This window comes from Taudactylus pleione, unplaced genomic scaffold (genome assembly GCF_031769625.1).
Source record: "Taudactylus pleione unplaced genomic scaffold, aTauple2 ptg000109l, whole genome shotgun sequence".
NCBI classification, from domain to species: Eukaryota; Metazoa; Chordata; class Amphibia; order Anura; family Myobatrachidae; genus Taudactylus; species Taudactylus pleione.
Window position 1 is genome coordinate 1,451,121 of NW_028284511.1, and position 121,896 is coordinate 1,573,016.

The 121,896-nt window shown below is 42.7% G+C and overlaps 1 protein-coding gene across 1 annotated transcript; it reads left to right on the forward strand.

Moving 5' to 3' along the window:
• Positions 1-32,665: 32,665 nt before the first annotated feature.
• Positions 32,666-121,500, forward strand: LOC148525213 (uncharacterized). The gene is made up of 12 exons (XM_088471024.1): positions 32,666-32,829; positions 48,505-48,659; positions 61,849-61,931; positions 62,205-62,384; positions 63,786-64,025; positions 67,026-67,182; positions 69,326-69,457; positions 71,476-71,620; positions 71,702-71,745; positions 115,187-116,872; positions 118,821-118,906; positions 121,339-121,500. The coding sequence occupies exons 1-12, from the start codon at positions 32,666-32,668 to the stop codon at positions 121,498-121,500; spliced, it is 3,234 nt and encodes a 1,077-aa protein (XP_088327150.1).
• Positions 121,501-121,896: the final 396 nt, after the last annotated feature.

Here is a 121,896-nt window from a genome sequence, read left to right on the forward strand (position 1 = left end):
TATTCCCCTCCTGACATCACAGGTCCAAGTACTGCGTCCAAAGACGCAGCATCGGATCACCATCCTGAACATCGATTACAGCCATTGCCCATCGGAGTACGCCTAAGCTTACTCAGAATGACCGCCAGAACTGCTCAGCCGGGGCCAAGAAATCTTAGTGGGAAGACGCAGTCCCTAAGCTTACTCCATTATATGGTGTTTAAACAGTCAGGCATGCCTGCATTTTTTTAAGCCACCCCCTTGTTCCCTTCCCTTCCCCAAATGCTGACTACTGGTCACTCACTGTGCGAGTGAATTCTCTGTGCGAACGTAATCACAAACCAATCGCTGCACAGGACAGCTTTCACACATGTGCAATGGCCAAAAGTCATTCAATCTGCATAAATATCGGCACTGTGTAAATCTCTGAATCAGAACCTTTGTACAATGTACAGTATCGAGCTGTGATTTACTAGCTGCGAGAAAAAATGAGTTAACTAAAACTTAATTCTGTTTGAGCTTTCTGGCCTCACACTTTATGAACATGTCATTAATGAAGTGTTTATTCACATCAGTGTATAATTTTATCACTGCCTGCCACCAGAAAAGAAATATACATTTGGCCTCATTTACGGCTTTATTCATCATCACTTAACTTCTACAAAAGCAGGTGAATATTAAAATTTTCACCTGCAATTGTAGAAATGTTCAGGCCATTCATCAGAAGGATAAAGCAGGGATATCACAGATATCTCCTGCTTACTGGAATACTGGTATGGGGACAGAATTAATCAAGCTCAGAAAATACAATATTTTTATAGCTTGATTACGGAGCAATCGCCATCTTCAGATGGCGAGTGCTCCTGCCCCGGGTTGCGAAAAGGGGCTGTCGTGAGCATGCACACTAGTCACGCATGAGCACTAATTTCACTCCTCCGAAAGGAGAGGAAATAATAACTAGTGGAGACAGATGATTTTCGGATCAGCTGTCTCCGCGTCGGAACAATGATGAATTGCTCCGGCGCTCGCAATGAGAAATTACGTTAATTATCGGGGTAATTAACATGTTGAATAGAGTCCTTAGACTTGGATTTACGACAATTTCAAAATAAAAATAAAAAACTACACATTTATGCTATTAGCCTTCAAGGTCATAACTTTTATTGATTAGCATAACATGGGTTGTAGAGAAAGTATTGAAATTAGTACCAGCGATCTACAACACAAATCAATGGATGTGAGTTTGTCTCCCCATGGCGCAACTTGAGCTGTGTAGAACCGCTTCCCCTTACCTGGTATAGATTTAGGCCCTCCAGCACATAAGATATCCAGGTCCCCCACACAGACAGGATGATCTAGCTATTACCTCAAAAGGGAAGTGCTTCACGACTACCTATTGTGCCTGCTACATGTGGCACTGAGAGCAAATCTTTCCTGACGGAATCGGTATGAAATACTGACAGAGGAGATGCCGCTTGTCAGTACCTTGACAGCGGCATCCCAATGGTTCAAATCCCGACAGGGGAACGGTGAGTACTGTTCCCCTGTCCTATTCACCCCCTAACCCTCATGTTTTGCACCCTCATACTAACCCTCCCTACCCCACACCCTTATCCTAACCCCCCCGGTAAGTGCCTAACCCTAACCCTTACCTCTAAGTGCCTAACCCTATCCTTCCCTAGTGGTACCTGCACCTAACCCCCCTGTCTGGAGCCTAAACCTAACCTCCCCCTCCCGCAGCCAAACCCTAAGTCCCCCTGGGGTGGTTAAACCTACCCCCCCGTGGCTGATACTTATCTTGCCCCAGGCTCCTTATGATCAGAATTCCGGGATTCCAACGTCAGCATCCCAAGTCATGTTGGGATTCCGGCGACGGTGTTCTCTTAGTGATTGGGATTCTGGCGCCGGGATTTCGGCAGTTGGCATCCCGATCGTAGGGATGTTAGCCACATCCCTCCCTGCCAATGCTGCATCTCCTTGTTACAAAAAAAGGTAATTAAGCATACCAGTCCAACGTCAATAAAAAAGCAAAGTAAAAGAGGATGGTTGGGAATCTAACACGGAAAGAGCGAGATATTCTTGAACGGTTGCATATATTTTATATATATACTGTGTGTATGTATATATATATATTTATATATATATATAATTATATATGTTTAAAAAATATGTTTAAAACATTATGTAAGATGTCCAAGGGTGGGATATATCAAAGAGAATTTGTGGCAAAACCACCAAAAAATTGCATCCCCATATGTAGAGAGGGGGCCTGATTCTGATGTGGTACTGCACAGCCACATGGAACAACTGTGCACTACTGTACAACTAATATGTAAATACAGCAGGAGGCATCTATAGGAACTAGACATCTTCATGGATCTACAATCTGAGTGCTGTGTCCGAAGATGCAGCATTGGATCACCATTGTGATCATTGCGATGGCCGCAGCCCTCGGCCATTCTGCATAAGCCAAAGTTTACTCAGACTGGCTGTCGCAAATGATCAGCTGGGTCCAGGAAGTCTGTACCTGACGACGCAGAACCAAGGCTCATCATGTCTACAAAAGGGGGGGCAAAACATCCACGTTTTGTACAATGTCCCTGGTCACTGCCCCCGCTCTGCCCTCCAAATTTCGCGGCATGTCAGTCATGCTTCGGCTAAGTGGGAATTTCAAGCAATCACGCAGGACCCATTCTGCAAATGCGCAGACTGGGTCCTGCACATGTGCAGATCTCAAAACAACGGATTTGTATGTAAACCATCAGGTTTGCGTACAAATTCCAATTGGGCCCAGGGATCGCAGCAGATATCGGAGACACATTGAGATAGATTATTACCTTTGCAAGTATCGTCTCAGTTTGCTCAGAATTGGTAGTGGCACTGGCATAAAGACACAGCCACGTCTGCGTGAAAATCTGAATCAGGCCAGTATTGTTCTATTATTCTCCCCATCAATATTTTATCATAAACTAATAGGGTGCTGAGTCTGTTACATGCACCTTATTATAAGTGGTATCTCTGCCTCAGCAATGTATTCTCCAGCCCCAAATATTTTTTAAATTGCACATATACATTTGAATAAAATTAAACAATGACTTGTTTGTGATACAAAATCATTTTGCCACACAGAACCGTATGCAGCGTCATTGTGTTCCAAGTTGAACTTAAGAAATAAGGAGTTTGCGGCTTGTCATTCTGTAGTTAATCCATCACCCTACTATGAGGTATATTTGTTTTTACTTATACTTTACACTGTACATGTAAAGTGTTCACTAAAGTCTACCCTTCATATGTGATGCTTTTAGATCCCATTTTACTATATTGCTCCACACTCTTAGTTTATTTAAGTATCCGGTATTTGTTCCTAATATCAAATGTATTAAATATCTTTGTTAATTGTAGATGTATTCCTTTTCACATCCTTTTGATAAAATGACAATTACATTTTGAAAAATGTTACATCTATCATTATTTTCAGTTAATTTAATCAATATAATTTTCTATAAGTTATTACAATGGATATATCACCATGCTTAAACAATCTAAAATTGTATAGTCTAATTTACATATTTTACATATTGTCCTTTCCGTGTGCTAAATGGACTCATTGGGATAATACCTTTTTAAATTCCTTGTTATTAATTGATTGTATGTCAAATAATTAATATTCCTAATACTAACAGTGGCTTTTGGGCCTGTTATGTTTGGGTGATTTTCAGTCTGAGAGTATATTTCAGTAATAATATCCCAGGAAGGAATTGTATCTACGAAGAACTACATCACTGGTTTCCGCATATTGAAAATCCTGATGGTAGTTTTAAGGTTTACTTCAAGAAAGGACGTGTAGAATTCATCTTGTCATTGGTCCAGGACTGATATACTGATATTCTTTTTTTGAAAGACAGTTTCATATAGCATACATCACTTGTAAATGATTAAAAGTTACTGTATTTTATGGTAATCCTCCCTTTTATGGTTTCTATATTGTCTTGAGGCTCTTATAACAGGGGGTTTAAAGAGAGGTGCAGCTTACTTATGTTTTAATCTTATTTCTTAGTTTATCTCAGTTTAATTGTAGCGCAAGTTAAAGGCATTTGTTTTGTTTATATTATTATAGAATTGTGAATGACTTCACATTGTGCAAATGTATAGTATTCAAAAACATATTTTTTGGTTCTCTGTTGAAAATGAACCCATAGTAAATGCATCAGCAACAAATATAGATAATAATAATAATAATAATAATAATAATAATAATAATAATAATAATAATAATAATAATAATTATTATTATTATTATTATTATTATTATTATTATTATTAAATTAAGCTTATCAGTAAGAAAAAAAGGTTAGTAAGAAGGTGACATTATTTTGACAAACTAAAATCACAACATTGTCTTTGAGAGTTGTATACATTTTATTGCACTTTTCATCCCTAATCCGAATTAAATGTAAAATAAGTCCTACTAATAATTTCACCATATGTTTATCATGCTATAATAAATTAATTGATCTATAAAAAATTATTTGTATCTAAGTACAAGGTTTGACAATTTTGCTAATCTGTGTAAAAAATCTATTCTTATTTCCTCATTTTAGAAATGCTTGTATGATACATGTTTGTGCATGAAATCAGAGGATTGTTTATGTGCAGTATTTTCAAGCTATATCCGAGCTTGTGCTGAGCGTGGAATCAACATTAAGAATTGGAGACAAAATATGTGTGGTGAGTGCCAGGAGTTGCATTTTATGTATGTGTGGTTCGCAAGCCCATCCCCTAATACATCACTTACTACTGGGACATGTCCACCAAGCCTTGTACTGTATCAAGAAAAATGATACAAGGGGTGTGGAAGCATGATAGCACTCTATTAAAAGGCTTTGGAGGGGGCTTCAATTAGCTATGAGTTTCCATTGGAAGCTGGCACTCAAAATTTATGCGGGTTGTCTGGGTAAGAAATAGAGGTGTGAGCAAAATATGAGTAAGTCTTTGCTCTTGTGCTATGTGCAATGGAACCTTGCAATTAATTGAATCCACCCCTTAATATAACATTTGTAGAAGACTAAAATAATCTTCTGAAATAGTAGTTATAGTGAACAAATAAATATGGCACATTACCTTTAAAGTAAACTGCATCTAAGTATAAAATGTAATCCAGATTAAATTGATACAAATAATATCAGAGTGACAGAATGATGATACTTATGTAGCAAGCATTAAAAGGGGTACCAGGTACACCACGCTACATTTTATGTAATCTGCCATGGCGCCATAAGTAACACTGGGTGCATATTGTGTTTCTCAATGTCTCAATTATTGATTTTTTTTTTTTAATGCAGTATCTTTTTTATTAACACCATGGGGTCTATTCATCGTCACTTAATTTGTACAAAAGCAGGTGAAAATTTAAAATTTCACCTACTTTTGCAGAAATTAATCAGGGTCACTCATAATAAAAGTACAGTAATGCAGGAGATATGGGAGATATCTCTGCTTTACCTTTCAGTCCCGATATGTCCCGCACTCTCAATACAATAGAACGGAGACCTAAATTCTTCATGCTCCAAAAATACAACATTTTCTGAACTTGACCATAGGAACCTTCTCCATCTTTAGATGGAATTCTGGAGTCCTGGGTTTGCAAAGGTGGATGCTTTCGGATCCCTCTGCCCATTTGGCTCCTTCCACCAGAAGTGTACATGCATGAACCCTAGTTCACGCAGGCGCATTCGCTACTGTAACTTAACATAATATGAAACCTCCATACAGTATGTTATATTGAGATGGAAACTTTAGTTAAATGAATGGGGAAAAATCGAACATCCTAAAATCATATCTAGCTCAAAATTACACAGCCTGGGCTGTCTTTGACTAAAATAAAAAAAACAACAAACATTAACTCCCCCTGCTAAACTGGAAACTAGCCCCAGGGCTGATTGGCTGTGTGGTCTAGCCTACTAAAGGCACATGCAAGTATAAACATCCATATTGGCCCTAATTCTTCTTTTTTCAGCATTATGGGCCAAATATAATAAGTTGAGAGTTTAAAAATTGTGAGAGTTTTCTCACAATTTTAAACAGCCAATGTAGGCGCCAGAGAACATGCAAACTCTCATGTTTTCAGTCTAAAAAAACTCACTCTCATCCAGATGTTTTCCCATTTTGAAAATACAACTTATTGCTAAACTCACATTTTCTAAACTCTCACCCCATTACATTTGGCCCATTATGTCCATTGTGCAGTCACGTGTCTACTCACAATATAAAATATGGTTGTCAGATTCCACTAGCATTTTTAAAAATATATTTCCTTCATTGTCTTAGCTTTTTATCATTATAGTATTTATTGATTTTTGAAAATTGAAAAGAGGGATACAGAAAAGAAAGGAATAACTAAACTTGGGGGTTCACAGAGAGGAACAAATCTAAATATCATATTACACAACAGAAGCATAAGAATTCTAAAATTACTTGATTCACTCAGCAAAAAACCTCATCGGTTAGGCAACATTAAAACTGTAAAGTCAATGGCTTTACTATATGAAGAGGATTGACCTTGCTCATCTCAAAACTCATTCTATTTGAACCATATCATAAAGGGAGAAGAAGCAGAAGAAGAATATTTACAGTCAGCAGTTTCAAATTCACAATGCTTTTGAATCTTATTTTTAATAGCTGATATGTTAGACACAGAAGCGGTCCTCCACAATTGTGCGATGGAAGCCTTAGTGGCAATTAATATGTGTCTCATAGGTATCTATCTCCCTTTGATAGATCACCCGGATAAAAATGTAAAAGGGCTGTGAGCAGGTCTATAGGTATATGGACTCCTGTAACTTTATTAATCATGTCAAACACTTTCTCCCAGAGAGAATGGAGAAGTGGCCAACCCTGAAAAACATGGAGGATAGCACCTACATATCCATAGTTTCTCCACCAAAATTTGGAGGCTGAGGGCCACATTTTATGCTGTCTATGAGGGGTAAAATATGCCCTATAAATCAGTTTAAGAACATTTGAGCAATTTATGCACCGTGAAACCTTAAAACACATACAAAATATAACCACCCAATCTTCATCAGTTAAAGTTTTAAATCCCTCTCCCATTTGACAAGCCACTGTCCCTCTCCTAGCCTCTGATACCAGTAGACGATACCACCAAGATAAGCCACCTTTATGGTTGAAGGACTGAAATTGGGACAAAATATACATCGGAAAAGGTGGTTTCTTCAAAGAGGCAGGCAAGCTACATTGAAGCCAGTGCCTCAATTGCAGGTACTTTGTAAAAATCTTTCTTGGAGATGTTATGATGTCGTTGGAGGTAAGAGAAGGAGACTAGCCTATCATTGGAAAGGACATCGACCACTGAGGAGAGACCACCTCTAGTCCATGTTTCAAGACATAGATCTGGAAGATAGATTAGATATCTCTACTAATGATATAAATGGGGAAGTTAAAAACAACTCATCTATTAGGGCTACCGATTCATTACAGGCCACAACAGTAGTGTGAATAGATTTGGAGAGACTAGGCCCTAAAGGTTTCATAGTACCAGGAAGCCACAATAAATTGGGGGATGATGAAGAGTGCATGGCTGATCTCTCAATAACAGCCCAAGGTTTGGGAGATGTGTCCTCGAACCAGTCCCTCACCTGATCTACAAAGCAAGCATATTGGTATTTTTCTGACGACCCAGAGGAAACAAATATGGTTGCTAAGGAACAGACAAACACCATTAATACATATTCTCTCTCCTCACACACAAGTAAGTGAGAGAACCGCTAATTGTGACAATGATCTCCACCAGATATGTGAATGATCATCACAGGCACCAGGCTCAGCCACCTGGTTGTCACCTATTTAGTGCTTTTGCACTGAGGTGTAACACAGGCCTTACATGAGTGTGTAAGCATCACCAGACCTGTATAGTGAAGAAAAGAGGGCACAGACACACACTGAGTGACTACTCACTTGCATGATTCTTTTGACCTTGCTTGGGCTTCAAGCAGCATCTGCAAATAGATATAATGCATCCTATCTACACTATTAACGAACAATTTGTAACTCAATAGGGCTCCTCAATTAACACACTTCCCTAAACCACAACTGATCTTGTGAACAGAGCTAATAGTTTAAGGAAACACAATGAAAACCTTCAATAGCACTAATCTCTTTTTTCAAAGAAGACTGGTATGTGCGAGAGCCAGTCAGCTCTTTACACACTCACCCCTGCACAGTGAAAAAAGTGTCACAGGCATAGTGCCTAAATATTATATAGATTATATAAGTTTCTGGCCTGACTAGTTAAATAACCTCATGGGCTAATGCTGAAATAACTCCATGGCACGGCCTTTTGCCCAATGATCTTGTAACACTGGCCTATTGCCTCGGCTTCAATTACAAAACGGTCATGATGGCCCAAGGACTCCTGCCTGCATTCGAATCACCTGCAGCAGGGAGCTTCGTACAAGTCTTTACTTCCCACCAGCAGCGACTCCTGCCCTCTTAGGTGAGGATGGCTATTGCTTCTCTGACCTGCACTTAGGGCAGAGACACTGAATGCAGTCCCTGAAAGCCAGGTCCTGGCGCAATGGGACCACACATGCACATAATGACAGCTTGTAGGGACTGCATCAGCTTCAGCCGCCAGAAGCCGTACAGAGATGCACGTTAGGAAGAGGAGTGGCTTGCCGCTGGAAGCACGCTCTCTGTTAATCGCAGCCCAGACTGGCAGCCCCAGGAGGAGAAAACACCTCTCCCTTAGACTGCCTGTACTATGTGTAACTAGCAGGTAGCACTTCCAATGGGAAGCCATTGTAATTCATTGTGACTCACTGAGGTGGCAGATTTTTCTGGAGAGGCTGCAGCTCCTAGGTAAAATCTGCCACTGCTTCCCTCTGATGCCAAACTGCTCCTTAGGACTGTCTGCATTCTCGACTTATTTAGCAGTGATTTGGGGTCTCTGCTCCCCAGGCCATGGCAACTTTTTTCTTGCTAGCGGCAAAATCCCAAACCCCTGGAACTATTCCTCTCCAGTACTTGTCTCTCTGCTGGGGCAAAATCATGGAACCACCGACATGGGCAGTTCTGATTTGCTCACTGTCCACCCTTGTCACGGGGCCAGACAAAGTACCAGCAGGGATCACAGTGGAGATTCCAGTGAAGGTCATTGCAGTGGAGTCATAGCAGGGGTAATTTCCATGGAAGTAGCAGCGGAAGTCGCCACAACCACCTCAATGTTAGTGCCGAGTCCAGCGGGGGTCACATCAGCAACATCAGCCAGGGGTGCATGGAGGGGAGGGAGCCGGTAATCTTTACCTGTTGTAGGGCCGGGGTCCCTCAGCCCCATTGTCCTCATAACAGGATGCGTCATTTTGAGTAGGGAGCGAGAAGAAACTGCCCCTGAAGCAGCCTCTCTCCCTAGCCCGGTACACGCTGCTCATGCTGCGTCCACTCCCCACTGGATCTGCCACTGATGATCCCCTGTACGGGGTGCACTGCCATGAAGCACATAGTATGTTTATATTTTTTTGTAAGGAGGGGTTGTTGCACCTCCTACTTGAGTTGGCCAAACACCCTCCCATTACCGGGACACAGCAAACTGAGCAGATCTGTTGGTGGCCCTGAACTCAGCACAATAACGTGCTCCTAAAACCATTTCAGTGGATGATGGTGCGATAACATTTCTCCTAGCCTCCAACATGACCCCTTCCATCAGGTACAAAATGCTCTGTTCCTGGACTTCCCACCTAATTTATGATTTCCACACCTGTGTTGAACTAGTTACTTGATGAAAAAGGGGTTCAATACAGCTGGCTGCATTCATAAATTAAGAAGGAATTCCAAGAGCATAGCATTTTGATCTAATGGAACGAGTCATATTGGAGTTTCATTCTACTTTCTTTGTACTCAGTGTTCCTTGTAGCCCCCATTCTTCTGTAACATTTCTGCGTTTTCCTCACAAAAAGGTACTATACATGCCAAAGAAGTACAATTTTCATGTATTAATATATTGAAATATAATATGAAACAAAACTATAAGGAAATCCTGACAAAATGCTCATGGCTAGCAAGAACATTTAAGCACATACAATGTTTTTTATCTTTTTTTGTAGACAAATATACCCATGACTGTCCAGATTTGATGATTTACCAAGAACAAATCAGTGTGTGCCAGCCCACTTGCAAGTCTATAAGTAAAGGATATTGTGACAAAAGCTTTACTCCCATCGATGGCTGTGTCTGTAGACCGGGGTTGTACATGACAGAGCATGGTAAATGTATCTTTAAAAGCCAATGTCCGTGTTACTACTTGGGGCACCCCCTTAACCCGGGAGAAAAACTTCACATAAACGGCATAGATTGGTATGTATTTCATTGCTTGATTTGTTGTTTAGAAGCATGACAAGTGTACTGTTCATCAATATATGATAATCAAAGGATCCCTCTCTGAAAAATACTACATTATAGTAGCCCATTACAGACCACATTGATAGTACAGCAGCCCTCATAGAAACCTTTGGGAGCTGTTTGTGATAGGAAATAGAGAGACTGTGGCAGATATCGGAGATACTGTATCTGTTGTGGTCCATCCATGTTAAATCTTTATGATGCATAATATTTGTGGGTACTCCTCACAAATGGGTGTTGTCAGAATATCCCGCAATTTTGTTTAATAAATATGCCAGCAAGTGATATTGACTGTACCTACTACATTACGATGATTATTTTTTAAATGGACCTGTAGCTTATTGGAGCTGAAAACTATATCATAAACCAAGATTTGTTGGTTGTGTGCATAAATATTTCCCCTATTGATATTGGGGGGTAGGTGTCCTTTTTGGCATTGGCTGGATGCATGATGAACTTTTATGAGGGATCCACAGAAGAGAGTTTTCATTTTGCAGGGCGCAATACCTAAATAAGCTGCTAGAGGTGGCTGTTTCATAGTGGAAAACATATCTGGCTTGACAGGACACCTGTGCATGACTTGATTTAACAGAATAAGTAAAAAAGAAGCTAAAAGCCTCAGGGGCTCAGGTATTACTGGATATTCTACCACCATAACCTCCCCACTGCCTACAACAGCACCCAACTTTTGGGTTCTGCCGCCCTGCTGTATATTTGAGTTTTATGGCTGCTGATGCAGCAATAATTATAAACAATGTAACTGTTCTGTATAGTATGTCACTTTGGTTCCTGTTTTTTGTTCATACTGTTTCTGTTTTTGTACGTTGTAAGGCACTGCGGACCCCTTGTGGCACCAAATAAATAAAGGATAATAATAATGTTAGAAGAGAGTGCCCTGCCCTCTCTCTGCTGACGACCAACATTGTGCACTACTGCGTATGCGCAACCTTCAGCTTTTTCCTCCATACTAGAAGGACATGTTTCTGAGAGTGTTCAGTGTTACTCATATGAGATAGCCCTCTTCGTTCCACTTCACCACCGCCACTATAACGCTACAGTATATGTATAGAGCCAGTGTGTATACTTCACTGCCACCACTGTATGTACAAACACAGGAGAGTGCTCCCAACTGCTACACACTATCTGCACTCCCCTGTATGTTCCTGGCTGGATAAATAATATGAGCACTGTGTACCTGTTATTAGAGATGTGTGGTTCAGATTATCCAGAAATCCGAATCCACCCAAATTTTGTGAATCCTGACAGATCCAAGCCGCGGTTCTGATCTTCCCATGGTTCATAATTCCGAATTTAAATCCGAATTTAGAGGTTTGGATTGCAAAAATTACATGATTTTAGCTCTTTTAAAAAACTTTTTATCAATTTAAAAAAACAAAACAGATCCATAACTAAAACACTTGAGAGTGGTTTTGCAAAACCAAAACATGAAGATGAATCCAGATCTAAAACCAAAACACAGGGGTCAGCGTACATCTCTACCTGTTATACATACTGGCTATATTAAACCTGTGTCATACTGTGAACCTGTTCTGCCTGGTTAATAAACCTAAGAGCTGGTTAAGTTATCTACCATGCGAACTAACTTCCTTTTTACACCGCTGCCACCTATATTAACTATTGGATCTGCCAATACTGTATTTCATAAGACACGCATAAAACAAATGTACTCATACAGCTATATGTAGACTTTGGCGTATCTTACAGCTCCTTACGTCTATTGATGTGGAGCAGGTGTGGGAAAGGGCGGGCAAGCACTGGTTAAGTACAGAAAGGATGTGCTTACATAATTTCAATTCAAGTAGAACTAGATGTAGACACAGATCTGGTACTAGTGTACCATATTTGTGTCTACATCTAGTTCTACTTAAACTGAAATTATGTATTGAATTGATAAGCATCCCAATGATTTCACTAGACTATCATGCATTTGAAATATATTCACTTGTTAATTTTGACAAATATATGGGTGGGGGGCTTGGATTGCATACCATAATTCTAAACACAATGGGAGATGCTACCTTGCTGAGGCCTTTAGTTCCACACAGAGAAAAGAGAAAATGCAGGTGCACACTCCACATATTAAACACTGCCAATCAGAATAATTATAATAAACTGCAATATAACATAGAGTAAATTTGAGGTGCTTATTATTAATTCAGCCAAAAATATGGGCCCTGGGCCCACCCACCCCATCCAGGTGACCTCATCATCAGCTGGGTCCCTAGCACTAAGGATGCCTTGGGGAAGTAGGCTTTTGCTGCCCTGGACTTGAACCTTAGTGTTAGAGACCCAACTATAGATGAGGTCACCTAGACGCGGTGGGTGGGCCCATATATTTGGCCAAAATTATTCATTGGTGGAAATTAAGACATGCTGCTGTGAGTAAATGGTAGAGTTAGTAAGTGACTTCATATATGATATATGAGAGCTACAGTAGGAACACAAATACGCATCAGGACAGTAGCTACTTCCTGAATGAGATATATGAAAGGGTAACACTATTGTACAATATTTTCATTTGATAATTTTTCCTATTTTACTCAATAGACTTGTTAAAAACCGGTATCCTTTTTTTTGGGCTGAATACAGTAGCTTTACCATGACATTTTGCAAAGTTTACTTTATCTTGAACTATGTATAGCCAACTAGTGATGCTTATATTTTTTTAAAAGTGTTTCTCAAACCATTTTATTGAATTGGGTTTACAATGCAAAAATTTGCTAAAAAGTCAGACCAAGAAATAAAACAATTGAGCAAAGATGAGCAGAGTTCAACCTTTATTGGTATATTTGAACAGTTTTCTATTAAGAAACTTAAATACGAATGGTGAATTTCAAATTCTTAACCTTGAATGAGAACTATGGCGTGAATGATGAACCACAAAAAGTAATTATCATGTGATACTATGAATATATTTCAGACTGCCAAATCCCAAAAAAATCTATTGCATTTTGAACAGTTAACGTTTTTTTGATCATCTCTGCAAAAAGATTATTAAGAACTTAAATATTACAGTGTTAAAATTAATTTATTTTTAGTCTTTTTTGCATCTAAACCTTTATTTTGAGACACAAACAATCATCTTTCATCAAAAAATGGATGTAAAACATATATGGTAAATGAATGTATGTATTCAGGTCCTGAATCAGCTTTGGGAATAGAGTAAGATAGAGCAAGTAACTGTGCACCCTGGTAAAACCATGCTGCACTGCAGGTGGGGCACATGTAAAATGTGTAGAGAAAATTAGATTTGGTACGGGTGTGTCCAAATTGAAATCTAAATTGCAGTGTAAAAAAAAGATGTCCATCATTTGTGGGCTCCATGCAAAACAGTCAGTATTTACTAGAGATGAGAGATGAGTGGGTCTGGTTCTCAGAGAACTGGGCCCACCTGAACTTGCAAATGCGAGACGAGACCCGAGTCCGGCTCGGGTTTTCCCGCCCGACTCAGATCTCAAAGCAAGGAAAAACATCATCATCCCGCTGTGTCGGATTCTCGCTGGTTTTTTATTGTATAAAAGTCCCCCCCCCACTGTGATCGGTGCAATTTGCTTGCTGAGTCCCGGGGCTGTCAGGGCTGTGCTTCATCCAAGAGGGGCTGCTGTGTCCATCAAGGGCAGAAGCTTCTATGTCTATCCAGGGTTTAGTGTGTCCATCTCTGCTGTGTCCATCCAGGGGTTGCTGTTCCTGTGTCCATCCAAAGGCAGTGGCTGCTGTGTCCATCCAGGGGTTGCTGTGTCCATCCAGGGGTTGCTGTTCCTGTGTCCATCCAAGGGCAGTGGCTGCTGTGTCCATCCAGGGGTTGCTGTGTCCATCCAGGGGCAGTGGCTGCTGTGTACATCCAGGGGCTGCTGTGTTCATCCAAGGGTTGTTGTGGCCATCTAGGGCAGGGGCTGCTGTGTCCATCCAGGGGTTTCTGACAGTGTCCATCCAGGGGCAGGGGCTGCAGGGGTGTATTCATAAAAAATATTGACACTGTTAGTGGAAAGTAAACGCAGTGTATTTGTAACAAAAATTGTCACACTAAGTGGAAAACGCAGTGTATTTGTAAAAAATATTGTCACACTGTAAGTGCAAAACGCAGTGTAGTCGTAAAAAATATTGACACTTAGTGGAAATGCAGTGTATTCGTAAAAAATAATGTCACACTAAGTACAAAAATGCAGTGTATTCGTAAAAAATATTGTCACACTGCAAGTGGAAAACAGTGTATTTGTAAAAAATATCTACACACTGTAGGTCATTGATACCGCAGTGTAATATTTAAAATTGGTTCAAATTGACGTCTGTACTATACCCCACTTCATTTGTGTTTGATATGTAGAACGATCAGTTGAGACTGCAGAAATCACATACTAGTGGTGAAGCTGCTGCCAGTGCCACCAGTCATGACGATACTAGTCCATCTACATCAACTACTAAAGCCAATGCCCAAGAGGATACAGGGAATTATTCAAGGCATCTAAAATCAAGCAAGCAATGTTTTACAGTGTTAAAGAAAAAATGTAAAAGCTAAGTTAGCTGCAGAGAAAGAAAAAAATGGTTATATGCCATTTACTACATGAAGTGAAGGATAAGGCCTTGGCCTTTATTTATGACTGGTGGTTCTGCATCTTATGATGATGTAAGCCCTTCTCACCGTAGAAGTGTAAAAAAAAAATCGCTAAGGCAAATTAACCAACTGTGTGCTCAGAAAAGTCACAGATCCCTGAGGAGAGGCCAAGTATATCCATGGTTTCCATGTGAGCCTGACCTTTCTAATACCGTACTTGAAGAGGATCCTCCTTCCACCATTTGTGTGCCCTCTGCAAATGTGGGGATGAGCAGCACAGGTCAACATACTGATGTAGAAATTGAGGATGCTTCTGTGGAATTGCACCAGGAGGATGAGGAGGATATTTCTGTAGTTGACGCTAACAAGGATGACGAGGATGTTGATGCTGAGGATGTTTGTGTAAAACCTGTAAATCAGGCAACAGTTGTTGCCCATGGTGGGAAAAAGCCCATTGTTGTCATGCCTGGGCAAAGGACCAAAAAATCCACTTCTCATGTGTGGAATTATTTCCACCCAAATCCGGACAACAGTTGTCAAGCCATCTGTAACCTTTGCCAAGTAACAGTGAGTAGAGGTAATGACCTTATTCATCTAGGAACCTCCTCCCTGTTACGTCACTTGCAGCACATTCATCAAATTGAAAAGGGATTTTCATATTCAGAAACTTTGGCTTCTCTCTGGATCCAAATGCCTGCAATCTCCACCACCAATACCTGAATCGTCATCAACAACCTAAATCATGATCGGAAGTAATCCTGCATCCTATTTCCTAAGAATTACTGACTTTTCTCCTATCCGTGGTTCCCCAGAAGGAGCCTTAAGTGCTACGCCTGTTACTGCTGTGAGTGGATCTTCATCTCAGAAGAGGACCATGAAGAAGCCTACTTTTAGTTTAACCAAACAATTGACTGTCAAACAATCCTTTGCAATGGGGAACAAGTATGACAGCAGACACCTAGTTGCACAGCGGATTACTGACACTAGTAACAGTTATGCTTGTATTAGATGTGCATCCAGTATCCGCAATTAATGCAGTGGGTTTTAGACAGTTAATTGAGGTCCTGTGTCCCCGCTACCATGTCCCTTCTAGATTCCACTTCTCCAGAATAGCAATTCCAAATCTGTAAAATGATATTAAAAAAACATTATTAATGTCTTTCGAAATGCCACTGTCCACTTAACCACAGATATGTGGACAACTGGGACAGGGCAAACTAAAGATTACATGACTGTGACAGCCCACTGGGTAGGTGTATTACCTCCAACAGGTCAAACAGCAGCAACAGCATCTAACAAATGCCAGCTCATTCAGAGGCAGGCTACTCTGTGTATCACCGGTTTCACTAAGAGGCATACTGCTGAGAACCTCTTAGAAAAACTCAGGGAAATCATTGTAAAATGGCTTACCCCACTTGGACTCTCCTCGGGATTTGTGATTTCTGACAATGCCACTAATATTGTGCGAGAATTACATGTGGGCAAATTCTAACACATCCCATGTTTTGCTCACACAATTAATTTGGTGGTGCAACATTTTTTTAGGAATCAATAGAAAAAAGATGTTGCTGCGCTCCACATCTATGTAATGTGTAAGTGGTATTAATATTTAAGACCCATCTGTTAATGCGGAGTTGTCCAAATCAGAGAATTAATGAATGTGCATATCCACACCTGGTATGGATCATACACACACAGTGCACCCTATGTATCAAATGGTAGAACCAGAGGTAGTAATGGTTTGTATATAAAGGTGGATAGTCTATCATATGTATGTTGTATATAGACATAGATGTGTCAGAAGCGTAATTTGTAAAAATCAGGATATTTTATTAATGCATGTGCTAAACCAGAGCTAGCTAGAAAAGCTGCACTCTGCTTTGTGATATTTTTTAAGAATGACAGGGGTGTGCAGGAGATGATCTCGGTGGCCCGAAAGATTTCGGGACATTTTCGACATTCAGCAACTGCGTGTCAAAGATTGCAGCACCAGCAAATACTGTTGAATTTGCCATGCCATCAGCTGAAGCAAGGGGTAGTAACTAAGTGGAATTCTACCCTCTATATCCTTCAGCGGATGGATCACCAGCAAAAGGCCATCCAAGGTTACACTATGGCCTATGACATAGGGAAAGGAGCAGGAATGCACCTTAGTCAAGCGCAGTGGAGAATCATTTACATGTTGTGCAAGGTTCTCAAACCCTTTGAACTTGCCACATGTGAAGCTAGTTCAGACACTGCCAGCTTGAGTCAGGTCATTCCTCTAATCAGACTTTTGCAATAGCAGCTGGAGAAACTGAAGGACGGAGCTGAAATGGAGTGATTCATCTTAGTGTGTCGGACTTGTAGAACAAGCCCTTCATTTGCTTCGCCAGGATCCAAGGGTCGTCAATCTCTTGAAATCAGATCACTATATTTTAGTGACCATACTTGATTTTAGGTTTAAGTCATACCTTGTGTCTTTCTTTCTGATAGACATAAATCTGAAAAGGTGCAAAGAGCTGGTGGTGAAAAAATTGTCAGCCTAAGTGGCACGTGACATGGTAGCATCTCCTCCTTCAGTTTCTGCGGCTGCCAGGAAAAACAAAATTTTCCTAAGAGACTCACTGCTGGTGATGATGCAGATCAGTCAGCAAAACCTAATGACATCTGGTTGGGTCTGAAATAACTGCCTACAATGAGTGACATATCTACCGTGACTTTGTCTGATATGGTCACCATTCAGAGAATGGTGGATGATTATTTTAGGTATAGCATCCAAATAGGAATGTCACACAGTGCGTTTCACTACTGGCAGGAAAAAGAGGCAATTTGGAGTCCCTTACACAACAAACTGGCTTTGCTTTACTTAAGTTGTCCACACTCCAGTGTGTACTCTGAAAGAGTTTTCAGCACAGCTGGGAACTTTGTCAGTGATCGGCATAAGAGGTTACTTCCCCAAAATGTGGAAAAGATGACGTTCATCAAAATTAATTACAAATTCCACAAGGAAGACCTTTACCAGCAACTAAGTAAAAAAAATACAGAAGCGCCTGTAATGGTGGATTCCAGTGGGGACAATTAATATTGTGTACACACTGATGGGGATGACGATGACAACATCTTATCTTACCTATGTTGTAAAGCCAGTTTGTGTATGGGATCATTGCCACCAATGTCCACTGTGCATTGGCAGCTTGTTTTGTGGGGGGTCCAAACAAACCAATCATTTCAGCCACAAGTGGCAGTCCATGTCGCTGTAGTGATTGGTTTGTTAAACTGTGAATGTCCTGTTTCATACATACAACATAAGGGTGGGTGGAAGGGCCCAAGGACAATTCCATTTTGCACCTCTTTTCTTTGTATTATGTGCTGTTTGGGGCATTGCTGCCTGACATTTTTAATTTTATGGTTTATGAATGTCCAAAAATTGTAATGGCCACAGGCAGCATCTCCTGCATGCCCCTTTCATTTTTTAAAGAAAATTTTAAACCACCAAATTGATGGGGTGGGCAAATATGAGCAGCAGCAGTGCAGAGAATCTTACTGCCAGGATGTATGCAATAAAGTGCAAATATATTTAATACAAAAATTTGTTGTGTACAGTATATTCGTCATGTATTAATATATATACATGGTACATACAGTGCGTAAAGCAGGCTGAGGTTATCTGAAGCACGCCACCTGTTGTTGACAAATAACTTGCAGTAGGCCCAGCAAATATCACAGATACTGGGAGTTCTAATTCAGCCGGAGAACTACAGGCTGCTTTCCACTGATGTAAACAGCAAGTCTTGATCCCATTATCCCTAACAAACTCCCTGAGTACAAACTAATAAACGTCTATTTACAGTATGTTCTAGCAGCACCTCCACAAGCAAGGCCACCTCATTTTTTTTATTAGATCATGAGGTATTAAAAATTAAAAAACCTCCTCCAGATCAAAGATGTCTTTTAGGAACTGAAGAAATTTGATCCTAGATTGATCTTCCCTCATGATTTTTTTTAAGAATCAAAATATTAAATTAAATATATTAAAAACGAATCAATCCTTCCGTCCTTTCCCTGTCTTCAGTCCATAACATTTCAACTCCATCGGGCCTCTGTTAAGGAAAACATTATTGGTTTTTAAAATTGCCATCAAGACTACCACTGCAATGCCACTCTTTGCCATGTTCGAAGCTGAACTGCCACATGTTCGTGCCACCCACTGCTGTTGCTTAGCTTAGTCAGCCAGATAGCTGGATGCAACCTTTTGGCCCTTAACTAGATGAAAAAAACTATATTTTGAGCTGTGAGGTGGGCAAAATTGACTAGAAACGAGTGGAAATAAATGTTATTGAGGTTAATAATACTGTAGGAACAAAAACAGGCCCAAATTATGTGATTTTAGCAGGTTTTATGAATTTTTTATAAAAAAATCCAGGTCCAAAACCAAAAAACAAAATACGCAAGGGTGGTTTTGGCAAAACCAATCCAGATCCAAAACAAGAGGAGATACAGGTCCAAAACTAAAACACGGGGGTCGGCGCACATCTCTAGTATTTACCCTGCATGTAAAAAAAAATTATGTATTTGCAACACTTGTATTGCAATATGGTTTGTCCAGGTACACAGTACTTGCTCTATCTTACTCTATTCCCAAAGCTGAATTAGGGCCTCAGTCTTAAAAAATTCTGAATCTGCCACAACCTGAAATATCAGTTTGATAGTATCTCAGAGTAGTTGGGTGATATGGTATTTCTGTTACAGTACCTTTCATCCTCCTCTTTAATAGAATGATTGATTCTATTCACTATATTACATCTTAAAAAGGTAACTCACAATTGTTGTTTTTTTTTTTTTGCTTTTCTCTAGTGTCTGCAGAAACGGGGAGATAGAATGCGAAAGAGGCTTACAAAAAACAAGTAAGACAGTATTTTTTATACTAAAAAGTTTTTATATGGAATTCAGAACATATACCTAATATGAGACTATGGGCTCTATTTACTACAATCCGCATTTGCAATGCAGATTGTAGTGTGATATTACCGACTGAATTCGCATTGCGAATTCAGGCAATATCACAGGGATTTACTGCAAATCCCTTGCAGGGACAGAGCTTGCGATAAAGCTCTGTCCCTGTGAATCCCCTCTGCAGCCTTATCACGGTACTTTCGCAAAAAATACCGTGACAAGTGCCAACGCATGCGCCGACCATCGCTAAGCCCTGCCCACCTCAATAAGCCTCACCCCTCATGACCGTGGACTCCCTGCGACTCCACCCCACGACCCCCCTTCCCTTAATTACACTTACCTGCAGTCATCGGTGCTCCGGTGCTGCCCTCCGTGGCTCCGGTCAGCTGACATCCCATACTGCACTGGGACTCAGTCAGGTGACGACCGGGCAACAGTGCAGGCTGAGAGGCCAGCTGACCAGAGGGAGGATATCACAGGAGACCTGATCACCAATCCCTGAACTCAGGTAAGTTAAGTTGTTTAGACCACTCAGCTGATCACTGGGGCCGGCTCCGGGCTCTGATCTACCTTTTAGAGCAGAGCAGGAGTCCGGTAACCGGGGGGAGACCCTGGATAACGCCACCTCCAGGTGGCGTTATTATCATAGGGTTTTTCCCCGGTATTTTTTCACAATTTATTTTTAGTAACTTTGGCCAGATCACATTACCCATTACAATTATGGGAAATGCGATCTGCTTACTAAAAATAAGTGATAGTTATTGCTTGGAGTAGAATTTTACAAATTCTACTCCAATTGCCCTGTAGTAAATTTAGGTGATACTAAAATAATGTGAAAAGGGTGTGAAAACAACCTTTTTCACTTTATTTTAGTAAAAATAATGTTAATAAATAGAGCCCTATGGGACCTATTTAATAACATTTTTACTAAAAGAAAGTGAAAAAGGGTGTTTTCACACCCTTTTCACATTATTTTAGTATTACATAAATTTAATAAACGGCTATTGGAGTAGAATTCATAAAATTCTACTCCAAAACCTAATTATCACATATTTTTAGTAAGCAGATTGCATTTCCCATAATTGTAATGGGAAATGCGATCTGCCCCAGATTTACTGAAAATAAAATGGGAAAAAATACCGGTGGAAGCCATGTGATAATAACGCCACCTGGAGGTGGAGTCATCCAGGGTTTCACCCGGTTCCCCGACTCCTGCTCTGCTCTAACAGGCAGAGCAGAGCCGGGAGCAGGCCCAGTGATCAGCTGTGTGGTCTAAGTAGACCACAAATTGATCACTGCTAAAAAAACAACTTAAACCCCCCCCCCAAAAAAACACTTACCTGATTCGAGGGACCAGTGATTGGTGCTCCGGTGATGGCCTCTGGTCAGCTGCTGCATAGAGAACATCACCGGAGCACCAATCTCCGGAGGTAAGTAAAAGCTAAGCAGGACGGGAGTCCGTGGGGGGTGAGGGGATCGCGAGGGGGAAGGGGGTTGCGGTAGCGCATGTACAGACACATTCTCCCTGTATTTTTCGGAAAAATACAGGGAGAAATGTGTGGACGGGTTTCGCAGTGACAGAGCTTTATCGAAAGCTCTGTCCCTGCAAGGAATTCTTGATAAATTCCTGTGATATTTCCTAAATTGGAAGAATCACACTACAACCGCATTTTAAATGCGGATTGCAGTAAATAGAACCCTATATTACAATAGAATCCTAGCTGATACAAAAAAATATTGACAATTGGTGCACAATAAAATTTGAGGTGCTGCAAGAGGTGATAATACAATGGAGAAAACACCCACTACTCAAATGGCATGCAAATAAGATTGATGTAGAATAACCTTCTAGCGCTCCCCCAATAACACGTACACACAGGTGAGAGATGAACATTTTTGTTTGGATCCCCTGGTTTGTCTCTGTATAATTTTTTCAATCCCTTCACAAACAACTTTATTGAAGCACTCTAAGTAGCTACCTTTAGATTATACTGGATCAAATGTGGAGGACGGTTTAAAGTTTGATTTGGTCTCTATTTTCTGTACTGGGCCAGATTCAGACCCGGTCGCAAGCACTGTGCCCTCGCAACCGGGTCGATGGTGGGCCAGTGCGCATGCGCACGAGGGAGCCAGCTCCGTCTTGCGCATGCGTGAGACCCGGATAGCGACGGGCACTCCGTCGCTCCGAGTCTCGCAACAAAAGGGGCGTGCTGTCGGTGTTGAGTGACAGCACGCCCCCTTTGGTGGGCGGGCCGGGGGAGTGGCTGCCTAACGGAGGCGTTCCCATGTGAACGCCTCCGTTTGGGGGTAGCCCCACTGACATCACAAGTGATGTCAGTGGGAGAGATTTCGGCTCTGTTAGAGCCGAAATCTCTCTGGGGCTTGCGGCAACGAGATCCTACCACAAGGGTCTCGTCGCAAGTCAGATGGTCGCGATGGTCTTGACCATCGTGACCATTTTCCTGGCCGCTCGCTATAGCTGTGGGTGACCACAGAGCGGCCAGGAGGCCGTTCTAAAAAAAAAAAAAAAGACCGGCCTTGATTCAGAGCGAGCGCTCTGTCAGAGCGACCGGCTCTGAATCAGGGCCTATATCTCCTTCCTTTTCTTTATTTAAAAAGAAACGTTTGATTGTAAGCTTACGGGTAAATTTCTGTACATCTAAAAATAAATCAAATGAATTAGGTGGATTCGAGGGAGCAAACTTAAGACCCTTATTAAGGACTCGCTCCTCATATTGTGTCAAAATTCTATCAGACAAATTAAATATCTTACTACATTAAAAATCGAGGAAGCTTTAAATGGCTTAAGCGTGGGCTCTAAGGACTATGGGCCTCATTCAGACCCGGTCGCAAGCGCTGGAGCTCACTACAAAAGGGACTGCTGTCGATGTTGATCGACAGCTCGGCCCGTTTTGTAGGCGGGGTGGGAGGGTGGCTACACAAACAGAGGCGTTCCTGACGGAATGCTTGCCGTTTTGTGGGCGGCCGCACTGACATCAGCAGTGATGTCAGTGGGGAGCTTCCTGCTCGATCAGAGCAGGAAGCTCCCTGGGGCTTTCGGTTGCCGAGACCCAACCTTAGGGTTTTGTCGCAAGCCCCGATGGTCGCAATGGTCTTGACCATCGCGACCATCACCCTGATCGGTCGTTAAGCTGTGGGTGGTAACCCACAGCTTAGCTAGCGACCAGGAGGCCGCACTAAAAAAAAACGGCCATCCTCATTCAGAGAGAGCGATCGCTTCTTGCGACCGCCTCTGAATGAGGGCCTATATTTGTTGACAGAGTGGTGGAGCACCTGCTGAACCTGCTTTGCCCTGTGGCTTATCACAGCATCCGGAGCTGGGGGTTTGCCTTCCTTATACCATCTAGGAGTACAAGGAGAAAGCTAGTACAAGTGCTGCTGCTGTGCCACTCTGGATTTATTTTAAATGCTTGATTCTTGTCTACACTTTGTAAGTGCAACTTATCATTAAACAAAAGTTTGTTTTAGTTTGATTTACTCTATGTTTGTATTTTTTCCTATATCCTCCCAAACCTTGGCTGTTGTGATAAGCATATAAGGAGGGTATAAAAACTTCTTTTTAGATATTATTAAAGATTGCAAGACCTTCAATCTGGCTACAACTGAATGACTCAGGAGCTTATTCAGACCTGGTCATTAGCTCTCCGAGCTCGCAACCGGGTCGATGTTGCTCCAGTGCGCATGCGCACGACCCGGCTAACGACAGGTGATCCGTCATTAGGGGTCTCCTAGCAGACTGGGCGAGCTGTCGATGTTGAGTGACAGCTCGCTCTGTTTGCTGGGCAGGCCGGGGGCGTGCCTGGTCAAACGGAGGCGTTCCTGTCGGAACGCTTGCCGTTTGGGGGGGCCCCACTGACATCATCAGTGATGTCAGTGGGGAGCTTCCTGCTCAAACAGAGCAGGAAGCTCCCTGGGCCTTAAGGTTGACAAGACCCTACCTTAGGGTCTCATCGTAAGCCCCGATGGTCATGATGGTCTTGACCATCACGACCATCACCCTTAGCGGTCGTTAGATCTGTGGGTGTTAACCCACAGCCTAACGACCGACATGGAGGCGGACGTTCAGGATGCAAACGGCCGCCCTGTTTCAAAATGACCGCTTGCATCCTACGACCGCCTCTGAATGAGGCCCTCATTATCAAGTGCAGTCTTTATTTCTATGGTGATTATCATTTTTATTCATCTCTCACCTGTGTGTACGTGTTATTGGGAGAGCGCTAGAAGGTTATTCTACATCAATCTTATTTGCAATAGAATCCTAGCTGTATATCTAAATGTATGTATTTAGGTTATTGGATTTCTGTAAATCATAAGTAAATTTATAAATCTAGGGAGAAGGCAAAACAAATAACAGTCAAGACGTCATGTGACACCTATTTTAGCTTCTTACAATGTCAGTAATCACAGATTTTAGAGTGTAGTGGTAAGTTTTATGTACTCCCAAAGGTTCACATCTAGACACCTATTAGTCAATACATGAAATACATCATATGAATAAAGGGCATAATCATGGATCGCTATTGCAACCGCGTAGGCAGATCAGTCGATGCTGCGTACTGTGCATGTCTGTGCATTGCAGTGTGCAGCATGAGTTAGAACTGCAATCGCTCTGCGATCACCTACCCAGATACAAAGCCATCGCAGAGTGAGTCAGTGTTTGGGGGTTGGTGACAGGGGAGGGGTCGGAGAAATGCAGGCGTGCCTGTCTGTTTAGATGCCGTTACTTATTTACAGAAATAGCTATAGCAGCAATATATTATCATTTATAAAGCACTTTACATAGAATATTAAATTATTTACAGAAATATCTATAGCACCAATATATTATCATTTATAAAGCACGCTACATCGAATATTTAACTCACTCACATTAGTCCCTGCCTAGGAGCAAACGCAGGATTTGTAGGAAGGCGTTTCCAGCGAGAGGGTGGAGGCGAGCACGGGGGGGGGGGGGTGAAGACTGAGATGACCTAGTATATGCCAAGTCTGTTAAACTACTGTTTATATATATATATATATAATTATATATATATATATATAAATCAACATACGGGGGCATTTCATGCAAGAAACAATGAGCCAGGTCGCCCCATATGCTGGTTTTGGATACATATAAACACACACGGGTTGGTGCCCGTCAGGCGAAGACACCAGAAGTTCTAGTGGGAGGCAGCCATGAAAAAGAGCTAACAACAGCTAGGTGAAGACGCCGAAGCCTAGGTGAAGACGCCGAAGCCCTGGCGGGTTGGTGCCCGCCAGGCAAAGACACAATAAGTCCTAGTGGGTGGCAGCCATGAAAAAGAGCTGACACAGGCTGTCGCCCACTAGGTGAAGGCGTCAAAACCCTGGCTGGTTGGCGCCCACCAGGCGATGCTGGAAGTCCTAGTGGGAGGCAGCCACGAAAAAGAGCTGACACAGGCTGCCACCCACTAGGTGAAGATGTCAAAGCCATTGCAGGTTGGTGCCCACCAGGCTAATATGACGAAGCCCTGGCAGGTTGGCATCCACCAGGCGAAAATGCCACCAGGCAAAGTCGCCGAAGCTCTGGTGGTTTGGCACCTGCCAGGCGAAGAGGCCTAAGCCCTGGGGTGGTGACAGCCACGTAAAAGAGCTTAAAGGCTGCCGTCCCCCAGGTGAAGACCTGTAAAATAAAATATTACAATATTAAAGTGTGTATTTTAATATTTTTTTGACAGGTGGACTACAGGTGGCAGTGCCCTAATGCCCAGCATGCTGGTACTTGTGGTTTTCCAAGTACCAGCATGCAGGGAGGTATGGAGGTATACTGGGACCTATAGTTCACCTGCAAAAGAAAATATTCTTTAAAATTCACCACATCACACAATTAACCTGGCACCCACCGCCCAGGGGTGCTGGGGATAGCCCTGGGCTATCAGCCTGGGCCTGGGTTCCCTGAGGAGGGGGACCACTTTATTGGGGGGATCCCCAGCTCCTCAGGGATCCCTGGCCTGGACTGACTAGCGGTCAGGGTTGATACTGCGCTGGGGGCCCAGTGAAAGGGCTCCCCTGGCTGTGACATCAGCCCCCCGTTAGAAATAGTCTGGTGCTGGTCCTGGAGAATACAGGGGGACCCTACTCATTTTTCCCCCTGTATTTCCAGAACCAGGACCGCATCAGAGCCCAGTGCTGGTTCCACAATTTACGGGGGACCCCTACGTCATTTGTCCCTTGTATTTTGTCAACCTGGGCTGGTTCTGACTAGCCAGGTGCTGGTTGTGCTTAAATACGGGACCCCTATGTAATTTGTCCCCTGCATTTAAGCACAACCTGGACTGGCTGTGTTTTAAAAAAAAAACTGTATAAAAATGGCATGGCCCCACCCCCCAAAAAACAACCAGCACCGGGCTTTAGAAACCAGTACTGGTTGTGCTAAATACAGGGTACAAACGATGTAACAAACGAGTCCCCCGTATTAAGCACAACAAGCACCAGGCTTTTCAGAACCTGTCCTGGTTGCCAAAATACGGGAGACAAATGACGTAGGGGTCCCCAGTATTTAGCGCAACCAGCACAGGGCTCTGAGCCGGTCCTGGTTCTGGGAATACAGGGAAAAAATGCATAGAGCCCCCTGTATTTCCCAGAACCAGCACCGGACTCCTTCTAGCGAGAGGGGTGATGCCACAGCCAGGGGAGCCCTTTCACCGGGCCCCCCAGTGCAGCATCACCCCTGAACGCTAGTCATCCCAGGCCGGGGATCCCTTGGGAGTTGGAGACCATCCCAATAAAGAGGTCCCCATCCTCAGGTCATCCCGGGCCCAGGCTGATAGCCCGGGGCTATCCCCAGCACCCCTGGGCAGTGGGTGCTGGGTTGATTATGCAAAGTGTGGTGCATTTGAAAATATAAATATTGGCTTTTGCTGTGGAACGACCGTTCCCAACAAGCCTCCCTTGCATGCTGGTACTTGGAGAACCACAAGTTTCAGCATGCGGGGCATTACAGGCTTCTTGGTACTTTTAGTTCCACAGCAAAAGCAATATTAAAAAAGATCACAGCACACAAAATGTATAATTTTATTGAAGCATACATGCACACACACATATACTCACACATGCATACACACTATCTCACATACTCACCTAGTATCCCTAAAGCCATTCTGTCCTCTTCTCCAGTAGATAATCCAATGGGGAGTACAAGTAATAAAACTTCCATACTCACCTCCTCCTATGCATAGATCAGCTCCTCTTCACCCAATCCTGGGACTTGGCAAAAAAAAAAAAAGATACCCGGACCCTCGCACATTAGTAGTGTTCTCTAAGAACACTACTACCCGAATGACAGCTCCGCCCGGGATTTCAGTACAGAAATCCTGGTGCGGAGCGCTCATTGGCTGAGAGAGGTGAGCCTTCCGCCTCTCAGCCAATGAACAGTTCTCACCATTGAATTCAATGGTGAGAACCGAGAGTGCCCTTTTCAAAAATGGTGCCTCAGCACCATTTTTAAATTCAAAGATGGCCGCCACGAGTCAATCACGGCTCGCTACGTCATCGCCCCGCCCCCTCAGCTGGCTTAAATACTGCCAGCACGAGTTGCCGTGCAATCAGTCAGCGGCAGGGAGGCAGCAGAGAAGAGCTTCCGAAGACAGAAGATAGAAGACACCGCGGAAGCACTGGATGGGATTACGGCCAGGAAAAAGAGCTTAAAGGCCGTCGCCCTCCAGGTGAAGATGCCATAGAAGTCCTGGGGGAGCGGCAGCCATGTAAAAGAGCTTAAGGCTGCCGCCCCCCAGGTGAAGGTCCCGCTAAATAAAATATTTTAAAAAACGGTGTCTGTTTTATTTGAATATTTCTTTTGCAGGGGTACTATAGGTACCAGCAGGCCCTTAGTGCCCCACCTGCTGGTAATTGTGGTTCTCCAAGTGCCAGTATGCGGGGGATGCCTGCTGGGATTTGTAGTACTACTGCAAAAGACAATATCTATATATTCATATACAACACAAATCAATCCAGCACCCACCGCCCAGGGGTGCTAGGGATAGCCCCGGGCTATCAGCCTGGGGCTGTGGTGCCCTGGAGAGGGGGGTCCCCAACTCCCCTGTGATCCCCAGCCTGGGCTGACTAGCAGTCAGGGGTGATGCTTCGGCTGGGGGGCCCGGTGAAAGGGCTCCCCTGGCTGTGGCATCACCCCCCTGCTAGAAGGAGTCAGTGCTGGTTCTGGGAAATACAGGGGGGCCCTATGCATTCCCCCCCCCTGTATTTTCAGAACCAGGACCGACTCAGAGCCCATGCTGGTTGCGCTAAATACGGGGGACGCCTACGTCATTTGCCCCGTGTATTTTGGCAACCAGGACTGGTTCTCAAAAGCTTGGTGCTGATTGTGCTTCATACGGGGAACCACTATGTCGTTTGTCCCCTGTATGTAGCACAACCTGTACTGGGGCTCCAAAGCCCGGTGCTGGTTGTCCTCTAGGGAGCAGGGCTATGCCTTTTTTTTTTTTTTACACATTCAATTTTTAATAGATGCGTAGATCTCACTGCTGCATTTGTGCATCTGTGACTTATTGATTTGATTTTCTCACGTGCATACGCACTACCAGTGAGCCCTCTGTCACCCACTGATGCCCCCTTTGCACTGCACCGTTGCCACTGCTCTGCACCACCCCTGCTGCCACTACCCCATATGCCTACAGCTGTCTCACACTCTGCACCTCCCAAACCAACCTCCTCTGTGCTGTCCCCTCTTCCAACCTGCGTTAGTGTACCATTTTTTTTGCCCTTCTCCCCTGCAGGTGGCCCAGTTTGCTCATCCAAAACCTGATAGTTAATACATTTTTAAAAAGCTATAAAATTCCATAGACAAAAAACCTTACGGTTTCACATGTCCCATTAAGGCTGCAAAGACATGATCAATTTTCTGTCACCCAAACTTCAAAAAGCATTGAAATTACGATCATTAAGGCTGACGCTTTAATGGACATGTTCCTTGCGCAATACAGATATGGTATGCCATCACACCCTGTGGTTAACTGCAGATTCAGCACTCTCACAGAATGAGATTGCTGTCACTCACAAAATGGTGGGGATGCTAATTCACAGAATTGTGTGCTCATTGGAATAAACACATTCAGTCTATGCAACTGAGGTCAAAGCAGAAAATAGAGCTGTGCAGATGGGATAAAAGTGGTGTGGATGGGGGGAGGAGACACAGCAGCGTGGATACGTGAGACACAAAGGCGTGTAGAGGAGGGAAGGTTAAGAAGTACAGAGGGGGTGTAGCCAAAGTAATGCAGATGGGTGGAAAACAGTGGTGCGGATGGGGAGAAACAGTGGCACGGTTTGGGGGGACAGCGACGTGGATGGGGGAAGAGAGTGGCATAGACATGGTAAGACAGAGCAGTGCAGATGGGTAAAGACAGATTGGTGCGGATAAGGGAATACAGACTACCACAAATAGGAGAACACACAAAAGTAGGTATTGTGGAAGACAGATTAGTGTGGATGAGTATGAAGACAGAGTAGTGCGGGTGGAAGGAGGAGACAGAGTTGCACAGTTGGAGGGGACAGAGTGGTGCAGATGGAGGAAGAAAGAGTGCCACAGAGGAAAGGAAGCCAGTGGCGTGGTTTAGGGGAAGGCAGTGGTGCATAATGAAACAGAGTGGCACGGATGCAGGGTGGTGCAGATGGAGAAAGACAGATTGGTGCGGATGAGAGAACACAGACTACCATAGTTCGGAGACCACACAGCAGAAGGGATTGGGTAAGACAGATTGGTGTGGATGGGGAGGAAGACAGAGTGGTGTGGGTGGTGGGGGGAGACAGAGTTGCATGGTTGGGGGACCAGAGTAGTGCAGATGGAGGAAGAAAGAGTGCCACAGATGAGAGAAGACAGCAACGTGGCTGTGGAGAAGGCACGGATGCAGGGTGGTGCGGATGGGGAAAAACATTGGTGCGGATGAGTGAACACAGACTATCACAGTTGGGAGACCACACAGCAGTAGGGATTGGGGAATATATAGCAGCATGGAGGCATATAGGGGAAGAAACTGTACATGCATAGACAGAGTTTGATATATTTAAAAATAAGAGAGCTGAATGTGTATTGTAAATGAGATAAATGTATGCAGTGAGAAGGATGTTGGAAGCCAGTGAGATTGTTTTGGTGATCAAATGGGAAGATTGTGGGCACTGAGTGGGATGTGGGAGCCACATAACTGCTCAAACCTCAGTTGCATAGACTGCATGTGTGTATTTTAATGAGTACACAATTCTGTGAATTAGTAATATGTCAGCTGTCTTTTTGGTAGTGTGATAGAAGCTATGTCAGGTGACTGTCTTACCTTTAAAAGCCATTAGCTGGCAGGTGAGCTTTAAACCAGGTAACATTTTTTCAGTCTAAACTATGTGATAGCAGCTACCAGGTTTCCATCAGTGTGACGGATAGTGTAGGACCTGCAGAAAGTGGGGTCCCGTGATGTGGGCTGCGGGCTTCAATGCATTGATCAATCCATGAACCAAATCCCCATTATTTATTTATACATCATTGTGAGTGCTTAAACATGGTGAGTGCTGGGTTTTCTGATTTAATTTATTTAAGCAATGTGGTCACAGGCCACTTGCACCCCAGTCTTGGGAATGGCGAGTGCAGGTCTGCACCCCAAATCTAGGGGCGGCGAGTGCAGTGGATTTTTGACTTTGTATGTATGTATGTATGTATGTATGTATGTATATATATATATATATATATATATATATATATGAAATAAATGGATACAGGAGAGCGTACTCAGTAATAAGGTAAATACACTCTTTACTTGTGTAAATATTCACATACATTTAATGTTTAAAACAGCAGGCTTGAAATTTCAACGGTCACCCAGTCCCCGGAAAATGGCAAAGGTGAAGTCATTGAATGATGCATTCACCCGGCCGCTGCGAGAATATGCTAATCAATGCATACGAACGGAGACTGCAACACAAGATGCAGATTCCCAGCCCCATATTAAGCTGTCCATCTCCCATCTCCCATTACTGATCAGTAAGCAAGATAGTATAAACATCGGTAACATCGAGAACCATCGGACTCATACGCACAATAGTGGTTGACCTGACCTGCCACCGGATTTTGGCTGCTTCTTGTGTATAGCTTATGGTATGGCTGTGTATCTAGCTGCACTGCCTTAATTATGCACGCCCCTATAACGGCGTTATCGCCTGCATTCGCCTGACCACCCCTGTCACCACCCACAAATGGCACCTCCTGTCAATCAATATTGGAAGGGTTTGAAAACACACTGCATGTAGTCTGCGTACCATAACCCGATCGCACTGACTAGTTCACGCATGCGCAGTGCAATGCATGCGCAGTGCGAATTAATCAACCGATTGCGTGCGTTCTCTCCTTTGTGTTCCTTGTTGAATCAGGCCCTGAGTACGCTCTCCTGTATCCATTTATTTCAGAATCTTTCTACTCTGGTGGCAAGGAGTTTCTGGATTGAGCTGCACTATATGATTGTTTATCTAAGATCTGGACTTTACCCAGGATTCGAAAGTGCTCATAATTGAATATTGATTATGTATTTATGTGTATATTGTTTTCATTTGCTTGTTTGATTGTCCTGATGACGGATCAAGCTCCTGAAATGTTGACTGGGATTATTGCTTCAAGTCCGTTTGAGGGCCACTTACTCTGCCATATATATATATATATATATATATATATATATATGCAGAAATATATATGCAGAAATGTGTTCTCCCACCGGGGATGAAGAGCACTGCACGGCACTACCTGCTGAAAAATAGCACTGCATTATATATATATATATATATAATGCAGTGCTATTTTTCAGCAGGTAGTGCCGTGCAGTGCTCTTCATCCCCGGAGGGAGAACACATTTCATATGTGTGTGTATATATATATATATATATATACATACATACATATATACACACACACACATATGATAAGGTAAAGGTCGTGAATCGAATAGACTGAATTTTCCCATAGAGATTTCCGGAGAGGGGGGCATGGTGTTTAAGGGGCTACACCTCAGGAGCTATTGAACGTACTGAGCTGAAATTTGGCATGGGCAGGTAGAACTGTCGCTTGGTGCTGCATGCAATATTTCAGGGCAACAAAAAATAAATAATAAAAAGAATATTTAGGAACAATCTAAAGTTTAAACTTGTAAGTTTTTTCTGCCACTTTCAGTTAGGACCACTTTTCTGCTTTAGTCTATAGGGGATCTTTGGAAAGGAAAACCTCAGGACAGAGGACGAATTAGGACGGGATTTGTTTTGTTAGGTAGCTCTTGTTCAAGTGTAGGTGTTTATGGGGTTTAGGTAATTGAGAAAGTTATAGTTTTTTTTTTTACTATTAGCCCAAAAATGCCCCTTTATACAGATAGGGAGCTTCAACTTGCTGCACATGCTCAGTAGATGGCTTCCTGCAGGGGGTGTACAATGGCTTCACCTGGGTGCACTAAGATGGCTGGTGTTAGCGGTGGCGGTACCCAGTGGTGGTGCGGGCATTAGCATCGGCGTGACCTGGCATGCAAGAGTTCTTGAAGAAAGAAGATGACTGAAGTCTTAGTGGGCGGCGGCCATGCAAAAGAGCTCAAAGGCTGTCGCCCACTATGTGAAGAGGACACCAGAAGCCCTGGGGAGGTGGCAGTCATGAAAAAAGACTAATTGGCCGCCAACCCCCAGTTGAAGACATCAGAAGCCTTAGTGTGTTGGCCCAACCAGGCGAAGGCAAGGAGGGTTGGCGCCCACCAAGCAAAGATGCCGGAAGCCCTGGTGGGTTGGCACCCATCAGGTGAAAACACTGGAAGTCCTGGGTGGGTGGTGGACATAAAAAATAGCTCAAAGGCCGCTATCCCTCAGGTGAAAATGCCTGAAGCCCTGATGGGTTTGCGCCCACCAGGCGAAGATGCTGGAAGCCCTGGGTGGGTGTCAGCCATGAAAAAGAGCTTAAAGGCCGCCATCCCCCAGGTGAAGGTGCAGCAAAATAAATTATTAAAACATTTGGTTTTATGTTTTTATTTTAATATTTATTTTACAGGGGTACTATAGGTACCAGCAGACTTTTAATTCTTCGCTTGCTGGTACTTGTGGTTCTCTAAGTACCAGCATGCGGGGGAGGCTTGCTGGGCACTGTAGTTAACCTGTAAAAGATAATATTATAGCTCTTTATTTTCACTACATAATCAAGCCGGTACCCACTGCCAGGAGTGCAGGGGATAGCCCCGGGCTATCAGCCCAGGCCTGGGGTGCCCTGGAGAGAGGGACCCCTTTATTGGTGGCTCCCCAGGGATCCCCTGCATGGGCTGAATAGCAGTCAGGGTTAACGCTTGGCCAGAGAACCTGGTGAAAGGGCACCTCTGACTGTGGCATTATCCCCCCACTAGAAATAGCTCGGTGCTGGTTATGGAATACAGGGGACCACTACTCTTTTTGTCCCCCGTATTTCCAAAACCAGCTGCGGCTCGCTGAGCCCAGTGCTGGTTGCGCTAAATACAGGGGACTCCTATATCTTTTGTCCCCTGTATTTTGAAAACCAGGACTGGCTTAGAAAAGCCTGGTGTTGGTTGTGCTAAATACAGGGGACCCATACGTCGTTTGTTCCCTGTATTTTCACAACCAGTACCGGCAGTGCCAGGGGATGGTTGTTCTTTAGAGGGGCCACTTTACACAATCAACACCCACTGCCCAGCCATGGCGTGGATAGCCCCGGGCTATCAGCCTAGGCCTGGGGTGCCCTGGAGAGAGAGACCCCTTTATTGGGGGTGTCCTAGCTCCCCAGGGATCCCCAGCCTGGGCTGAGCAGTGGTCTGAGTTAATGCTTTGGCAGGGGGACCCAGTGAAAGAGTTCCCCTGGCTGTGGCTTTACTCCCCCACTAGAAAGAGCTTGGTACTGGTTATGTATAATACATGGGACACCTTCTCTTTTTGTCCCCTGTATTTCTAAAACCAGAACCGGGTCGTCTGAGCTCAGTGCTGGTTGTGCTAAATACAGGGGACCCCTATGCATTTTGTCTCCTCGATTTTCACAACCAGGACCAGCAGTGAAAAGCCTGGGGCTGGTTGTGTTTTTTACATATTACGTACAAATTGTATTTTACACATACCTGTATTCAATTTATAACACAGGATGCACGGATGGATCTCACAGATACATCCATACACCTGTGTCTTATTGATTTTATTTTCTCAGATGCATGCCTAGAGCTAGTGAGCCCCTCTGATGCCCGCTGATGCCTCTGTGCACGTCCCAGCTGCTGCCACTGCTCCACACCCACACTGCTACTTCTGCCCATACACCTGCAGCCCGCCCCCCCGCAGCCGTCTCTCCCGCTGCATCCCCAAAACACCTCCAGTGTGCTGTCCCCTCCTCCACCAGCGCTAATGTGCCATGTTGTTGCCCTTCTCCCCTGCAGGTGGCCTGGTTTGCTCCTCCAAGCCCTGATGGTTAATAAATTATAAAAAGCAATGAAATTCCATAGACAAAAAACCTTACAGTTTCACATGTCCCATCAAGGCTTCTTAGACATGATCTGAAATTTCAAAAAACCTACAGAATTTTCTGCCACTCAAACTAAAAAAGCAATGAAATTCCGATCATTAAGGCTGACGCCTTAATGGATGTGTTCCCCGCACAATACAGATATGGTATGCCATCGCACCCTGTGGTTAACTGCAGATTCAGGTAAATTATGTGTTATTTGTTGTTGTCTGTGTGTAAGGGGCACTGCATAGGGGAGACCACTACTGGGGGCACTGCATAGTGGAGACCACTACTAGGGGCACTGCATAGGGGAGAAGACTACCGGGGGCATTGCATAGGGGAGACCACTACTGGAGGCACTGTATAAGGGGCACTGCATAGGGGAAACCACTACTGGGGGCACTGCATAGGGGAAATCACTACTGGGGGCGCTGTATAAGGGGCATTATTGGGGGTACTATATTAGGGCACTGTATAAGGGGCACTACTGGGGGCACTGTATAAGGACCACTATGGGGGGCACTGCATAGGGGGACCACTACTGGGGGCATTGCATAGGGGGGTACTATTGGGGGCACTGTATAAGGGGCACTAGTGGGAGCACTGTATAAAGGGGCACTACTGAAGGCACTGTATAAGGGGTACTGCATAGGGGGACCACTACTGGGGGCACTGCATGGGGGGGACCACTACTGGGAGCATTGCATAGAGGGGACCATTACTGGTGGCACTGTATAATGGGCACTATTGGGGCCACTGTATAAGGGGCACTACTGGGAGCACAGTATAAATGGGCACTACTGGGGGCAATGTATAAGGGGCACTGCATAGGGGGATCATTACTGGGGGCACTGCATAGTGGGACCACTGCTGGGGGCACTGTATAATGGGCACTACTGGGGCCACTGTATAAGGGGCACTACTGGGAGCACTGTATAAAGGAACACTACTGGGGCCACTGTATAAGGGGCTCTGCATAGGGGACCACTATTGTTGGCACTGCATAGGGGTGGGAACACTACTGGGAGCACTGCATAGAGGGGACCACTACTGGGGGCACTGTATGTGTTTGTGTAGCTATCCGAGGGAAGGAGGGTGCTAGGCTGAAGCTATGCCTAGAATGCCAAAAACCTTGTACCGGCCCTGGTAACATTGAGTACAATTGCAGCCTCATGCACACTTGCACTTACTCAGGAATTTCTAACGTCATCGCACTCAGGGCCTGATTCAGAGCCGGACGCTCTGACCAGAGCGCTCGCTCTGAATCAGGGCCCTCCTACCTAAAAATGGAGCGGCCTCTTGGACGCTCGCATAGCTGTGGGTTACCACCCACAGCTTATGCGAGCGTCCATGATGATGGTCGCGATGGTCAAGACCATCGCGACCATCGGGCTTGCCATGAGACCCTGCGGTAGGGTCAGAGCCAATATCTATCAGAGCCAATATCACCGTCGGACCCAGACGTTAGGCGTTTCCATGGGAACGCTTCCGTCTGGCAGCCACGCCCCTGGCACGCCCACCAAAGGGGGCATGCTGTCAGTCACCATCGACAGCACGCCGCCTTTGGTGCGAGACCCGGAGCGACAGCTTTGCTGTCGCTCTCCGGGTCTCGCGCATGCGCATTAGGGCACCATCGACCCGCTTGCGAGCGTCCTGCGCTCGCGAGCGGGTCTGAATTAGGCCCTCAGTGAAAGCCCAAGTTGCATATGGCATTGCAGTGGCTAATTTATGCAAGTCCCTGTAACTGCATTCAAATGCACTGGTATGCCTGCGTTTAGCCGACCACCCCCCGTCACCACCCCCAAATGGTACTTCCTGTCAATCACTCTGCAATGGGTCTGTGTAGTCACTGCAATCGCAGTCCCAATCGCAGAGGAGTGTTCGGGCATGCATACGCATGTGCAGAACCAACAATCAGGTGATTGCATGCGTAATCGCAGTTGCAATTGATTGTGAATCAGGCCCATTGTCCACTCCATAATTGCCTAACATTCCATACTTTGACCCTTCCATAGTTGCCAAGCATTCCAAACATTATTAATTCCATAATTGCTTAACATTCCATACAGTGACTCTTTCATAGTTGTACAGCATTCCATACATTCACCCATCTACTGGGCTGGCTCTACTGGGCTGGCTCCCAGTACTGACTGAGCCATAGCATAAGGAATGACTGGAAGAGGGGGCACCTGCTATGCATAAGGTATAATTGAAGGTATAAAGGATAATGGTATTGGCTTTCACCCTGATATTCAGCTCTCCCTCCTCAGGCTTTGGCATCACTTTCTTTACCCCTTGCGATCTTTGGCTCTCTCTGGTTGCTCCTTGGCCCCATACTACCCCTTCCCAGTAACACTATTATGCAGGAAGGGAGAAAAGGGAGACTGCTGCTGCTCATTGGCACCAGCATCCCTGGATCCTCCGCAGCACAGCACACAGTAGCGTGTGCTCAGCTGGGAGATAGGCTGCAGTCTCTCCTCACTTTCCTACCCTTTTATACAGGAGCCAGAATGGAGAAGTGTTACGGGGGGTTAGACGATTGCACTGGACACCAGGTGGGTGCTGACCGGTACAGGGGCAAGGTTTGTCCTGAAATAGAGGGAGAAATGAATCAAAATTGAAGAGAGGTAAAGTGAATTGAGATAAAGTACCAACCAATTAGCTTCTGTCATTTTACAGTCTGTGCTATAAAAATAGAACCAGCATTTGAAGAGCTAATTGGTGGTCCAATGGGTGACTCCAGGGAAAGCTGGCTCTCAATTTGGATGCATTTCTGTATGTGCCTTTAACATGAGGCCTTACAATAGACAACTGCATGGCCCAGAGTGGGTACTGTTATCATGCAGTGTAGGGACCACCAGTATCAGAGAAACCGTGAAATTGACCTGGTGGCTTACTATGTATTTGCAATGCATGCAACAAATATCAAATTTTTCTGTTCTCAAGCATTTTGCAGGTATTATTATTATTATGACATTTTATTTATAGGGTGCCACAGATGGTCCACAGTGCCGTACATATGCCAACAGTAGGACAGTACAGGTTACACAGAACATTACAATACAGTAACCAAAACATAAAGAGAGCACAAGTAATAATTACCACCACAATTTGCCATACACATAACAACTGGGAAGGTGAAGGCTGTCATTGAAGTGTTAGAGAAGAGGGCTGTGAGACATTAGGGAAGAGGACCCTGCTCCTAGGAACTTACAATTTAGGGGAGAGGGGAGACAAGGAGATGACATGAAGCATGAGTGTGTAGTTGGGGACCTGAGGGCAGGACGTAGGCAAGGTAGAGTTGGCTGAGGCAGGATGGTGTGGAGAGCGACCTGGTGACGCAGTTATGTGGTGGAAAGGTATGCTTTGATGAACAGGTGGGTTTTCAGTGCACGTTTGAAGCTATGTAGCAATAACATGCTGTATTTTTGCAAGCTACAGTATTACCACAGTTTTTACTAAATAGACCCCTTATACGTTTGCTGTCCCTGTGTTTATTTACAATTAGTGACTGTTAGTTAGGTTTGTAGAGCTACGTATTCCACAAACTTGTAGTTCTATAAGTATCAGCATGCTTTGGCACTATTACATTGACATGCTGGCCCTTGTGGGTTTACAAGTGCAAGTGCTACCAAACAGTAAAAGGCTTCCAGGGTTTGCAGTTCTCAAACATTTTATTTATCTTACAGTACATATTATGCATTGGGCATAGCCCCAGTGATAATCAGCATGGGTTGTTTTTCAGAAAAGCCAAAAGGGGAATTTGGAGGTGTGGGTAGTTACAAAGTAATGTCACATAATTGAGTCTCTTTCTGGCATGCAAAGGGCCTCGGTATTCACAATAGACCCCACATGCCTGATGCTTGGGCATACCTTTTTAGTACTAGGGCCTGACAGATCTCTTGATCTTTGCCCTGGTTAAAACAGTCGTAAGAATTATAGATGAATCATTAGCCTTCATCCACTTCTATTCTCATCTGGGTCCTTCTAGATATTTAGGGATATTTACAGGGAGATCTACGAAACTATCTAAAGAGGACAATTGGAGATGCTACTGATAACCACTAATCAGATTCTAGTTATAATTAAAAATTTAGTGGGTCCGGTTCTCAGGGAACTGGACCCACCGAAACTGAATGATCTGAGCCAGGATCCCAGTCTGGCCCAGGTTTGCCCACCTGATTCAGATACGAAAATTAGGCCAAACATTATCATCCCATTTTCTCAGATTCTTGCTGGTTTTGGAATCTATAAAGGTCCCCAGTCATCAGCGCCATTTTCACTCCAGCTGTGGAGAGTGTATTGTATAGATGTGCTCTGGGTGCTGTGTCCATTTATCACACTATCTGAGAAAGTTGCCAAGGATTCTAAGGTAGAGAAACACGTTATATTTGTGCCAAACTTGTGGATAGGCATGAGGACATACGGGCTGCAGCAGAAAGTGATTCCCTGCTTTCTTTTATGAACACTGTGAACAGTGAATTATTGCTGCCGGATTGAGACCACACACACCGGGTAAAGCACATACCTTCTGAACCAAAAGACTCGCTTTAAACTTAAGGAACACCATCAGGGATAGAGTCTTTTTTTGAGATGTCAATATATTAATAACCACACATGCTTTTTAAGTTTTTTATAAAAACTCTCCCTGTAATTCATGCCTTACAAATATCCACAGTTTAATTATCTCCTAATTGGAACTATTGGGACAGCTGTCCAAAAGCTATGTACTTACTATCATATGTTCTTTGAGGACATTGTTGCAAATATATTAAAAATATAGTGCTGAATGCACTTTTCCCAACAACTAAAAAAAGGATACAAAATATAAAAACCTCTCCAAATGGATTCTTATTAGAATACTTTGATGTTGCAATACTTTTAACCATCTGGTTTTTCTCTTTTATATGCCTAATTCCACTCAGTGGAATTGAAAGATGCTATATCAAATTTAGCTACATTTCTTTGTAGTGCTTTCATATGTGGTACATGTTGATTTTTAACTATCTGTATATTTTTGTATTTCTGTATGTGATTTTTAATTACATTTCTTATCTATATACACCTCACTACATATTTTTTATTTTATTTCTATTCATTATGTTATTTAATTACCATTCATTCATTTAGTTTCTTACTTATTTTTATATATTTTCATTTATGTTATCTTTTATCTGTGGTTTAATTAAAAGGTGCCCTATAAATGACCAGCGCCTTACATTCTTTTTTTCTTCTGATTTTCTAATTTTTTGGGGGGACATCCAGTATTCCCCCATCTGTGGAGGGCAAGCTGTCAGTAGGGTAGTGCTAATTAAGCTTTATAATTGGTTTGATAGATCTATCTAGGAGGTTTAGCGCCTGGTTATTTGTTGTGTGGACCATCCATCAAGGGGCTGCTGTGTCTTGCAAGGGTGCTCTGCTGTGTCAGTCTAGGGGTGCTCTGGGTGCTGTGTCTGTCCATCGGGGCTGCTGTGTCTTGCAGAGGTGCTCTGCTGTGCCTGTCCATCAAGGGGCTGCTGTGTCTTGCAGAGGTGCTCTGCTGTGTCGGTCTTAGGGTGCTCTGGGTGCTGTGTCTGTCCATCAAGGGGCTGCTGTGTCTTGCAGGGGTGCTCTGCTGTGTTGGTCTAGGGGTGCTCTGGGTGCTGTTGGGTTTTGGGTTATCAAAGGGCTGCTGTGCCTTTCAGGGGTGCTGTGTTGGTCTAGGGGTGCTCTGGGTGCTGTGCCCGTCCATCAAGGGGCTGCTGTGTCTTTCAGGGGTGCTGTCATCTAGGGGTGCTCTGGGTGCTGTGTCCATCCATCAAGGGTCTGCTATGTTTTGCAGGGGTGCTTTCTCAGTCTAGGGGTGCTTTGTCCATCAATAAAGGGGCAGCTGTGTCCTTCAGGGGTGCTCTGTTGGTCTAGGGGTGGTCTGGGTGCTCTCTCGGTCCAATGGTGCCCAGTTTAAAATTATAAATGCTAATAATATTAATAATTATATTTTTTTATGCTGTACCCCAGTGTACTATATTTTTTATTGTGAGGCTGCTGGTCTGACCGCAGTGTAATATTCATACATGTATTGTGACGCTGTAAGTGGTAGCGCAGTGAAATATTTATACCCAAATTGTGACACTAAGTGGTAGCGCAGTGTAATATTCCCTTTCATAAACGTATTGTGACACTGTAAGTGATAGTGTATTATAATATTCATCGTATTGCTTACACGTATTGTGACACTGTAAATGGAACTGCAATGTAATATTCATATACATATTGTGACACTTTAAGTGGTAGCACAGTGTATTATTCATAAAAATATTGTGACACTGTAAGTGGTAGCGCAGTGTATTATTCATAAAAATATTGTGACATTGTAAGTGGTAGTGTAGTGTATTATTCATAAAAAATATTATAACACCATAAGTGGAACCACAGTGTATTCTTCATACAAAATATTGTGACACTGCAAGTGGAACTGCAGTGTATTATTTAAAAAAAATGGAACTGCAGTGTATTATTCAAAAAAATATTGTGACACTGTAAGTGGTAGCGCAGTGTATTATTAATAAATAATAGTGTGACATTAAGTGGTAGCGCAGTGTATTATTCATAAAAAATATTGTGAAACTAAGTGGAACTGCAGTGTATTATTCATAAAAAATATTGTGAAACTGTAAGTAGTGCAGTGTATTATTCATAAAAATATTGTGACACTATAAGTGGTAGCGCACTGTATTATTAATACAAAATATTCTGACACTGTAAATGGTAGCACAGTGTATTATTCATAAACAATATTGTGACACTCTAAGTGGTAGCGAAGTGTAATATTCATAAAAAATATTGTGACACTGTAAGTGGAACCGCAGTTTATTATTCATAAAAATATTGTGACACTGTAAGTGGAACCACAGTTTATTATTCATAAAAAATATTGTGACACTGTAAGTGGAACTGCAGTGTATTATTCAAAAAAAATGGAACTGCAGTGTATTATTCAAAAAAATATTGTGACACTGTAAGTGGTAGCGCAGTGTATTATTAATAAATAATAGTGTGACATTAAGTGGTAGCGCAGTGTATTATTCATAAAAAATATTGTGAAACTAAGTGGAACTGCAGTGTATTATTCATAATAAATATTGTGACGTTGTGAGTGGTAGAACAGTGTATTATTCATAAAAAATATTGTGACGTTGTAGGTCATTGATACCGCAATGTAATATTTAAAATTGGTACAAATTGACATATGTGCTGTACCCCACTTTGTTCATGTTTGTTGATATGCAAAGTGATCTGTTGAGAGGAAAACAGGTTGCTGGAGCTGCCGCCAATGCCACCAGTCATGATGATACTAGACCGCCTATGTCATCTACTAAAGCTGATGCCCAAAGGCATACAGGGCTTAAGTTAGGGCATTTAAAATCAAAGAGGCAATCTTTTACAGTAGTAAAGAAAAAAACATCAAAGGGAAAGTTAGCTGCAGAAAGACATACTATTGGCAATATGTCTTTCACCACACGAAGAGGCATGGAAAGGTTAAGGCCTTGTCCTTTATTTATAACTACTGGTTCTGCCTCTTATGATAATGTAAGCCCTTCTCCCTATAGATGTTTCAAAAAAATTGAAATTGTTAAGGCACAGGAACTAACTGTGCACTCAGAAATGTCAGAAATCCCTGAGGATAGTCTAAGTGTGTCAGCGGCTGCCATGTGTGAGCTTGACCTTTCCAAAACTGTACCCGAAGAGGAGCCTCCTTCCACCAATTGTGCATCCTCTGCAAATGTGGGGATGAGCAGCACAGGTCAACATGCTGAAATAGAAATCGAGGATGCTTCTGTGGAAGTGCACCAGGATGAGGAGGATAGTTGTGTAGCTGATTCTAATAAAGATGTTGATGATGAGGATGCTAATGATGAGAATGTTTTTGATGAGGATGTTGTTTGTTTAAAATCAGGCCCCAGTGGAAACAATCATTGCCCATGATAAGGAAAAACCCATTGTCATGCCTGGGTATAAAACAAAAAATCCACTTATATGTGGAATCATTTCTACCCAACAATTGTCAAGCCATCTGTACCCATTGTCATGCCAGAGTAAGTAGAGGTAGGGACCTTAACCATCTAGGAACCTCCTCCCTGTTACATCATCTACAATGCATCCATCAAAAGTGTTTGCAAAATTCAGAAACTTTGGCTAACAAAGTAACAACAAGCAGTCCAGCATCAGCTAGCTCCCTTTTCTCTGCTAGATCCAAGCACCTTGTATCTTCACCACCAACACCTTCATCAACAATATCTTCAGTAATGATCAGAACTAGTCCTGCATCCTATTTAATCAGGCTAACTCAGTCCTCCTCAATTCTGGATTCCTTAGAAGAATCTTTGAGTGCTACGCCTGCTGCTGCTGGGAGTGGATCCTCATCCCAGAAGGGAACCAGAGACTACTAGTACTAGTTCAAAAAAACAATTAACTGTTAAACAATCCTATGCAAGGGGGGAAAAGTATGACAGCAGTCACCCAGTTGCACAGCAGATCATTGACGCCATAACATCTATGCTTGTATTAGATGTGTGTCCGATATCTGCCATTAGTGTAGTGGGTTTTAGACAGTTAGTTGAGGTCCTGTATCCCTGTTACCAAATACAATCTAGGTTCCACTTCACTAGAAAAGCAATTTCCAGCCTGTAAAGGGATGTTAGAAAAACTTAATGTCCTCCAAAATGCCATTGTACCCACTGTCCACTTAACCACAGATATGTGGACAAGTGGAACAGGGCAAACGCAAGATTACATGACTGTAACAGCCCACTGGGTGGGTGTATTGCCTTCAGCAACTCCAACAGCAGCAGCATATAAGAAACAACAGCTCATTCAGAGCTGTTTCACTAAGAGGCATACTGCTGACAACATCTTAGAAAAACTCAGGGAAGTCATTGCAAAATGGCTTACCCCACTTGTATTCTCCTCAGGATTTGTGATTTCTGACAACACTGCCAATATTGTGAGAGCATTACAGATGGGTGAATTCCAACATTTCCCATGTTTTGCTCACGCAATAAGTTTGGTGGTACAACATTTAAAAAAAAAATGAGTCGTGCATGAGATGCTCTTTGTGGCCCACAAAAATTCAGGAAATTTTCGCCATTCAGCAGGCGCATGTAGAAGATTGCAGCACCTGCAAGAAATGTTGAATTTGCCCTGTCACCAGCTGAAGCAAGAGGTAGTTACAAGGTGAAACTCCACCCTGTATATGCTTCAGCGGAGCCATCCAAAGCTACACAACAAGGTATGACATAGGAAGAGGAGGGGGAATGTACCTTACTCAAGCTCAGTGGAAATTACTTTCTGAGTTGTGCCAAGTGCTGAACTCTTCAAAGTTGTCACCTGTGAAGTGAGTTCAGACACTGCCAGCTTCAGTCAGGTTGGAGTTAATGCCCCTACTTAGACTGTTGGAAAAGCAGCTTGAGAAATTGAAGGAGGAGCTGAAAAAAGCAATTCCGCTAAATATGTCGGACTTGTAGATCAAGTCCTTTATACACAGCGCCAGGATCCAAGGGTTGTCAGGCTCTTCCAATCGGATCAATATATTTTGGCAATCATGCTCGATCCTAGGTTCAAGGCATACACTATGTTTTTATCCCAACGGACACAGATCTGAAGAAATGCAAAGATCTGTCGTTAAGTAAATTGTCAGCTAAAGCGGAATTTGATGCAGCGATGGCTCCTACTTCAGTTTCTCCAGCAAGTGCGGCTCCTAGGAAAAAACTCAACTTTCCCAAAAAAAGACCCACTGCTTATGCAGATGAGTCAAAACAACCAAGTTTTGACATCTGGTCGGGTCTAAAAGAATTGCCTACAATTAATGAGACCTCTACCATGACACCATCTGATATGGTCACCATTCAAAGAATGGTTGAGGACTATTTTAATGATAGTGTCCAAATAGCCATATCAGACAGTCCGTTTGACTTCAGGCAAGAAAAAAAGGCAATTTGGAGGCCCTTGCAGTTACTGGCTTTGCTTTACTTGAGCTGCCCACCCTCCAATGTGTACTCAGAAAGAGTTTTCAGTACAGCCGGGACAGATAACTACCAGTAGGCCTGGCAAACATCACGGATGCTGGGAGTTCTAGTTCAGCAGGAGAGGTATAGGCTGCTTTCCTCTGATGCAAACAGCAAGTCTTGGTTCCATTATCCCTAACAACCTCCCTGAGTACAAAGTATACATCTGTTTACAGTGTGTACTATTTAGCAGCACCTCTATAATCAAGGCCACAGCATTTCTATTAGATGTATAAAAAACCTCCTCCAGATCAAAGTAGTCTTTCAACTGAAGAACCTGATCTTACATTGATCTTCCCTTATACATTTTCTTAAGAATCAAAATATTAAAATAATAAATAAAGGAAAACCTAATCAATCCTTCCATCCTTTCCCTGTCTTCAGTCCATACACATATTCCAACTCCCTCAGGCCTCTGACCTAGTTCTTGTTTAATGAAAACATTCTTGGTTTTTAAACTTCCTATGGGGTTGTGTAGTTTATTAAACTGCCATCCTGTCTGCCACTGCAGTGCCACTCTGTGCCATGTTAGTGCCGCCCACTGCTTTCGCTTAGCTTAGTCAGACAGCTAGCTCGATGCAACCATTTGGCCTAAACTGGATGAAATCAATATTGTGAGCTGTGAGGTGGTCAAAATTGACTGGAAATACATATCCAAAACCAAAACACACAAGGGTGGTTTTGTAACACCAAATCCAGATCCAAAACCTTGAAGGAGATACAGATCCAAAACACGGGGGTGGTGCATAACCCTAGATATAATTATATAAAATGTACTAGATAAATGATAACTATAATCTGATTAGTTGGTAGGGGCAGTACCTTCACATGTTCTATTTAGAAGGTTTGGTAACATTCCCCTTTGGCATCTTAACATTCCCTTTAGTGCCAAACTGCTCATCTGCCCCCTGTTTCATCACAGAGTTGGTCAATTCTTGCAGTGTTTGTGCCTGTTATTATGAGGATGTGCTTCTCTCCTGCTGCAGAAGAGGGCAGAAAGAAGAATAAAAAAATATGTATCATGGCATAAGAGGGAAAAGCAGAAGAATGAACATTCACTACTCATTCCATGTACATGCTATCATGTAAAGCGAATTCCTCTCTGTGAAAATTTTAAATCATTAGTGAAATGGGTAACAGGGAACACTCCAATCCCTCTCCTGTAAGGAAGACACTGCTCTTACAGGCCTCTAGGCCTTTCAGTAACTCGTGCCTACTGAGCAACAACAGAACATATTTTGTTTAGTATCGCAGTGATACTAATGAAAATGCCACTGGTATTTAACATTACTTACTTTGCAGGCAAGGTCCAGTGACGCCCCCCTTCTCAACGGCATCCTCTGCTCAGCTGCTGACAGCCTAATGCTGCCAGCGATGCGCTACTGTGTCATGCGCGATGGTCATTCTGCTCATGTGCATGACAGTTTCACCTAGTGGGGATCCGACAGTGCCTGGAAGGCTTCTCTGAAGCCAGCATGGCTGCACTGGGTCCCCATTGCTTACACTGGGGACTGTAACACTCTTGCGATCTATAGATGGCACAAGCAATACAATGACAAACATTGTAACTTAGTGTACCACTGTTTGTTTAATACTGAAAGGAGAACAACCTCATAATGAGTGCTAAAAGGGTTATAACTTGTTGTTAAATGGGGCCCATAGTGTGCTGTTTTTCATTGCTGTTGAAATCTACTTGCAAGAGACAAACCATACACTGGATACGTTATAACTAATTTAATTGCTTGACAAAAAAACAGTAAAGACTTCAGATGAATAAAACTGATAATTATAATAGAAAAACCTTAAACAATATCCTCATGTATATCTATTACATTTCAGATTGCACATCTCCCATGATTTTCTTTAACTGTTCATCGGAACCTAAGGGCTCCACTGGAGTTGAATGTTTAAACAGCTGCAAAACATTACATTTAAATTGTGTAAGTATACATCAGGATCTTCATTGTACTTTGTGATGTGCTAGGTTTATTTGTATAGATACTGTACCAATCTCTGTAAATTGGCTTTCTGCAATGTATGTTTAGACACAAATGTTACTGACTTTTCTTTATCTTTCTTTGTCAGAATACATTACAATTACAATGCTGAAATAGGAGATGGCTTATAGTCCCAGTTATTTAGCAAATGATAAATAAGGAATACAGTATATTTAAGTTTTGCATTATAGAGTGGGTTAATTTTTCATTATGGCAATATACTGTATATGTCTTATTCTAATTTTTGTGTTCATCAGTAAACTTTTTTTTTTCTCTCTCTAAATAAATACTTCCCTACTCTCTGGCAATGGCAACAGCAGTACATACTCTTGCACATGTAAACTATAGAAATAGCAGGACCTCATAGTTACTATTTTTAAAATTAGTCACAGGTTTTGAACTGCTGTGACTATTGGGGTTAATTTAGATGTGACCACCAGGTGAAAATAGCACAAAAGTCCAGATGTATGTAATGTAATGAAATGTGTTTTTTTTAGAACTATATTATTGATTTTTGATACAAATGCAGATATGCAAACATACAGTAGTGGGGAATTCAATTAGCCGCGGTAATTTACTGCATGCTAATTGATCCCCCGGGGCTATTTAATTAGCCCCAGAAGAAGTCCGCAGGCTTCACTTAATGGATTTTTTTTCCGGGTCTGACTCGAAAAGTGATCCCCGATAAGTAGCATGTTAACGGGTGAAGAAACCCTGTTACCGCATAGGTCCATGAACTTATCATGGATTCTATGTGTTAATTTAACGGGCATTAAAAAGGGTCTCAGATGAAAAGGGGGCTGGAATTGAATAACCCCGGGTGTTGAAACCCGAGGCTACCACCCTTTTTCACCACTGTTAAATAAACGGGGCTAAATGAATTCTGCCCATAGTGCATTAAAGTTGTGCTACAAAAACAATGAATCAATAGTCAGCACAATGTAGACAAATCAGTGCGATAACAGATTAGCATAATGGTGATTAAGATATGATGGCAAAAGAATAAAGAAAACAAAAACAAAAAAAACCCACAAATAAAGTAGCCCTTAGAACTGAACATGAGTAAAATGAAGTAAAAGAAATAAAGTGGAGGTAAGTCCCGTAAATACCACGTTTCGAGCAATCATCTTGCAACCATCTTACTTCACTAACCACACGTTTTATCAGCCATAAGTGTGAAATCAGAGAGAAACTGGCTAAGTGGGTGTAGAAGTAGTGTCTACACCCAGTGAGGGTTCTGGTGCCAGCAGACTGCTGGCAAATGTAGTTCTACAAGTGCCAAAGGGGAGACATGTTGGGGCCTGTAGTCCTGTAAAAAACAATAGTACACATTTATTATAATGATTATTACCCCTGCACCAACTGGCCAGGGGGTGCAGGGAAGAGCTTCGGGCTTCATTACAGGCTTTGGGTGCTCTAGAGAGCAGTAGGACCCCTTTATTGGGGTAATCCCCACCTCCCCAGGGATCCCTGGCTTGGACTGACTAGTTTGGGGTGTTAATGCTTTGGCTGGGGGGACACAGTATGGCATTACACTCTGACTAGTTTGAGCCAAAATATGGGGAACCCAAGGCCATTTTTACCTTATTTTTAGAACGAGGACTGGCTCACAGAGCCAAGGCTGGTTATGCTTTTGGGGGGGGGTAACCCAAGCCGATTTTTTTTCCCTGACTTTTACACACAGAAGGTGCAGGCTGCATGTTCAGAAATGTTGGGCTACGGGGAACACACAGAACACGTGTAGGAAACACGATTACATACACCATTGAAAAATACGATTCAGCAAAACAAGATTCTTGGTAAATTTTCAGTTATTCAGCTGTCAAAAGTCACCTGCGATACTGTGCATGTTTAAACTCAGGCAATCTCGGACCAGACATGATTCTTAGTCATTTACCCCTAGATCTGTTAACCCAACTGCTAATTTTGCTTGACAGAAGGGCAAATCTTGATATAGTTTCTATAGAAACAAAGCAAGCAATAATGTTAATCCATGTTCTTGCTCTACCAGGTTACTGATCTTATTAGCATCACATGTGTAGTAGAATCTTACCATTTGTGTTTGTTTTATTTTAGGAGGTCAGTCTTGGGTGTGTCTCAGGTTGTATGTGCCCTAAAGATATGTTCGAAGATGGCAAAGGAGGATGCGTCCCCAGAAACAAATGCCCCTGTTTTTACAATGACTACATATTTAATGACATGGAGAGAACTAGGATTGGCTGTGAAATGTGGTAAGTATTATTATTTTTAAAGCTTAATCTACTTGATATAAAACAGAAATAGCAATAAGTTTGTGTTATAAGTGTTCCATTTTTCCCTTCATGCTACTTTTTGTCTTTAACTCCTGTTTTGAGCTACAGTATCTCTGTGCAACTGAGTCTCTGAATCTGTATATGAAGTGCTACAATGTAACGACTGCAGCTGTTTTCATTCCAAGTTTCGTTGTGGTTCATATACAGACTCAGGTGCACACAGATATACAAGTATCACATATCAAATTAATCAGCACAGTCTAGTTGCATTCATCCTACTTTCATTGCATTGCAACTTAGATGCATTTTTGGCAAAAAGAGACACCTGGCGCTAACAGATTAGCACAGGACCTGGTGGCTCATTCCAGAAAGAGCAAGTAAATGAGGGTTAACATACTTACACGACCCCTGTCAGGATTCCCAGCATCGGGATGCCGCTGTCGGAATTTTGACAGCAGGCATCCTGACTGCTGGGATTTCATACCCAACCACATGGGATGAACAAACAGTAATATGACAAATCAAAGCCAGGACATTCTTAAAAAGCCTAGTAAACAATCTTGCTCAACAGAGCTTTACTTAGGTCCTGATTCAGATGTGGATGCTTATGCATTAGGAGCTGCGATTTTGTACACATGCAAAAAATATGCTACAGCTGCCTGGAAATGGATTGAGACTCCCACCAGTGGCCTCACAGATCCAAGCAACTGCATACAAATACTCATCAGTGGTTGCAGAACGACCATCTGAGTAACCCTATTGTCAAAAAGAATGGACGCGGGAGCTGAAACACTGGCGCCATATTTTCTGCTTATCGGATCAAAGATGTAGGCAGATACACTCCCTGAAAACAGTCATGGCACGCACACATTTTTGCCACCACTCCTTGTTACCTCACACAAAATGGCTCCTGTCAATCATTTGCAAATAAAACCTTACTACAGCGGTAGTCCCATTTGATCGCATTTCAATTGCTGCACATGTGCACTGTGGCTAAGATGCATGCGCAGTCCACAAATAATCGCTAAACTGCGTGAACATTGAAATAGCGTCCACATCTGAATCAGGCTGTTAGTCCCTTGAAGTAGTTTTGGGCTGTGGAATGACCATACCCTGGTCCTTTACCATTGGCAGGGCCGGCTCGATGCATGTTCGACCAGTGCAACCCCATAGAGGGCGCACCCCTCCCACCCATTCCCGATTTCAGTGGGACAGTCCAGTTTTTCGGGCATTGCCCTGCTGTTCCACCCGCAGCATGAAGTGTCCTATTGGCGGTCGCGTGGCGAAGAATGGATGCCATGCGCATGCACGCAGAATCCATTCAGTGCAGGGAGAAAGCTGGGGGCAGACCAGCTACTGACGTAGTGCTGGGCTCACCCCCAGCCTGACGTTAAATAGCTACATTTAGGGTGCGTGAATTATGGTAATTTGGTCACGTCCCTTTTCGGTCACACGCAGATTCTTGCACTAGCATAAGGAAGGAAGAAGCTTCCAGCAGCTATACATGATACTTTTTTGACTTAGAATCAGGCATTTAGGGGAATATTTATCAAAGCTTGGAGAGTGATTAAGTGGAAAGATAAAAGTACTAACCAATCAGCTTCTGTCATTTTACAAAAAAAGACAGTCAGGAGCCTATTGGTTGGTACTTTATCTCTATCCTCTTTATCACTCTCCACACTTTGATAAATCTCCCCCTTAGTTTGTAAGAGTATTATTCAAAATGCTTCCGTGAGCTGTAGAAGTCTTATTATGTGGCCTCATAGCTAATTGCATTCAGCTATACACCAGCGCCAATAAGCACAATTCGCTCTAAAATAGATCTTTAAAAAAAAAAATACTGTGAAAGCTTCTTAAACAAATATCAAGCACAATAAATAAATACTATAATATATAAGTTATAGGACTTATTTATTGTGCTTGATATTAGTTTAAGAAGCTTTCACAAGATAGTATTTTTTTTTTAAAAGATCTATTTTAGAGCGAATTGTGCTTATTTGCGCTGGTGTATAGCTGAATGCAATTAGCTATAAGGCCACATAATAAGCCTTCTACAGCTACAGTACTTTTATAATATTATCAGGAAAATATATTATCTACCTGGAAATATTATTATTATTATTATTATTTATTTTATTTTTGGATTCATTTTGTGATACTCATTAAAACATTCTAATCTATTTGCACAGATAATAGAATGGATTACTGGTAAATTATCAAGAATAAACACCAACACCCATGTGGTACAGCACTTTCCTAATTGAGGTATAGGACATCTGGTTAATTTTCAATGGAAGTTCAAAAATATCTGAAAAAAATTAAACATACTGTATATCTAATGTGTAGCATGTATGAACACTTTATCCAGAGTATTACTGGAACTACTCACAAAGGGATTTCTTGAATAAATGCACCTAGCAATTTATATTTTTTGGAGTGATATTCTTAGATGGCGGAGTATTTGATATTCCTCAAAATGAAACAAAGATAAAAGCGCTTCTCATAGTAAAGTGCAACACTATGTATTGTAACACAAATTAAACATATATAAAATCCACCAACATGAGTGTTGGTGTTTCTTCTTATGTGGAAGGTGTGGTGACTACCTTTGTGGAATGTAACTTCTCCTTTTGGATGGGCAGAAGTTTGCATACTGTACTTGTTTAAATGAAATTTTACATGGCTCTAAATGATCACTTTTACAATTGGAAAATAATATTCTCAAAGATGTTCTTTAAAATGTATTTAAATTATAAATTAATTACTAGTATGTGTATGAAAACTGATTATGAAGTCTTGAACGCTGGAGAAAGTTAAAACTCTGTTTTGCTATGTATTATCAGTACCTGTTCTAATCAGACCTGGGTCTGTGAGAAAACTGGAACCATGGCACAGTGTGATGTGTATGGGGAAGGAAATTACATAACATTTGACAACAAACAATTTCGATACAGCGGACAGTGTGAATATACCCTTGTTCAGGTATTATTTGAATAAAGTGTCAGTCTGAAACTCCTAATAATACAAAGTGTCATCTCAACGGCTTCTTTTTAGGAGAGTTATTTTTGTACAAAATACAAATGTCTCAATGTTAGTTGTATCTCCTGTTCTTAATAGATACACTACTTTGCCTAACTTCAACATCAGTATTATGCATTTTACTGACTAGTGGATTTTTTAATTGTCTTGTATTGTATGTTGTGCCTTCTGATGACTCATTTCCAAGTCTATATAGACTGTATATACTGTATATATACTTTTCTTTAATAACATTATAATAAAAGTACAGTCTAAGCATTCCAACAGAGCCTGGAAGTGGCAGTACTTTATACTAAATAATAGGTTAGTAAGACCATTTGCAGAATGTAGCAAATAAACTTGTAAACTTGTTTAATGTGTCATTAAGTGATGCCTTTAGGCCAGATATACACTGCTATTTGACACAAGTTCAAACACGAGTGATGCCATCTGTTTGATATGTACTGGATGACACACGATTATGCAGGGGGAGTCAAAAGAGGATTCTGACTTGCTTTTAATGCAAAAAAAAAAATGGAATTAGCAACAATAAAAAAACTGTCCCACAAATGTGAGTGACTATGTGACATTACTGTGCTTGCATTGCACTAGCATTTAAAAAAAAAATTGGATTTTAAATCCAAACAGTGCTGTGTTGGTTCTTTGTACCTTTTTATGATATTATAAAGTGTTATATTGGAGTTATCCTATTGTCCTACCTTTTTATGATATTATAAAGTGTTATATTGGAGTTATCCTAAAACTGATATGTACAGTACTACCGATACTATTTTTGGGGACGCACTTTTCTGAAACTACACATTAAATAAAAGCACTCTGGAAAAAACAGAAGAAAACATTAAGACAGGAAACCAAAACAAATATCAAAGAAAGTTAAAAAACAAACCTCTCCATTAACATTTGGTACTTACTACTTAGTATACTAGATGCATGGCCAAAATTATTCCAAAACTATTTGCATTTTAATGTATTTTCTGCAAGGGAAAATATAATTATTTGCCATTTTTATGTTTTGTATTTATATAGAGTTTATACTACATTGTGATTTTTTTTAGGATTTCTGTGGATCAAGTGTAACAAGTGGAACATTTCGAATAATTTCTGAAAACGTCCAATGTGGTACTGAATCCTGCGCCAAAACTATCAAAATGTTTTTAGATGTGAGTTGTTGACTTCCCATACAATCCTAGCTATGTGTGTACTTGTAGCGTGTGAAGAAATGAAGATAGTAACAGAAGGTACTGTATGTTATACTGTGTATATCTGAGGAAATTGTGGAATGATTTAGCGATTACTTGCTGGGGGGGGGGAAATAAAGGGAGAAATTAAAGTTTGAAATCCAAAAAAGTCTGGTTAGTAAATACAATGTTTCTCATCTTTATTCAATTGCTGGTACCATGCACTTAACTGCTAAGCACAAGATAATAATGACCATGACCCAGTTGCTCTAAACTCTGTCATTCAAGAGACCTTAACGGTTTCATAATGCCGCTAAGATGTCCTTAACACTGTGTTATAAGTCAGTGGTTCTCAAACAGTGTCATCATGACCCCAAATAGTTCATAGTTTCATGGTCACCTGTGGATCTATAAAATGTGACAGTTGATAATACACCTGTGCCTAGCTTGGAAAATATAAACTGTTAGGGGTCCTGAGGACCGAGGTTGAAAAACACTGTTCTAAGTTATGTAAGGTTCTCCTAACTGCAGTGTTGCTTAAACTTTAAGAAATCTTAATGGTAAGAAAGGTATAAATGACACGCCCTGTCTAAACCAGCCTTTCTACTATTCCCATGTCTGTGCCAGCCTTTTTTCTTTTTGCCTGTCTGCACCAGCCTCTCTGCTAACTCATTAGTAGCATGCCCCCCTTTTACATTCTTAAAATGTAAATCAGCTTAAATTAAAACAAATTTACTAGAAAAATCATGCTCAATATTCAAGGATTTTTCTTCAATGTTAAGTATTCCACACGAGCATGTTTTCTGAAATTAAAAGCTTGTCTTCTGGCACTAGTTGACATTGAATTAAACTCTATCTTCTGTTTCCACTGAAGTTACATTAAAATCTGCATGTCTCCTGGATTGAATACCAGAAAGCAAGATATTACATAAAACAAGCTACCTCTGGTTCCATCCAACACTTCTCTTGTCATCCAATTCAACTACTGTATGCGCTATATCCAGCACCAGCATCTGTCTGGCCCATCGGGGAAGTAGACAGATTCCCGGTGGACCCTACTGCCCAATGTTCTAGCCTGCATCTCAATATCTGCTGACGCATGGTGCTAATCGTGCGGCAGCCATGGTTGACATATCTTGTTTTCTTGGTGTTTTTTTTTAAGATGAAATTAAAATATACTAAGCACTGGAATGGCTTTGCTCAGTTCTGTGTTGGCACAATATTGCCAATGCTATTTTTCTGGATGAGGTCAGTTAGTGCAACACAAATTGTTGCCTACCCTCTGAGATCACCTCCACTTTGCTGCAGGAGGAAAATCTCCTCCTCCCCATGTACATGAAGCAAGCACTGGAAGGAAAACAAAGTACAATTTGTCTTACTTTTCAATCACCCTATCATGTTTCTCACAACAAAAGGGAAAAGGGAAGAGAAAAGGGAAAGGAAGCAACTGTTTCTAGTCTGGTGCACTAACAGGCACCAGCCTGTTAGTGCACCAGACCAGAAACAGTTGCTTCCTTTCCCTTTTCTCTTCCCTTTTCCCTTCTGTTGTGAGAAATATACTATTGAAACAATTAAGTCTGGGGGCACCTCCGGAAACTAGAAACATCTAATAACTATTGGAGTCATACAGGCTTAAAAGCTATATTATATTATATAAGTATTAAGAATATCTACCTCAGGTTTAAGATCACTATCACATAATCAGTGCGGGACCACTTTCAATGTAAAAAACCCTATCATGTTTGTTTTAGTCTACCTCACTTACTTTCATGTATGTGCCAGGCTCTTTACCTTTCTCTTACTTGTGCCATCCTCTCAACATTATTTTAGCTATACCAACCTCTCTTTTCCTCTCCAGTCTGTGACAACCTTTTTTAACCTTCCCCTGTGCACCATCCTCTCCCCACCCCATCTGTTCCCAGTCTCTCTCATTGTCGTGTTTTCTCCATCCTCTGTCCTTGTGCTAACTGTGCCAGTTTCTCTCCCCTTGCCTGTTTACTCTACCCTCTCTACAGTTCCACAGTCTGCATTAGTTTCTTTGCCCCCTTACCCTTTACTTTGCAGTCTCACTGCCTATCACATCTGCAACAGTCTCTTTCTCCTTTCCCAGTCTGTGTAATTTTCTTAGTTTCTGCCCTGTCTAAACCAGCCCTTTCTACTATTCCCATGTCTGTGCCAGCCTTTTTTCTTTTTGCCTGTCTGCACCAGCCTCTCTGCGTCAGCATCTGCCATTCCTCTGACTGCACCAGCTTCGTTGCCATTCCATTCTTTGTTCAAGACCCTCTGCCCTTATCCTACTCATGTCAAACTCTCTGTCCTTCCACCGTCTACACAAGCCCCTGCCATTCCACAGTCTGTGTCAGACTTTTTGCGCCAGCCTTTCTGCCGTTTCCCATCTGTGCATCTTTGCTCTTGTTTTGTCCTATCCAGACTCCCTACCTCCTCTGTCTGTGCCTTCTCTGCCTCTCTGTCATTACCATTCCTGCACAAGCCTCTGTACTTGTCCACTGACTGTGCCAGTTTCTACCAGTTCCATTTCTGCACCAGCCTCTCTGCCCATGACCTGTCTGCATCAGCATCTCTACTGTTCTCATGTGTGTCTCTGTCTGTGCCAGTCCTGTCTACGTCACTGCAGGTGTCTGCATTTTTTTCTTTCCCCGTCTGTGCCATCCTGTATCTTCTTGCTCAGTTAGCACCATCCTCTCTTTGCTTTCCCAGTCTGAAACAGTCTCTCTGCCAGTCCCCTGTATACACCAACTTCTCTCCTCCTTGCATGTGGCAGTATCTCTCCTAACACTGTCTATGTCTGCTTCTTACACTTAGGGCTGTGTCAGTCTCTACCTTTCATGTCTGTGCTAGATTTTCTTCATTTGTCTTCCCATGTATGTTTGCACATCTGTTATATCTATCCCAACCTTCTGCTATTTGACCCACCACCCATTTTTACAACATACTTATCCTTTGGTTCTGAACCTATCTTTTGCATTCCCTTTATTTTTTTGAACAGAAAAGAAAATACAATGGGCCTGATTTTGAGTCACAATTACTGTAGGTCCAAATGTGGATAAATATTTCAGATGAAACAAGGGTTCCTATGATGGGATATCACCAAAGAATTAAAAAAATACAGCTGAGAAAACCAATCAGGCTTAAGCTTGGGGGATCTGAGTTGCCAAACACTGATCATGTACAGAATTTTGGTATTATCTCTTTCATTATGGCTTGACATTTAAACCCAAAATATCAGAGATGATCTAATATTAATTTTTTCTCATCTGAAGAACATACTGTAACTAGAATGAATCAATGTTTTCCCCACAAGATCATACACTCATACATGCATGTGTATCCTCATGCTTCTACTACTGCAATGTCCTCTACCTGGGTCTCCCAGAAAAATAAGGGCACCACTTGTCTCTGGAAAAAAATGCAGCAGCCAGGCTGCACACTAAGCATCCCATTGTTGCCACATACGCATTCGGTATGGGATCCCGGCTGCCGCATGACCGGCAGTTCGATTCCCGGCGCGGCATCCCGACAAAAGAGCAGAGCCCAGCAGCGGAAGCCTGACAGCGCTGGAAATCCCGATCGTCCCTAAGGTAAGTATAAACTAACCTAACCAACCCCCCTAACCCTCCTTAGGGGTGCCTAACCCTGACCTCCCCACCAAGTGCCTAACCATAACCTCCCCCCTCAAGTGCCTAACCCTAACCCCCCCTTCCCCACTGCCTAAACCTAAGTCCCCCGTGGGGGTGACTAACACCAAGTCCCCCACCCGGGGGTGCCTAACCCTAACCCTCCCTCCCTAGCCTAACCCTCCCGGGGGTGTGCCTAACCCTAATTTCCCCCCGGGAGCCCTAAACCTAATCCTCCCGCCAGCGACTATCAGCATGTGGCGCCCGGCATCCCTTCGGTTGGGATGCCAGGCGCCTGTCTCCAGGCGTCGGGAAAATGACAGGCGTCTAGATTTTAGACGCCTGTCATTTAACCCTAGGTGGAATAGAGGATTCGGGAAGCCAGCGGTAAGGACGGCCGCTGGCTTTTTAAACGTATCCCCCACATACATACCACCTGTTTTCTATTCATATCACTTTACTCACTGACTGTAAGATTATAAATCAATTTCAACATTGGCTTACTGTCTTTCAAATTCCAACATAATGAGATCTTAGATACTTGTAATAGCTTCCATCTCCCTATACACCTATTTACTCACTTCTATCTGCCGCTGAAGAACTACTAACCCTACGTAGAATCTCCATTTGGAGCCAGAGATTTTAGCTTTGCAGCTCCAACTGTTTGAAGCTTGCTGCCTCACATAGTCCGAGATGCCTCCACTCTAGAGATCTTTAAGAAAAGACTCAAGACTTACTTGTTTATTCTGCCGTCCCATTAATTGCACCTCTATTTTTTTAATACCCAAATGCTTATCCCGTTTCCAGTCCTCTTCTCCTTGTGGTCTGTCCCCTCATCGCATTCACAATGATGGCATTTCTCTCGGCTGCAATTTGTATTATATAGATTATTATTATGATGTATTATTGTTATTAATAATAATAAACTAACTTTTGCTTAAAGCAAGGTCAAAAAAGTAAAAGCAACTAAACATGTCCTTATAGCTCATATGTAGCATTTGCAGTAGTACATTTAGTTCACAACAACAAAAAGAGGGGGGAATGAAATGTCCTAAGATGGTGCACTATACTAGTATTAACTAAAACATAACTTTTATTTAATATGTGATAAGATTCTGATATCTTCAGATTATAACAATAGAAATAGCGAAAATATGTTTAAAATACAGGTAGATTATGTGAAAAGATAAAGAAAATATGTGATTTAAGATTTTGTTCTAAAGAGAACAAAAGGCAGCGCTCCTACACATTCATACAATTTCTTGTTGTTCTTAATATTAGTGGGGTGTTTATATTGTATTTTATATGTATATAGTGTTCCCACGATTTTGCACTTTTTTTCACCACCTATTCAGAGGTGAAACATTTTTGCTGATTACATTGCATTGCCTTTCCGTGGACGCAAAAAGTGTTTGTATTTGAATACGGAGATAAGTTTCCGCCAGGTGAAATTATGTCATCCGCGATACTTTTTCGCCTATTCCAACTTTTTGCCGCTAATTGATTACGGGCCCTAGTCGGGGGCTCACCCAGCATATCTGGCACTACCAGTTTCGCTAATCAATTGTCTGGCACTGTCATGCAGAATGGTACTACAGGCTGGTGGGATTTCCCTGACTCGGTCTTATCCCATGTGACTGCAGGCTTTCCTTTCTCCCCCTTGCCTTCTTCCTCAGACTCAGAACGGCTTAGCGGAAGAAATCACTTCCTCATCTTCCTTGTAGGGCTGTGACATTGGCCGTCTGTGACTACTGGAAAATCCAAATACAAAACTGCTAGTGCTTAAAGGGGAACTGAAGTTCCTCTCAGCACTGTATAGATACCGATCTCTGCATGCACTCTCAATGGGCTGATGTGTGATCATGAGCCTCTATGAGTGCTTCTTTTTGCTCAGAGGGGAGTGGTCAGTCCATACATAGGGATACATGGCAACTGGCATGTGAGGGATTTCCTAAAGGTCGATCAATGGATACAGGGGTGATAGGAATGTTCAACAGGGGTGTGGATACTACAGGAGCCTGGGATTGTAAGAAATAACATTTTTCAAACTCATCTCTCTAGGAAAGGAGGGCCCATGTTCACAATTTGTCATGGTTCTCATAATTATTATCGGAGGCCATGACTTATTATGGTTGTTCTAGTTATGTAAGGTGTAATATATCTACAGTAACTCAGTGCACTTTTGAGCATCTGGGCTATTGGCTTGTATATTCAAATGTGACGGGTATGCATGGAGTAAGTCACTATGATGATGGTGGAGTAGATGTGGAGTATATACAGTCATGTGCATAAATATTGGGACATTTACAGAATTTTCATATTTTGGCCTCTATTCACCACCACAATGGCTTTGAAATGAAACAAACAAGATGTACTTTAATTGCAGACTTTCAGATTTAATTTGAGGGTAATTAGATCCAAATCAGGTGAATGGTGTAGGAATTTCAACGGTTTCTATATGTGCCTCACACTTAAGGGGCCAAAAGTAATGGGACAAACTAAACAATCCTAAATCTAACTTTCACTTTTTAATACTTTGTTGAAATCCTTTGCAGGCAATTACAGCCTGAAGTCTGGAACGCATAGACATCACCAGATGCTGGGTTTCATCCCTCGAGATGCTCTGCCAGGCCTCTACTGCAAATGTCTTCAGTTCCTGCTTGTTCTTGGGGCATATTCCCTTCAGTTTTGTCTTCATCAAGTGAAATGCATGCTCAATCGGATTCAGCTCAGGGGATTGACTTGGCCATTGCATAACATTCCACTTTTTAGCCTTAAAAAACTCTTTGGTTGCTTTTGCAGTATGCTGCGGGTCATTGTCCATCTGCACTGTGAAACGCCGTCCAATGAGTTCTGAAGCATTTGACTGAATATGAGCATATAATATTGCCTGAAACACTTCAGAATTCAGTCTGCTGCTTTTGTCAGCAGTCACATCATCAATAAATACAAGGGAACCAGTTCCATTGGCAGCCATGCATGCCCACGCCATGACACTACCACCACCATGCTTCACTGATGAAGTGGTATGTTTTGGATCATGAGCAGTTCCTTTCCTTCTCCATACTCTTCTCTTCCCATCACTCTGGTACAAGTTGATCTTTGTCTCATCTATACATAGGATGTTGTTCCAGAACTGTAATGGCTTTTTTAGATGTTGTTTGGCAAACTCTAATCTGGTCTTCCTGTTTTTGTGGCTCACCAATGGTTTTCATCTTGTGGTGAACCCTCTATATTCACTCAAGTCTTCTCTTGATTGTTGACTTTGACACATATATACCTACCTCCTGGAGAGTGTTCTTGATTTGGCCAACTGTTGTGAAGGGGTTTTTCTTCACCAGGGAAATAATTCTTCTGTCATCCACCACAGTTGTTTTCCGTGGTCTTCCGGGTCTAATGTTTTTGCTATCTCTCTGATCGGTTTGTTTTGATTTTTCAGCCTAATGATGGCTTGCTTCACTGATAGTAACAGCTCTTTGGATCTCATATTGAGAGTCGACAGCAACTGATTCCAAATGCAAATGTCACACCTAGAATCAACTCCAGATTTTGACCTGCTTAATTGATTATGAAATAACGAAGGACTAGGCCACACCTGTCCATGAAATAGCTTTTGAGTTGATAGTCCCATTATTTTGGCCCCTTAAAAAGTGGGAGGCACATATAGAAACCTTTGTAATTCCTATACCGGTCACCTGATTTGGATGTAATTACACTCAAATTAAATCTGAAAGTCTGCAGTTAAAGCACATCTTGTTTGTTTCATTTCAAAGCCATTGTGGTGGTGAAGAGAGGCCAAAATATGAAAATTCTGTCAATGTCCCAATATTTATGCACCTGACTGTATGGGGTTTGTGGGGAAGATACAGTAAGTTAAATACTAGACAGGAGTTCCTCACACAAATGTTGGAATATTTATGGAAAAGGCCTTCCCTTAGTTATAGTCCATAACATTAATCAAGGTATAGACAGGTATGCTAGTTTCCAGCAATATATGATGCACATTTTTACAAAAAGAGATTATAGGATATGTATGAACATTAGTATTTATTTTAAATGCTATTATTATATAAGGGATAGCCACCCACTTTCACATAGCTCATCATACCGTAGCAACTCCCAGTCAGGTGAGACAGGGCCACCTCTTCCATTGGGCTTGTTGGGCAGTTGCCCAAGGGCCTGAAGCTTGTAGGTGCCCGCCAACTTGCCCCCTGTAGCCGCGGCCAGTTGGTAAATTTGTGATATTTTTACAAGCCGGCTGCCGATGCACTCTATTCTGATCTAACCCCCCCGTTGACGAGTACTCACCTCAGTTCCAGTTTCACTTCATACGCCGGCTGCAGACCAGTCAGACAGAGTCTCTCTGCATGTGTGGGATGTCTGAGGGGCATGCGGACGGTTTAATTTTATTGACCATTGCTTTGCCCAGGCCCACACTGCTGTTAAGACAACCCTGAGGTGAGAGGGGATTTGTGCTTGAGATGTGGAAAAATATGACATGGTTCTACATTATGGGAAATCAACTGTATTATCACTGAGAATGGATGTTCTAGGATAAGATTAGTGTTCAGTATCTTCTATTTCCATGTCAGTACATTGCACTACACTCAATGTTGTGTTTACATTTCTTGGTGCCCAAGGAAAATGTCCTCTAGGGGAAACTGTGCATCCTACGTATGCAAAAATATATGAAATGTGTTTGGGGACTATGAAGTAGTAAAATAAGAAAGTGTAAATGCAAGGAACATCCAAATAAGACTAACACAAATCATTTTAGAGGTTCCCCTCTGAACAGTGCAGTCCAGTTTGATAAGTGCATTAGTAACACAGCAGGTCATACATTGGTCTTTTAGCATATGCCCTTGTTGACACAACCGAGACAGAGCAGAGACTATAACAACAAAATGATAATTGTCCATAAATTAACAAGCAATTCAGCCTTTTTGGCAAGTAATACATGAGGACTTACTTAGGAGAGGCTAATAGGACCTGCCACCTCTGATGGGTTAGAATTAGAGATGTGTGTGGACCCCCGTGTTTTGGTTCTAATTCATTATCATGCTGTGGTTTTGGCAAAACCACCCTTGAGTGTTTTGGTTCAGATTTTGTTTTGGTGGTGTTTTGGATTCCTTAAAAATCGATAAAAACAGCTAAAATCATGTAATTTGGACCTGTTTACAAGTAATCCGAAACCTGAGTTCAGTTTTTAAATTAGAGTTCCGAACTGCCAGCAGACTTGGTTGAAACCCCAAATGATTCCGCACTATGACTCAATTCGACTTTGAACCCCTAATTTTGGATGTGTTCATATTTTAGGAAAACTGAACAGCACATCTCTAGTTAGGATAGCTGTGTCAAATATCAATGTGAAGGAATTTCTACTGAACGTAGGAGTTAATGTATGAGGTATGCTTCTGGGTACCTCTTATTGGCTCATACATTAAGTCACGATGGACGTGCTTGCCCTTGAATGCTGAAATAGACTGAAACTGTACAAAATAAAATCATATTTATTTTCAGACCCTTAAAACAAATTTTGGAAACAAGCTTAATGTCAGATTATATGATGAAAAATTGCAGAGAGTACTTGTAGCCAATAAAAATAGCAATAGTGCACAACTTAACCTGAGTTTTTTGTACTTAAATTTAACAATAAGCTTACTTATCTTTAGGGCTACATCCTCCTATTAACAGATGGTGATATGGAATTAATCAATGAGGGAGATGTGTTAGAGTCCCCTTTCAAGGTCCGAAATATTAGTCTTTATTTGGTCATTGAAGCAAGTAATGGAATATTCCTGATTTGGGATAAAAAGACAAGTATTACTATCAAGATCCCACAAGCTTTACAAGTAAGTTTTATTTATACTTGTAAACTGTATGTGTTATATTCCAAGATGGTTTGCATGCTGTACATGATTTTTAAGGGGATGATAAAACAACTTACTGTAGTCACATTCCTACAATTAATATTAGCTTCTGTATCTCACCTGACTGCTTGTACTTTTCATGTATGTATCTGCAAATTATCAGCAACTAATGTTACATGTGATAAAGTGTTTATGAATTATCTGCACTACATTTTATCAATTCTAATGCTGGGTACACACTACCAACGGCGAATGATTGGTCAGCAGACTGAGGCGAATTGGTAAGCTATACACACTTACCAATCGCCCGCTCAGTATGTCTGGTCTGACATCACAGGATTATAAATATCAGCTAAACCATATAATCAAACAGTGGCTAGCATCAGAGTCATAAGGGTAGATTTACTAAAGCTTTTAAAAATTAAAAATAGTGATGTTGCCCATATCATCCAATCAGATTTTACTGTATCAATCATTTTTAAATTGCATCCTAGAAAATGACAAACCTAATCTGATTGGTTGCTATGGGCAAAATCATTACTTTTTTACTATTTTTAGAAGCTTTAGTAAACCTTCATTTGATAAAGCCAGAAACTGTACTGGCAAAATTGGCAAAAGGTCTGTACCTTTCACAACTTTATCAAATATTCTGTCATCTACCTTCACTATTGAAATGCTTTGGACACTGAAAACAAATATACTCCCAACTTCTAAACTCCACCAAGGCTTCTATATACAATCCCTCTTTAAGGAGGGGATGCACTAACACTAAAATGCTGACAAAACTCTGAAAACTGCTATTTTCTGAGATTTTTCTGTATTTCCCATATGTACAAAGCTCCTGAAAGTAAAAAATTGCCAGAGCTTATACTTGATAGGCAACTCCATCTATAGATGACATTGCCTAATAGAAGCCTATGGGCTTGCTTTCACAATATTCCCCATGATGGATGCAGTAAGATTCCTTTCAGGGTTCCTCGCAGCTCGTGCTTGCGCTTGCCGCACATGTGCAGAAGGACTCCCGGGTCATAAACCCGCAAGTCCTCTATTCGCAAAGGGCAGATCTTTTTGAAATAGCTGTCTTTTGCAATTTTAATTGCAATTGTACATGCATATCAGCATTATTAACGCTGCTATGTATGAGGTAAGTGGTGCAATGTATCTCATACAAGGACCTGAGATCCTCTGGGGACATGGAGATTTAGCTATTGCTCAACACATGATTACTCGCTTACTAACACTATGTTTCGTTTATCTTTTGAAGGGTTTTCCATATTTGTATGATTTGCACAATGTATCTCCATGTTAGTTTTATATACTGTATATATAAATATATATATATATATATATATTCCCTTCTCTGTTTCTTTTACTATTCAATAGAATCATGTGTGTGGCCTCTGTGGAAATTATGATGGCAATTCAGTCAATGACTTCACAACCAGAGGACACTTCACAGTACAAGATGTTGTTGAATTTGGTAACAGCTGGAAACTGGAATCAACATGTCCAGAAGTTCAAAACCTGATAGAACCCTGTGAAATTAGCCCGCACCGAAAATCCTGGGCACAAAGGGAATGCAGTATCATCCTCAGCAAATTATTCAAACCCTGCCATTCTGAGGTAATTTAAACTGAATACTGTATAATATAGGGAACATATTTGTATTGTTTGTCCAGGGCTTAATTCACATTGGAACTACATAATTTGATGACACTCTCAATTTAGAGCATACATGCCTACTCTCCCGATTTGGTCGGGCGAATCAGCATGCCTCCCGGCTCCTTCAGTCCCCCCCCCACAATACCACCCCAAACACCCGCAGCTGGGGGGCTGATGACGCGATTCTCGTTGAATTGCGTTATCATGACCCCACCCCCTGCTCCACAATGCCGGAAATCTCGGCATTGTGTAGCGGGGGCGTGGCCAATATGGTGCCTCTAGCCCTGCCCCAAAATGGCATGTGCTGTCCCGGTCACACCCCCTTTTACTGGCCCCACCCCCTGGCTGCCTCTCCCGGAAGGGGCAGCCAGGATATCAGCAAGTATGATTAGGCAATATTTGTAATTCAGAAAGGAGTAAAGGAGAAGATCCAGAGCCCTATCAGTGTATTTGTATGCTTCCCTAGAGTTTACTTGGATTTCCTCTGGGTAAAGTGCAAGTTACTCAGCCTTATTGTATGTGCATAGAAAGCAGGCAAAATTTTCTTTGCACAAGAAAATATGTATTTGCGCCCCTTGCATCACAACTTGGTTTGTCCAGGTGCAAATTTGCAGAGAATGTGGAGAATAGTGTGCAGCTAAACAAGCATTCAGGCATGTCTATATTCATCACTGGTTACCAATGATAAATCAGGTTATGTGACATAGTTCTGGGCAAGTAATTAGTCCCAGGAGTATATGGCTAATTGTGCTAAGATTGGAAAATAGAATAAAAAGCATCACCGATGACATAAGACACCGGCACTCATTTGACAGTCATAAATAAACAAATAAAAGGCCTATTTTTTGTTTTATTGTGACCTGTTCAGCAAAGAAGTGCACTTTTAGCTACACCTGCCACCTGTAATAAAGCACTTGCCATACACAGTATACGGTGTAAAATAAATAATAACTATATAAAAAAGACCAGTGTATCTATACCAAATACCCTTAGCACTAAGACAGTCTTTTCACCCTAATATGAAACTAGAGGGGAGATGTATCAAACTTTCAAGAGAGATAACATCACATAGCAACAAATTAGCTTCTAGTTATCATTTATCTAGCAGAGTCTATAAAATTACAGAAGCTGATTGGTTGCTATGGACAACTTCTCCACTTTACCTCTCGCGAAGGTTTGATACATATCCACCTAGGCTCCCCTGCTATAGTGAAAACTAGTCCCAGGCTGACCAGCATTGGGCTGGTGCCTCTATGGGGATGAAATATAATAAAATGTCATAACACACTCCCCCCCCCCAATGTTGCCAGTATCACTCTGAAGAGCACTTGTTCCAAACCCCATCGTTGACTGGGCAGTTATTAAGAATGGGTTCAGAGAGCAACCCTAAGATCCCTGCTCACTTTAACAGTAAAAGAAAAAAGCCCTAAAATGCTTTTACATCACTTATGACAGTATGGGGGGGTTTCAGGATCTCCTATAGGAAAGCAGCACATGCTGCATAATTTTTTTTTTATTATTTATTTATTTATTTTTTCAACACTGCAGTGCTGTTGTTGTTTTTTTTAATTATTTATGTATTGTAGATTAAACAGTAGTATCCCTATAAAGGGAAAAGTAGTGCTGAGATCTATGAGATGGTAGGAGGACTGTTGTACTTGCAGTACCAGCTCTCTGTTGTTGGAATGCCATAGCGTATTGCTGATCACCATTGCTTTTTAAATGGGATTTCCTGATTCTTCAATCGGACTTATTTAGTTGCCAAAACATTGGTGGTTCAGAGATGATTCACAAAATAGTTAACCAGCAGTGAATCCTGTGATTTCTGTATTAGACAAATACATTCTCCCATGTTTAATATGCAACTTTTTTCATGATGTAGAACAACTGCTCCATCCTGGAAGATGCTGTATTTGCATTTGGCTAAATAAGATGCTCTTGTAATTCAGGGCCTTATTTATCAATGAGTTTTATCATTCACAATGAGTGATAAAACTAGTTGTGTATAATAAATGGTGCTCCAGCCAATCAGCTGCCAACTGTCATTTTTCAAACAGATGCAAGTTGTGAGTTGATTGGCTGGAGGACCATTATCATACGCAACAGGTTTAATCACTCCGTTGTGAATGATAAAACTCTTTGATAAATAAGTCCCTCAGTACCGCTACATGTGGGATGTCAATGAATTATTATCTATAGGCTTTTGCTATATTAACTGTGATAACCCCAACTCTGTAATCAGAAATCTTGCTTTCAATATGGTTAAAGCAGCTGTTCAATATTTTGAGATTACATTGCATTTGATTTGCACTCAACATCTTTACTTGAAGGCACCTTTTCAGACATTATTCGTGCAAGGAAATAGCAGAAACATCTTGTAGGATTAGCACTGCAGCAGAACATATGTATGGGGAAAGGTATAAAGAAGATTATCCTGTCCCAGACTGTTTTATAATATTTTTTCCAGGTACTGATAATTTTAATTTATCATGTTGCAGAAAGTATTCTGGGAAGGATAGCAGTCATTCTTCAGATAGGATGTATGCCCTCAGAACCAAAAAAAGATATCCTATTTACGAAGACATAATACAGGATTTTTACCTAAGCTAGAACAAACTGCATGTATAGTGCAAATGTAGGCATGATACATATTACCTGGTGTATAAAGTATGTAGTAAAGGTCTCCAGGTAACTCCTATGACATTTTAAAAGTGTGCATTTCTGCTGTATTGGTGAGGTATTTTTTCTTTTTTAAAAGCTTCTGGTACTGTATATGCTGGAGAGATAATCAAATAGATTTACATTCACAAGAGAGATTTTCAGAGGAGTGACACCATTAGGTTAGTACAGGGTACTACAGACACTCCTGAGCTCTTTACCTTGTTAGTAGTTTAGGTTATGCAAGGTCTATGACACTGTGAATCAAATAAGTGATTTAATATTCTATATTTATGCTTAAAGGTGGACCCTGAAAGCTATTATGATGCATGCGTCAAAGATTCCTGTGCTTGTGATGAAGGTGGAGATTGTAATTGCTTCTGCACTGCAATAGCAGTGTATGCTCAGGCATGTCTCTCTCATTGTGTTTGTATCGAGTGGAGAACTCCAAACCGTTGTCGTAAGTTCCATTAATAACCTAAGACCTTATATAAACAAACAACTAAACTGACTTTTAGACATTAAAATACAAATGTACAGTAATTACCTGATAATACTGGTGTTTTTTGATTGTATATGCGGTAACTTGTAAGCTCCTGTTCTGTCTTAGGAGAGATTGATAGATGAGCTTTCAGATAAGCCTATATTCCTTGTATTGTACATGTGTTACTTTATATTACACATTATTGAATTATTGGACATATTTAACTATGGTCTTACACATACTTGCCTACCCTCCCGATTTGGTCGGGAGCCTCCCGAAAATCGGGTGCCGCTCCCGACCTCCCGGCTGCCGGCGACCCCTCCTATCTCCCCGCACTTATATGTAAAGCCCCCGCAGCAAGGGACGGCGGTGACGCGATTCACGTGGAATCGCGTCATTTTGGCCCCGCCCCCTGCTTCACACTGCCTGTAATATTGGCACTGTATAGCGGGGGCAGGGCCAATATGACGTGATTGCGTGGCTCTGCCCCCCGCCCGCAAACACTCATCGACTGGCCGGCCCCACCCCCATTTGCTGGCCACACCCCCCAGTCATGCCGATCTGGCTGCTCCCTCACGGAAGGGGCAGCCAGATTGTTGGCAAGTATTGTCTTACGTCATGTGTTTTGTTGAGAGAGCTCTAGAAGATAGGATGAATGATTGGAGGAAGTTCCACTACCATTTCTGGTTAAGATATGCCAGAAATATTTTATGATTTGGCGTAAACTATTTTTTACACAGTTTTTGAGTGACTCACATAAATGTATTGAATATATTGCACTAGGAGCTGCCTTTGTTATCAATCTTTCAACAAAATTACAACTAGGCTTGGCTTGTCTATGAAATTTGATCGGTGACATACACACTAGATGACTTTTATGAACAATATGTACGATAACGTTCAATGATATATTGTTCATATCGTTCAGTGTGTATGCAATGAATGACCAACGATGCACGCTCCCATAGGTCATTAATGATGTCTTTTGCATTTACATTTTTTTCCTAATTACTGTGAGTCATATATTTTGCGCCAGAAATGGTAAAATCGTAATACCACCCTCTCTCCTCCTCCATATCCATTGGTAACCATATATGTATCACATTGCCACCATATTATTATATTGGAAAACAGAATTAATTCAAAAATTGAGTACAGTATTTCACACATCTATTTTACAAAGCTGTGGGGTATAAGTTAGCTAAGGCAATATTATTTTTTACTCGCTCTTTAATTCTCATCATCTTTGTCATTATTATCATCATCGTTTATTGTAAAGCGCCACAAAAAGTAGCAGCATTGGACATAGATGTAAATCATACTAAATACAGTTTGACATAAAAACAAGTACCGATAAATGACAGTTTACTTTTCTCACTCCTCCTACTTAAAACTCCCCAATAGCAAAAAGGATTATTAGGCCCCATTTTCATGGTTTTCAATAATACTGAAAACTAAGATTAAATGGGGATAATCTTTAAATTAGAGATGATCGGGTTCGATTTAACCAATTCGGATTCGTTCGGATTTAGTTTATTGGCTGTTCAAAACACATGAGAGCCGGATAGCAAATAAGGTAAATCCGAAGTAATCCGAACTTTCGCTAATGTGGCAAAAAGAACTGAGTAAAACCGAACCTGCACATCTCTAGTTTAAACAGAAAGATCTTCTATGATTTGGATTGGACACGAGACTGGAGCTAGTAGAACATGCAGAGGAAATTGTATCAGGTAAGGATAGGATAGACTATAGTGAAGAATTGGGTTTTGAAAGTGCTTGAAATATTGAAGTTTGAAATACAGTTCGGTCAGGAGGACTAGGGAGTTTCAAAAGTGTGGAGCATCATGAGAGAAGTCTTAGATGAGGTGAGTGAGTGGTTGTTATCAAAGATGACAAGATGCATACTGTAGGACAGAGGCAGGCAGTTAGTCACTAAAATCTAAAGCCATAATTGGAGCCAGAAGTTACAGAAAGTAGAAGAGCCTCAAGGAACATGATCTCTTTTGCATTTTTGAATCACCAAAATTGAAGTCTGATTGGTACTAAGATTCTTATGGTATGCATTATTTGACAGTACTGTAGCTTATGCAGCATACTGTATGTTGTTTATCTCCTCTAGCTGTGTTCTGTGATTACTATAACCATGAGGAAGGGCATTGTGAATATCATTATAAACCTTGTGGAGTCGATTGCATAAAAAGCTGCAGAAACCCAAAAGGAATATGTGTAGCTGGACTTTCCAAAGTGGAAGGTAAGGAAACTGAACATTGTATTTTATCATTTACTACACTATAGACCTTTTTTCAGAGTTGTGCAATCAAATTCCAACGTTATGTGTGCCTGGAAAAAAAATGTTTTTGCGACCTATGCAAGCATGAGAAACATAGGTAGCAACTCCACCTCCCCCTCTCAGCAAACAACACAGGGCCGGATTAAGGTTTGTTGGGATCACATGGCAACTAACTTGTGGGGTGCCCCTACCAATAAAAGTGTCAGTAAGATGCCCCAGTTCACACATGACAAAGTGCCCACCATGATGGTGATGTACAGGAGCTGTTTGGGAGCACTCCAGTGTGTAAGGGTCCATGGACATCAGCCCTGGTTGTCCTGTTTTTACTCTGGCTCTGAAATAATAAGTGCAGATGTGCCAGGAATACGACAGGAGGTGTAACTTCATTGTGAGTACAAAAGATGGGCAAAAACACAATACACAATTCATACACAACAGTCAGTTGTTGAAAAGTGTAGATAACAAGTACCCATGTCTCATAAAGCATTTTAAAAGCAAACTGAAAAATATTTAATTATAAAATATAAGTTTTTTAGAAAATCCACACTAATAAATATGTTAGCAGCCTTCCCCTTCCCAAACGGGGTACACATGTTTTATTTTTTAAAAAATGAGTTTCATGCTATTAGATTGCAGTCACACTAGCTTTGTTATATTTGCATAATTGGGGGAATCAGGTGTGGTCAGCGGCATCGTCATCATCAGGTGTCAAGAACCAGCAGTCAAGAACACACAAGTCATCCCCCTCCCCCTCCAAAGAGTCCCAGAGCAAATAACAATAATCATGAAAAGAAAAGTATGCATAATTAATAAAAGTAGGAGGGAACAAGAGCCACGACTTGTGCTTACACTCAACTCTGAAGGAGGCCCTATATATACCCATTTGTTTTTGTAAAAGCAAGTATACTATGTTATGTGATCATTCTTTCCCTCTACATTACAGTATGATAGTTCACATTAGTCTCTGATTGAATATATATATATATATATATAGATAGATAGATAGATAGATAGATAGATAGATAGATAGATAGATAGAAGAAAGGTGTAGGCGGCACTGAAAGTCTTAGATTGCAAAAGTTATTTATTCCAATGTTTCAGGGCATATACAGCCCTTTTGTCAAGGATACATTAGTGTGTGCCCTGAAACTTTGGAATAAATTACTTTTGCAATCTAAGACCTTCAGTGCCGCCTACACCTTTCTTCAGAATACCGTTTACAAGGAAGGCACGGAGGCTTCATTACTATTGGGGAGATATATGACCGTTTGGAAACTATATATATATATATATATATATATATATATATATATATAGCATTCCCGCTAGGCTGTTTTAGCAGGGCGCGGCACCCTGCCCTAACAGCCTGCGGGAGCCGTTCTCACCCGCGGGATGCAATGTCCCGCGGGTGGACAAACATGCGGTGACCCGGTCACCGCCGGAGAATAGATGCCGGGCATGCGCCCGGCATCTATTCTCCCTTTCTGCAGCGCTTGGGGGCTGCCCGGCATGTCCGTAAGCGCCGGGCACGCCCCCAAGTATGACGAAAAGGGGACGCGTCTTATAGACACGCCCCCTTTTCATAACCACGCCCCCTTCGGCGCGCGCACAAGATAGCCCTCTCTAGCTCCGGCGCCCTGCCTGTCGCCGGAGCTAGAGGGAACACTATATATATATATATATATATATATATATACACACCGATATACACACACAGTGGAGATGTTCAGTTGAAGACACATAATAGTAATGATAACTATAATTATTATTTTACAGGAAATATGGAATACAATAAACATTTTCCTTTACATTATGAAGATATATTCCTTTTAAATTCGCCTACTATTACTACGACTTTGTGTACACTTACTGTATTAAACATATTGGGTTTAGCTGCTACAACAGCATTGTATAAATTCATTGATCCAAACAGGATAGTAAAAGTTGAAAGGTCAGTTATTTTGTGTGCTCTTTCTTAGGTTGCTATCCTTCCTGCCCAAGTGACAAGCCCTACTTAGAGGAAGTTACCATGGAGTGTGTAGCTGAATGTGGTTGCTACGATCACATGGGAAAATATTATAAACTAGGAGACAAAATCATATCCTGCAAGAATTGTGAAGAATGGTATACAATTTTGCAATTTAATTTTTAAAAATGTAACATTTTTTGTGAAGCTAGATGACTAAAATTATTTTTATTTTTCAGTGAATGCTCAACTAAAGGAATTAAATGCGCTTACAATGAACTCAGTAAGTTTCAATTTTAACAAAATAGAGATATTAGGAATGAAGTAATTACATTTACAAAAGGCTTATGGGCAGCATCTCCACTTCTAAAAATCCCCACTTTAGTAAATATACCCCGTAGTGCAGAATTGACAAATTATAAAAACTGCCGTGCAGGGAAACCACAGAATGAGGTTTATCAATGTCATAATATTTCATACGAAAATATGCAGGAAGGAATATGTCATGTTTTTTTTTTTTGAAAGGGGAATCATATCTCTACGAGGTACTGTATGACTGTGGATTATTTTCTGAACAAGTTATGATTCAGGCCACAGAGAATCTCTTTCCTATATTAGCATAAAATAGTGCCCATCCAAGTAACCCTGCATGCCATGAAAAATTGTCACTTCTCAGACTGTCTGTCTTTATTTGCCTTGTCATCGGCATTTAGAAAATATGAACTATGTAGGTGTTAGATTTCTGCAATATTTATCAATTTTGTTTATGACATGATTGCACTTTTGTATGTAATTTATTATGTTTTTGTAAAAAAAAAATAAAAAAAAAAATATATATACATATATATATATATATAGTGATAGTCCGGCTCTCCTGAGACAATAATGATATGGCAGGGTGCCCTCACTAGTTACTCACAGATAATCTGCCCGTGTGGGCTATCGTATATAGGAAAGACCGAACGTACCTTTAAGGAACGCATGGCAGTCCATAGATCTGCTATCAGAAGTGCTCTGAATACAGGGCATAGTGACCAACCCGTTGCTAGACACTTTTATAATGCCCAACACTCTAACATCACTCAGGTACAGAATGATAGACCATGATAGACCATGTGCCCCTTTCTATTCGAGGTGGTAATCGTGGTTTAAGGCTATTGCAAATTGAAAGCAAATGGATATACCGATGCTCTTGAAATTTGCGGATGATACCACGGTTATTGGCCTCATCCGGGATGGTGAGGAGTCCGCTTATAGACGAGAGACATCACCTGCAGTGATTAACCACAGTTGACCTGTACACTAAAGCTTGGCCAAAGTTCTCACATGTCTGGTTGAGTACTGTGAACAAATTGTGGTCTGTATAGTGTCACGACCAGGGCTGTGAGGGGTCAGCGGCACTTTCCTGTCCGGATGCTCTGGCAGGGTCCTTCTGGCGGGGATGCAGGCACATGGAGGTTTGCGCTGCATGCTACAGGGGTCTGGAGGCATGGTGTCCTGGCTGCTAGTGTAAGTATTGCACAAATTGGCAGCGCTGCAGCGCGACCTGGGCGCCAATCCAGTCAGAGCATTCCTGGCAGTCCCTAGCAACCATCGTCACCTCCTCCAGGTACTTAAGGGCTGAACTGCAGTTCTTCTGTGCCAGTGCAACGTTGTTCCCAGCCTAGCTGGGTGTTAGTTCTCTGAGCTCCCTGCTATTCCTTGTTCCTGCTGAGTCTCACATATAGTATACTGCTCCAGGTTCCAGCCTCCCAGACACTCTGCATACCAGCAGTGCTACTCCCTATTACCACCCCCAGAGTTAGCCCTGCTTAAGCTATCCTGACAGTCTGTGATTCTCCCAGATGTCCCAGTTACCTGTTGTGTGTATCCGCAGTCCGCTCCGGGTGTATCTCGTCACCAGTACCTATTCCTCATCAGGGGGCCATTCATGAGCAATACACATCTCAGACCAGCTTCCTTTCAATATCAGATGTCTGCTCCTATAAACTCCCCTGAATCCACCCTGGGTTCATCTCCGCAAGTACTTAACCCTCTTGTGACATATAGAAGACAAAGAGGTTGTCCATGTACAGTGAACACTAAGTCGAAAGACGAAAGGACGTAGTCAAAACATTGACATTAACAATGTTGGCATTCATAAAAACAACACCACCTAACCAGGGTTAGGCTGCATGGGAAGGTTAGAGATAGGCTCCGGAGGTGGGGGGGAGGTTACAGTTAGACACTAGGGGTTAGGGATTAGGGATTGAGGTAAAAATACTTACTGGAACGCCGGAGGATGGGAGCTCTGACCAGGAAGTAACCCCTGGGACCAGAAAGATGTTACTGGAGCAGCTGCAGCCATCAGGAAAAGGTAAGTCACCGCTGGGCCACCAGGATGAAATGTTGACACTTTTAATCACTGTCTACATGTTGAATGGCAGATGGAGCTCCAGACCTCCACATAAAAATAGGCCCATCATCATGACAGCATGATGATCACCAGCCACCCAGCTGGCCACATGGTCACCTATAATCATAAGTATTAAATTGTATTTCTAGTTTTCTCACAAGATTATGCATATTTTCTATTTTTATGTATTTAAGGAGACATTAGGACTGATAGTGTAGGAGATGTACACTGGTCACAGCTTCTCTGCTTCTCATAATAGGCCCTTGAACATTTTATGCCCCAGGTCCATGTGGCCTTTATTCCAGCCATGCCCATGGATTTTGTAAATTCCACATTCACTTCATTATGTGGTATCCAGTCAGAATGTTAACATTTAGAAATTCAACACCAGAATGTCAACATATCTTCAATGTCAACAGTCAGAATGTCGACATGGATGTTAGATTGACATGTAAAATGATGACATTTGCAAATTTGGCATTTGTCAAAATATCAATATTCAACATTTTGACACCAGAATGTAAATTTTAGTGTAATGTTTAGGTTTAAGGTTAGGTTAAAATACTGTATGCCAAAAGTGTTAACATTCTGACGTTGACACGTTAAATATTGTCATTATGATCATGTAAACATTTGTGAACATCGACATTTTACAAGTCAACCTAACATCAGTGTCGACATTCTGTCGACATTCAGAACATGTTAATATTCTGTCAACATTCGGAATGTCAAGTTTTTATACAACACTATATTATGCAGAGGTTAGCTAAAATTCATGCCAAGTTGCCCAGCTCCTTGTACAGCATAACACTACCACCATTATTATTCTCCAGTAGTATAGTGTAGTTCACTGAAATGTAGTTTTAATGTTTCTCCAGGCATAATGGACCTTATTGTGGCAAAAAAAGTATGCTTTTGATTCATTTGTGCAAAAAACATTGTTCCAGAACTCCTGAGGACACCCAGATGCATTTTGATAAATGTTTGTGGTGTGAACACAATATTTCTTACTAGTGAGAAGTAGTTCCCCATTGGTACTCTTCGATTAAAGCCATGTTTTTCCATTGTCTCATTTTGTAAAGTCATGGAATACACTAAATGTAGCCAACACTAATATTAGATAATGTAAGAGAGGCTTGCAGATCCCTAGATTTTGTTATAATATTCTTTTGGACAACACAGACAATTTTATGCACTTGCTCTATGGCAGGATAGTCCCTTGAGATTGGCTATTATCCATGCTTCCTCTGTATGGACCATATGGCTCTGTACTGCATTTTAGTTGAGAAAGTAGAGTCTTTCAAATTTGTTTGTGATCCTTTCCATACAAATAAACATCAACAACGTTTAATGGAGGCTTTCAGAGATGTGTTATGATTGTGGTATGATGTGCCACTAGAACCTTTCTGCTAAAAAGTTCACTCTGTTGGTAATGGCCAAAGTTAATGTTGCATGGGACTGGCCTAAACCAGCAGTGATTGTTAACCAAAGTAATCAAACATTGGAAACTAATTATTGTATACATTTGGTTGAATTCCCTAAAAAGCAAAAAACATTTTCACACTTGAAGATTGTATGTTTCTTTGCTTTATACAGCAACAAATGAAAGTAGAACCAAATTGTGATGTTCTTTCTTTCATTCAAACTCTACTTGCTTTACTACAACTACAGAAAATTCTACTCAAAGTTATTGTAAATATGTAATCTGATAGGTTGTCAATTTTTCATTGGACTTTTTTGGGCCTTGATATTCAGCATAAACATTGACAGTAGAAAATAGGACATTATGTATCTAGCATTTCTATCATATTCCTCATATTATTCTCTGGTTCCAGTTTTATGCACAGGAAACGTTTGATTCAGTTCATTTACATCAAGTTATTAGTTAGAGAGCATGAGAGCTGTGTTTACCAAGTCAGTAGCACTTGGAATCACTAATGTTGGCCACAAGTGGGCTGGACCTGTTGTGTGACCCTAGCATCGAATCTCAGCATCCATTTCCACTATATAGTCTCTAATGTGAGTTGTCAAATTAAACAGATCTGATTTTTTTGGCATTTTGTGGGCGAGAATATGTGTGTGCTTATTAGTGTAAAACAGATACTGATAGTTGTCAATTGCCTGCCATATTTTTGATAATGCTCAATATTGCTACTGTTGATTTCAGCGATGCATTCTTGTACATATTTTTCATTTGCCATAAATGCCGGTAATGGGCCAAATTTCCAATTGTAATAGAAATCTATGTACAAAAATAACACATTTTGTCATATTAAGTACAATGTTTTGTGAGTATATGTCTGGTTATATATTCTCACCTTAATACATTTCCCCTTTACAGACTGTTACTGCGAATACAATGGAGTTATATATGCATTCAATCAAACTGTCTATAATAGCACTGCCGGAAAAGGAATGTGTGTAGAAGGTGTATGTGGAGTCAATGGTTCAATTAAACTACTTAAATATCCTTGTAAAACTCAGAGAACCAGTACAACTAAAAGTGTAACAACAGTATCAAAGTCTACAATTAGCACAACGCCTGCTACATCAGCTTCTACAACTATATGTTACTGCTACTTTAATAACAAGACATATTTACCTGGTACGTATGTGACATTGGTATATAATATAAATTATTTGTACAGTATTTTATAAACATTTTGATGTTGTTTATAGGGCTGAATTTATAATTAAGAACACAGACAGATATAGCAAAAAAAGGGTGCACCTCAACCTCTTTAATTGTGGATAGTCTTTTAATTTACACAACCCAATACTATCTGGTTTTGAAATCCCACTACCTTTACAGTAGTTCTCTAATTTACTTACCCTATTGAAAAGAGATATTGTTTACCTATGAAATACCTTTATTAAGATATGCCTATAATGTTGATCTAGCACTGCTTTCCTTTTTTAAAAATGTTCTTTCCCCTACCCCAACATATAATTGTCTTTAAATTGTACAAACTGTTATAGACCATTTACTTAGTCACCTGTCATATCTGCCCATTATGCACAGATACACTTTGCCAAGCATTGTATATTGTATGTAGGGATGAGGGCACAGCCATGAAAGCAGTATATAGGAAAAACCACTGTAGACAAGAAGGGGTTTCATCCTTATTGATCTTTTCAGTCTAAATCAGCCAACATGTCAAAGTCTACACATTAGTAAAGTTGAATATGACAAGGTATAAGGTGATATACCTCCTTGCTCACACTGAGTGTTCCACAGTCAAGATCTCTATGCACTACATCTGAGCCTCACCAGCTGATGTGTCAATAATTATCGCAGGTAAATTCTGACAATGCTGCTTCTGTTTCCTAATTTAAATTGCATGTCGCTTTGTCTTTTACCATGCTAGATTACACACTAGATAAGCCATGGTGTTTTTACAATGACAAGTGGAACTCGCAGTCATGTATATAAGGCTTGGTAACCTTTACTGGATTAATAGACAGTATGTCTGTCTGGTAAGGACAAACAGTCCTTCATTAAGATTGCTTTGTGCCAGGAAATAGATTTGTCCTCACAGGTTAGTACAGAGCAAAATACACAGTGAATTAAACAGGTAGTTTGATCTAACTGGACTCAATTCTGTACCTACTTGAGGCTGAGCTAACCAGGCATGTTGCAAGGACCTTAATTACATAAATATATTGGATGATATTTGGCCATGGCTTCTCGTGAGGATAATAAGAATATCGCTACGCTTCCGTAGACTATAGACAGTTATAATGCTTTAAATAATATTACAACTGTGTTGGAATTCTTCCATCAACATTTTAGTGTATCTACATTTTGAATGTCAACAGGGTAACAGACAGTGTATGTGTCCCTAAGTAAGCGCAGTGCTGAACAGACATGGCCTGATGCAGAAATTAATTAAAACAGTGCATATCTTGTACACACTAGGGACCACAATAATAATTTATTGGATCACAAATATCCAATTATCTTTATAATTAGGCAAGACAGATTCAATAAATAAATCCAACCTTGCAGGAGGTGTGTGCACTCCCTGACACCTAAATAAATAATAATCAAGGGCAAATGACAATAGAAGTGTCAATGTGAGGCTTTTTAATATTATGTTTCTAATACAATGTCTCTGTGTCCTTATTTCTACTTCAGGGTCCATAGGGTATCCACAGGATACCTTGGGGTATAGGTGTGACGTCAGTCATCGGGCACCATAGAGTTAAGCTTTCAGCCTCCCAGGATGCACTAGGGTCCCCCTCCTATACCCCGCCCCAGAGCCAACGCATCTCAGTTTAGTTCGGTGCCCGGCCGGAGTCGGAGGCACCTGTTAGAGGGGGGCCATGAAGAGCCCCTGAAGTTTTCGTTTTGCAGCTGTGGCTGCACATCTGGGAGTACAGCATGGACAGTCAGTTTTGACGTCCATGCTGTCTTCCCTACACCCCCGCCGGTACCAGAACGCCGGTACCGATCCGGGGATGCTGGTAAGCATCTGGGGTCACAGCTAGCGGTGACCCCAGATGTTTAGGACCATGGCCGGACTTAAGGGGGGCAGCAAGGTAAGCAGCGGGGTCCCGCGGTGGGTCCCCGCTGATACATGGTCCAGAAGTCCCCAGGCAGGGGGCTCCCTGGGGACTGGCTGCAGCGTGGAGCCAGGTACTAACCTGCGCTTCCACTACCCCCCCTGGGACAGCAGGACCGCGGCAGAGCGGTAGCGCTGTGGCGTCCCAGGGGTTAAATGCATGCCAGGGGAGCGCGCCTTCCCTGTCTCACAGCCGGCGCCTCCCCCGCTGCACACAGCCCTCTCTGCAACACGCCGACTGGCCCTGTGGCAGCGCTCCTCCCCCAGGCCAGCCTCCTCTCTGCTCCTCGGCGGCCATCTTCAGAATGCATGGTGAACGCTGCTGGAAGTCTGGACGGAGGCATCGTGGTCAGGCATCGTGGACGGAGGCATCGCATACCTCTCCTCCGCTGTGGTCAGGTTGGTGTATGCAGCGCTGTCCTACCAGACTCTGTGTCTGTGTAGTTGATTTATCAGCGCTGTTAGTGCAGGAATTGAGTTTCTTTGCATTGTATGTGACTGTGCTAGCGCTGCTGCCTGTACTTTCCTTTCTGACTGTCAGCCTTATTACTGTCCCTGTTCTTTCTGCTAAAGCCCTTGCGGTGCGGTGCTGCAGGGTGGTCTCTCGCCATTTTAAAAAATTGGTGAGAGGGGTCACATACTTTCTACCATCATGTCTGAAAGTGACTTTCCTCTCCGGCTGTAGTGTACTACGTGTAAAGTACCTTTAGCGGAGGGGGAGGGTAGCGCGGAGGGCCTATGCCGGCAGTGTTTGTTGTTGGCGCGGCCTATTACGGTTACAGCACCGGTACAGGAGCCGCCCTGGGCTTGTTTCGCTCAGGCGCTTACAACCTTAGTGGGCCAGTTAGCTCCGCAGCCCGTGTTTACGCAGATGGGTTTGTCCCAGCAATCAGTGGTGTCGTCACCCATGCAGGGTTTCCCAAGACAATTGGTGGTACCCCGCAGTCTCCCTATTTCCCCTATCCCGGTTTCTCAGGAGCCGGCGTGGGTTAACTCCCTGACGAGTTCTGTACAGCACTTGTCGGATGTGTTGCAAGGGGAGTCTGTGATGCGGCCACATAAACGGCCGGTGGCGTCTCTGTCGGCTCCTTATGAGGATGACGAAGGGACGTCTGATGACAGGGAGATTCTGGATCTTTCCGATCAGGAACCTCTCCGTACTAAGGAAGCGGACGCTCGGTCCAAGGTGTATATTCCTGGACTTATTCGTGCAGTCCGCACAGCCTTGGTGATTGAGTACGAAGTTCCCCCAGCGGCTAAATCCAAGTATGCCTTTTTTAAGGATGTGAAGGATGACGCCACAGTCTTTCCTCTTTCGGGTCAGTTGGTGGACCATTTAGAGGAGGTGTGGAAACAGCCTGGCAAGCGATACCAGCCGCAGAGGCGTCTGGCGGTGGCTTATCCGTTTGCGGATAATTATTTTGCTAAGTGGGAATCCCCTCCACAGGTGGATTCTCATGTGACACGTCTTGTCCGTAGTGCCACATTACCAATGCCATCCATGTCCTCCCTTAAGGATGCTACGGACCGCAATGTGGAGATCTGCCTGAAGTCCGCTTATTCACTTGCAGGGGGGGCAGTGCGGCCGGCTATGGCCATTTGTAGGGTTGCCAGAGCTATGGAGCGCTGGGCAGATATGTTGGAAGCGTCCTTCGATTACGACTGTCCGGCTGAGCAGGCGGAGTTCATTGGTAATCTCCGTGATTTGGCCACTTATATCAACGAGGCTGCCTTAGACATTAGTACCCTGGCGTCTCGAATTTCTTCGGCAGCGGTGGCTGCTCGTCGCACCTTGTGGTTGCGATCCTGGAAGGCGGACGCTGATTCCAAAAAGGGTTTGGAGGCATTGCCCTTTAATGGAGAAGTTCTCTTCGGTCCAGATCTGGACAAGATTGTAGCCACACTGGCGGCAGCTAAATTGGCATTTCTCCCGTCGGCCGCTGTCCCTTCTGGTTCAGGACCATCGTCCTTTCGGTCTTATAGGGCCCAGGGCAGGCCCAAACCACAGTCTTTTCCCCGACATGCTGGCCCCAAGAAATCGGCCAAGCCCCGGAAGCAGGCCTGGAGTACCAGACATCCGGCCCCTAAGCCAGATGACAAGCCTGCGGCCTGACGGTCCGGGTCTCCCTTTGGGGGATCCCAAAGTGGGAGGCTGCCTGCTGCAGTTCACCCAGTGTTGGTCGGTCACCACGACAGACACTTGGGTTCTCGAGGTGGTGTCCCACGGGTATGCCCTCTCCTTCCAGCACAGACCCCCGGCTCGATTTTTCACCACGGGTCTACCATCAGACCGGAACAAGGCCACGGAGCTGCGGAAGGTCTTGCACACTATGCTCCAGGCTGGAGTTATAGTGCCTGTTCCATTCTCCCAGAGGGGCCAGGGTTTCTATTCCAATCTCTTTTTGGTGCAGAAACTCAATGGGTCGTATCGTCCGATTCTCAACCTCAAGGCTCTCAACAAGTCTTTGCGGGTGCCGAAGTTTCGGACCCTACGGTCCATCATTCTGGTGCTGGAACCTGAGGACTACATGGTGTCATTGGACATACAGGACGCTTACCTGCATGTCCCTATTCTTTTGCGCCATCAACAGTTCCTCAGGTTTGCAATCCGCAGCGACCACTTTCAGTTTCGGGCGTTGCCTTTTGGCCTGGCGACAGCACCACGTGTGTTCACCAAGGTGATGGCGGTCATGGCGGCTTCTCTGCGGCTACAGGGAGTCTGCATGTTGCCGTACTTGGACGACCTTCTCTTAGTGGCAGTATCGCCGAAGCTCCTTCTGCGTCACCTGGACCTGACCATTGCCCTACTGCACAGGCACGGCTGGTTGATAAACTGGCAGAAGTCCACTCTAATCCCGTCTCAGCGGATTCTGCACCTCGGAGCCTTATTGAACTCGGGACAGCAAAGGATCTTTGTGACGGGGGAAAAGATCTCTGCCTTACAGTCGAGGGTGCGCAGTTGTCTGCACAGCCGCCGGGTGTCTCTACACTCGGCGATGAGGTTACTGGGCTCCATGGTGTCGGTGTTCGACATGGTGGAATATGCCCAGTTTCACTCCAGACCTCTGCAGCACCTGATCCTGTCCAAATGGAACGGACTGCCTCAGTCTCTAAAATCCCAGACGATAGTGCTCACCCCGGAGGTTCGCCTGTCCCTTGCCTGGTGGTTGCAGGCGACCCATCTCAACAAGGGACGTCCGTTCTGGGTACCGAATTGGGTCCTGTTGACAACGGACGCCAGTCTTTGGGGCTGGGGAGCAGTTTCGGGTCCACACTTGTTCCAGGGCAGGTGGACTCTGACAGAAGCAGAGCCTCCAATAAACATCTTGGAACTCCGAGCGGTTTTCATTGCTCTCCAGCAGGCACATCGGGTTCTCCAAGGTCGCCCAGTGCAGGTCCAGTCGGACAACGCTACCACCGTGGCCTACATAAACCGGCAAGGAGGAAACCGAAGTTGGCCGGCTCTCGTAGAGGTGTCTCGGATCCTGGTATGGGCGGAGCGCAATCTTCCGGCTATATCAGCTGTCTTCATCCCGGGAGTGCTAAATTGGGAGGCGGACTTTCTCAGTCGCCAGGACGTTCATCCGGGGGAATGGTCCCTGCACCCGGACGTTTGTCAACTGCTGGTGGACAAGTGGGGTCTTCCAGAGATCGACCTCATGGCGTTTCGGCACAACAACAAGTTGCCGGTGTACGGGTCTTGCACAAGAGATGAAAAGGCGTCTCTGGTGGATGCTCTGTCCGTCCGGTGGACGTTCCGGTTCGCTTACCTGTTTCCTCCGGTTTCCCTTCTTCCACGGGTAATCCGGAAATTCAAACAGGAAGGAGGGACGCTCCTGTTGATAGCTCCCACGTGGCCCAGACGGCACTGGTTCTCAGACCTTCAGGGTCTGTCCGTGGACAGTCCTCTGCGGTTGCTGCTACGACCGGACCTTCTGTCGCAGGGTCCTTGTCTTCACCCGGACCTGACTCGGCTGTCTTTGATGGCGTGGCTGTTGAGACAGCCATGTTAAGGCCCAGGGGGTTTTCCAGCTCTTTAGTGCATACCATGTTAAGAGCTCGGAAACCGTTTTCCGCGAGGATATACCATCGCGTGTGGCATACGTTCTTCCAGTGGTGTCAACCGAGAGGTTATGCACCGCGGGAGTTTCGTCTGTCTCGGATACTCGCCTTCCTACAAGCGGGACTAGACCATGGGCTTCGCCTTGCTTCTCTGAAGGTACAGGTTTCGGCCCTGTCTGGTTTCACCATAGGATTGCTACAATCCCTGATGTGCGCACCTTTATGCAGGGCGTTCTGGGAATTCAGCCACCTTTTGTTCCACCTGTTGCACCTTGGGACTTGACTGTGGTCCTGAGGGCTCTCCAAGGACCGCCGTTTGAACCACTGGGCTCAGTGGATCTTAAATGGCTAACAGCTAAGACTGTTTTCCTTCTGGCCATAGCTTCGGCCAGACGTGTTTCTGATTTAGGGGCTCTTTCTTGTAGACCCCCTTTCTTGATTTTTCATGGGAACAGGGCAGTGTTACGCACTCGTCCTGAATTTCTTCCCAAAGTTGTTTCCCAGTTTCATGTTAACGAGGAAATAGTTGTTCCGGCTTTTAACTCACCTGGCCTTTCAGTGGGTGAGGCCATTTTGGATGTTGTGCGGGCCTTGAGGACTTATGTTGACCGCACTTCTTCGTTTAGGAATTCGGACGCCTTGTTTGTCCTCTATGGCTTCCGTAAAAAGGGTTGGCCTGCTTCAAAGCAAACTTTGGCAGCCTGGATCCGTATGGCTATTTCTGAGGCTTATCTTCATGAAGGCCTACCGGTTCCTCCTTCTGTGAAGGCTCATTCCACTAGGTCTGTGGGTCCTTCGTGGGCAGCTCGACGTGGTGCCTCTGCAGTCCAGATCTGCAAGGCTGCTACGTGGTCCTCTGTCCATACCTTCGTGAGGTATTACAGGTTTGACACCTTCGCCTCTCAGGATGCTTCCTTCGGGCGGCGGATTCTCCTTTCAGCACAGGAGCGTCCCCACCCTTAAAGGATACTGCTTTGGGACATCCCCAAGGTATTCTGTGGATACCCTATGGACCCTGAAGTAGAAAATATGAGATATGGTAAGAACTTACCTTTGCTATCTCTATTTCTACGAAGTCCATAGGGTTCCACAGGACTCCCGCCCTGTCGCACCTGTGCTGCAGATGGGCTTTGCTCTGGTCACCGGTTTTTCCGTCTCCCTCTGGTGAGAATGCGATTCTTGTGTGTATCCAGATCTTTTTTTCTCTCTCTTCCTTCTCCTCCTCCGGCCTATGGCTTGGTACAAAACTGAGATGCCTTGGCTCCGGGGCGGGGTATAAGAGGGGGACCCTAGTGCATCCTGGGAGGCTGAAAGCTTAACTCTATGGTGCCCGATGACTGACGTCACACCTATACCCCAAGGTATCCTGTGGAACTCTATGGACTTCGTAGAAATAGAGATAACAAAGGTAAGTTCTTACCATATCTCATATTATATCTTCTTCATAAACAAGTTCTACCAGTTTTGAGATCACTGCATGAAGATTAGATCATTTTAAGAGAATTTTCAGAACATATAGAATCCTGGATTGATGAATATTTAATTCAAATAGAATATTGCTTGGTGCTTCTTTCCCTTTTTTATTTATTTTTGTCCCCTTTTTTCACCTGTTTCTTTTCTTTTGTTTTCTTCTATCTTCTCCTTAGATGTGCCTTATCCTTATTGTGCAGCCCAGCCACTTGGGTCCTTGCAGTGGGCCTGTGTCCTTAAATGCATGCCACGGGTCTGGGATTATGTGGTCAAGTTCGTGCTGCCAGTTCAGATGTTTCCATTCTAGTGGATCACCCCACAGCTGAGGGTGATCCAATGTCGGGACTTTTCAGCGTGTCCTCTTCATGGTGTTGTGCACCCGATGATATTGGTTGTTTCAGCCAAGGTGGATAGTTGGACAAGAGAGGTCCATGGTGGGCAGCTAAGAGGTCTGGTTGTTTTGTAGTGCACATCCCTGATGGTGCTAGCACTGGCCCTGATGTTAGGAAGATATATGCTGGCTGGCATGTTTGTGCTTTGCCTATGGAAAGGACATCTGCCAGTCCACTGCCTAGGGGCTTTATGCAGTGTCAGTTGCAGGGTGGTCTGGCTATGCCATTAAATTTGCTGTCAGGAGATGAAGTGTTCATAGATGGACTGCCAGGGCCCATGTGTGGGTTCCACCTCCCTCACACTGAGGAATACCTGCTGGAATTAGTGTGGTAGAGACTAGAGCACAACAAGCCTTGCCTTTGGTGGAGGTTCCAGGGGTTTCAGGTGCTGGATCATCTGTGGTAGATCCAGTTGCTGCAGTGTGGCATATGTTGTCCCTGGTTAACATGTTGGCACCTCTACTTTCCTAGACATGGGTCCAGGATATTGCACCTTTATCCAGTACTCCTCCTAGAAAAGGCCTTTCAGTTTGGCAGCAATTGCAAGTGCATTTGGCACTGCTAACTGTTTGCAGGTGGTTTGTCATGCTGGAACTCAGCCACCCATTGGTGCATCAGCCCCTTTTGTACAGTATATTTCAGGGGTGTGGGGCCACATCCTCCTACGTCTGAGCTTGTGGCTACCAGGCATAGCCATGTTGCTCCTTTGCCTATGCCTTATTTTACGGATGACAAGATTGGTGATCATCTGGATGCCCTGGAGTTCTGTGTTGCTACTGTTTTGGGGGTTCCAGTGGCTTCTTCTCTGGATACTTCATTTAAGGATTATTCATAAATTTGATCCCTCTTGGGAAGGGGGAATGATCTCTGAGTCCTCATGAACTTATGGAGTCTAGTAGGCATGGGTCTAGATCAGGGATTCACAGCCATTGTCCTCAAGGCACACTAACAGTCCAGATTTTAAGGATAGCCATACTTGAGCACAGGTGACTTAAATAGTACCTCGGTTATTTTTATTTAACCATCTGTGCTCAAGCATGGATATCACTAAAACCAGGACTGTTAGTGTGCCTTGAGGACCGAGGTTGGGAATCACTGGTCTAGATAAAGAGTAACATGGGCTTCAACACGTGTCTAGATCCACATATGATAGAAGTTCACAAACTAAGCATCAGAGGAGCAATAGGGCTAAAGGTAGATCCCATCATTTCTCTATATGTGCATCTAATAGTAGTGATGCATCCTTGGATGGCTCTAGGGGTGCAGTAGTTTACTGTGATAACACTGCAGTTCTGCATGTCTCTGGTCATGCATTCATAATAGGATTCAGCATGTTAAGCATCTCAGTGTGTGCACACTTATAGATGTGCCCTCATACATCTATCCTTTTTGTGCCATATGACGCAAGATGCCTGGTTAGATTAAAATGCTGTACGCTTGTTCCTCAATTTTGCTACTTTTTCCTCAAATTTTCTCCTTTTACCTCAGTTTGGCTACTTTTCCCTCACTTTTGCGTCATAGTTCACTTATAGTTTACTAAGTACTAAGGATTTTTTTGGTCACAAGGAATTAGTATAAGATTGCAGATAAAGCATAATGACGCATTGAGCAGGTCACTCGTATTGGACCAGTATTTTGCCTTTTTACACAAATGTTATACTCTTTCTTCAATTTTGCTACTTTTTACTCAATTTTGCATCCTACTTTGTTTATAGTGCACTCATTAAAAAGAGAATTAGCCTAGGCTAATAAAAAGAGTTATATCTTTTTGGGGTACTCTTATTTATCTATTTGTAGAATTTGCTAATTAAAACATATATTTTTTTTCACTTAATTTAAAATATTAGGGTATCCAGACTATTTGAATTGATTAGTCTCTCCAAGAAAAACAGAATATGCTCAAAAATTAGAGCGTCAACATGCTAATAATTTCAGAGACAAAACTTTGTCTAGTGGCGAAAATAATAATCAAATACTCTATTAAAATTAGATTAGAAATCTCAGAGACAATGTGACAGAAAATACCCCTATGAAGCAAATAAGTTATATGCATGTACACATACCACAACAGGTAGTTCGTGATTGCTTCTTACAAGGGTCATCAGGTATTTCACAGTCACAGAAAATAAGTACAAACTCTACACTGATTTGTTAAACAGCATAGATATGGGGTTCTCATGTATTTACAGTCATAGAAAGTAAGTACAAACTATATACATATTTGTAAAACAGCATAGATACTACACTAGTGCCCCAATTTCACAAGAAATATTGCTCCAGGTGCCCTCCTCTGGGAATATGCATCCCCAATACACAGATACAAATAACAAGTGGCACTCCGGAGACTCCTCAAAATAGATGAAGAAACAGTGTGTTTACTCTTAAACATAAGTCAGCAGCATTAATAAAGTGCATATACACATTGTGTTATCCACACAATAGTAATAGGTATGTCAGAAAAAAATCAATACTTAAATCAGCAAGGGTGGTCATGTAAACTGCCAAAACCATCATCCTAGTTGGAAACATACAGTCTGTTGCCCGACAGCTGTTTCGACGTGACCCACACGCCTTCATCATGGACACAGAGATTGAAAGACTAAGCATCATTTGTACCCAAACCAATCATTAACAATCTCACTCACCTGCAAAGAAGTGCGCATCCACGACCGTCCACAGCGGGATCAGAAGTGACGTTGCGCTCAAACACTACCATGTGTAAGCAGCCGCTTGTCAACAACCGGAAACTGTTAGTATCATAACCGGAAGTGACAACTCAATCGGCATGGCAACGTAGTCATAGCGGTGTATGCGGCAGCTTGTGTTGCCAAGCAACCAGTATGTCACTTCACCTCTGAACCAAGCAGGTGTACAATGGTGGTTATACGTTATAAAGACATAAAGTGGCTACACCATATAACTTAACCACACATAGCAAAATGTAAAAACATGTAGAACAAAGCTCATGGTTCTATATACAAAATTAAGTACCATAGTAGGTTGTTGACTGGTGGGTACAAATGGTGCATGTACAAATAAACATAAAAAAGACATACACACCTATAGACAACATACAACATGGAAAAATAATACAATGTAATGAACAGGTCAATATCATAAGCACCAAAGATGAATTGAAAGGTGAAATAATAAATAATCAAGCACCGGTATATAGTGTTAAGTATCAAAGGACACAATACGCATAATCCGAATCATAGAAAGCAATTTAGATACTGTCCCTCATTAAGCCCGTTGGGTACAACAGTGTTTAAACGGTCTATCCAAAGTATATACAACCATCGGTACATCGGGATCCATCGGATCTGACCGCAGCGCTTGCGGTTGACTGTACCGTACCGCAAGCACTGCGAGCACTTCAGTGTATAATTCAACCAGGTGATGTGTACTATGATGATGCTGGTTAATTATGCACGCCTCTGAAATGGCATTGAAACACTCAGGCACACCTGCGTCTGTAACTCCACTCCCCCGTTACTACTGCCTTGTCCCTGTTACCACCCACAAACGGCCTCTCCTGTCACTCATTCCACTGGGTTGTCTTTGCAGGGCGAGCGAGTGCATCCCGATCACTCGTACTAGTTTGCGCACGTGCACTGCGAACTATACGCATGCTCACATTTGCAATCATCGCCAGCCACGAGCGATCGCTTGCTAGCGAGCAGGTCTGAATCATGTCCAATGTTTATTTGCACTTTATTGATGCTGTTAACTTTATAAATACATTTATTTGCAGGTAAAGTGGATGTGCTGGCTCTTTGTTTAAATCTCTCTATCTCTCTCTCTCACACACTTACAAAAATTGGTTGACTGTTTCTTATGGGGGTCCTCAGGTAAGTACAAGCTCTACACTGATTTGTTTAAACAGTATAGATATGGAGGTCCTCTGGTATTTATAGTAACAGAGAATCAGTACAAATTCTACATAAATTAATAAAACAGCCTAAATATGACAACCTGACAGATGTTGAATAAGTTTGTATCATCACTGGAATGAAGAGAAAGTTAATATTTCCTGAGCCTGCTGGTGTGCAGTATCACATACAGTGTATTAAGCAAAACTAAAATCGATTTGATAGCAGATTTGCATCCACATTAGTCAAGCAAGACTTGCCCATCAGCTGTGTAATGCAAAATTTCAAAGGACAAGAATACATGCTCCATAAGCTTTATGTAACAACTTCTCAGGTGCAATGTAGCAAGCTAATTGACTTGAGTAATTAGCATAATTGCCTATTAGTGTCTACACTTATCAAGGAAAACTTTGCCCACCAGTTGTATAGTGCAGATTTAAGAGAAAAAAAGGTCTTACTCTATACACTTTTATATTGCAACCTAGGTTTATCATGTGAAAAATAGTAGTTGCACTGCACTTGTTATCAGGATAACTACCAATTGTATACAGTATTAGCACTAAAACAGTAAAATGCTGAAATTGTCTTGAGCAAGTCAGTGTACAGTTTCGCCTATAGTTTTTCAGCGAGAGGATTTGCTTAATTCACTCCCAAAAGCCATATATGAATGCATAATTGGTATGAGTAATAACAATAATGATGTTCAGCAATTGGAGATACACTGCATATGGATTTAGCATATGGATTTAGCATGAGACAGCAATAATAATTGCTTATATCCACATTCGTAATGCTATATAAATGAATTGATTTTAGTTATACCCCTTTTTCACCAAAATTCCGGGTCTGACCCGGAGTTGGAACAGGGTTCCTATTCGGATCAGACTCGGGATATTCCTGAGTCGGCGCCGCTCACACCGCAGTCGGGTCTGCATAGACCCGGCTTTTCCGGCGTGAAAGTGGACGCTTGGAGATGACGTCATCTCCAAGCACCACAGAAGCCGGACCAATTGGCCGGCTTGCGGCGCACTGCAGGTCATCAAGACCCGGAGTGCACCGTACACACAGGAGGGTTTCACGGGCTACCATCAGCGACATATCGCCGATCCCGCTTACTCCGGATACACACTAACCCGGCAAGCGCCAGGGTGGCTGGAGAATTTAATATTCAGCAAGCCCGGTCTATCTACAACCAGCGGTTACCACCGCCTCCTGCACTAGTGACGGGCTTACTAAAGTTGGATGATCGCTTTGTGATAGTGCTCACTCAGGACAGTCTGTATGATATACAAGTAGCATGGCCACGCTTATAATATTCAAATACATTGGTTGCACCAAGATTAGGATGACACCTATGAGTTAAATTTTTTAAAATTCAGTGCTGGGACGCCAGCAACCATTCATTTTGTTTTTATCTGTTTTTTGTTTGATGCATTACTGTGAATTTTGTTAAACTGTTAAATGTTTGTATCTTCAAATAGCTACAACAGTTACCAATCAAGTATTCACAGCTTATTGTATCATTGAAATAATATTATTATTATTTGAATATATCCAAGTTTTTCCTGTTTCATATAAAATCTGTGTTATATTAAATCAAGTTTTGATATTTCAACAAGTTTCCTGTACATTTCACTAGAGAGCTATAATATATATACTATGCTCTATAAAGTTCATTATTATCTATTCCCACCTTGCGCAGTAACTGAAGAGCCCCAGGCTCTTCTGCTTTTTGTTGTCATACATAGAGAGGACAACAGATGAGAGAGAGACATGGGGCAGTGTTGATAGAAATAAAGCAATTCTGGGGGTCAGATCCTATGCAAGGAGTTAGATTGCCCCTGATATACACACTACTTAGGTAGGGTACATTGCAGGGTCAAAATTCACCGTGGGAAGTACCATCCACAAAGAGAAAGAGAAACAGCTGGTAAAATATTAAGATAAGATCTCTGATAACTTGGAAAACATACTTCCTAGTACATCCAAATCAACAGAACCAGAACCAAATTGGGAGGAAGATTTCTCAAACTTAAAAGACTATTACAAAAACAGGTGAGAGTAAATTGGGATCTTACCAGTCTTGTGAACTATTTAAAACAAAAGACCGTGCCAAGAGGTATACGCCTGTAGATATTTCCAGCGTTTTACCTTATTACGGATAACCTAAAAACCGAATGGGAGAATTCACTTCATAATTGTTCATTTGAACTCATCAACATATGTACTAAACATAACCACATAGTTTTAGAGGAACGTGATAGAGATATCAACACGCTTGGCAAAAAATTAGAGGTATGGGAGCAGAACAGTACCTACCAATGATGGTTTTAAAAATTAAAAAAGATTTGGAATCATATGATACTACTATTATCGAGAGAAAAAAACAGAACTTTACGAGGGATAAAAGTGATTTCATCAATGGAAAAATCTTCAAATGGAAGAGAACCATAAGCCAAACTCATATGGCTGATAACACGGAACACTACACATCCTCTGAAATAGATCCCTCAGAAGCCGAGGATATAGGCGAACCAGATTAAAAAAATACTTCACTGTTAAGAAAAGAAACAGAAACTTGTAATCTTTTTTTTAGAGAACATGAGTGCACCCCTCTTTAAAGATGAGAAAGAACCACATGCTAAACACATTGTCACATGGCTACGCTATATTGATGACATGTTCATCATATGGGATGGTACAGAAGAACAACTCAAGCAATTCATGATCTAAACCATAATGAACTTAGGGCCTGATTCAGAGCTGGACGCTCTTTAAGAGCGCTCGCTCTGAATCAGGTCGTTTGTTTTTTTTTTAGTTGCGGACTCCTGGCCATTTGCTAAGCTGTGGGTGACCACCCAGAGCTTTTGCGGGCGGCCAGGTGATGGTCGCAACCATCGCGACCATCGGGGCTTGAAACGAGACCCTTGTGGTAGGGTCTCGTCCATCGCAAGCCCCAGAGAGATTCCTGCTCTAACAGAGCAGGAAGCTCTCCACTGACATCACTGGTGATGTCAGTGGTGCCTCCCACAAATGGCAGGCATTCCTTCGGGAACGCCTCCGATTGTGTAGCCACCCCCCGCCCGCCTACAAAATGGGGCGAGCTGTCGATCAACATCGACAGACACCCCTTTTGTAGTGAGTCCCGGAGCGAGAGAATTTCTCTCATGCTCCGGAGCTTGCGCATGCGCAGTACCCCGCCATCGACCCACTTGCGAGCGATATGTGCTCGCGAGCGGGTCTGAATCAGGCCCTTAATCTCAAATTCACATATAAGTACAGTAAATATCATACCTTGTTCCTTATTCTAGAGATCTACCGTGATAAAAAACATGTTGGCTACAGAACGGTTTTGGAAAAAGATAGCGACCAGCAGTGTCTTAAGCTGGCCACACACTAGACCAACTTGCATCCAACCTGCCAACTAGTTGATTGGTTAGAATGAAAATCTGGTAACGGATGGGAGTAACTGATGATCAGCAATTTGCTCCTAAATGCCAGAAAAGAGATGAAAATGGTAATTCAGACAAGTGTTTTAAGTGTTTGATCTAAACAATTTGTTCAAGCAACAGTTTTGGTCCATTTTCCAGTGTTTGGGAGCAAATTGCTGATTGTCATTTGCTTTCATACCTTACCAGATTTTCATTCCAACCAATCAACTAGTTGGCTGGTTGGACAGATAATCTTTAGATGTGTGGCCAGCTTTACATCAATCAAGCTCCCATTTCCCACCAATGATCAGGATTGCTTTATTTTCTATCAATACTGCCCCATGTCTCTCTCTGATCTGTTGTCCTCTCTATGTATGACAGCAGAAAGCAGAAGAGCCTGGGGTTCCTTAGTGTAGTACTGGGGCTCCTTAGTGTAGTACTATGTATCTGTTATGTTCTGGGTTGTTTGTGGACCCGGGGTGGTAGCAGAAGCAATCACAGAAGCGGGTTTGAATATAAAAGTAGGTTTTTTAATACATGCTTGAGTAGACATAAAATATGGCAGTAAATAAAAGTCCAGGTATACAGTCAGGTGCATAAATATTGGGACATTGACAGAATTTTCATATTTTGGCCTCTATTCACCACCACAATGGCTTTGAAATGAAACAAACAAGATGTGCTTTAACTGCAGACTTTCAGATTTAATTTGAGGGTAATTACATCCAAATCAGGTGAATGGTGTAGGAATTACAACGGTTTCTATATGTGCCTCCCACTTTTTAAGGGGCCAAAAGTAATGGGACAAACTAAACAATCCTAAATCTAACTTTCACTTTTTAATACTTTGTTGCAAATCCTTTGCAGGCAATTACAGCCTGAAGTCTGGAACGCATAGACATCACCAGACGCTGGGTTTCATCCCTGGTGATGCTTTGCCAGGGCTCTACTGCAAATATCTTCAGGTCCCGCTTGTTCTTGGGGCATTTTCCCTTCAGTTTTATCTTCATCAAGTGAAATGCATGCTCAATCGGATTCAGGTCAGGGGATTGACTTGGCCATTGCATAATATTCCACTTTTTAGCCTTAAAAAACTCTGGTTGCTTTTGCAGTATGCTTCGGGTCATTGTCCATCTGCACTGTGAAGCGCCGTCCAATGAGTTCTGAAGCATTTGACTGAATATGAGCATATAATATTGCCCAAAACACTTCAGAATTCATTCTGCTGCTTTTGTCAGCAGTCACATCATCAATAAATACAAGGGAACCAGTTCCATTGGCAGCCATACATGCCCACGCCATGACACTACCACCACCATGCTTCACTGATGAGGAGGTATGTTTTGGATCATGGGCAGTTCCTTTCCTTTTCCATAATCTTTTCTTCCCATCACTCTGGTACAAGTTGATCTTTGTCTCATCTATCCATAGGATGTTGTTCCAGAACTGTAATGGCTTTTTTAGATGTTGTTTGGCAAACTCTAGTCTGGTCTTCCTGGTTTTGTGGCTCACCAATGGTTTACATCTTGTGGTGAACCCTCTATATTCACTCTTGTGAAGTCTTCTCTTGATTGTTGACTTTAACACATATACACCTACCTCCTGGAGAGTGTTCTTGATTTGGCCAACTGTTGTGAAGGGGTTTTTCTTCACCAATGAAATAATTCTTCTGTCATCCACCACAGTTGTTTTCCGTGGTCTTCCGGGTCTTTTGGTGTTGCTGAGCTCTCCGGTGCGTTCTTTCTTTTTAAGAATGTTCCAAACAGTTGATTTGGCCACACCTAATGTTTTTGCTATCTCTCTGATGGGTTTGTTTTGATTTTTCAGCCTAATGATGGCTTGCTTCACTGATAGTGACAGCTCTTTGGATCTCATATTGAGAGTCGACAGCAACTGATTCCAAATGCAAATGTCACACCTAGAATCAACTCCAGACCTTTTACCTGCTTAATTGATAATGAAATAATGAGGGAATAGCCCACACCTGTCCATGAAATAGCTTTTGAGTTGATAGTCCCATTACTTTTGGCCTCTTAAAAAGTGGGAGGCACATATAGAAACCGTTGTAATTCCTACACCATTCACCTGATTTGGATGTAATTACCCTCAAATTAAATCTGAAAGTTTGCAGTTAAAGCACATCTTGTTTGTTTCATTTCAAAGCCATTGTGGTGGTGAATAGAGGCCAAAATATGAAAATTCTGTCAATGTCCCAATATTTATGCACCTGACTGTATATAAACGTGCACTAAGAGTTCTGTGGTGGGAGTAATGGGTTAATGTCCAAGTAGAAACAATTAGAACTGTCCAGGTGTGCAGGTAGTGAGACTGGAATAATCAACCAGGTATGCAGGTAGTGATGCAGGAAAATAATAAGCCAGGTATGCAGGTAGTGAACTAAGGCAAATGAGCAGGATGTCAGCAGGCTCAGGCACTCAGGTATGGGCAAGGGTGGTGGAGGAAGTGGGGTAGTCCAACGGAAGCTAGGAGCTGACAGGCAGACTGGCAGACAGCGAATTTCACAGGAACAGGATAAGCACAGAGAACTCCCTCTCAGCTAGGCTGAGATACACGTTGCACTGGCAAAGAAGGAAGGCACTGAACCTTCCTAAATACCCCATGCCGTGCTGTTACTGGCCGGAGGGAACATGTGATTCACCAGGCTTGGCCAGCTGCATCACATGGCCAGAAGGCAAAATGGCGGCGCCCATGCTGAACGGAACGGAGACGCCGCCAGGCCTCACCAGCGCAGAGTGACAACAGGCCCACACAACAACGCGCGCAGCCAAAGCCCCCCGCCAGACACCAGCTCCGCCATCAGACAGCCCGCGCCGCAACGACCTCACAGATAACACCTGCCTAGCGCCATGCTGAAATACCCTGGCCGTGACAGTATCTATCTAAAATTGATGAATTTATATTGCATTACGGATGTGGCTATACGCTGTTATTATTGCTGTCTTATGCTAAATATGCAGTATATCTCCAATTGGTAAACATCATAATTGTTATTACTGATACCAATTATGCACACAAATCTGGCTTTTGGGAAGTGAATTATGCAAATCCTTTTGCTGCAGCCTGAAAAACTATAGGTAAAACTGTACACTGACTTGCTCAAGACAATTTCAGCATTTTATTGTTTTAGTGTTAATATACTATTGGTAATTATCCTGATAACAAGTGCAGTGGAACTACTATTTTTCACATGATAAACCTAGGTTGCAATATAAGCATGGTCGGCGCTACCAGTAGGCAACTTTAGGCAGTTGCCTAAGGGCTCCAGCCCCTAGATGGCGACACTGAGTCTACCAAACAAAAAAGGGCATCCTTCTTTTACATTGCAGTAGTGGCAGCTACTGGTTTAATCAGCTGCAGTTGCCAATTGCTGTCCTGATTTCACTGTGATATCATGACTCCAGGCTGCCAGTGTTTTTGTCGTAACCACTGGGCTGTCAACATCAGATGCTCAAGCTGATGTGTGCTGTCTCTGTGTGCTGAGGAGACCTGAGGACTGCATGTATGTTCACTGTCTCTGACTGCAGAGAGTGCAGGGCAGGGTAATGTGGGGGGAGGAGGGGGGGTTCAGGGAGGGACATACTGTATCAGAAGAACCTTCCTGGCTGCCATGTATCTGAATTCAGTGACATGGAGCATACAGGCAGTGTGGTGGCCACCCCTTCCCTCTCCTAACTTCTCCTAACTTGGGAGTTCCAGCCTGTCAATCATGAATGAAGCTCCACCCTTCCAGACTACATGAAGAACTGCTGTTAAATTACTTGGTGAGGAAAATTTGTGTGTGTATATAGGTGTGCGTCTGTGTATGTATGTGTGTGTATATAGGTGTGTGTGTCACATGCTACAACAGAGACCCCAGAACCAGACCCCACTACTTACCTTTGCAGGCGCTCTCCCGTGGCATCTTCGGCACTCACATGGTGCTGCAGCGGCTCCATCCTCTCCGGCTTGCTCCGTCAGCGTCCTCTCTCCTGGACATAGGCACCCGCAGCTTGCTCTGGCTCCTACGCTGTGCTGCGGTGGCTCCGTCTTCTCCAACAACTCCCCGCTGGCATCTGCAGTCTCTCTACTGTGGCAGGTCTGGCGTCCCACGTGGTCCAGCTGCCTCTCTCAGGGAAAATTGGGTGCAGAAATCTTGGATTGAGGCATGTGATGCTGTTTCCACCAATAGAGCAGCTTCCCCTCAGTGTGCAACCAGTCAGCTTCCAGCAGCCCATATAAAAGGGACCTCCTGTCCCACTAACAAATTGCCAATGCAACAAGACTCTTAGCCTCGTCTAGTGAGCTTCCTTACTGTGCTCCATCAGTGTATCTGCAGATTCTTTACTGCTACACTACTGTTTGTATCCACCTATTCTCCATCATACCTGGAGTCCAGTTACTCTCCAGTCCTGCCCGGAGTTCCAGCCATCCTACATTATACCTGGAGTCCAGTTACTCTCCGGTTCTGCCCGGAGTTCCAGCCATCCTCCATTATACCTGGAGTTCAGTCACCCTCTGGTCCTAACCGAAACTTAGTTGATCTTCAGTATTTACGCAAAGATCACTTCAACCGACATATTACTACATGCGCAGGAACTTCATCAAACCCAGTTCTTTCCAGAGCATACCTGAACCGAATAAAACAGATCCAAGACCCAGCCCGCGAAAACAGCCTCCAAATCCTACATCTGTGACAGTGTATATAGGTGTGTGTGTGTTGTGGCAGGGACAGCAGGATTTCACTGGTTTAAATGTGGAACAGCAGTTGAACATCGATCCAGTCCAGGTTTTCTTTAAGGTCAGAGATGAACTGCAGCACCTGTTAGCTAGCTTTAAAAATGGTGTTTGTGCACAGGGATGATGATTCTCATGGTAAAATAGTTGCCCAGGTTATAGACCCGGGGGTGACTACTGTTAGGGATCCTGGACCTGTGAGTCCACTAAAAGAACTGTATTACTGTTTGGAAGATTCTGTGTACCAGCCTGTAACATCTTGCCTGTGAACACTGCACTGTCTTGTATTCCTGCCTGTGGTGAGCACATTTGGCGCCCAAAAAGGGACCTTGCTGGATACTACTACACAGCAAGAGCTCAGATACAGTGACCGGATCCACCCACAGCAGCAGTGTAACACATTGCAGGACGCTACCCCCTGCAGTGCGGCTTGGTGAGTATGAGTCGCATTACTAGCAGCTGGGCTGGTGAGTGTGGCAGGCCAGCCATAAAATGGGAGTTGTTCACAATGATAATGTGTCCATGTGTGTATGCAAATTGTGCACAATATACAACTGATGAATTCCTGTGTATGGGGCTGGGAGCCCAGGGAATGTAGTGTAGTTTTAAGGGAAGCAAGCTGATATAGATTGCTTTGAATCTGGTTTGCAAGAGAGAGTTAATTAAGCTTGCTATTTTTGTCCACAAAATGGAAAAACAGAATAATATGGAGGAAATGATTAAAGTGTTTGCTGAATTGGGTGCAGGGCAGCAGGCTCTGGCTGCTGGGCAACAAACTTAATTTCAGAGGTAACTGAAATGAGGAAAGGTGGGCATGAGCGAGAGGTGTTACAGAAGCTTACCCCATCTGAAGACATTGAAGCTTTTCTGTGCACCTTTGAGCATAATGCTGTATGTTTAAATTGGCCTGAGGAGGAGTGGGCTGCCAGACTTGAGAGCATATGTTAATTTAAACATGACTGAGGCAAACTCCTATCCATGCCTGAAAAAGGCCATACTCAGTAGGGTTGAAGTTACTGGCCCTAGCAAAGCTCAGGAGTTTCAAGAATGGTAGTTAAACTTGTCTGAGCCTCCAAGAGTATATCTGGACAATTTAGCCAGGCTGAGTAAGGCATGGATGCAGCCAAAAAAAAACCTCTGCTCAGCGTATAGTAGAGATGGTGCCTTTGGACCATGCTGTGCGAGTACTAGGCCATGTGGTGCAACAGTGAGCCCTAAAGGCTGATCCTCAAATGTTTGAGGAGTTAGCGGCAGTGGTTGAATGGTACCTGACACTTGGGAGTTGAATAAAGCCAAGCAGAGGTTCCAGCCAGTACCCAAGCCTAGAACCCAGGTCTCAGTTGTTAAAGCCAACATCCCACCTTCAGCTGTGTTTTTTGACTGTAGTGATCGCGGTCATTTGCGCTGGGACTGCCCAAAGCAGGGTGAGCCGATGGACTGTTTTGCTGGATAAACAACTCAACCAGTGGTCAACATGGCTGCTGGAAGGACTTCTCTGGCGCAAACCACCTTTTTTCATTTGATGGTGCGAGTGGGTTGGGAGGTCTTGGCCTTAGTGAACACTGGCAGTGAATTAACCATCATCTCTGCCAACCTGGTTCCACCTGCGCAGACATCTCTTTCCTTTTTATCTGGTTCCACCTGGGGCTGATCAGTTGCTATCCCCAGTAAAGATTATATGTGTACATGGGGATGTAGAAGAATGCCACCGAGTGCACCTCCCAATAGTGATAAAAGGTAGATCTCTGAAGGTGGTTGCTGCAGTAGCTGCCAGACCACCCTACCCATTGATCCAAGGTTGGGACTTTCCATTATTACAAGAGGTGGTTGCTTGGCATGATAACAACCAGACGGTCCATGTCAGAGGTGTCCCAAGAGCCAAGCTCTGCTGTGTCCCAAAGTTTGGTGGCTGTAATACCCTCCTTGTCCAGTGAGCAACAGGAGGGGAGTGAGACAGAGGCACAGTGGGTTCCCATTGGTAAGGAAGTGTCTTTGCAGGACTTTGGCCAAGACCAACAGAATGATGGGAACTTGATACATGCATTTGAAAATGTTGTAGAGATAAATGGTAGCGTAATCACGTCTTTACCATCAGAAGGTCTACCATACTTTGCATCAAACAATGATTTGTTATATCGTATAACATATTTGCAGGTTAAGAGAGTAGACCAATTGTTGGTTTCCCGGAAACACATGCAGTTGGTGTTGAGGGCGGCTCATACGCACCTGTGGGGTGGTCAGTTTTGGGAGGAGAAAACTCTCCAGCATATTCAGTTAAGATTCTTCTGGCCCGGCATTCATGCAGCAGTAAAAAAATATTGTCAGGATTGTCCAGTGTGTCAGAAGACAGCACCCCGGCCAGGGTTTCGGGCACCCTTGGTTCCCCTCCCTATCACCTTTTGAGAGAATTGGTATGGAGCTGATAGGGCCGGTGGAAAAAATCTGCTCAAGGGCATCAATACATATTAGTGGTAGTAGATTATGCCACAAGGTACCCAGAGGCAATCCCTCTACGTAACATGAAATCTAGCACTATTGCTCGGGAGTTATTGATGCTCTATACCCGTCTGGGAATACCAAATGAGGTTCTGACAGATCAAGGTACTCCTTTGTATCTAAATTGATGAAAGATTTGGGCTGGCTTTTAAGGGAAGATAGGATTAAAACCTCAGTCTATCACCCGCAAACGGATGGCCTAGTGGTACGCTTTAACCAGACCATTAAAAAGATGATAAAGAAGGTGGTATCACAAGAAAAGTGAGCTTGGGATCTACTTCTGCCTTATTTGATGTTTGCAGTTTGTGAGGTGCCCCAATCCTCCATGGGGTTCAGTCCCTTCGAACTCCTCCATGGTAGGCAACCTAGAGGAATTTTAGATGTGTTAAAAGAAGGGTGGGAGCAACAGCCATGCCAAGATCCTAATATCGTTCAGTTTGTGTCCCAATTGTATGGCCGGTTATGGCAGATTGCACCACTGCTGAACGAACATATGGACAGAGCTCAACAGTGTCAGAAACGCAATTATGACATTACCACAGTCAACCGGTCTTTCAAACCGGGAGATAAGGTACTGGTACTTGTGCCTACTATGGAGAGCAAATTGTATGCTCAATGGCGATGTCCTTATGAGATCATAGAGGTGGTGGGACCTGTAAACTACAGAGTATGACAGAAGGGTAGAAGGAAGGAGGTACAAATTTACCATATATATCTATTAACTTTGGAAAGAAAGTGCCAGTCAGCCCTTTTTAGTGGCAAAAAAGACCCCAGACTGTCAGATACCCATGGAGGTCATCCTCAGTCTTAGCCAAAAACAGGAAGTGGTGATCTTAGTAGCACTAAACCAAGATGTATTCTCTGCTATTCTGGGAAAGACCCAAATCATACAGCATGATATTGTTACTCCTCCCAGGGTGATAATAAAGCAGAGATCCTATTGCATACCCAAGGCAAAATGGGCAGCGGTAAAATGAAAGGTGGAGGAGATGCTGCACTTAGGGGTCATAGAGGAGTCAAACAGTGAATGGAATAACCCCATTGTCTTAGTGCCTAAGCCTTTTGGGGCTTTAAGATTCTGTAATGACTTTCACAAGTTAAATAAAGTTTCTCAGTTTGACTTCTACACTATGCCCCGGGTTGATGAGCTGGTGGAGAATCTAGCAAAAAGCCAATATCTCACCACTGTCGATTTGACAAAAGGGTATTGGCAGATTTCTTTGACTGAAGTTGCTAAAGCAAAAACAGCCTTTCTACCCCAGAGGGTTTGTTCCAGTACAAAATGCTGCCTTTTGGTGTGCATGCAGCCCCAGCAACTTTTCAGAGGGCTATGAATAAGTTGCTTCATCCCCACAGGGAATATGCATCTGCATATTTAGACAAAATCATCATCTTTAACTCTGACTGGGAGTCACACCTTCCAAGGGTAGAGGCAGTGTTACAGTCTTTACGGGCACATGGGTTTACCACTAACCCTGGGAAATGTGCCATTGGAATGGTGGAGGCAAAATACTTGGGATATATTGTAGGCAGAGGGCAGGTTAAACCTCAGCCCAGTAAGGTGGAAGCAGTCCTCACGTGGCTTAAACCTAAATGTAAATCACAACTCAGAACATTCCTTGGTCTGGTGGGTTATTACTGCAGGTTCATACGAGATTTTGCCACTAGGGCGGCTCCACTGACTGAGTGCCTTGAGAAAAAATCTCCAGGTCAGATAATGTAGTCTAGACCAACAGAGGCTGCTTGGCAGGATTTAAGATGAGCTTTGTGTGTAGAGCCTGTTTTGCAAGTCCATGACTTTAAGAAGCAGTGTGTGTTGCAGACTGATACATCTGGGACAGGCTTAGGAGCTGTCCTTTCCCAGGAGGGAGACTGGGAGGAGAAACCCATACTGTATCTTAGCCGGAAATTACTGCACAGAGAACGCAAGTACTCAACTGTAGAACAGGGGTGAAATAGTTGCTCAGGTTAAAGGCCCAGGGGGTCTAGTGTTAGGGATCCTGGATCTGTGAGTCCACTAAAAGAACTGTATTACTGTTTGGAAGATTCTGTGTATCAGCCTGTAACATATTGCCTGTGAACACTGCACTGTCCTGTATTCCTGCCTGTGGTGAGAAAATAGAAAATAAACATCTTTTGGATTTTACCCAGTCTATGTGATTCTTATCACAGTAAATAGGTGTGTGTGTATGTATGTATGTGTATATAGGTGTGTGTGTCTCTGTATGTGTGTATATAGGTGTGTGTCTATGTATATAGGTCTGTCTGTGTATGTGTGTGTATATAGGGGTGTGTCTGTATATACAGTAGGTGTGTGGTGTGTATATATATATGTGTATGTGTGTATATAGGTATGTGTATATAGGTGTGTGTGTGTGAGGGGAATGAGTACTGACAGGGTTAATGAATGTTTTAATGGATGCTGGGATGTGTGACATGATTGATCAATGGGTTAATCAGTGCTGAAGTTATTAGGTGCTGAGTGGGGGTGTTATTGGGTGAATAGGTTGATGGGAGCTGGAGATCTTTATGGGAGCTGGTAGGGGGGGTGATAGTGTTAATAATGGCTGCTGGGAAAGTGACATGATTATGGAATGGAGAGGAATAGGTCAATGGATACTCAGTGGGGATTCGTGGGTTTATGAGGGAATGGTTTAATAGGGGGTTAATTAATTCATGGATTCTTGAGGGAAATGGTGATGGATGGGGGTAATGTAATGGTTGATAAATGGGTTAATGGGTGCTGACAGGATGGGTGAATGGGTTGCTGGGGGTAAATGTTGTTGTTTTTCTTTTAATACGACCCTTTATACCTTTTGTATTCAGCTTCTCATTCATTTTTTTTTTCTCCATCTGGACTTTATACTTCTGCTACTTGCACTCCCTGCCAGTTGTAACCTACGCAGTGCGCCCCAGATGGCTGCCTCTGATGATTATTTTTTGGACAGGATGAACAAACAGCTTTATCTATTCATTCAGTGTATTTCATATTACAAATGTTTCAGTCACCCGTATATATATCATGCCCAAACTGCATCACTGTTTTCTGTATTTACTATTCCCGGTTTTGTACCATGTACTTCCACCCCACTGTATGTTATACTGGTATGCTATACATCCACTGAAGTGCATCCTCCATGGGCAGGATATACTTCATGTGGATCTACTCACACAGGGTATATCATAATGCCACTCATGTCAGTTTTCCCATATATGCCTTGGGTCCTTGTATGGCTTATCTCCCACAGTGCAACCTTCGTAGTGCAGACAACAGGGCTGCCTCACCTGGTACACTCGGGGATGGGATGAAAAATACATGGACCTGACTATTATGGTGGGACCCTACTCCTAGCATCAGGACACTACAACCACCCATTTTATGTCATTTCTTGTAGGCATAACCTATTCCACCCAGGGTAATCCTACATAGTGCGCCCAAGATGGCTGCTTCATCTGGTACCTTTCGTGGGTGGAATATATAACCCATTAAAGTTATTTCCCAAAATGTCTGCACCAACCCTGCAATATGCTTATTGTGCTCTCTATCTTTCAGTTGATTTTAATTATATCTGTGGGTTTTTTTTTGCAATACCAAATCCTTGTACAATGTACCATGCTTTCTGTCTGTGAGTCCTACGGGAGAAACGCGCTATATAAATAAAATAATAGTTCTGAGTGTACAATGTTTAATAGATTTACAGACAGGATGTGTAGGTTTATGCCAGCTTGGTTCAGCAAGACGCAGCTCACTGCCCATCTTGCAGATGGAAAAATGCACCCTAGCCCCTTTTGGAATGCCAAGCTGAGCTCCAAATGAGAGGTGTTTGGATTTAAGGAAGGTAATGCCGTGCTGCCTCCTATACTAAAACCTCTCTGCTTTCTGCCTCCATGGCCATTTTGGAGTCTAAGTTCCACAACCAGCACCAATTGACGGTCTCTGTCTACTTCTGCGTCAACCTGGCCTGAGGTAAACAGATGTGTTATGGTATGATTATTGGATTGGAGGCTCTGATGTGCATTGTGGCATAATTATGTATTGCGCCACCCATGTATGCCATATAAGTATGTACTGTGGCACAAATGTGTGGCATAACTGCATATTGGGCACTTATGTGTGATATTTTGTGGATGTGGCACTGATGTCTGGTATAAGCATGTATTAAGAGCACAGCTATGTGGCATATTATGTTTTGGGGGCACTGATGTGTATCATATTACTGCCCAGAGTGTACAAGTTTCCCAAAGTTTGGTTAAAAGCGTACTATACTGCTTTTATAACTAAATTCCGTGTCTGACCCAGAGGTTTTAACATGGTTCCAAACCAGATCAGACCCAGAATTTAGCTGGCGCCGACCCAGGAAATTCCTGAGTCTGTGCGGTTCACACCAGAGTTGGATCTGCAGTGGAGGCTCTTCCGGCGGGAAAGTGGACGCTTGGAGATGACATCATCTCCAAGCTCCACTGAAGCCGGTCAATTGGTGCTCTCCAGGTCACCGTGACCCTGATCACGCAGTTTACACTGCAGGGTTTCACGGGTTATTCCTGTGTTAAACACTACAAGTTGCCTGAGTTGGATTGCCGGGTCACTCGACCCGGAAATCCAACCCTGTCCCCTTTTACACCAAGGAGCTACCCAGGTTAACCCTGCAATAACGTGGGTTTTAGCTCTGGTGTAAAAGGAGTATGGGTGAGGTTTATCCAGATTGCTGGGGGGAGCAGGAGTGGTAAGGTGAATCTTTGCCTAGGGCACCCAGAAACCTTGCATCGGCCCTGAATATAAACGTGTATAGAGTATGCCATTTTTTTCTCTGAAATCTGCACTATACAACTAGTGGGCAAAGTTTTGCTTGATAAGTGTAGACACTACTAGGCTATTATGCTAATTAGCCAATTCAATTAGCTTAATATATTGTATCTGAGAGGTTGTTACATAAAACTTATGAAGAATGTATACTTGTCCTTTTAAATTTTGCATTACATGGGCAAGTTTTGCTTGACTAATATGGTTGCAAATTTGCTATCAAATCAATTTTATTTTTGCTTAATACACTGTGGGCCTGATTCAGACCCTGTCGCAAGCGCTGAGCACTCGCAACCGGGTCGATGGTCGATGGTGGCCCAGAGCACATGCGCACGACGGAGCCGGCTCCGTTGTGCGCATGCGCGAGACCCAGATAGCGATGGGTAAACCGTCGCTCCAGGTCCCGTACCAAAGAGGACGTGCTGTCGATGAGTGACAGCATGCCCCCTTTGGTGGGCGGGTCGGGGGGGGGTGGCTGCCCAAACAGAGGAGTTCCCATGTGAACGCCCAGGGGCGGATTGGGATGGAAAACCAGCCCGGGAAATCTGCGGTAGCAGCCCTAATGGGGGCGGGTCAGTTGTGGGGGTGGGGTCTGTGGGTATGCAGTCGGGAAGCCGGCTTCCCGACTGCTGTATCCTGGCGTGGGATAAATGACCGGCGTCTATATCTAGACGCCTGTCATTTTCGCAACTCCGGGAGACCGGCGCACAGCCGCGGGGGGGAGGGTTAGGTTTAGGGCACCCGGGGGGGACTTAGGGTTAGGCACCCCCCCGGGAGGGTTAGGGTTAGGCTAGGGGGAGGGAGGGTTAGGGTTAGGCACCCACGGGGGGGGTTAGGCAGCGGGGAAGGGGGGGTTAAGGTTAGGCACTTGGGGGGGGGGGGTTAGGGTTAGGCACCCCTAATGAGGGTTAGGGGGTTAGGTTAGGTTAGTATATACTTACCTTAGGGACGATCGGGATTTCCAGCGCTGTCGGGCTTCCCCTGCCGGGATCTCTGCATTTCTCGGGCTGTCACTGCTGAGGATCGAACTGCCGGCCATGTGGCCGGCGGTATTTCATACTGATTCCGGTCTGTGAAGGGAGGAGAATAATTCCATCCAGGGGCAGTGCTAGGGTGTTTGGCGTCCTCCTGCAAACTATTACATTTGCGCCCTTCCTTCTAGTTTTCTACAAAGGGACAGAGCGCACGTTACACAAAGTGGCATGGTCCCACAGGGGGCGTGGTCACACAACAGTTTCCCCAATTCAAATTAAACCACACAGTAGCACAACCTTATTCACATTACACCACATAGTGCCCATGATTCACATTACACCACATAGTAGTGTCCCCTATTCCCGTTACGACAGTAGTGCCCCTTATACACAATTCCCATAGTAGTGCCCCTTTTGCAATGTCAATAGTAGTGCCCCTTACGCAGTGCCCCCAGTAGTAGTGCCCCTTACGCATTGCCCCCAGTAGTAATGCCCCTTATGCAGTGCCCCCCAGTAGTAGTGACCCTTACGCAGTACCCCCAGTAGTAGTGCCCCTTACGCAGTACCCCCAGTAGTAGTGCCCCTTACGCAGTACCCCCAGTAGTAGTGCCCCTTACACATAAAGTCACAGACACGCACACCACAATACTATACTTACCTGAAGCCCCGCTCCTGCGTCCGCCACTGTCTAACTACTGCGTCTATGGGCTGGGCAATATGGGAGAGATGTCATGACGTCTCTCCCTTCATCCACTGCGGAAGGCGGAGTTCAGGAGTGAGCTCCGGCTGCCGCTTCAGGGAAGGAGCTGCTCTGCGCCCGCTGGTAACATAATACCGGGAAATGGAGTAGGCAGCGGCGGCGCCTCCCCAGGCCGCCGCTTCCCTGCAGCACAGGGCCGGATGGTTACATTGCGCCGGCCATGGTCCTAACCCTCCCAAACCGCAGTCTACAACTAACTCCATTAGTGCCTAAACCTAATCTATGAACCCCCCCTCGCAACCTAAACCTAACCCTCCCCTTAGTGCCTACCCCTAACTCTCCCCCTAACCCTAGTACTTACCTCCAGTATTCTGATAAGTGTCGGTATTCCAGCGACGGCATTCTGACCGCTGTAATCCCAACAGTCGGGAATATGACCACATCAATAATAAATAATAATAATAAATAATATATTTAATATTTTGAATTAAATAAACACTGTATATATTTAATTTAAAATATTAAATATATTATTTATTAAATGAATACACATATACATATTACCTTATTAAATAGATATATTATAAACATTTAAAATAAAACACTTACCTTTTTTTCTGTAACTATTTGCTTCTTCTGTTTTCTCCACTCCTTATCAATTTCTCCTCTTCAGCTGGACGCCATCGGCACTGGAGACTGCCTTTGTTCAGATAGCCAGGTCAGGTGGGGAGGGGAGGAGAGCCAGGTCAGGTGGGGAGGAGAGCCAGGTCAGGTGGGGAGGGGAGGAGAGCCAGGCCAGGTGCGGAGGGGAGCCAGGCCAGGTGGGGGAACAAGGTCAGTGGGGGGGGGGGGAGCCAGGCCAGGTGAGGTGGAGAGGAAAGCCAAGTCAGGTGGGGAGGGGAGGAGAGCCAGGCCAGGTGGGGGAACAAGGTCAGTGGGGGGGGAGCCAGGCCAGGTGAGGTGGAGAGGAAAGCCAGGTCAGGTGGGGAGGGGGGGGGAGAGCCAGGTGAGGAGGAGAGGAAAGCCAGGTCAGGTGGGGAGGGGGGGAGACAGGTCATGTGGGGAGGGGGGGAGCCAGGTCAGGTGGGGAGGGGGGTAGAGCCAGGTCAAGTGGGGAGGGGGGGAGAGCCAGGTCAGGTGGGGAGGGGAGACAGCCAGGTCAGGTGGGGAGGGGAGACAGCCAGGTTAGGTGGGGAGGAGAAAAGAGCCAGGTCAGGTGGTGAGGGGGAAGAGAAAAGAGGGGACTCTGGGGGAGGTCCGGGTCACTGGCCTGAGTCGCGGTTTTTAAAAAGGGGCGTGGCCAAATGTCGGGAGGGCGGGGCTTAGCTGTGGGCAGCCGCCTGGCAGCTCCGGTACAAGAATGCCTGGCAGGTCAGTGCAAGCTCCTGTGTACTCCTGTGCTGTCTGCTGTGTGTGTGTTGGGCAAGGCAGATTGCTGCAGACTCAGAGAAGCCAGACGCTGAAGAGGGGGCGGGCCGCAGATGGCATGTAGGCGGAGCCCTCAGTGGTGACTGATGGGCTCCGCAAGGGCTTATGGGAGGAGCTGCTGCTGCTGGGCATGCGCAGCAGCTCCCCTGGTGGCCATTTTGTTTATTTACTTTAGTGAGCTGCCCATCGGAGCCAAGCTCCGATCGCACCAGCCCGGCCACTGGCAGGTCAGCAGGGGTGAGTAAAGGAAGGGCAGCAGCCACTAAAGGGAACACAAGGGCCGGCCCAGCGGGAACCGGCCCGGTGTCCCGGCGGCCCAATCCGCCCCTGTGAACGCCTACCGTTTGGGGCTGGCCCCATTGACATCACAAGTGATGTCAGTGGAGAAATTCCGGCTCTGTTAGAGCCGAAATCTCTCTGGGGCTTGCAGCAACGAGACCCTACCACAAGGGTCTCGTCGCAAGCCCGATGGTCGCGATGGTCTTGACCATCGCGACCATCTTCCTGGGCGCTTGCTATAGCTGTGGGTGGTCACCCACAGCTATGCGAGCGGCCAGGAGGCCGTTCTAAAATAAAAAAAAAACAGCCCTGATTCAGAGCGAGCGCTCTGTCAGAGCGTCCGGTTCTGAATCAGGGCCTGTATGTGATACTGCACACCAGCAGGCTCAGGAAGTATTAACTCAATGTTACAGTGGTGATTACAAAGTTGCTGGAACTTTATGCCAGGGGAATTATTGTCATATTTAGGCTGTTTTATAAATTTGTGTAGAGTTTGTACTGATTTGTACTGATTATGTTAATATAAATACCAGAGGACCTCCATATCTATACTGTTTAAACAAATCAATGTAGAGTGTGTACTCATCTGAGGACCCCCGTAAGAAGAAATCACAAACTACCTATTGCGGTATGTGTACATGCTTATAACTGATTTGCTCCATTAGGGATACTTCTGTCACATTGTCTATGAGATTTCTGATCTAATTTTAATAAAGTAAATGATTATTATTTCACTGATAGATGACGCTGTAATATTTAATTTTTCTTGGGCAGACTAATCATTTAATATAATCTGGATACCCTAATATTTTAAATAAAGTGAAATAAAATATATGTTTTAATTAGCAAATTCTACAAATACAGTACATAAATAAGAGTGCCCCAAAAAGTAATCACTCTTTATTACCCTAGGCTAATTCGCTTTTCCTGAGTACATAGTATTCGATTCCTGGGAGCACCACCAACCTTTAAAAATGATTGAACAAATGCAATGCTATATGACTTATATATGTTGGTAATTTTACACATTTTTTAGAGGTACAGTACTAATCAATCCAGTGCAAGATAATCCGCTATTTTCTTTGCTTATAGTGTATTAGTGTATTAGGCACTTGAGATGAATATTATTGTAGCGCAGGAACTGGTACAGAGTTGGAAATTAAAGTCAAAGGTATCGGACCTGTATTTTGCATTTTTATCATAGATCGTGTACTTTTTCCTAACTTAGTTAACTAATGTTACTCTTTCCTCAATTTTGATACTTTTTCCACCATTATGCTTTTTCCTCCATATTGCATCTTAGTTAATTTATAGTTTACTAGGTATTTATGATCAGTGTTTTGGCGCAGCTAAGTCACAATGTCCGTGGCATGCTAATCAGGGCACGATTTGAGGACAGGTGTATGTAGACACATCTGTACACATTAGACAAAGACTGCATTGGCAGAGTTTAAAAAGAATGGTGCTGTTGGTAAGAGCATAGGTCATATCCAAATTGGCTTAGTGGCTTTTTTGTTTTTGCTGGTCCCCTTTTGGAAACTTTTAATTCCGTACACATAAACATGATCAGGTACCGTATCTTCACTTGATACAACATCCCTCACCAAACAGAACAGGCCATGTATGTACAGATGTGTCCTCATGCATCTAGCCTCCTTGTGTGCTAACCAACCCTTCTAGTCCCGCCATGCCGGGGCATGACTCGGTAGCGCTAAGCGTCTTTTCACACAACTTTTCACCTTCAAATGCTTATACTGTAGCTAGTTAGCACAAGCAGATTCTGCTGATTAAAATGATATGCAGCATGCCTATGTTCTGTGAGCGACTACGGGTGTATCTGCATGCAAAACGCTATATTAGTGTCAGCGACTGTAACGTAGTGTTTCGCATGTAGATACACACGCAGTTGCACACAGAATATAGGCATGCTGCATATCATTTTAATAAGCAGAAGCTGCTTGTGCTATGCAAATAAGATGCATTTGAAGGTAAAAAGTTGCATGAAAAGACGCTCAGTGCTACCGAGTCACACGGAGCTCCTGTGTTATGTGTAGTGCGACTTGTAGCGTACGGATGATAGATGTATGTGGACACATCTGTAGGACATATGATGAGTTTTTCAAGAAACTACATGACATCACTCTTATGGATCTCAGTTGTAAAGATGTCAAGTTGGCTCCTTTGCAGTCTTGTCTTAATGCTTTACCTGCCCATTACTTAACGTGCCTTTTAAGGTTAGGATGTTTTGCTTATAATAATGGTCAGTGTATGTTAGGGGCTAGGTGTTATTTGCAACAATTTTGCCTTTGATGTAGAGCTCCTCATGCTGATTAAAGACTGATGTAAGCCCGACCCCAGCCTTGCTGCATGATGTACCACTCCTGGAAGAGGTTAAAAGTAGAGCTCCAACCCAGGTGAAAGTGGGTGCCATGGTTAAGTAGTCATCAAGGTACCTTCACCAAGATGTGGAATTGAAAAGTGGTTTTGTTGATGGTTTTACTATTCCAGTTTTTGGTGACATCAGTACTTGTCATCCTATGAAACTGCAATCCACTTTCGACTTGCCATGGTGGTTAAGGAGAAAGTTAAGAAGTAGGTGCAGTTGGGGTGCTTGATTGGGCCTTATACCATCCCTGCTTTGCATGGCTTGACTTTATCCCCAGTCGGGGTCATGCCTAAAAAAATACCCCTGGTAAATATTGTCTAATCCAACATCTATCTCATCCTGCTTTTACTTCTCTAAATTATGAAATTCCTGTGTCTTGCTGCCAGATGGTTTATCAATATTTTTTTAAGCCCTGGCCCTGTTGCAGGCCTTTGAGTTTGGTGAATAAATACACAAAAAAATACACAGCTTTCTAGTATGGTAATAAAAATGTGACAAATGATAGTTATATATAGAATATCCTTGTTTATTCAATCAGACCATATATACAGTAGGTATAAGTAAGTCTCAATAAAAACTTTTCTAGCTACAAACATATGGGGTTGGTGCCTTGTTGTGAAAAATGTCTGCTACTCCTGCACCTGAACACGTTCGTGTTTATAGGGTTTCAGTTGAAGGATGGTTATTACAGATGTTTGCCCATGGGATGCGTAATCTCTTGTGCAGTGTTCAAGAAATTGGTGAATTTGTACAGGTATTGGGGAATATGGAGTAGCACACTACCTTGAAGATTTTTTGATGGTGAGTGACGTACGTTTCAACTCAAGTCCGGGAAATGCCACTTTCCTCAAAGCAGCATAGAGAAGGAATCCCCGCTGCTACAGCCGCGCGCTTCCAGCCAGTCTACATGCGTCACCTCACACAGCCCTCCACACAGACACGAGTGAATGGGCATCCCCCGGGCTTAAAACAATAAGGAGCCTCTGGATTTAAACCACCCGTAGAAGCCACACAGGGCACGTTATTGCTATGGAGTACACCAGTTGGGCTAAGTATTACTGGCTCATTCTAGTATAAACATCATCTCTATAATATGTGCACAGCTATTCTTATGCTCTATAGGGATAGGTGCTGAACCTACACAGACTTTAATACCTCTTTCTGCTTCTCCCTCCTTTCCTCCCAATTTATTTATTTATATACATTGTCTTGTACTCAATATACATTTTTGTTTGTTTGGGAGGGAATAACAATTCCATATGACACTCTGGAATTGTAATAATATTGTTTTTTACCATGGAACGGTTACTACATTTGCCCTAAATATCCTAGAGGTAAATATAGAACTGTGAGAAATTAGTGAATCTGTTTTGTACCTTTAGAGGGGAAGTGACTGAATACTGTCCACCTCTGTAGAAAACCTATGTATGTGTTAATAAGGAGATTTATGCCAGATGTTAACACAGAATATGGTATTTTGATTAGAGCATAATACTGGTTTATCTCCAAGTACTAGGATGGGTGTCTAACGGAATGTGTCATGAGAACAGATGATACTATTCTTTTCTCTCCAATTTTTTTGTACTGTATGTGTTTATCTGTGAATGAAATACCAGACAATGTTACACGTATCATTTTTATGTTACAATTTATCTACTGTGTTTCAGAATTGTCTTTTCACATAGGAAATGGCTCTGACACATCCTTGCCTTTCTCTGTGTGTGCCAACCGTGAATGATGTATTGGACACTGTGATAAATACCATTTCTATATCACAATTTGTCTACTGGCTTATAGAATTGTTTCTATTTTTATGCATTGATTCTGGCATATGCAAATAATATAAGGTGTATGCAACCTTGGCAACATTTAATTGCTAGTATTGCTATTTTCAACAAAACTGCTATTGTTTAAAAGTTTTCTATTATCGCAGCAGGGTACTTAATCACACTCAGAGAGAATCTTATTTAAGATTCCCTTATTGTTATTTTATTTATGTTTAATGTATGTCCAACCTAATTTTAGAGTGATAGAAATACATTCAAATTTTTAATATTGTCAGATTACACAATCAAGTAGTGCCCCGAAGAGAGGCTTCTTTTTCTCTTTTTTTATGCATATTATAGAAAATGATCGGGCAGGTTTTAATGATGAATGCAGTGATCCTAGGCATCAGGTTGGAGAGAGGGGAGGGGGTGCCGTGTCTGGTGTTTTCAGACTATTTTGTTTGGGATCATAGGTCACAATTTATTCAAATAGCTGAGGTTCTTAGCAGCATCCATTCTTGCCCTACCTACATCAATATGGGTTAGCCTTGGAACGTTGTATTTACATATTTGATCACGCTCCAGTGGACCATGGTATGCATTCTTTAAAAGAGCAAGGCTATGTTAGCTACAGCAACAAGTTACAGTATATGCGTTAGGGAGCCGGTGCTAGATTAGACACTATCTAAGAGACTTAATTTCCCTTATTTTAATTAGTTTAACAGATTGTGAATAGCTTGCAAAGTACAATGCGGGGATAAAGGTATTTGTCACCTATTATGCGAGGACTCAAAGGATTTTGCCCTTTTCTCCCAACTGAGCGCCACATTGGGCCAGTGACTTGGCAGAGTTTTTGGTTACCCCCCTACACACACACACACACACACACACACACACACACACACACACACACACACACACACACACACACACTTTTCTCCTTAATTAAATTAGTTAGTGTAAGGCTTAATAAGTTAAACTATTTAATTAAATAACTTTAATAGACAAAATCAATGCAATATTTAATTGTCATTATGTAAGTTACTGTTCTAGCTTAACAATGAGGAATTTTAATTAGTCTGATATAAGTCTTGGAACAATTTTTAGCTAGATTTGCAGGAAGAGGTTTTCTATTAAGGTAAGTAGCTGGTTTAAACCTTTTTAGCTATATGGTGAAAGTTCAGTTCTCTACTGGAAACTGTTGTGGCGGAAAAGAATGATAGCCAGTGGCCTCCTTGGTGCAGTAGATCTTGAGGTGTTTTAACGTCCAATACACTAGTTTGGTTGATTTCACCCTACTGGGGTTAGCGGCAGTAGGTGTCCAGGTGGGCCCATGACTGATGTCAATGGAAGGCAAGTTGGATACTGTTCCCGGTGGAACGAGATAAGGTTCTTGGATACAGAAGGTTAATTAAGCCACACAAACCAGTATCTTGAAAAAAGATATAATTTATTACAACAGATAACAAGATATGGAAGAATAATAGTTACTTAGCTTCGGAATATAAGATGGTTACACGATCCAGGAGCCTCCTCTCAGAATAGAGCTGGAACGAACAATATCCTAGCCACCAGCTGCAGTCTCTGGTCCAGGCATAGGGCAGGCCACTGGAAGCTTCTTTGTTCTTCGCTTATATAGTATCCTACTTGTCATACCCATCTAACTCTACTAATATGGGCATAACCCTACTTCAAACTACTTTATTGGTTAACTACTGATAAGGACTTTCTTAAACTTAACGCAAGCGTACATCGCAGTAGACAACGCCTTGTGGATTTATGGCTTGTCTGCTTTCCACATTCCTGTACCATTTCATGCCTGATACACCACTTCATGTCTGATACACACATAAGAACCATGAATAGAAATGGCTGTCCTGTCAGTAGCCATTTTGCTATCCCAATACAGATACTTCTGAATTTTGTTGTATGTAAAGGCCTGGGAGAATGACCTCATTTATAGGCTCATGGACTGGTAGAAGGCCCCCATCATGGACTGATGGACTGGCAGAAGTTGATCCTCATCATCCCAATTTTTGTGAATAGCCTGGCATGTGGTGATACTGTAGAAATTGGTAATTCTTTTCTACACCACCATACAACTATTTTTTCAATAAAAGCTAATCTTTTACCCCACCAATACTTGAAAGATCTCATAATTTATTATATAAATTATTATATATGTTGAGTGGCTACTGCTAAAGGGGGTTGAAAGGGTTGTCATCAGCTAATAGAGAATTTATAATATCAGAAGTCATTGCATATGCCGGAAGAAGATTTAAAACCCTTTGCTGAGACAGGCTGTGGCAGCCCCCCTTTCTGCAGTAACTTTATGGGGGTGAAGTTAGCTGTAATGTTAGTTCAGTTACAATCTATTAGGTAACTCATGTCTCTTGGGGGTGGGGTTTTAGCTTTTGATTAGCTATCATCATTAGTCACTAAAGGTAAAGTCGGGTGAGCTACAGAGAGAATTCTCTCTTCTCACTTGTAAAACTCGTGGGAGATAGCTAACTCGAATCAACTCACTATCGGGACAACTCAGAAGTACTTTTAATCTAAAATATACATCTCTCAATTTACTAAGAATTGGGATGACAAACTCGGGTGAGATGACAGCAAACTCTCTGCCAAATTGAAGTTTTAAACACTCACCTCCAGAGCTGCGAGTTTGCCAGAAACATACATAGATCAGTGTGATTTGTGTATGTTTCTGCCTGTAAATAGTTAGTTTAGGGTTAATTAAAAAAAAAATGACGTAGGGTCCCCCCCCAAAAGCCTAACCAGCCCCGGATTTGTCAGCCTGTCCTGGTACCTAAAATTACGGGGAACAAAATGAGTAGGGTCCACCATAATTTAGGTACCAGCACCAGGCTGCAGGGCCAGTCCTGGTTTTAAATATAGGGGGAAAAATGCGTAGGGGTCCCCCTATATTTGAACCAGGACATTAGGTACCGGGACAGGCTGACAAGTCTGGGGCTGGTTAGGCTTTTGGGGGGACCCCACGTCATTATTTTTTTAAAGTATTGAACCCATTTTTTACACGTCTAACACAAAAGCAGCCTGCATGTATATCACTGATATGTGCAGGCTGCTAGCTCGGGAGAGATTTGCAGAGAGAAAACGCTGCAATCTCGAGTGAGTAATCTCCTGCAAAGCAAGATACTTGGGAGAGATATCTCGTTCTGCTTCACCATCGGCCAACTCAATTTGCCTCGAATCGCCTGTTGGTAAATTTGAGAGATAATAAGTGATTAAATCACCCGAGTTTTGACGAGTTCCAGCAAGATTAATCTCTTTGCAAATCGGGACCATCTTGAATCTTAGTAAAGCTACCCCTGGTCTCTCTTTCTTCTGTCATAAGCCAATTGGGAGTTTAGGAAATTCTTGGGTAGGGTAACTGTGTATTTTACATTGGAAATTAAATCAATGTTTTGCCCCTTACATGGTTAGCAGTCTAGATTCAATAGCAAAAATTTTTCTGGTTAGGGTTTTCTAGGAATGTTATATTAACACAATCGACTGAAGGCGCATTAGATAAAACCCATTTGTACAATATATTGACATCTATTTAAGGTAAATAGTCTGCTCTGAAGTTGCAGTACAAGATGACACTTAGCTTAGTTATATGTGGTGAATATTAAATTCAGTTTCTAACATAAATGTGAACAGGTGTGGCTATATAGTGTGAAGCTACTACAGGCTGTTGCTAGGATAATAATGCATACAAGTTACGACATGGTGATGCTGACAGTGTTGATTCATCATGGACTTCTACAATGAGGTCAGTACACCTGTATAATTTTAATGGTACGATGTCTAGGCATCAGGATATACAACATGTTTGGCTTTGATGCTCATTTGATATCTGAATATTATGAGTAGCATCTTAACAACATAAATCAAATATATGCTGTCTGTAATTGAACAGCTGAGTTACATTACATCTTATAACGATGTTTTTTTTTTTTTACAGGTGAAATCATGTTTACAACTATAAAAGACAACAGAAACTGTACTGAAACATATTGTGCTTTCCCTTGTGAAATATCATCTGCACCAATACCATGTACAACACCATTAACCAGCACTACACAACTTAGTTCCACGGTAACGTCAACACCTAGAACAAAAACATCCACATCTACTGGAACTACTACTACTAGCACAGGAACAACAACCACCACTGGTACTTCAACTATGCTATCTACAACAACATTCACATCTACTGGAACATCAACCACTGAAACAGTTTCATCAACCACTACAACAGCAACACCATCCACAACTACAAAAACTACTACTACTAGCAAAACAACACCAACCACCAGTACTGCAACTACTACATCTACAACACCATCCACAACTACTAGAACTACTACTACTAGCAAAACAACAACCACTGGTACTGGAACATCAACCACTAGGACAATTTCACCAACCACTAGCACAGAAACACCATCCACAACTACAAGAACTACTACTACTAGCAAAACAACACCAACCACCAGTACTGCAACAACTACATCTACAACACCATCCACAACTACTAAAACTACTACTACTAGCAAAACAACAACCACTGGTACTGCAACAACTGGAACATCAACCACTAGGACAATTTCACCAACCACTAGAACAGAAACACCATCCACAACTACAAGAACTACTACTACCAGCAAAACAACACCAACCACAAGGACTGCAACTACTACATCTACAACACCATCCACAACTACTAAAACTACTACTACTAGCAAAACAACAACCACTGGTACTGCAACTACTGGAACATCAACCACTAGGACAATTTCACCAACCACTAGAACAGAAACACCATCCACAACTACAAGAACTACTACTACCAGCAAAACAACACCAACCACCAGTACTGCAACTACTACATCTACAACACCATCCACAACTACTAAAACTACTACTACTAGCAAAACAACAACCACTGGTACTGCAACTACTGGAACATCAACCACTAGGACAATTTCACCAACCACTAGAACAGAAACACCATCCACAACTACAAGAACTACTACTACTAGCAAAACAACACCAACCACCAGTACTGCAACTACTACATCTACAACACCATCCACAACTACTAAAACTACTACTACTACTAGCAAAACAACAACCACTGGTACTGCAACTACTGGATCATCAACCACTAGGACAATTTCACCAACCACTAGAACAGAAACACCATCCACAACTACAAGAACTACCACTACTAGCAAAACAACACCAACCACCAGTACTGCAACTACTACAACACCATCCACATCTACTGGAACATCAACCACTAGAACAGCAACACCATCCACAACTACAAGAACTACTACTACTAGCAAAACAACACCAACCACCAGTACTGCAACTACTACATCTACAACACCATCCACAACTACTAAAACTACTACTAGAACAGCAACAACCACCACCAGTACTGCAACTACTAGATCTACAACACCATCCACATCTACTGGAACATCAACCACTAGGACAGTTACATCAACCACTAGAACAGAAACACCATCCACAACTACAAGAAGTACTACTACTAGCAAAACAACATCAACCACCAATACTGCAACTACTACATCTACAACACCATCCACAACTACTGAAACATCACCCTCTAGTACAGGTAAGTTTTTAATCAATAAAATTATATATAGAAATAATATGTAATATTATAACATTTTAAAAGTGTGCATATACTGACACTGTACTGTACTTCCTCATATCATAATCATAGAATAATTTCCAGAGACACAATTATACATTTTAGTTTCCTAGTGTTGAGAGAACAACCACCACTACCGTACTGTATTATTGGAAGAGGTCATAGACAGTATACTGGTGGAGGAAGCATGGCCAATCCATTGGATTTGGATGTCTAGCCTACGGAATCAGTATTTAACCACTTAAGAATACTATTGTGCCCTTGAGCAGACTGAAGTTATCATGTCGATTGTACTCATTATAACAACTACTTATTTTTTATTACTGACAGTTGGAGTATGCCTGATCCAGTGTCTCATATTTTCACAATATATCTTACTGTAATTCCCTTTAGAGTACATGATGTCTGATACTTACTAAAATATATTATAGCATATAAAAACAATGTGCTGAAAATATAATTCAATGGAAATTAATAGCACATGACCTTAATAAGAAACATGCATTAATGTTGTTTAACAAGATCTATCACAAGACTTAATCTAAAGTTTTGTTTGCAGTGTTAAATGTGTAAAAATATTATTTTCGTACAGTAGTGTGTAACTGAAAATGATAAGTAAAATTTATAAAAATCCTATCCTTTAGCTTTTTTTCCCCTTTAATTTTTGACTTGTTATTCACTGTTTGACTATATGAAAATTTTTTCCTTACAAATATCCCTTTTGTATCACAAGTCTGCAGTAAATCATTTTTGTGGAGTAATATTAGATATGTTTTTGAGGTCATGAAGGGTCATGCGTCACCTACAGAAAAAAAAATGACTGGATAGGTTTGCCAATTGTTGACCAACTGGCATTCCTGTGTAAATTTGCTGTTCTTTACTTGTGACATCAAAAACAGTAGAAAGAAGATAAAAAATTCTAAATTATTTTTGTTCAGGATGCTGTATTTAATCTAATTGAGGCTCTATTTCACCATGCTTAATATGCATATAGATAGATAGATAGATAGATAGATATTGCTTTTTAATTTGAATTTAATAAAAACTGACCTTTATCATAACCTCTGAAACACATCAGAGATATGCAAACAAAGGGCCTGATTCAGACCCACTCGCGAGCGGCTGTACGCTCGCAAGTGGGTCGATGGTCTGCACTGAGCATGCGCACAACGGAGGGAGCTCCGTCGTGCGCATGCGCCAGACACGACGAGCGAAGGACTTTCCTTCGCTCGTTGTGTCCGATCAAAGGGGGCGTGCGGTCAATGTTGATTGACAGCACGCCCCCTTTGGTGGGCGTGCCGGGGGCGTGCCTCCCTGACGGGGGCGTTCCAACGGGAACGCCTCCCGTCAGAAGCCGGCCCACTGACATCACTAGTGATGTCAGTGGGAGTGATTTTGGCTCTGATAGAGCCAAAATCACTCCGGAGCTTGCGGTTGAAAACCTCAACCGCAGGCTCCGGCTCGCAATTTCGATGGTCGCGATGGTCACGACCATCGCGGCCATCAAAATGCACGCTCGTATAGCCTGTGGGTGGTGACCCACAGCTATACGAGCGTCCAGGAGGACGCTCCATGAAAAAGGAGCCCGGCCCTCATGCAGAGCGTGCGCTCTGCTCAGAGCGTACGGCTCTGAATGAGGGCCAAAGCCCCATACACGTGCTAGCAATGAAGATTAAAACATGGTTGGTTGAACATAACTTCACTAAGATCATTTCTTTGAACACCTGTGAAATAAAAATAATGGCTAATTTCTGAATGTTGTGAAAGATTCAATAATATTATTACCATAATAAATATTCTATTCTATTCCAATGTAAATATTCTTATACATGCCTATTAGTACAAAGTATCTCAGTCAAGTGTAACACCCACTATCATTGCTTCAATTACCCCAAACCTGTCTCTACAGTAACAACTTCGGGAACATCAACTTTATCAACAGAATCCTTCACCCCAACTAAATTCAATACTTCAACTGAAACAACCAAATTGACTGTGAGTATCTTTCAACTGATTTTATTTTTAGATCACATGATAGGTTCCATCATACTTGTTACCAGTAATTGCATAAATCTGTGCTCCTTCCTGAAATTGAAATACAAACGCTTAATATAAATGAGGTGAGTTTATATTAGATCCAGTACATTGCACACAGCATGTTGAGAAGATTTAGGTACTCCCATCTAATGTGTTGAATAGAATGACAATGTAGGTCAACACTGCCCTTCATTGTACTCCACATATCATTGCTTGTCTGAAATAAACTCTCTCCATCTGCACTTTTTGTTGTAATTTTAACAGTTAAATACAAAATTTGTTGGAAAATTTGTTACAAAAAAACTGAATTGTTTTTTTATCTGAGTAGGAATAATAGTTAATTATTTTGCAATTTCCCTAACTTCTTCAATTGTAATACAATCCAATTCTATTTGCTTATACTTGTGTAAATATTATCTTGTGTGGAAGCCACAAAGCTGCATTTTCTACGTCTTGTAGTCATACCAAGGCTGTGTATTTCTTCCATGAAGAAGAAAATATATTTTGGATGAAACACATAAGTTTTGAACTAACAGCCACATCTAACATACACAACTTTTTCAATATCTTGCTGCTCTCTTGCTTTGGGGCATGCACATTGATTCTTTTAGTTGCACTTGTGCAACAGAAGGGCAACTAAAAGAGTCATGAAGTGGCTGGACCACTCACATGGACTAGTGATAATCACCTGCTCAAAATAAATGCGGTGCTACGGTTTCCACATGAGGGAATTCTCACACAGGACACAGACATCTACAGTGGTGGAATAAATCAAATAGATCAGTGCTCTCTTGCTATGGGACATGCACATTGATTCTTTTAGTTGCGTTTGTGCAACAGAAGGACAACTAAAAGAGAGAGACATGAAGTGGCTGGACCACTCACATGACTAGTGAAAATACCTTCTGAAAATAATGCAGTCTTTTGACTTCCACATGAGGGAATTCTCACACAGGGCTCAGACACCTACAGTGTTGCAATAAATCAAATAAAATCAGGGGACCTGCGCTTCAAAAGCAGGTGCTGCTAAAGGTTAATAAGATGGTCCCCTAATATCACCTTCATAGATAAACATAAAAATACAAAATATAACAAAGTGCAAACCTAAGCGTACAAGTCAGTCCACTTTTCATATACAGCTTTAGAGAAATAGAAAAAACCCAGGCGCTTTGTGAGTTAATTACCACACCCTGGTTCCAGGGCTAGCTCTAGGGGTGTTCGACCGGTGCGGTCGCACAAGGGCGCCACCCTTAGAGGATGGACCCTTCCCCAGCATCCCGATTTCAGCGGGACAGTACTGTCCCGCTGCTCCACCCGCGGGCCGAAGTGGCCCGCGGGTGGTCTAATCGGGAGGTTGGGGACCCCCACCGCCGCAGCTGTGCAGTGGTGCCGGACCCCCGAAGTGTGAATGGATGCCGCGCGCAGAAGAGGGCTGGGGGAAGCCCAGCCAGTGACAGAGTGCTGGGCTTTACCCCCAGCCTGACGTTATTTGGAGGCGTGCCATGTGGGCACGCCTCTAAATAACGTCACATGGGGGGGTGGCCTATGGTAAGTAGGCCACGCCCGCAAATTCGGTTGCGCGCCTTCTGATGGGCCGGCACAGGGTGACCTGACCCCTGGAGCCGGCCCTGCCTGGTTCAATATAGCTGGATGGGATAGTCAGTCCCACTAGAAAAGGAAACAACAATAATAAAAAGCAGCTTATGAAGCAGGGGGTGGATACAATTGACGTATTCAATGGATACTATAGTTTGTTTAAAAAAACAAGTTATTTATTAACTAAGGATAAAATTAAATTGCAAGTAATCTTTGACAATTTATATTAAGAAACATATATAACACACAGTGTGTATAAGTAGCACATTTAAATCTTACACCTTTAGCCATAACTTAGTGACCGGCACACCAGATTTGTAGCAGAGTCAACCAGTCTAGTTAGAAATTAATGTGTCCAATGTTTACAAAATCAAGTAATAAACATAGCTCTTGTTGGGAATAATTTCCTTGATGGTTTGGACCCGGGGAGCAGACAGTGGGAGTGTGTGGCCAGGTACACTGAGGTCGCGATGAAATAGCTCTACCCACTGTGTGGGGAGCTTGGAGCTCAGTATGATGGCTTCTTCTGACGGCAACAGAAAGCACACACGTCTGAACGGTGATCTCTGCTGTTATTTGGATCTTTTGATTCCACATTGGTTAAGCTCACGTACGGGCAGTGAGAGTGGACATCTGGCAGCACAGAATTAGCAGTACAGCAGCTCTACCCATAAGGAGGGGAGCCACGTACCTTTTCTTGCTGTTTGACTCAGCAGGTATTGTCCACTGTGTCTGGAGCTGTATCCAGATGGAGCAAAATGTTGTTCTTTTGTTTTGGGCTGTATTCGTTGCAGCAGGTGGCATCCGGGTCATACAGCAGGTGTCCGGTCAATAAGGAGTGTAAAGAAGAGTTCACCTACGTGTTTCAACGCCTTCCTAGCGTCTTTATCAAGGTGTATATCCTGACTGCCACAATCTCTATATATGTAGCTAAGCAAGCTCATTATCTTAATTAGATGATCACAAGCACTTGTTTAAAAATGACCTTGTCAATTGTATAGCTAATTGTATGTTCAATTAAAAATACCACAGTAGATGACTTGGTTATATATAGATTTAGCTGGACACGTCTAGCAACCTGTACATATCTAACTAAACGTGTCCAGTGATCTGTACATAAATGCATTTCATATCAGCATATTAATCATATTATTATATAAATAAAAATAAAATATTGGATTAGACAGGAAATAAAGAATAAAGAAAGCTTCTTTCTTTATTCATTTTTACCCTATGGTGTTTAAGTACGTAGAGTTTTTATTTTCATATACAGTACATATATTTCAGTAGTGCTTAGTCTAAAAGTTTAAAGTTGATGATCCGAATATGTTCAGATACAAAAATCCACACCA

Excerpts from the sequence above, each read along its gene's own strand:
- LOC148525213 (XM_088471024.1), top strand. The coding sequence starts at position 32,666 with ATGCCGGAAGCCCTGGTGGGTTGGCACCCATCAGGTGAAAACACTGGA. Across the intron at positions 62,385-63,785 it reads AGATCCCACAAGCTTTACAA|AATCATGTGTGTGGCCTCTG; the intron begins GTAAGTTTTATT and ends ACTATTCAATAG. Across the intron at positions 71,746-115,186 it reads ATGCGCTTACAATGAACTCA|GTGAAATCATGTTTACAACT; the intron begins GTAAGTTTCAAT and ends TTTTTTTTACAG.